Source organism: Dermacentor variabilis, chromosome 11, assembly GCF_050947875.1.
Source record: "Dermacentor variabilis isolate Ectoservices chromosome 11, ASM5094787v1, whole genome shotgun sequence".
Classification (NCBI taxonomy): domain Eukaryota; kingdom Metazoa; phylum Arthropoda; class Arachnida; order Ixodida; family Ixodidae; genus Dermacentor; species Dermacentor variabilis.
In genome coordinates this window covers 114,371,120-114,495,976 of record NC_134578.1, presented here as the reverse complement: position 1 = coordinate 114,495,976, position 124,857 = coordinate 114,371,120, and the positions used below count along the sequence as shown (strand labels likewise).

Genomic DNA, 124,857 nt, shown 5'->3' with positions numbered 1-124,857 from the left:
CACGACTGAAGCAGTGTCTCCCTCCAAGTGATGAGATTTAGACGGTCTGGGACGTCGCTTCTGCCGCCGGGGGATTATGCTACACGCGTGTGGTATTTGATTGTTTGAACGAGGCGCGCGGGTGCCATCACTCGAGAAAAGAGGAGGAAGAACGAACTGGGCTCGTGCTGTGAATGTAACCGGTCAGCGCGGCAACCGCTGTTGTAAATATAACCTGTATGCTTGTCTTACTGACTCGTCCTACGCGTAACAATATATTTACTACTAAGCGTACAGATTGGCTCAGAGTAGACCTTTACGCACCGTGTGTCCCAGCTAACGCTAGCGAAATCGTTCAACAAAAAGCGATATTTAAGAAACACGGTGCGAGATACAATTATAATACCTACGGTGTCCGGTTGGCGCAGATCTGGCAACGAAACCGTACGTTTTAATATCGTGTGTTGCACCATTCATTTTTATTCTTGCTGTTTTCATTGAATAGCTTGGATAACGTAAGATGACGCAGCCTATATAATGTTGCTGGATATTAAAGGAGCGTATAACTATCCACAGTAGGAGTCGCTAGGGGATATTCTTAAGCAAGATGGCATAGATAGGCATTTTGTAGAGTTGCTCGGGGATAAATATAGAAACAACGTATATGCCCGTTGCAGCTGCAGTATAGCTAACGTATGCAGCTGGTACAACCCAGCTGCATACGTTAGCTGAGGGTCACATGATCATTGTACGCTGTAGACAGAGTACAACTAGATAACAATAAGGGGACACACAGGCTTGCAAAGACATGTGGCAATGAAGCGACATAGGTGTACCTTAATTGCCGCGCTGTGGAATGAAGAATAGTGGTCTTTATTGAAGAAAACAGCAATTAATTGGCATAAATGATAAACGGTGAGGCTCACGCTCAGTCGTGCAATATAATAATGTGGGTGTTTAGACAAATGAACAAAATACTCAGACTACCACCAAGAAAAGCAGAGGATGAAGGGAAAGCGTTATGCGGCTGTAAAGAAACAGTGGCGACCTTGTGACAACAATGAATATGAGGTGCAGATGTGAAGGCCCCTTTGTGTAGTATTAAGGTGAAAATGGCTGAATACACAAGGCGAGAACCTTGAGCACTTTCTTGCAACAAAGGGTATCTTTGAAAAGCATCTTGTCAGCAACGTGTGTGTACAACGCATGTTATCACACAGATCATTTCTTTATTACAGTCGTATAGTAAAAATCAGTGTTACACTGATATCAGCTCGTTACGATTCAGTTACACCACTAATTAGACCCACGTATCAGTCATAGAAAATGCGTAGGCGCTCAAACTAAACGAGGCCTACGCAATTGTTCCGTGCAGTCATGACGCTGGGCATGTCGTGTGTTGTAATGTAACTATTGAATTGGGTAGTGACCGACCCAATTGTGACAGCCGTTTCCTTAATCCACCATTGCTCCGCTTACTGATTTGCTTACTGCCTATGTATATTCGGTTAGTTATAGCGGGTACGTAATGCATTCACATTACACAGTTTCCAAATGGCTATTGATACTTGCCTAGATATAGCCATAGGCACTACATTAACCCCTCCCCCGGAAGAGGAATTTAATGGAAGGAGCGTTCACAGTTGACACAGCGGCGTCTCGAAACCCCGTTGGTGGTCTGCAGTCAGGCAGCGGGAACTGCCTTTTATTTGGCACTTGCACAGGTAAACCGGGGCCAACAGTAGCCAAGGCTGCACCCTTGTCTTTTAATGTAACAATTGAACTGAATAGTCATGTACACGATTAGAACAGATAAGATTTTATACCGCCATTGCTGCGCTTACATGGTTGCCATCTTTACATGAATCTTTACATGCATTTCTTTACATGAATCGAGTACGTAGCCATATTCACGCTACATATTTGCCAATTGGTTTTGGATACTTGGCTAAATAAAGAATGTGAAATAGATAAATTACATGACAAAGAGAAGAAGTCATGCCACAGGATGCCACAATAAAACCAATGAAGCGACAACTATGACGTAACTACTCCTGTGCTGCGTTCTACAGTCGTCTTTGTCCACATTCGTGCAAATTCTTAATGAACCCGTTAAAATGCACGCCTCGCTAAATGTGGCGACGACCGGTAGTTGATTAAATGGCTGACTATGATGACAGGGACAATGAAAGAAAAATGTTGCTGGACAATGAGCATACTTAATTTTTTAATTTTTCGTTTTTTGTCTCCAGCCGCTCTGGCACCGTTGAGCGGACGACGCCCCCCGTTACGGAAACAGACACGCTGTTCCAGTCTGCGCTGGGCACAAATGAACGCGGGAACGAGCCTGTGGGTTCTCATTTCACAGGCAGAAAGAGTTCAACACTTGCCACGCGCAAACCAGTGGCCATCAACGATACGAACCTGGAAGATGCCGTTTTATAGCTAAGTGATGACGAGAGCTAAGTGCCGCGTCGCACCTTGCTTCTAGCAGCCATTGGTGCTTCATTTTGAAGGCTCCCTAGGACTAGGGAAATGGAGAAAGCCAAGAGCCTATTTGTGCGAAAAAAGCTCGTAGTAAATTTTCATTCGCTCCTTTCCTTGTCGTATTTCCGAAAAAAAAAACTTAATGTGATTTATTTACACCTCTATGTGCGTATTACTATATTGTCACATATTGCCTACCTCTTTTCTTCGGAGCGCAGTACCCTAAAAAGCAGAAGGAACTGGAGGTATGCTAAGTGTGTATTGAAATTGGCGAACAAATAAATGATGAAAATACATTAAAATTGCATGAACATTTCGGAATCCACGCGATGCAAAACCTCACTAGGTGGTGTAAAGAGCGCTGTAAAACTAACGGCTATGAGTAAAATTTTGCTTACGTTTATCCTATGGAAATTGCATTGTAACTGAATACTTATATTCATACACAAGAAAGGGGGCGACTCTACTGTCCTGCAATTCTTATGTTGTGCATTACACGGCTCAGAAGCTGTGCCAAAATGCAAATTTTAAATCAAGCGTATGCGCAATGTGACACGTGAATGCAGCGATGTCACGATGACGAAGGCGATGCGTGATGCTTGTCAACGGAAGAATAGTGATGGCAGGTGTATGAACAGAAAAGTATGGCACGTATCAAGCAACATTTAGAAATTATGTACGTCTTGCAACACAATACTCCGTGTACTGCCGAGCATATCACAAGATACGCTAATTTCAGTATAACCAAAAATTGAATTATTGTATTTTCGTTCAGTTGCATGTCTGACAGTATACAGTTGATAAAGTGATGTATCCGAAAAGTATTAAGTTTCGGAACATTCTCCAAACATTAGAAGCCATCGAATAACGAATGGAATATTGCATTAGTCAGTTTGAGGAACAAATAAAGTAAGATAATATTCAAATGTTATGCGCAACATTGCACTTTATACTCAGCGCTATCCTTTCCCTTTTGTTGCCTCTTCTGAGCAGCTTGTCGGTGCTGACTATATTGAATAAACGCAAGCCTACCACCAACTATCACACTAAGCACTAAACTGCTTCCAAATGCCCAACTATTTCTACCGCTACGCAGTGCGAGCGTCCCATGATTGCACCTTGATACTGTCGTTGTCGCGGCCTTAAGTTTGTTGGTACATGGTGCTGACGCTGTATAACGTTTCGGGAAGAGAGGTGAGCATTTCTTCTTGAAACGCGGACGAGAGTAGCATCGGTGCGCAGTGAAGGGTGGCTGAGAAAGCGAGTGCATACTTGCTCGCAAAGGCGGTGTGGTACAGAACCTATACGCAGTGATAAGACCTCAGCAGACTAGAACCGTGTCCGTTCACATGTGCGAACAAATATTTCGAGAAAGCATTTCCAACAGGAACAGTTTGGTTCGTTGCGCGATGTCGGTGATAGAAGCTACTTTAGGTGAGGGAAATCTATGCTGTTTGAATGCCACAGGCTTAAACTGAGTGACGCATTCTCCGGTGTATGTTTCTCAACTTTGTCATGTTCTTATTAATGACAATGTCATGTTCTTCTTCTTAATGCTGATGAGCCGCATACGGGGTTGGAGTGCGCTGTCACTCTGGCAATCCTTACATCGTCGTAGGAGGGCGCAACAGAATCCCTTAAGCATGCCGGCATCGCTGGACCACAGCTGACCCGGTGGATGTGAGCCAGCTCATCCATACCTGTCCGTAAGTACTGGAAGATAGGGAGTGCTGTCTTTCCTAGGCGAGGATGCAGGCAATAGACCCAGTAGCCTACAAGACATGGAGGAACTCAAGCGCCTATGCGCGAAGTCTCCTGAACCTTGTAGATTCCGCAGGTTTGCCCTTATATTTCACAATTTTAGGCTCCTAGGTGCATCCTATAGGACTAAAAGACAACAACGACCACAACAAAAAGTTAACAGGAAAACCCTGTTTATATTTCGCGACAAGCGTAGCCGCCATCTGGTGTTTGGTCTTTGCCACAGTGGAAAGGTTATTGCTGATTGCTTCGATGAGAGCGCAGTTACCTCCATTGGAGAAATTCAAAGAAAAGTTTCTGAAGTCAATGAAGTTTGCAGGCTTTGTTCCCTTATTGTGGTAATGTGATTTCTTCTCGAATTGTTGGCAGAATTCTGAAAAGAAATCGGTAGAATCAATCAATCAAATATTTAATTAATGAATCAACCATTCTTTTAACGTACCCAAGATAGACGTGGTGCTGTTAGTACTGGCGAACGTGAGAATTGGTATAACATACATGCGCAAAACAATGTACAGATATCGTTCAATGCAGGAAGCGCCCGCATGCATCGGAAGTTTGTCGAATGTTATAGATAGTTATCTCCTCTGCCTGTTGTCGCAGAACCTTCTGTAATCATATTGTATACGCGACGCGAATTGTGCAGTACTTTCTGCAAGAAACACTGGTGCCAGCGATTACTATGCAGCACTCGATGACTGATGTGTAAAAGCCGACGCGCTTGACCCGCTGATCAGATTTTCGACCACCGCCGACTGTGTTCTTCGCTATCATTCTCATTTGAGCGTATCCTGTTTCGCTGGTTCGCTCAATAACTAATTATTTTCGCCATTTGCAGTTATGCCGTTTTGATCCCGTGCGCTTAACCTTTCCTACTACGCGACATCTGGTGGAGGTGTGTCGTGTTCGTGTACCGGACGCCCCCGACTAGCCTTGATCAAATCCTGGACCGCGAAGAAAACACCAACGTCATCCCGAACCATCTAGGAAGCTACAGGCTAAAACGCCTACCCCGCACCACTACCCTGCACCCAGATGTCAAGTAGTAGTAACGGTCAAGAACACAGTAGCAAAACTGCGAATGGGGAAACTAATCCTTCATTGGGCGAACCTGTGCCCAGAAAAACAGGCTACACGCAAAAAAAACGATAGTGGCGATCACACTCGACGGTCGTCGAAAATACGATCAACGGGCCAAGCACGTCGGCTTTTATACATGAGTCACCGAATGCTCCAGAGTAATCGCTGGTGCCCGCGTGTCGTGCAGAAAGTTCTGACAACAGGCAGCGAAAGAGCCATCCATATCGTTCGAGAAATTTGCGATTTATGCGAGTGCGTCCTGTGCTGAGCGATATTTGTTAGACGGAGAAAAGCGGTCAGCCAATAAAAGTAAAGAAGTGCATGGGTCAATATATATATATATATATATATATATATATATATATATATATATATATTATGAATCTAGAACGGATAAAACAAATGGACAATGGAGCTTAAGGGAGCTTCGGAGTAATTTTTTGTGGTTCTAATTGCAGAAAATGAAGGAAAATCAGTAGACGAAGAGACAACTTGTCGCTTGAGCTAAACTTGAGCTAAACGTATAACATCCGCATTACGCGTGCGTTACACTAAGATTTGTACTACGGCACAGGTATTATTTCGTGCTCTAAACTTGGTATTTATGTTTGCAAGATCTAGCCCTCGGAGCGTTAGCCAGCCTCACTTAAAGCCATAGTGGGCGGATATGGAACATCCTTTTTTGCGCGACGGCGTCACGTACCACGTGACCTTAAGAGAAGAGACACGTCGCTAATAAACCATCGCATCCTACCTAATTAAATGACGGCTGGAAGAATAGCGACCCTCTAACTGAATAAACGAGACAAGGGGAACCCAGAGGATCGATTATGTCGTCATGTGGAATGCGAGGGTTTATAAGCCACGTGCATACTCTCCTGAGATCACGTGTAAGGTGACGAAAACGGGCAAAAAGTATGTACCACATCCACCCACCATGCCTCTTTGTGGCGCTGGCTAACACTCCTAGGGCTAGATGTAGCAAAGTGCAAAGCACGAGTAATGCGGAGGTTGTGGGTTCTCTGCGCTTGTTGTTCCAAATTGAACCAAAATTAATTTCCCCGATGCTTTCCCTGGCTTCAGTGCCTGTTGGCTCTATGCTGTCATGATTATCAAAACCCTGTTTTCGGTCCCCCTTCTACGATCGTTTACACACACACACGCACACACACACACACACACACACACACACACACACACACACATATATATATATATATATATATATATATATATATATATATATATATATATATATATATATATATATACACCAGACAAAGATGCAGGCACAGGAAAAGGTCTAGACAGCGCAGTTATTTTTCGCAGGATTGTTATATCAACTTTATCCATTATTTCTGTAAAATGAGAGGCCATATGCAAACTTGAATAATAACGTTCAGTCATCCTTCGTGCTTCTGTAGTCCAGGTTTTCTTGATGAAGCGCGAAATAAGACATGAGCTGTTTTAACGGCGGACTGGCCTGGAGCACTGATTGCGGTTTATAGAAACAAACTTCCGGTGAACTCGGTTTACTATGTCTTTTTAGACCAGCAAGTACTGTTCGTAACGAAGGTGGAATATTCCAGCGGAGGCCAGCATAGGTATGTGTACAGCTTCAGAAATACACCGATATTTCGGAACTCCGGATAGCATATGCGCAAAGGCGCCAGATATATTTTTGCTGCTCAGAATGTTTCACATGATTCAGAAGCTTTGGGACAATATAATGCCATGGACCACCCTATAGAGGAACAAATGGACTGATTTATAGCATTGTGATTTTAGAGGTGTATGTTTAGCTATATTTCGGAGGGCTAGGCTATGGTCGCCAGGGCAGCAAAACTGGTACTTGAAAATAGGTATAAACTTATTTCAGACGCATTCAATGAAGTCATAATTAGGCTCGTGCGTTCCACTCGAAAGTACACATGTATGCTCTAGTATTGAAAGGCACACAGTGGAATACAATTTCCGAGAAGCAACAGGGGAATGTAAGTCATGTGAAATACGACAATGTCAAGAGCGAGAAGAACGCGTTCTTTCGTATATTTAGCTTGTGAAGAGAAACTAAGCGCTGTTGTCAAAATATACACCAAGATTTTTCATTTATGTCCCCCTGGACAGTGGAGCATTCAATAGGGTGTGTGGACATTGCGCATGGCAAGTTTCCCTCGTATAACCTAAGTTCATAGTTTTGGAAGCATTTAACAGTAACTTATTGTTAGGAAATGTCTTCTTGGAGGCCTAGGAACTCATAAACACTGTTGAAAGTTTTAAACATATTAAGGTCATCAGCATATTGAAATAATGAAGAGTTTCGAATTGCAGACGAAATGTCATTTGTGCACAGTAGGAAGAGAAGAGGGCCAAGAACAGATGCTTGAGGAACTCCGTTAGTGACCTCATAGCTAATGGAATTCGGTCCAATAATCCCAACGCAGCACGATATATTGCATAGGTAATTTGATACCAGAGCCTGTAGGGCGAAGGTATGTCCATTTACACGAGCTTTGTAGCAAGTAGCTCAAGGCAAACAACATCAAATGCTTTAGTTAGGTCAAAGTAAAGAGCGCCTGATTAGCCACTAATGTTTACTACACTAGAAGCATACACCAGAAATGTGGTAAAAGTAATTGTTTTGTGACGCCCTGATACTAATCTATGCTCTTCATCTGTTACCGTGCTCTTAGCACTAGCAGAAAGAAGGAAATGTAATACCGATTGAAAACACATTTGAGGCAATGCAGGGGATCGATATAGGCTGGTAATTAGTAAGGGCACGTCTAGCACCCGATTTCTGAACAGGTACCCTTGCTACTTTCCAAGGGCTAGTAAACGTACTAGAATTAGGGGAACTGTTAAAGATGCTTGCCAGAACAGGGACAAGTGTGGTTTCGTACATCTCAAGCATTTCTGGAGGGATTCCATCACCGCCAAAAGAAAGGGGATGCTTTAGGTGCTTAATAGATTTCAAAACAAGTTTTTCATTGAGTGATATACGTATACCTTGTACCCGGCTTAGAATTAACGCTACTTGAGGTAGTTGCATCTTTTACACCTAACACAGAACAGAAATGTTCAGCGAAGGCACCAGCAGTATTCGAGACAACATTGCCTGTTTCATCAACAAGTCTACATCTCAAGCACTCTCTTTAGTAAAGGGAGAACGCAGGTCGCTCCAGAAATATCTTTATGTAGGTGTCATGCTGGCTTCAACACGCTAAATGTGGTCGTAGTGATCATTCTTGCAATAAAATTTGCAAAAACAACGACAGCTCCTAAATTCAAGTTTTCGCTTATGTTGGCCTGTTTGCCCGCTTTGCGCAATCAATCTTTCAGTTTCATTGCTGCTTTGAGTTCTTTGGAAAAGTAATGAGAGAACGTTCCCCTTTTCATCTATTTTGCAGGAATGGATATGCGCATGTAATCATCAATGACTCTGGGAAGCAAATTACCCTTTCATCAACGTAATATGTCCCAGTACGAACCACCAGTCAGTGTTTTTAAGGTAACGATTCAAACCAACGTAGTCTCAAAGGTAAATGTTGAAGCTGCTCTGATCGTCACCGTAACGGGTGCAGCGTTTCTGAGCCACCAGGGTCAAAGAAACTATTAAAGGAGGATGGAACTTTAGCGTAACCAGATGAAGGCGGCTACGCACGAAAGAAACATTAGCGTGATTCATGAGACAAAGGTTTCGAACATTCTCATAGCAGTTCTCATTGAAGTTTAGCTGCTGCATGCACTTAAATCAGATAAAGGCAAGTCAGCTGGAAATTTTTCGAGAAATGTACTACAAAAATTGTGGCAAGCACAATTTTGTTAATGCTAGAAATTCCTGGCAGATTAATATCCTCAGTAATTTATACTTTTTGGTTTCAATTGAGTCCAGGAGAAGACCGAATGCAGTAAGAGTTATGTCAGGTGCTATATAGAATGCACCAAGTAACATGCCTTCAACGCCTGAACAGCAGATGTCCGTACAAACAGCCTCACAATCGCACTCAAAGTCTGTGTGATGGACACGGTCTACCGTGCTATGAACACCGATAGGGACTACAACACCTTTCTCCTTCCCAGCGGAATAATGTCAACCCATATAAATTATGCTTTAGTCAGAAGGAAACTACTAAGTAGGTGCAGTGCCACGTGATAGGTTTTGACTTAGACATAGTATAGAATGAGCAGAAGAAGCATTATTTGAGAAAAATACGTCGCTCATTTTGGTGCGCAGCTCTAGAACATTTTTATTTTCGTACTACGCTGCATACGTATGCTGCGTCACTTATACGGAATTCTCTTTTAGTAAAATTATTAATGATAATACTGAATAACAAAATCGTTATATAGGAATAGCCGGCTCTAACAGTGCCCTAGTTTCCCACGTTTCTACATCTAAACAAACAAGGATAATAACGATGACGACGGTGATGATGATGGCGAAAACGGCAACTGTTGTTTTGCTCGAAAAAATAACATACTAAATACAACAAGTAGCTTGAACGGGCTTTATCAGCAAATCACCGTTTTCATTGCTTTCTTTATTTAAGCAGTGAAATAAACAAATTTGCCAACAACAAGGCTTCCTAGCACTCGCCTGCAAGGGAAAAAGCATAGCTAGACATGTGAATTTTGTAGTTTGCACGCACAGTAAGCGCACTTCATAGTGAATATAAAAGAGAGAGAGAGGGCACACTAATTCACAATGTATAAAGGAAATATCATCAAATACAGAAGGAAAACAAATCACAAAGCCGTCACAGTGCAAGCATAAAGCAGTGTCACAGTTACAGAGTTTTAAGTCCAGTCTTCACAAAAATACTACATAACAGACACATCATACGTAAATATTGCATTGTACTTGTCACCAAATTAAAAAAGATTATACGGATACCCCACACTGTAGGAAACGGTGTAAATGAAGCTTTCTGTGCTGTCTGTTTTGACTGACGGTGATCAGCGGTGGTGTTGAGGCAGAATGCTTCATTTCTTCAGCGTTTAGTGCAAAATGAGAGTGGCGAGTTGATGTTAAAGGTCATCTTGGGCGCAACACCGCTGTATGTCCACGTAGTACACAGCACACATGGCGAGACGTGTTTGCTTGAGGCGTTGTTAGATAGTGGTCCTAAACTCAGAGAAGGTTCGCATTGTCATCGCCTCACGAGGCTCGTCGCATCATGGAGGCTGCACGTGCGAAAACTACTATCGGAATAAGAAGCATGTCATTGTGGAGAACTCCGTGTTAGTTTTGACCCCCTCTCTAAGTACACGAACATTTCGGTATTTCGCCCCCGTCGAAATGCCGCTGTCGCGGTCGGGATCGAATCCGAGTCCTTAAGCAACGTCACAGCGGCAGAGCTAACGCGGCGGGCATACAATTGTTGATTTGACGTTCGGCCTCTTAAGTACTTTCACCTATAGCCTTTAATGCTTTAGTACGGCTTTGCATCTACGCGCCCTGCATCAATTGCATGCTAGACATATTTGCACGGTGTTTATATTCAGAAGTTTGCAGAAACATACCATACCGTACCTCGAAACCACTGCTGTGTCTAGCGGTAGCACTTTTCGGCCTACTTCAATCGTATTTTTAATTTACTGCCCTCCCCAATGCAGACATGGGAGAGAACAGTGTCAATTCACTCGTTTCGTCACTGTGATGGTTCTACCAAGCTTCTACCAATATTTTGACTGCTCTCGATCTCTACTTCCTCTCTCAATTTCTCTTGGCTATTTCCCGTTAGTATAACGGTAAACCCTGCGTTTTCTGCTATGCTTTTGAATAGCATCAGGGATGATTACAGCTATCAATAGCATATTGTGGCGACGTCCAAGGAACACTAGAGGGAATTTTAGTGACTCGATTCTATCGGAAAATTGGCGGAAGTAGGGACACGACAAACAATGGAGGTGTTCAGAAACAAAGTGCTGAATAGGAGTTCAGAAAGTTTGGTGATGGGAATTCTTCGTTGGTTTTTCCTTTTTCCTTTCCTTCCTTTTTTTAAACGTAGATAAGACATTAGGCAATATATTAACAAGAGCTCGGTGGTGCAAACCACAGCCCGTCCGAAAGGAGACGCTCATATAGTCCATCCATTCATCCATCCGTAAAGGTCCAAACGAACCCCTCGCGTCGCCTTTCCTCTGTGCCACGCTAATGCCATGCATATGCGCGTTCTAAACGACCCCCCGACGCGGCGTGCAAGACAGCGACACAAGCAGCAGAAAAGTCGAACGAAGAGGCAAAGAAAGGTTCGCTTTAAGGTAAAGAATCTGGAGGAAACAGTTTAAATATTTTGATACTGCAGTCTCGGATACATCTTTGGAGAATTTGAGATGGTCCACATAACATTCACTTTCTCATTGTAGTCCTGTTATTCAGCGTGCTTGTTACTGTAATGCTCGTTCAAACTCAAGCGTACACTTATTCAGATAATACGAATTATGCTACTGTGGCGGGGACATCACCAGCACAAGGCCTTAAATAGGCTGACAGTTTGAAATAGTATCGTGTTAAAAATAGAGTAGTCGGCGAGTTCGAACATACACATGATTTGCAATGCATAAAGACGGAGAGAAAATGGTAGGGAGAAAACTAGCGCTTTGCTTGAACTGAATGTTCTTACTATTAGTAAAAACACCTATTACGTCAAACTATTAGAACTGTAATGAAGAAGAAGAGCACAAGGCCGAGGCCAACCAGATCGTCTGTTCCATGCCTGCAGTGCAACCAGTGGGCCAGCCGGATCGCCAGTGCTTAGCACGAGTGTGAGCCATTCGGGCAATCAGCTGTTCCTGTTCTGGCTCACCTGCCTTCTCGATTACGAACAGACGCTACCGTCTGAACTGTTCAATACACTCCATTACAATTGATGGAAGGTGCGGGGTATTCAAGAACATCTACACCCTGGAACTCCGGTCTCGGATTCGCCTCCCGTCATGTCTGACTCACCCCAGCCGAAGTCACCACCACCATCCTTTGCCTGCTCTGGCGCTGTACCGCACGGCCATCATGCCGTTTTCAGTGGTACGGATGGGCAGGACGTCAATGACTGGATGTCTACTTACGAACGGGTGAGCTTGCATAATCGATGGCACGATACCGCCAAGTTAAATGCCATCATCTTCTACCTTGCAGGAGTGACTCACCTGTGGTTTAAAAATCAGGAAGCCGACTTTCAGTCCCGGTCCATGTTCAAGGCCAATTTCGCTGAAGTGTTCGGTCGCCCTGCCGTCCACAGGTTGAGCGCCGAGAATCGGTTACGAGAGCGAGCGGAACAACCCGGTGAAACATTCATCTCTTATATCGAGGAGCTTCTCGTTCTATGCAAACATATGGATGCTTCTATGCCCGGAAATGACAAACTGAAGCACATTTTTAAGGGCATCTCCGATAACATTTTCCAAATGTTGATCGCCAAGAGTCCGCGCACCGTAGGAGAGCTCATAAACGTGTGCCAAAAGTACGACAAGTTGAGGAGGCGGCGCATATTGACCAGGCGCCTCTCAGCGGCTGACGAGGCCCTCTGTTCCATGACAGCCTTCTCTTATCGCTGCCCCCCCCCCTGCTCGCACAAATCCAAGCTTTCGTACGGGAGGAAATTGCACGTCAGCTTTCTCTACTACCCTTCGCTGCGCTACCCCAACAGCATCCGCTACCGTAACAGCCTCCTACACAGCTCGCCCCTACGCTCCGGCGTGTTGTTGAAGACCAAGTTGCTGAGGCTCTACCAATGCAGCATCAGCAGTACCCTGTCGCCGCGCCACCTACTTACGCATCCGTTGCCGCGCAGCCTCCTCGTCAACCACTAGTTGCGCTACATCCACGGCCGCTACCACCCGTTCGTCATCCCGTTCATCAACCTGCTCCTGCGTTTGCTAATCATTGGCGCACACAGGAACACAGGCCCATATGTTATGCCTGCGGTATTCCCGGCCATGTTTCACGACTCTGCCGCCGCCGCATGCTGCACTCTGATGGGTTTGTGCAGCCGCCTCCCTACGCCGACGTGAAACCTTGCCACGACACTTAATTTCGTCGGCACTCGAACAGGCCACCAGCCGAACAACCGGTGCTCACACGTCGTCCAACTTCCCCGCGTAGCCGCTCGTTGTCCCTCATGCGTCGGTGCCCTTCACCCACGCAAGAGGAAAACTAAGCGCTGCAATTCAGGAGGCAGGAATTGCGTCGCCATCGATCTGTACATGTCCGCCATTGTCGCCTTCGAACTTTGTCGACCTTACTGTTGACGGCCTCCCTACCGTTGTGCTAATTGATACTGGAGCAGCCGCGTCTGTGCTAAACGAACGCCTCTCTCGCGCTTTACGAAAAGTTACGACGCCACTTTCTGGGTTTTCCCTTCTCACATCAAGCGCCCAGCCAGTTAAGCTTTCAGCAGCATGCACAGCTAGAGTTGTTATTCAGGGCGTTTTCTACATTGTGGAGTTTGTGGTGCTGCAGTTCTGCTCTCAGGACGTGATACTTTGGTGGGACTTTCGCGAAATAACGCCTTCATCAAATGTGCACGTGCTGAAGTCGAATTATCGCCTCTGCGTGACGAGCCCCTCGTCGGAGCCACCTCTCTTCCAGCTAAGCTAGTCCTTCGGGAAGACAGCGCCATACCACCGTACTCGTCTGCCGTTGTTCCCGTCTTCTGTGGCGCTGTCCTCTTCCCTCCTTCGGAACTTTTCATAACCCGCAAAGATGTTCCCCTCCCTTTCGCCACGCTTGATATTTCAGCCGGTTTCAGCGCCATCGTTGTCTGCAATCCGCTTCCTATAGCCCTGACTGCTCGTTGCGGCGAAACACTTGGCCATGTTCGGCCTCTTGATGACATGTTTCTAACCGACGTGCCGGATGCTTCGTATGCAGAGCTAACTGACTTCTGTGCACTTTCCGCTTCTGCTGCGCCAGCACCTGACTTATTCACACCTTTCATTGCTGATGGTCTTACTTCCGAGCAGCGCTCCCAGCTTCTTCACCTGCTTGCCCAGTTTCGCCCTTCTTTTGATGTCGCTCAGCATACTCTGGGTCGCACGTCAACCGTCAGCCACCATATCGACACTGGCTCCAACGCGCCATTGCGGCAGCGCCCGTTCCGCGTATCGACCCAGCAGAGTCAGGTGATCAGTGAGCACGTGGACGACTGCTTCAGCACGGCGTCATTCGGCCTTCCAATAGCCCGTGGGCATCGCCGGTGGTTCTCGTCACAAAAAAAAAAAGATGGATCCATTCGGTTCTGCGTCGATTATCGCCGTCTTAACATGATAACGCGAAAATATGTCTACCCTCCACTGCGCTATGACGACGCTCTGGCCAGCTTGCAAGGCGCTGAATTCTTCTTTTCGTTCGATTTACGCTCGGACTACTGGCAGGTCGCGATGTCAGCAGTTGATCGCCCTGAAACTGTATTTATTACTCCCGATGGTTTATACGAATTTAATGTGATGCTATTTGGCCTATGCAATGCGCCTGCTACGTTTGAACGAATGACGGACAATATCTTGCGCAGCCTAAAATGGAGCACGTGTTTATGCTACCTCGACGATATCGTTGTGTTCGCCCGGATTTCAGCACGCATCTTCTTCGCCTTAAGCAAGTTTGGACGTTCTTGACCAACACAGGCCTGCAACTGTACCTGAAAAACTGCCAGTTCGCCGCGCGCAAGCTCATAATTCTAGGTCACGCCGCATCACAAGACGGCATTTGCCCCGACCCATCAAAACTTCGCGCTGTGGCAGAGTTTCCTAAACCTAAGACACTCAAAGAACTCTGCGCCTTCATCGGCCTCTGTTCTTACTTCACATGCTTTGATTGCAATTTTGCTTCGTTTATATCACCTCTCACACAACTCGTAAGTGGCGCCAACGAACTATCCTCCTGGTCTCCTGCATGCGATGCCGTGTTCGTCACCTTACGCCGTCTATTGACATCTACGCCGTCTATTGACTGCGACACTACGACCACACCGCGCCAACCGAAGTGCATACCGATGCGAGTGGTATTGGCCTTGGCGCTGTCCTTGCGCAGCGCAAGCCTGGCTACTCCGAGTAGGTCGTTGCTTAGCCAGTCGTGCATTGACCAAAGCGGAGCGCAAATACAGCGTCACAGAAAAAAATGCCTGTGGCTTAGCTAAGGTTAAGCCCAGGATGCGAAGCATACTAGCCTTTATTTTAGTTGTTGAACCACTGTTTAGCCTGGTGAACTGCTGTTGCTTGGCTATATTTGGTTCGGCTAGACGAAGAAACAACTCATGCGTTACTCTGCTTCGCCTTCAAGAGTGGAACGCGACAGCGTTCCCGTCGACCCGCCAAGGGGTGTAAGACAATGGGCTACGGCGCAGCGACTACGCGCCCCGCATTGGACGCGGTGAGCGTCGAGCAACGCAGCGTTCGGCGCGGCAACGAAATGTGCGCCTGAGCAAGCGACGCACGTTTCTAAGGCAACACCGCATTCACTAGAGGCGCTTTTGTACCGCTTTGAAGCATCGTACTCGTGGCTCAGTGGTAGCGTCTCCGTCTCACACTCCGGAGACCCTGGTTCGATTCCCACCCAGCCCATCTTGCAAGAGCTGAGCCAAAGCCACCTTAGAAACAAGCGCAGCTGCTTATATACCGCCGCGAGCGACGGCGCGAGTTGGAGCCCCGTTTCTCCTCTGTCGTGACGTCACGGTGTCACGTGGTATTGAAGGCGACACCGCCGCGCCTGAGGAGCTGGGTTGAGCTCTAGTAATATGCTTCGCATAAAAGAATGCCTGGCCATCGTTAGGGCACTCGGGATGTTTTGCCCTCATTTATACGGCAGGCCTTTCCATGTGGTTACCTTTGCTGGTTAGCCCCTTTAAAAGGCTTGTCTGGACGCCTTGCCCGCTGGGCTCTGCGCATTCAAGTATACGCTCAGGTCGCGAGCACACTGACGCTGACGTTCTGTCCCTCTCTCCGCTGCCAGCCGACACGGCCTCCCTCTCCCCCATTCAGGCGGTATCCTTGGACGACATCGACACCTTCGCATCAGAAAAGCGCAAAGATCCTTGGGTGGCCTCTCTTTTCGACCTCCTTTCTGGCTCGCCTGCATCTCCCATCTCCCGCTCCCTGAGTCGCCTGGCTGCCCATTTTGCTGTTCGGGATAACCTCTTGTATCGACGCAACTACCAGCCCTATGGTCGCAAGTGGCTTCTGGTTATCCCTTGGAATTTGCGTTCCGACATGTGCGCGTCTTTCCATACTGACCCACAATGTGCGGACGCAGGCGTTTTGAAGACGTATGAGCACCTGCGGCAACGTTACTACTGGCGAAGAAAGTTTACTTTTGTCCAAAAGTTTGTCCGTTCGTACCCGCCATGCCAACGCCGCGAATCTCCGCCTCATCCGGCCCACGGTTTACAGTAGCTTCCGTGCCCTGCTCGTGCCTTCGACCGTGTTGGAATTGACCTGTACGGGCTACTACCGCTAACACCCGCTGGCAAACGATGGGGTATTGTCCCAGTTGACCATTTTACGCGCTATGCTGAAACTGCTGCTTTACCTGCAGCGACCGCCAGCGACGTTGCATCCTTTCTGCTCCATCGTTTCATTCTGCGTCATGGCCTACCTCGAGAGCTGCTCAGTGATAGAGGCCGTGTGTTCTTGTCGCAGGTGGTTGAAGCTCTGCTTCCTCAATGCTGCATAGTTGACCGGACGACCATGGCGTACCATCTTCAAACTGACGGGCTTACGGAGCGTTTCAATGGCGTCCTTCGTTATATGCTCGCCATGTACGTTTCATCGGAGCATACAAACTGGGACCTCATCCTCCCATTTGTTACGTGCGCATATGATACGGCTACACAAAGTACTACAGGATTTTCTCCATACTTTCTTCTCTACGGTGGCGATCTTTCGCATACCATCGATACGGTTTTGCCTTATACACCCGAAACGTGAGAGTGTGCTCCAGTTTCAGCCATCGCCCCATACGCCGAGGAATGCCATCAGTTAGGCCGAAAGTTCACCTCCGCTGACCAGCAACGGCAAAAAGCCAATCGTGATGGCGACACTACGAATCCGAACTTCGCTCCCGGAACACTTGTCTTGTTGTCTGTGCCTTCTACCACGCCTGGACTTTCGACAAAACTTCTCTGGCAGTATGATGGACAATACCGTCTCGTCGAACGCACCTCTCTGGTGAAATATGTCATAGAGCCGCTTACACCGACATCCGACAAGCGCCGCCGTGGACGGGATGTTGTTCATGTTCACGGCCTGAAACAATTCTGACCCGCTCGTCTCCACGTCGTAAGTCGCCAGGATGGCTCCGATTTTGCACCGGGGTAATTGTAGTGAAGAACAAGAGCACAAGGACAAGGCCAGCCGGATCGTCTGTTCCATGCCTGCAGTGCAAGCAGTGGGAAAGTCGGATCGCCAGTGTTTAGCACGAGCGCGAGCCGTTCGGGCAACCAGCTGTTTCTGCTCTGCGTCACCTCCCTTCTCTATTATGAACAGACGCTACCATCTGAACTGTTCAATACACTCCATTACAGAACTATTACTTCAAACCCTTGCCTTTGCTTCGAGTTGACAAATTCGACTTTGCCCAGCCCTTTGCTAGTTTTCTGTATAGCTCAGATGATAGAGTGGCTGCTACGAAAAGGGGTGGTCCTGGCTTCGAGTCCAGGACCAGGACGAATTTTCTTCAACTGCGAGGCTTTTCTTTTAAGGAACCTGTATGGGTTTCCATTGTAGCAATTGCTACGATTGGGTGAATGTCAAATTTTGCCCTTTAATAATTACTTCTCTCCACTTGTAAGAGCTATTACTTTAAAACCGTTGCGTTCTCAGAATTCAGCTTCCATTAAAAGGAATATGCCTTAACAACATGCCTTCACTCCACCCTGTGCAAGTGGATGTAAAACGAAACTGTTGCCGACGTTGTACAAGCACAAACAACGGTAGGCAAATACAACCACCACAAGTGACATTCGACATTAGACAAGCACCAGCACCCCGAATGAGATTAGGCGACGTTAGACAAGCGCCACCCCAACAACCGGCATACGTCACGCGCGCATGCATGTGTCCGAAAGTGAGGCGTACATCCTCATTCTTCTACGCCCTCTTACAAGCGCAAGTGCTTATTGAAGTAACCAGATTTTTCCAACTAAATTGCGTCAGAAATTCGTGAAGTACGGCTAAGACACAAACTTCAGAAAAGATAGATTCGGATTGTAATTCAAATATACGAGAAAACCAAATTGTGTTACGTGGAAACTGAAAGACCAAGTCATTTTCCAGCTGACGTTTGAGGGTTGCCTGAGTGGCAGCGGCCGCTAGGTGGCGCTGCCTTTTTGTGGGTTTGCACGAGCCAGTAACAAAGCCCGACCAACTAGAGGCTTATAGCTTCTCTGTAATAAACTCCGTGTTTATTTGGGAGCTCTTGGTGTGGTTCTCAGCTACAGTGTCGCCACCAGCAAAATTTTGGTAGCGCTGATCAAGGCTGTTCTTTCACTAATAAGCCTTTAGGGTTTGTCTAGTGGCTAGACGCCGGAACGCTCGTAGTCAGCGTCACTTTCTTCAGTGTCATCTTCACCCAATGGATGACGATGGGTTGGATATGGTCACTCGCCGACGTGCCAAGTCTGAAATTTGCCTACAGGTTCACCATGTGCTGATTTTTTTCCTGCAGCCTTCCGCCGTTACTTGCTTGATTTTCTCCCTCAAGATGGCCGTGGACAGCTTGAAGCGTTCGGTTTCCACAGGGATGTCATTTTGTACCTTTGGCCGCACGATTAATTAAATGAAATTATGAGGTTTTACGTTCCAAAACTACTTTCTGATTATGAAGCAAGCCGTAGTGGAGGACTCCGGAAATTTTGACCACCTGGGGCTCTTTAACGTGCAATATGCGAAAACACGGGAGTTTTCTCATTTCGCTTCTATTGAAATGCGGCCGCCGTGGCCGGGATTTGATCCCACTACCTCGTGCTCAGCAGCCCAACACCATAGCCACTGAGAAACCACGGCGGGTTTTGGCCACACGAACTCACTCGGTCTAAATTCGCCGTCGTAAGGCGGGAGCCGGAGTACAATGTAATAGGCCCCTTCAGCTGTTGTATACCATATAGCTGAGAAAGTGTGACTTTAAGAAGGAATACACGTCACTCAACACTTTGCGGTTTTCTGCGACAAATTGTAGTAGAGGGTCTATTATGGCTATATACGTGTAAAAACTGAGCAGTAAAAGCGCACTTCTGTTCAAAATATCACGTATAACTCGCCGGCTCCAAGTTCAGCCTTACGCTGCCGACCGCCATATTGCCATATTATGCATGCCGTCATGTGCTGCATGGAACTCAGCCATTACCTGCTATAAAATCAGCCACCGCGCAAAGTGAGGTGGGAGCACAGCTGCCGTTTCTTACCGTGCTTGCTCCTGATATCGCGTGACACGTCTTCCACACTGCTACAAGCGCGTGTAGAAGCAAACGAGTAATCTCTGGGCAGCAGAAGCAGCGATGGCGTCGTGTACGCTGCGCACTTTGAATTTTACCCTATCGCCACCAGCTCATGGGACGAAATATTACATCAAGTTGGAGGCTATGGACGAAGACAGCGTAATGAACGTGGTCAACATTGATGTCGACATTAGCGTTGCGCGAAATGCTGCTGATGCCCTTCCGCACTGCTGAGTACTACAGCTTTATTACATCACATTTCATACGCGCAGCGAGGCCTAGCTAGTTCTTTTCGGGAGACAAAGTCTGGCGCTACTTCGTACAAGTTTTGCGCGTAGATTGTTAGCTGGCAAGCATTCCGTGCATGCATGCCTCTCTCCATCTGTACTCTACAAAACTACAATTTCTTTAAATATACGCGCGTTTTGTGCTTTCTGTGCATGCGTGCAGCATATGTAAAGAAAAGCCCGCACAGATGGGTCCGCGGAGCAAGCATTTTGCGCAATGTACGCTTCGGTTGAACCTTTACTTCAACTTCCTTTATTGCACCCGGCATCGGTAAAAACACATTTAGGTTACCCCACCCGAAATTTCAGTTGGCCGGCTCCCAAATTTAAGTTTGGCCCACGTCCAAACTTAAGTTTGGCCCACCCCCATATTTCAAGTCGGCCCAATCCCAAATTTAGGTCAGCCCACGCAAAATTCCAGTTCGCGCGCCCCCAAATTTAAAGTTGGCCAACCCCGAAACTTCAAATTGACCAACCCGAAGAATTAGGTTGGCGCACCCCAAAATTACATTTGGCACTCTCCCAACCCCAAATTTCAAGCTGGCCCACCTCTAAGCTTAAGTTGAACCCCATCCAAATTTAAAATTGTCCCACCTCCAAATTTAGGTTGTCGCACCCCCAATTTTCATTGGCCTATTCCCTAAATCAGGTTGATCTTAACGCAAACTTCATGTTGGCCCATTCCCAATATAAGTTGGCTCACCTCCAAATGTCAATTTGACCAACACAAAGATTTCAAGTTCGCGCTCCCCCCAATATCAGCAGACCCACCCCTACTATAAACTTTCCACGTATTTTCTATGGAGCCCTATCTATCCCTACGGGCATTTTCTCTTATCAAAGTTTTAAATGTTCCTTATTTCTTAGAAAGCTACCAATCATCTACATTTACACTATAGTAATGATTTATTGTCTTCGCAAATTGCGCTTTCTTTAAGCAAGCGCAAGGCATTACACTTTTCTAGTGACGGAGCTGGGGTACTCGCCAAGAATGCTTACGCCTCAAAATAGCACGACGGACGTTTGGCCGGGGCTCTGCCTGCCCGATAGGTCGCTGCTCGAACAAGCTTTTTCCCCGAGCAGACGCAAATCGTCATTGTAGCTATCTGGCGTGAAATGTTGCGAGAACAAAACAAAAGCGTCAGATGGGCGCCAGTCCTTGCTGCCCACATTCATATTGCAAGTTTAACGATTTGCGGGCTCCTCGGGGAACATGGAGCGCGATCGACCATCGTTCGGAACGCGCGTTCGGTTACGCCGCGTCCGATTGGCCTAGGACGCGGAGAGGTCGTCAGCCGCTGGGCGCGGCCAAGTTTTTGACAACGTCCAAAATGACGACACACCCCTGGCAATCATCTTCAAACCGAGCACGTCGTCTGCTAGCAGCACAACGCGATGAGAGGTTTGAAGTTCGAGCGGTCTATATATGCGTTCACTACGAGACCGGATTCGCATGTCGCGTCTTGTGGATTGTAATAAATCCAAACAGTGGCTGCGCTAGAGAATCGCACGTTCGGATCATATGATGGGATTAGCGCATTCCCTCTGAGAACACGCTGACGGTACCGGCCCACTACCAGTCGGTGCGGTAATTTGTGACTCAAATTCTTTGCTTCAATGTATCGCAAAATGAAGAGAAAAAAACTTACGCCGCTCCACCTAAATTTCACATTCGGGAGTATCGTAATCATCAGACAACTATTCCTTGTTGGTACCTTTTTGCGCTATGATTCATAAAACAACGCCTTTGCCACCGGAAAGAGATCCACGTATGACAACCGGATACACATCATGGTGTTTGTTGTTTTGAATGCGATATAGTTGTGACAAGCGTTATCATATTTTTGCGGGCTGCAACACCAGGCTGAAGCAATAGCGATTATATTTCTTAAAATTCGCAAAGAACTAACAATATTTTGCCTCGCCTTACATTTCAGCTTGTTCTAGAGAGTTACTGTGATAGAGACTGCACACTACACGGTGGGCGTGCTTTGAGGTATACCGAATGCGTTAGCCGCAGGACACGCTCGGATTACTTGGCAATCATTAGGTGGCGCATAAATGAAATGATCATGCTTACTTTTTCTGCAGAAGGCATCAGCCTAAGACGTCGCCACAGTGGGAATAAGAGATTGGACGTCAATTTGTGCATTTCCACATCAGAAAGATTGGTGCCACCTGCAGGAGCGAGGAATGAACAGTTTTTAGTAGGTGACGTATAAGTTCCATCGAAAAGGAATACTTTATTTAGGAGAAACCAATTATGTATCACTAACACACATATTGCAGTGTGATCCAATGCTTTGGTGAAGCGCTCAGCCCTTTATTGACGGCACATATATATACCGCTGTAACCCTCCCCCCCTCACCCAAATGCTTATTTTCTTCCTGAATCTGCAAAATAGGTCGAGAATAAGCATAGCCCACTAACTGAAAGAAAATATTTTGCGCATGACCACCGTAATGTCAGAAATGTTTATGTCTCCCCTGGTGTCTTGGCATCAGTACAGTACAAAAATCACAAACTACTTCGTCCTGGTAGTCTATCCCTAAATTGACTGCGCCTACATATACACGTCATGCCCATCTGTCGTGTCGAGGGAGTATTCACTTCGTCATGCTACCAAATGTAGTAGCTTTTAGTGAATGCTCCTGTACTTTGAGCTACGGGCAAAAGGAAAGGTACTCAATAATGAATGTTGACAGCGAAAATCAAGAACGAGTGCTTAAGCATAGCGCAAGAGAATAAAAATCCTAGTTGCAGGTCTGCCGTAAATATGATGTGTTTTCTTGGGTGATATATTACAGCATAGAGGTATGTCACGATATTGTCAAGCGATGATCCCGGTAACGTCCGAGGGCACATGCGAAGGCGAAGTGTTCGTAGAGTGCGACGTCTCCCTCCTACTTACCCTCGGAATCAGCCTGGATCGAGGAATCATTGAAGTTAGGGATGGCCAAGCTGATGTCTTGACCACTAAATTCAGAAAATAACACCGACACCTCTACCGTGACACAAGCGCGTGTCACTATGATATCCAAATTGCAGCAAACGTGTATCTACACTCTTAAAAAAAAGGAAGCAAGAAAGGAGAAACCAGTCGTTTGCCTCCTTCAGGCCGGCGTTCCTTCCTCCATCATACGAACTTCACCTATCGCGCCCTCTTGCGGCAATCAAAAGAGGAGGAACGTTTCTCGCTTGCGTAGGTATCTTGCGTCGCCGCAGCCGGTGACCTGAACATCGGCTACAGTAACTTCCGTTCGACGGAAAGTAATGCTAAGTACCATAGACTGAGGTCTAAACCTCAGGTTATGACAAGCGACCACCAGTGTCAAACCTCTAGCTAGAACGGGAGCTGCCATACGAGAATAGTTCAACTCGAAAGCAGCGCCCGGCTGATGACGCACAGCGAGACAAGCCCGTACTCAGGCATCTCGGTCTAGATGCCGCAGATATTGACCAGTGCTTCTCGTTTTGCTGCGTGAAATTATGATTAGCAGAAGGTTAAGCTATATCAAATGCATACATTTGTGATCGTTTTGAAGCGCCATCCGCGACGTCTTGGAAGCAAAAGCAAAATACGGTTGGTGGCGCCGTGGGCCCGCGGCAGCGCGGTGTGAGCGCATCACCACCGCAAGTGACGTTTTCCCTTCCGCCAGACCAAGAAGGCGCTTGAGCGCACCATGCAACCAGATATACAGTTGTATATCCAGCGTCACTTGCGCACCGGTTCGTCTGCGTCTCCGCCTAACAGCGGAGGCTTCTCCGTGATGCATAACGTGGCGCGCCGGACACTAGCGAGACAGGAAGCACCGACCAATACCAGAAGAAATAGAAAGGTGGGGTGCAAGCATACGTGCAAACAAATGTATCCAGAAAATAAATTTGAGAAAAAGTTCCTTCAAATTGCCGACTTCTGCGTTGCAGCTTTGCACATAAGACTGTCTGCGTCTGTCAAGAAATGGAGACACTCTCGAAGATAACATGCAGATGGAGAATTGAAACTACAAAGTACGAAAAGCCTTATGAAAGGCACAAGGGTACGGGGCAAACGGATGTGCCCAGACATGAACGGGAAACCAAGCTAATGGGACACACATGGTGACGGCAGCGCTGTGCACTGTGCCGAGTGCTGGGATTCGAGAAAGTTGCAGGGCATTGTTGAGCTCGAACGTCGGTACGAAGCAAAACTACCCTATCTCTTGAAAAAAGCACGGCTAGCACGGCGCAGTCACTGTTCTGCGGCGGAGGCGCTCGGATAGAGACGGCATACTCCTAAGTCGGAGCTATTCTTCCCGGTCACTTGTGACGTTTACGCTTCAGGCGCTGTATTTACCCTATGGAGATAGTAATAGCCTTGCAGACTATATCGCAACAGTCTTCATTACCACGACTCTCCTAAACATATAACAGACAGCAGCAGTTAACCTTCTGATATTGTCAATGGTGAGCGGGGCCAGTCACACCAATCGCGGTGAGCATTGTGTGGTTCTCGTGTGCAGTAGTATCCTGAGATCAGAGCGCGTAACATTTATCATAGCCTCCTTGGATGCTATGCCAGCACTTACAGTCCAACCTCCTCAAACCACTATATCCTTACAAATCGCACGCAGCTGCTTAGCGTGTAGCAGCGAACGACGTCCTCGACGTAGCCGAATACTTTTGGTCTGTGGACAGGAAGAGAAAAAATGATTTCGAAGGCTTGCTCGAAAGCGGTGGTTTCAGCGTTCCGGTCAGATTCATCCGTGTACTATATAGCCGGCCTCTAGCGCGGCCGCCGGCAACCGCCGGAACAGCGTGCGTCGGCTCGCACGTACCTGCTTTGCATCGGCGTACGGACGGCGCGGTTAGCAGATTGTTTGCCATTTATGTATGACATTAGACGAGATAACGTAGAAGCGATATCAACAGAATGCATTTTGCAAATGTCAGCGATTCTGGAAGCGCCATGTGCTACGGTTGCGAAGTGAAAGGCTTAGATCGCCGTCGCCACCGTGTTGATAATTGAGAGTCGTTAGGCAAAAGCATTCAATATAGTGCGGCTTTAGATTTACAGGTATGTGTGGATTTGCAATGCCTATAGACCAGGTGACTATACCCAAACAATTATTCTGTCGAAATTTATTGTTGAAATACGCATAACAGGGAGTCACTCAATGGCACTACAATGCCGGTCGAAACATCATATAACTCCGCTGTGCACAGTACGTCTGTGAAAGTGTTGTGTGTTGCTCTGTCGTAACCGTGCAGTAAGAACGTGCGAAATACAGTGCTGTTTTTTTTAAATATTTTCTTCAACTTTTCGCACCATCTACCGCGCTACGCAGTAACTATGCGGTTTAAAAAATGAGAACCGGCGTATCCAGCATGGTATGGCCGATGGCAACTATGCGGTTTAAAAGTTTGAAGCCTCTACAGGTGGCGCTAAGCGTGATGTTTAGATATCACTTCGAGAGGCACATCGAGGTGTGGTGTGAGATTTTGTGGCGAATGCATATGCTTTTCAAGGCTCCGTGGCGGTGACGAAATGATAAGTTTTTTGTGCATGCTTTGAGCTTCCTTCTGTTTTTCATCTGGATATTTTTTACCCTTTAAATTATAAGTTGTTAGTTTTTCTTTTTCTTTTTTTGTCTCTCTCCTTTTTCGTATGCGCGGGTGTGCTTCAAGCCCATTTCGTTTTGCACGATAGTCAGAGCATCCTATCGCGCTACGTCCATGAACACGTGCAATCGTGTTGGACGTTAAGTCTTTATAACCTTTAAATACTAGCTTGGAAGCGGCAAGACTAAGAGCTATTAGTGGTTTTACTGTGTGTGCTTTGGTATCGGGAATATTGCTTTGGTAGGAAAGTGAGAGCGTGACCGCGTCGTTGAACACGTGCGAAAACTTGGCATACCTTAGGTCTGTGCTGGATTGATTGCTTTTAAAACATTGGTGAGAATTACTTTGCGACATTTTAAGGACTTACATCCTGTGTGTATCCGTTTTCCGTAGAAGGCGCGTGTTCTACATTATTGCAGCATTATGTTGTTACAGTATTTTGTTGCATTAGAAAAAGCCGCTCAATACATGGCAAAAAAGCCGGGAAAGCGTGCAGTGTGCGGGGTGTCCCTTACGGCAGATGAGGCAATGGATGAGAATGGAGAGGGAATCGAGTCAATCGGCACACACTGTGATGTCGATGCTAGGCTGAAATAAATGGAGCTTTTCCAGGAAGAGCTTGTCAATGAAGTTGAAGAGCTCAAAAATGAGCTGAATAGAGAGCGTGATGCTTGGAAGGTAGTGGAAGAAAGACTTCAAGCCGCAGAGGAAAAGCTGAACAGGGCCGCCATTGTGAACGAGAATGGTCGTGACAGAGGAACACAGTCTCTCGGCGTAACAGGAGAGGGAGCGTAAGCAAAGGACGTGGAATGCGGGCAGCGTGCGGAGGTGGTAGCTGGAAAAAGAGCACCTACCTTAAGGCCGCCACACACAAGAAGCAGGAGCGCCGGGGTCGGTGCCACTTGTAGAGTCTGAATCACGTGGAAAAGGAAGAAGGGCCTCGGGAGAGGTTGGACAGAGCGAAATGGTGATTATCGCAGGCGACTCAAATATGGCTAAGTGTTCAGAAGCAATTGTAGAGCGGGTGAAAAGCCATACAAGAGCGGTGGTAGGGATATTTCCAGGGCGACACTAGGTTCTGTCAGGAAGCGAGCAAAAGCAAAGCTCGTGGAACATACCTACGTGCGCAACCTTGTCATAGTAGCAGGTGGGCTAAATGAAGCCCTAGAGAGAAAAGGAACAGGACTAGCCCAGCGCTTGGCGAAGGGGGTGGACGAATTGCACGAACTATCCCCTCAGGTGCATATCGTGGTGTGCACAGTGCCGAAAGTGCCTGTACGTGACAGTCCAGACAAAGATATGTAGTAGCTGCTACCGTGGCGATATGGAAAATGAGACGAGAGAAAGGTTTCGAGGTTGTCGAGGTAAACAGAGAAATGAGAAGATGCAGTGCTTTTGAACGAGACGGGATCCACTTCAATTATAGGCTTGGACGAAAACTGCACTGGCGACTTGCGGGTCGCACTGTTGCTTTATGGGGGACCCACAGGCACTCAGGAAGTTAGAGTAGGTAGTAATGAAAAAGGTCCCCTAAGGAACCTCAGAATAGCATCGCCGTCAATAACATAAAAAGGAGGAAAGCAAGAAAGACAGCTCGCCATGCAATAGGGTACGTAAACATGCAGGGCGACAAAAGAAAGGAAAAGTGGGCAGAGATTGAGGAGTACTTAAATTGAGAACAAATAGGGGTGTATGCGATTACAGAAACGCACCTTGTAGACTCGGCAGAGCCACCAGTTATTGATAATTACGTTTGGGAAGGGTACAACAGAACTGAGTCGGAGAGAAAGGGAGGGGAGTCGGAATGCTCATTCATCAGGGAGTCAAATGGAAAAGAGCAAATTCAAAATGTCAAGAGCATCTTTGGTTGCCACGTACATTGAGTGGGAATAAAACTTGGCTGGGCGTTACGTATTTGTGGACTAGAAATAATGGCACAGCGAACAATAAAGAGCTAGTGGAATGCATAAGTGATGATATTAAGGGTTTCGGGAATGATGCCGAAAGTATCCAATTATGTGACATGACTGTGCACATACACGATTTAGATAGCTATACCGACTAAAACGGGAAGTCGATGCTTGATCTTTGTGACCAACATAACCTCGTTATCATGAATACAGGACCTAAATGGGAAGGGAAGATCACGTGGGAAGGTGGAAACCGACAATCAACATTGACTACTCTCGGATGACAGAAGGAATTCATAAGTTGAAAGAAATGGTTATCGAAGAGGGAGGGTATAGTAGCATAGGGCGTGACCACAAACACGTTATTCTGAATATGGGATATCTGGTAAGGAAAGAAATGCAAGGAGTGCGGAATGGCCATTCCCAATTGGAACGCTGAAAAAATAACAAATATATTCACTAGAGTAGAGGAAGAACTTGTCAAATAGCGAAGTAAAAAGTTGGAATATAGTCAGCTTGTATGTGTAATAACGACGGAAATACGGAAAAAGAAACAACATGTTCATTGGAAAGGAAAAAAAAAACAATCCGAAAAGCTGGTGAAATAGGGAGATAGGAGAAGCCATCGGTGAAGGAAAGAAAGCATCCCGAGGGCACAGGCAGGCAAACAAGACGAAGTGGCCGCAGAATGAAGTAGCCAGTAAATGGGAAATATACCGGGAGAAAAAGTATGTGGTTCAAATACTGGTAGAAGCAAAGATAACCGGTGAAAGTGAACATTGGTTGTCAGAAATACGTGAGAAAAAGAAGGCCGTACCTAGAATAACTTGTAACCACATAAAATGATTAGGCAAGAAGTGAACCACAACACAACAATACATACTTGACGAAGATGTGAACAAACTGGAAGGTGAAGCGGCATTAAATTACATCCAAAAATTAACAGCTGAATCTTCGCAAGGCAATGACGAGGTTGTATTTCAAGAAAAAAGCATGGAAGAGAACCGGATGGAAAAGGAGCTGGTACTGACAAATTTCAACTGGAAGAAAGTCGAAGAGAAAACTCCTAAGCGCATAGCCACAGGACCAGACGAGGTTCCCGTTAGGCTGGCTAATGAACTAGGAGCAAAACGTAAGGAATCTGAAGCATAACTGCGAGTTGGCCTAGTTGGAACAGGATTGGAACAGGAAAGAACCCGATTGCTCACCGTGTCTTAGTAGCACCGTAATTAGGTATAGGCATAGGAATAAAACCACGAGAGAAATTGTGGAAGCGAGCTGGATTGAAAAACCAAAGGAAAAATGCATCAGCTATCCTTCTGTTTCATTGCTGGATAAAGAAAATTCGCTGTTGTCATCATATCTATAGCGTATTTTCATCGTAAGTGCTTGCTACATGCGCCTTGATGTTTTTATGTTGACCGGGTGGCTTTCGTCCACGGCATTTTATCTCAAGAGTTATATGCGCTATAGGCGTGCTCTGTTTGACTAGATCACGCAGATATGTGGGTATTTAAGCAGGAAGTTCTTCGAAAATAAAACCAGTTGTTAGAAAGCGCTAATCCTTGTGTTGCTCCTCTTCTTTGTCCCTGTCTGTCTGCGCACAAGAAGTTTTTAAATAATGAGTAAGGAAGCTCTGGTGAAACCCGTGAAAAAACTTTAAAAGACAGTTGGCAACAAAGTAGAATGGAATTAATTTATAAAGGTAAGGGGGAGAAAAATAGAAATCACACGTACAGCCCGATGGCCGTTACATCGGTAGCATAAAGGCTAGTAACACAGACAATCAAATTAAAGCTGCAAGCATGGGCAGAGAACAGTGGCATTTTAGGAGACCTTCAGAACGACTTCAGAATAGGTAGGCGTTTGGATTATAGCTTGCTTGTTCTTATTCAGTGTATTGAAAGATCAAGAGTAGAAAGCATACAGTTGTATGTGGCCTTTTCAGACTATACAGGAGCGTATGACAACGTAAACCACAATATTTCGCCGGATATTCTGGAATGGAAAGGCTTAGGTGGCGATTGCCCACAGCTTTTTAGAAAGTTTTACCTAGAAAATACTGTTTGCGTTTAATGGGAAGGGATGAGGAGTGAGGAGAAAGTTGATAACAAGCGACTGATGCAGGGGTGCCCTTTATCCCCACTGCTGTTTATGATGTACATGATGAGGATGGAGAAGCAGTTGGAAGTAATATCGGGCTTAATCTTTCATACGAACAGGCGAGTACAGTAGTAGAGCAGCAGCATCCACGTTTACTTTATGCGGACGACACTGTGTTGCTAGCTAACAAGCAAAGTGATATGCAACGTCTAGCTAATATCTCTGCTCAGGAAAGCGAGAATTAAGGTTTGAAATTTAGTGTTAGAAACCCAGATGTTATGGTATTCAACGAAAGCAGTGTTCAGACAGCTACAATACAGGGCCAGGAAATACCTAGGGTATGAGAATATAAATACCTTGGTATATAGATAAACGAAGGCAATAGATATATGGAAATATAAGAAAAATATGAAGCACAGAGTGCTACAAGGGTACAATAGGTACGAGGTGCTCCGAGGTATGTGGAAAGGTGTAATGGTTCGAGGACTGACTTTTGAAAATGCGGTTGTTTGCTTGAAATTAAAGGTACAATCAGGGCTCGATTGGAACCAACGGTCAGTGGGACGCCTCGCATTCGGAGCTCACGGGAAGACTACAAATGAAGCTGTGAAGGGTGATATGCGCTGGGCTAGTTTTGAAGTGCTCACTGTAAACTGATAATGAAGAACGACTGAGGAATATTGAAGAAATTAAATGGGCTCGGAGAGTGTTGAGGTATCTGTGCAGGTGAAGCATTGATTCACAGTGGAAGAAAAGAATTAGGAATCTTACTAGCAAGTATACAGCCTGCAGGGTGGGTAACACAACAACAAAGAAGGTCAAGCGGAAAGTTAGAAAGGCTGAACTATTCTCATGAGCGGCGGAAATGGAAAAGAAGCCTGCCATGAGTAACGAGTTAAGAAGAAAAAACGGAATCCCAAAAGAAACATTTTATAGTAAGTCAAAGGAAAGCTCATTACTTTTCGAAGTGATATCAGGATGCCTTAGAACACGGACCAATAAAGCGAGATATAACAAGGAAGAAGAAGCATGTTCTTCCTAGGGTAAAGCTAGGGAAACTATGGAGCATGTTTTATGAATGTGAAGACATCTGCATAGCGCTCGATTTAGGCACCACTGGCCTCCTTGAAGCCCTTGGGTTCAGCGAGAGAATAGGAAAAGTGAACATGTCCGCAACAGAGATTAGGAAGAGGCGATTGGAAGATTTGTGGAAGTAGGGAAATGACAAAAACAGACACTTACAAAAGCAAAGTTCACAATAGGGGGACAGAAAATTTGGTTGTGGGAGTTCAAAGTGTTTGTTTTTTATGTTTTATTTTTTATCCTAGGTAGGCCATTATGCATTATAATAGAAAAAGCTTGGGGGTGCGGCCCACCACCCGTTCAAAAGGGGACGCTCATCACATCACATCCATCCATCCATCCATCCATCCATCCATCCATTCACATAAGCGAGTCTGAGTGTGAGGGATTGACATATGGATCTCCTTATATTTACAAAAGTTCAACGTCGCGATGTTCTAGCAATATATTTTTCGTTGGCATTCCCTTTCGCGCTTCAACAGTGGTTAGAGTGACTCACCGCCCGCATTATTAACGTTCTCAAACGGCCGTGAATAGTGGGTGATAGAAGTGGTAGTGGAGCGGAAGGCATCGCTACAAGATAGTGTCGTAGTTGCACCTGGTTCCTTGTATGCGCCCCCCCAAAAAAACAAGATTGTTTCTCTCTTGTTTTTGCAAATATCTGTAACGCTCATGACGCTTACATTGTTTTACACTGCGAACTAGACAATTCGTAGACCTAGTCGGATCCATCGCTTCGCTTCGCTTGCCAGGTGTCGGCCATGTTGGTTTTGAAGAGGGAGAAAGGGTTGCTCCCATACACGAGGGAGCAAAATTGCTCGATTTTTATAAAAACGTATTGGACTTCGCCGTTTCTCCCTGAATGGAGCAAGGGTCGCTCCTTTTTTTCTTAGTACGTGGTCGCAACGGCCAGAACAAAGCTGCTAACTTGGTTTCCTAAAATCAGTACGAAACAGCGGACTTACCAGCACTACGTAAAGAAGCACGGTGGCTGTAATTTTTACGCACTTGTACAGGTGTATTACTTCGCGAAATATAGCGAATGATAATACAATGATAATTATATAACGAACGAAATATAATGAATAACAAAAAATCGCATATATACCCAAACAAATACTTATGGCAAGTCCTCCGACGTAAGTGACAACTGTGCTGAACAGACTACTCCAATAAGATGAAACACGGAAAAGTGGAAACATGCCGATGGATCTGTGAAAAGAAAGCAAAAATGTCAGGTTCACAGTGCATGATAAATAAAGTTTCCTGAAGCCGCGCGAAGAAGTAAACGGGGTATCGACTTTCAACGCTACTGACTCATGCAGCTGGGCAGTGACAGAAATTGTTGTACCGCATTTACGAACATCTTTAATCGCATAAAGATTTAACGGGATTTGTGTATTTAATTACTCGATCTAATGATCCAGAAAGCGTGTGAATCAGAGTAAAACATTGGAGTAAAAACGCATAATGCTACTGGCTGCGACATTTACGTTTCTTAAACAACGGTAGCGACACATTGCCTGGATGACACTACGTAAAGTTCAGTGCACAAGGTGGCCTTTGTCTTGAGAGACCCACTCCAAGCACTGTTTTACTTGCAATGTTTGAGCTTACGCCCACACACACACACAAACACACGAACACACATACGTAGACATACACACACAGACAGACACACACACAGACTAGGACGCTTTATTTACCTAGTTTTGTTACAAAATAAGCCCAAACGAGAAACACAAAGCTGCACAACAGCCTCTTGACGGCGTTTCTAAGACTTGACTTTGTAGTTATAATAGCGCACTCGGTTCATATAATGCAAATTTACTTAACAATTCACAGTTTTTAGCAGATTCCCAGGTATATATTTATTCATAACCGCAAGGACATAGAAACTCTTTTTCTTGCTTCTCTCTTTCTACTCATAAAAACATTTCGCTCATGTATACGAGCAAGTTCTTACCGACTATTCAATATTGAGACATGTTTGTTTATTCTGATACGCGTTTTTTTAGCCATAATGGTCTTATAACATATTGTTACATTCAGAGAAAAGAGGACGTGGTGATTTCTTTCGTTTTACTTAATTAAGAGCTCCAATGCTTAGCTACACCTTCCTGCTGTAACATTAAGGCGAGAGCCTCAAGTGGCTCGTGGGTTGAAAAATCCGTTGTCAACCGTCACCGATACCTGACCGTCCGGCGTAATGGCACCAAAATTGATTGTGCCACACACGACCATTCATGGGAGCGCAACACTCGACCTTTCCTCGAGTCAAAATTCAATAGCACTAAAATTGATGGTGCCACCATTGATGGCCGAACCCACTACCAGTGGGAGCAGTTGAAACCATAACTTTTGGTGTTAATGAAGGCGAACTTAATTTAGGCATTGTTAATCGAAAGAGCGTTAATAAAGGCACTCGAACCCTAAACATTTGGTGGCAGTCGAAACCACGACCGTTACTTTGAGTCGAACCCACGACTTATGGTGTTAATTAGGGCGAAGTACTTTGAGGCAAAGGTAATTAAGATGAAATTGATGAAGCCACCCGAACCACGACCTTTGTTGGGAGTCGAACTCCTCATCTTTGGGAAGAGGTACCGGCGACCTTTAAATTTTGCTGCATTTTCCGGTTCCTGAAGCCTATAATGCCTTCGCATTAAAACAAGTAGAGAGAACAATAAATAGGAAGTAATAACGCATTCTCATAAGAATGTCACCTAATCTAATGAATGTCTCGTGAGCGCGCAGCCTTTCGCGTTCATTCTCTTGAGCGTATGCTAAGGTAACTGTCGACTCTTCTGCAACCAAATAAATTTCGCAGGCCTATCATTCTTGACTCTCTAATATCTTATGCCAAGTATCAGACTGCTGTGGATTTAATAATTACATGAAACGCCTCGAATATTTCTCAAAAACGACAATGTAAGAATTATTTCTCCTTAACCTTTGCAGTCAGAGCAAACACCGATACAGGTCGAAAATTAGTCTTCTCCTCTTGATTTTCAAGTTTCAATAACTTCCTTTCTGAAGCATGTTGTACATTTTAAGGAAGTACACCAGTCCATGACGACATGGTCGTTATGTAAGTTTTTCTCGCCCGAGCGCCAGTGATAAGCGAAAGAGCACCATAGCTAGTTATTGAAAACTTCTAACAATGTTAAATATTGGTGTGATGATTACTCGGCAAGATATTTAAACAAAAGCAATATGCTTATAAATCCTTCGTGAAGGAAATATGCAAAAGCTATAATATATGTACGCTAATGATTAATCAGCTCTGATGATAAGACTGTTGACGTGTGGCGCCAACGTATCACGACTGCTCGAGCAGCGCCAAGAGGTCACCTACGTTGGAGGCTACCACATTCCGCAAGGAGGCTGGAGCGGTCGGCGGGCTGTTCTGAGGTCTATACTATTACTGATATATTACGCCTGTATACAAAACGTCTTTGGAGAAAGGAAGTGCGGCTATCTGTCTTTTAAAGTGACTCGCAACCAATAAAGAAAGAAGAAGGCTGCAGGCAACGAGAGATTATAAATGTGAATAACCACTGCGCGTGAAAGTCCAAAAGCGTGCCTAATAAGTAAAATCTAAACCAGTTCCTTTACACTGCGTGCTTTGCCGCTCTTTGGGTCATTAAAAGCAGAGAATATTAATTCGGTTCTCTACGCGGGATAGAAAAAAAGCTGTTAGAGTGTTGGGTGCACTCTCAAAGGAAGCCGCTGTTTCGCAATGAGTACCTGGCTTTACAGATAAAAGAGTTGGTTCAGTTTATCAATTATTTCTGAATCTCTTATTGCCCTAGCTATCGCTAGCAGTTCGAAATTGTCGGGTGTGATGTCATCGATGCTCCTTATGTCGTTCTTGTTCTCGCAGTCGAGAAAGCGAAGCGTCACGCCAGCGCTTGTCAATTTAGGTCAACCAATCAGTCACAACAAAAATATCACAATGAAAATATTAATTTGAAATTCCACTCTGTGAACGTTTTGTCTAACTTACCGGGGTCACTATTTCCGATGTATAGGCACATGTGCGCACGTGTGAATGCCGATGCCTATACACGCACAGACACGTACACACGTACATAATTGAACTTAATTGAATTCTAGTGTTTTAACTGCCAAAACACGACTTGATTACGAGGCACACCATACTGGGGGGATTCCGGATTAACTCTGACCAGCAGGGGGTCTTTGTAGATGGGACGCGGGCGTTTTTTTCATCTCGCCCCCATTGAAATACCGCCACGGCGGCGGGGATTTGAGCCCGCGACCACGTGCTTAGCAGCGCAACACCATAACCGCTAAGCCGCCGCACAGGTGCTATGCGCGCGCGCGCGCGCGTGCAGCCCGCGCCCATGCACACGCACACACACGCATGCACGCACGCAGACATGCGTACATACACAGAGGAAGCCGAACTCGTAATGTGCGTGCAGAGAACTTGCAAATAAATGCTGTTTGGCTGCTAGCGAGGATGGATTCGCTGTCACATACCTTACTGAATATGTTGGCAAAGTAATATTCAGGCTTCCCGATGTGGTCGTCACATTGTTTACGCAGAAGTCCAAGCTTACTGGCATCCGCTCTTCCCGAACACGAGAATTTATCCGAAGAGACATGTGCACCAATTGGTAGACGACCATGAGCAGAGTAGTCGCACCAGCACCCTACGGCAGAGATGAAATATACCTTTAGGCAGTGAAGCTCTTCATGTCACCGTGGGGCTACTGACTAGCGTAGTGCTTGTGGCAGCTAGAGCACGGCAGCAGGATGATGCGCGCTAATCGGAGGCCGAGTTTATCTTTGAGATGATTTTGTTCTTGACCAAATGGGCAGCGACTAAATCCGTAGCAAGTGGTGCTCCAAAATAATTGAACATGCAGACAAAGCAGCATGCGGGAGTGTCCTGTTTGCATTTCGCCTTTAAACCGCCACGGTCCTCTAGCGGTCGTAGCGCTGCGCTCATAATTATGATCTCGCGGATTCAATTCCCCGATGCGGAAGCCGCTCTTCATCAGAGGAAATGCAAATACAATTGAGTTCTTCTGTTTAGATAGATAGTAAAGAGCATGAAGTCAAAATTATTTCGGAATACACTGCAGTGCTCTTCATATTGGGATTACCAGTTTGACAGGCAAAGCACGGGAATGTATTTAATTCTTCTGATTAAGTCCAATTGGATGGCATCCCCTTGCGAGGATCACACGTGCACCTTCGAGTGCGCCCTGTGTGGAGAGCCTCACCCTACAGTGGACATGCTGTGCAAGCAGCGATTCCAAGTTCCATATGTGGTTCCTAGAAGGAGACGTGAACGTCAGCGTGCCAAACCACCTGCGCCGACTGGCGCCAAGCAGGTGCGGAGCCGCAGCAGATCCCCGTCGATAGCGCCACGCTGTCGACGGGAGCTGTCCAGGAGCGGGCCTACCGTTCGACTACAAGCACCACCGGCAGGGGAGACTCGCTGGGCCAACTGTGTCAAGGACTGTGTCTAGGGAACGTCACCCATGCTAATGACGGAAATATGACCACTGCCAGAGCACGGCGCGGCTAGGATCGCGCAATTCGAGCGCGAAAACACTTTGCTAAGCAACGCCTTTGAGCGCCTTAAAACAGAGGTAGACAAACTAAAATTAGCGGCCACATCGCCGCATTCGCAGTCAGCTCCCCCATGGACACGTAGACACGCCGTAGACACGCCCATTGAGATCCCGTCGGAGACGCCTGTCGCCCGGCGACCCGCTAAGATGTGAGCACTGTAAAAGTCCTTACAAGATAAGCGACTGAATTTATCTCAGTTTAAGAAATTCAAGACTGACATGAGAGGGTTTCAGACCGAGTCGAAGAGTACGCTCAAGTCCCTTAGCAAGGTGTTCTCCTCTCTCAGCGCGAGGGTCGGAGCGCTGCAAATGGCGGTCGGCATTGGGTCGTCGGGTTCAGCTATTAGAGATACGCCGTAGGGGAAAATCCATTAAAATGAGCAATCATGCAGGGCCGACCTAGTAAAATCGTGATATTGCAGTGGAACTGTTGTGTATTCCAGCGTAGTGAAGCGGTCTTTGATCAATTCATTTGATGTAATCCTAACAAGCCGCATTATGCTAATCCTAGAAACGCTGACGGGCTCTATAACCCTATCGGACTAATGGTCTCGCTTTCTTTTTAGGCAAATAAAAGGGACCTCTGCACACTTGTCTCGAAGAAATTCACCACCGTAGTTCTCGATCTTTCTTTGAACCATCCTAAAACTGAGTACTTGTTAATTGAAGTCATACCAAGCGGGCAACATAGGAACAGCTTCTTCATCCTTCACTTCTACAGTACTCCTAGGGACATCAGACAACGCTTCACGTCGCTCATATCCAAGGCAGGCGGGACCCCACTAATATTTGCCAAGGACTTTAATGCCTCGCGTCAAGAGAGGGGATATCACCACACCAACGGAGAAGTTAGCGATATCTATGGCAGCTGACTTCGGACGACAGCCTCATTGTAATCACTAATCCACCTTCCCTACTAGAAAGGGCAATTGACAAATGGCACACCACTCCGGACCTCACCTTTCTGGCCAACTTGGAGTCGGTAACTTACCTCAGCCTTAACTAAAGTCCCGGCAGTGATCACTACATTCTCTCACCTCGATGGAACTAGAGAGCAGTCCCCCAAGGGAATTCAAATTCACGGATTTGGACCCTTTCCGCAAAATCAGGAAGCGGCTTGCTGAGCACCGCCAGTCGCCGAAATTTTTCTCCCACTGGGTAGCACAACTCAAAGAGGATGTGGCTGCAGCCACCCAGTCCCTAGGTACTGATCTTAAGGTCGACAGGATGGACAGCCGTCTAGCGCACTTGCTCGAGGCTAAAAACGTCCTTCTATTCAGGTGGAAAGAACCAAAGCTCAATCGTGGGCTCCGCAAATAAGATTCAGCTGAGCTCAATCACGAGATTGAGGAACGCTGTCGCACGCTTTCTAGGCAACAGTGGGACTAGGTTTGTAGCTCGGCTGATGGCCATATGCGCACGGCGGACAAGTGGAGTTTGCTCAAGCGCCTTCTCACCGTAACGAAGGTTACGAATCCGGGTTGAAAACAAGCGCTTACGTGGTGTTTTGTTGAGAGGCACGGACCTCTCTGCTTATAAGAAAAACAAAACGCGTCACATGGGCCAAGCAAACAATAAATTTGAGGCAAAACGCGTTAGCAGAAGCTTTATTGCTCTTTTGAAAGGTTATAGTCGACTTCCTGTCAAGCGCGTTGAAGTTCTGTATTTCAATAATGCCTTTTAATTCTATACCTTCTGGTGGAGTGCCAAATATCACGTCCCCAGTATATTGATGCGTTGCGCTGCAGAATGTTAAACAGTAGGGCTCGAAGTTTATTATCGAAGTAAGCGAGGTTTCTCATTGTTGGACTTAGAGTCCCTACAAATTTTCGAATTATTGCATTCGCCAGCTCCTTGCGGCAGCAATGGCCATGACCTCCTCGCCATTCATCGCTCTTATCGCCTTTTGGTCGAAATAGGCGTATGTGTTCGGTCATTCTCCACAGTTTCGGGCCGCTCCATCTGACTGAGGAGTACTTTCGCTCTCGCAAGTTTTGGGGACATATATTAAACTTGAAGCGCGCAATCAATTTCCTATCTACACGCGCCTCTCTGTTATCGTGATTTCAGGCGCTTTGAATATTCATTATGTTTCTGTAATCGAGAGTTCCACCGAAGCCTGTCTGGTCGGGTCAGCATAAAAAAGTTTTACTTGGTTACGTCTAGGTGTACGTCTTTCCTTGTCCCAATATGTTTCTGCATTTGAAGACAAGCGTTTTTCTTATACCACGCGCAAGCGTAGAGCACAGGGGTAACGCATACTGCTGAGGTGCGTCCGTTCTGCCGCGATCAAGGCTATGTCCGCACACACGCTGTAGGCGGCTAACTGCGCCGCTTAGCGGACAGCAACCATCTTAAGTTTCCTTCAAATTCTGACGCGGCCGTCAAAAAAAGACACCTTTGCAATGAGAGCATCGCAGCCAAAGACATTTCAGGCTACTTTAGAAACGGGAAGGCGGCCACTGTGGAAAAATAGGTGAGTGCTTCCACGACGTAAGGAGATCATTTTCTTTCTTGTACATAGTGACGCCTCTCTAGCTTTGAGCTCAGCCTTATAGGGGGCACCAGTTTCCAGCGTGAATGCGTGGAAGTCTAGGGCGTGGTCGCTGCAAGCGTGCATAAAAATGTGGAAAATTCCGAAAATACGGATATATATTGTCTCCAAAGAAACGCACTAATAAGTTCTATTCATCTTGAAGGCGAAATTGTTACTTTCCCGCAGCAACACACTTTTTAAGTCGTGCAAAACATTTCCAATGAAAAGTTGTAATTTTAGAACCATGTTGCTGCAAAAATTACTTCAACGCGTTGAGTAGCATTGTACTTTCCTTGTTGCCGGGAATTCAGTAATATTTCGTTCAGGTATTCAAAGAATTCACAGGTATTCCCGTCTAGAATTGTCCACCTCGTCCATCAAAGACATTCCATGATGCGCTTTTTTCGCATAGAAAAAAAGCAAATGCACCACGACTGTACAAACCCATTTCCGAACGCAACAGATGTTACTGTCTGCATGATGCACCATATGGCTCGTGTAACGCGGTGAAATTGTTTCTGATCAGAACAATGCGTAAACGGCTAAACAATCTACTGATCTGCGGAGCCTCATTCCGTCACTAGAAAATCCAAGGTTCTCGTACATTCAAACAGAAATGTGCGCATAATCTCGGCCGCAAGCTAAATCTCCCTCAGAGCCTGCTGGATAACACACGATCGATGCATTGATTAAACAATTTTAACCTGGCACACTACACACGCGTGTCTAGGTGGGCAGAAGAGAAAAGTTTGCGGAAAAGCACGGAACGACACTAGCTGCCACACTGCAAATGAAGATCTGAGGTGGTGTTTTTTACGTGCATTCTAGCTACATATTCACTTCTATTTTATCTAATGGCGGAGGAAATGGTAATACAGAATCGCCAAGCGGTTGTATTGCCTAAGAAAAATTATTATCATGCTTTTCGAGGACGTTTGCCATGAAAAACGTGACCTCAGGGCCCCACGTGGCTAGCAGGTAATAGAAAATTATGGCTGAACAATTTGGCGCTCTTTTTTACGGGGAAACGACGCACGAAGGCATTTCTACCCAGCTCGCTTTGCAGACGGACGGGGCTGGTGAGACATTTGTCTGTCAATTCGTGAGCATTCTTAGGGTACTTGACGCAATTTCAGGAAGAGAACAATCCATCTGTCGATCTATGTCTATATCTCACCGTGTTCTCACTTAGCCGGGGAGTCATACACAATGGGTAGCCCGTGGTTGAATGGGTAAACCATTGGGCTTCTGTGCTGAGGGAACGGGGTTCGAAACCACCCATCAAACGAACTTGACTCTCTGTGTATATGGCAATGTGTGCACATTTGACCCTATTCAACGAACCACTTTCACTCTGAGAAGGATCCATCTAGATTCGGGACTGGATGGGTAACGCTGTTGGAAGGAACCTCTTGACTCCGACTTGTAGCACGCTGAATCTGCCCCTCGGCCGGCGATGTACTTCAATAAAAGACATTGTTGCCAACTTGGCGCATCGATCATTTGCCAGTACGTATGTGCAGCTCTTCAATGAACTTCTCTGACGCCAGCTTGGATAAGTACGCATTTCACTGTGGGAATATGCCGCTCTACAATTCGGAAAACAAATTCGCCAAAGCTAATGCCTAGATGACGGTCGATGGTTGTGAGTGAGCATTGGATCAATATAGCGACACAACTGATTAGCGCGGTGGAAACCAGTTATATATGAGGCGTGTACTGCAGCGGGACTCCTCTTTCGCGCTTTCCTAATACCACTCGGTACCATATAGCGCTGCCGCGCCGAAGCCTGTGCACGGCTTCCTAAATCAGTGGCGAGCCGGTGCCGGCGAATACGGAGAAAAGCGTGATGCGACCAGCGGACTTCTTTCCCGCGCTTCTTTTTTCTGGACAAATTGGGCCATCTAGTGGCCTGGGAGACGGAAAGAGGGGCACATAGGTGCCTGCTAACGCTGACAATTATTCCCTCACTTGACCGAACGCTCATTGGCACGTACGCAGTGGTCAAATCAGGCGCGAGGTTCACTGAAAATTGTGGCACGCAATCAAAGCATCTGTGGCGCAGCCTTCGAATTCTCCGGGTTACTGATCCTTGAGAAGTGGATTCTATTCCGCTCAGCATCGCAGAACTTAAGGGAGCTTTTAATGCGTGAGCAATATTGGCACGTAGTCAGTGGCACATACCTAGTTACCCAAGTTGGCGACAGAAACGTTCATTGAAGCGCGGCACACACCTAGGGCTCTATAGCGTAAAACTATTCCAACATGCTTCTATTCCAATCTCCTGACGTCAAGTTTGCGTAACCGCCGATGCAAGCACCGGGGATGCCTGAACAGATCAATCAAAAGCACTCCTCGTTCATAGGAGAAAACTTTCATTTGCTTTAAAAACAAATAACATTGCCTACAGTGAGCGACATGCCTTATCTAATTGGCTGACAGGCGGCGAGGAGCACGCTGAAGTGGAGGATTCGATAGGGCCGAGGCACTGCACTGAAAGTCGATAACCGGATGAAGAAGGTGGTGCCGGCGTCTGCTATTGGTCCGCTTTCCCGTACTTAGCTTGCGGTGGCTGGTCGAAAATCGCGGCGGTATGCAACGGACGCTTAAGAACGACGCTAACACGGATCCTCAGCAAAAAGGAGTTGGAAGAAGGTCGTAAACGAGCCGAAAGTGCTCGAAAACGTTACACGACCACGCAAAATGTTTTATTGTACGCAAATAAACCCGTGCTCTCCGGCAGGTGCGAGTACCCAGCGCTTGAGCGATCGGCGGCAGCCATCTTTTATTCCTTTCAGAACGGGGCAACATGCGGCTATTCAGAAGAAAATTCACTTTTGTTCGGCATATTAATGCATCTTTAATGCGTGCACATCCCTTTCACGCGCTGAGTTCTAGCGGTTTTGTGACGTCGCGTGCAGGCAGCTGAAGTGGGTGCAGCACGAAAGCTTTTGACCAACAGCCGAGGGCTAATGGCGAAAAGCGTCGAATCAAAAATAACAATTGTTCTTTTTTTTCGGTCAAAGCACACATAATCAGTGTGTACACGTCATATCAGATGGGGAGCTGTCGCGGTTTTCGTGACAAGTGGGGGTGGTCCAAAAAAAGTTTTATACCAATCGCTGAGGGCTGATTGCAGAATTTCAATAGAAAAGTTTGGAATAGTTTTACGCTTTAGCGCCCCTACTGACACATAACCAGTTAAACAAGTTAGCATCAAAGAGTGCAATAAAGACCAGCACAGTCGGAGTGGCACATACCGAGTGCTCCAAGTCGGCGCCAGAGTTCCTTCAGCCAGCAGTACCTATCGAATATCGCATGTGTCACCGCGTGTGGCCTATGTCGATGTCGAAGAGGTCAGTTCAAGAGCGGCACGTATGTACATATTGCCACATAGCCAGTGATCCAAGTTGGTCCGATGGTTGGTTTCGAACCGCCTTACCCGTCACGGTGGCTTAGTGGCTATGGTGTCGTGCTGCTAAAGCAGGAGGTCGTGAGGTCAAATCCCGGCCGTGGTGGCCGCATTTTCATGGTGCGAAATGCAAAAATGCCCGCCTCCCCTGAATTTTAGGCACGTTAAGGATACCCTGGTGGTCAAAATTAAACCGGAGTCTCCCGTTACGGGGTGCCTAATTATCAAATTAAGGTTCTCGCACGTAAAAAAGGAGAATTCAATTCAATTTAAGCCCTGTTAGCACAGCAGCCGGAGGCGCTATCGACTTGTACTTTTACTACCCAATGACTCAGGTAGGATAAGGAAAAGGGTTAGGTGCTATAGGCATCGAAACTGGACCCTATATCCCACGAAACGGGTTGTGGGCTAGCCCAACGGACAAGCGTCCGTCCAGGATTAAACGGTGAAAGAACAGATATTTTTTTATTCTTCCCAGCGTGTTTATTCAGCGCTTAATAAAACAAGAGAGTGGTAAGTTTATATTAGGCGTTACCTTGCGTGCACCACTGCTACTTTTCTGCGTAGTTCTCAGAACACAGAGGTGGACGTGTTTGCTTGGGGCTTTGTTGTGTGTCATTGTTCATAATCTGAGAGAGTTGAGCATATCATTGCCTCACAAGGCAAATCGCATCGTGGCAAAAGTGGGGAACTTTATTTGAATTATGGGGCTGTACGCAATTCAACTATTTGTTATATAATTGCTTGTATAAGTTGTATACATACAATTGGCGGTCTTCACGTTTCCCAGCGTAGCGAAGGCGCCCCTGTTCCGCGCGACGCTTCATTCGTATGTGGGTGTCCTCGACGCTGAGTGCAGGCTTTCCATACATTTTGCTGGCCCATGTTTACGTGCTCCTTCTGCATACATGATTAGCACGCTGTTCAGACGCCAGCTGCAACCGCTCTTTTCAGGATATGTACGATTGTAGTGTTTACGTTATCACAGTCCAGCATGCGACCTGCACAGTACAGCACCTGCATTTTTGTCACGTAGGAAAGCAAGCACAGCGCGTGCCATACGCGCAAACTACGCATACCGACCTGTGGCGGCGCTAGCCGGGATGCGCCGAGGCGACCGCCATCTGGTGGTGTTGCTAGAAACCCAACTGCATGCGCGGCAATTTCATCACAGGAGCATTGCGGAAAGTCGGGAAACGAGGCAATGAAAGCTTCGCTTTAAAATGGAGGACTAACGCTGGGCACAGCGGAAAGGCGTCCAGATAATCCATTTTCGAGGGTATTGTCCTGGCGCCAGTCAAAGTACAGGCAGAAGTGTCATGTGGCGCTGATGTGAGCGCTGCGTTCGATGTAAACGGTGGCTTGACGCGATCGAGTGCCACAACCTCATCATGCTCATTAAGACGGATGGTCAGCGTTGTTAGATACGGACGCTTTTCCTGGCATCACTCAAGTTCCCCGACCACGTCCAATCGCCATCGAATTCCAATTATGGTGCACCGGGGCGCGTCTACCACGTTACCGGACCCGTCAGACAGGTTGGCGACCCCCACCTCATGCGCCGCACGTCGAGCTATCGTCCGCCCCCCCCCCCCCCCCCCCGTCCGCCTGCTTGACTCTCCTCGAAAGTGCATTGGGAGGCTGGCTCGGTTCCAGGTAGTTGATCTTGGTCCGGAGCAAAGCTGTTTTGCGGCTCTGAAAGGTCGTTCGAGAACAACCCGTCTCCTCCAGCTGAGCGCTTCCAGGCGGGGAGGCGACGCCGAGAGCAAGTCAACCTCTCGGACAATGGAGCCAATTGAAGCTACAGGACAATGGAGTCCTGTAGGTTAAGCGGTGCGGAAGATAGTGAGGCGAAAAATTCACCCGGTAGTCCCAGGGTCGCGCCGTAAACCATCTCAGCTGCCGTGCACCAGAAGGCCTCCATATATGCAGAGCGGATGCCAGGAGGACGAGCGGGAGTTCGTCGACCCAGGGGGCACTGGTATCGCGGACTATGAGGACAGCTTTGAGCTGACGATGCAGCCGCTGCACCAGATCATTGGTGGACAGGTGGATGCGACGGACACCAAGCAGGTTTCCGAGCTCGCGGAATAAGTAGCATACGAATTAACGTTTGGACTTATACGGTTTGGAATTAACACTTGGACAGCCAAAACAGGAAATCAAGCCGCTGATAAATGTTGACGTCCCTGTAGCTGCAGCGATGCCTAGTAGCGAGAACGCTTCTGGCCAGCGAGTGAACCGGTCCACAGAAGTGAGGATGCGTTGGGCCCTACAGAATTGAGGAGGAGGACTAATGATGTCGATGTGCGCGTGGTCCAAGCTCGTGTCCGCTAGGCGGCCAGAATTGCTGTTCTTGTAGCTGAACCACGTAGACACTTTCCGAGGCGCAGTTCCTGTCCTGTCCGTCGCTGGGGGTACGATAGCTGTTCGGGGGGGGACAGCGTCGCCTACCGTGCTGCTGGCTGACGATTCCATGGGGGTTCCATGGGTGACGATACCTGGGGGTTGCACGTTCGAATCACGTTCGAGTCATCAGGCTATAAGGCTCGAAGCGAGGCCCTATACAGCCAATTCGAGTTGTCCTAGGCTGTGTAGACAGGCAGACGGCCCTCCGGAACAGAAAGAAAGAAAAGAAAGAACTGATCTTTTTTTTTTGCGCGAGTGCGTGCCTAGACGAGCCCGCGAGCTTGACGCAGGAGCATGGCCAAATGAGGCTGCTCCCGAGGAAGACAAAAGGACGCGCTATAGATACAAACACTGACAGATAGGTCTTACATAGCAAAGTGCGTGAAGTACCCTAAGGATGCTCACGCAATAAATTATTCCGTAAAGTTGTCCGATGCTCAGCGGGATGGAAGCCAAGTTGCAGGGATTCGTCAAGCACAGCAACCCTATGCTTTACCAGGTTGCCCGACAAGTACACTGGGTATGTTTCCCTCTTAAGTGAACGCCCATCATGTTAACTCCTTTCGAGGTGTTCTATGAATGCGCTTGGTATGTGCCGCTTTTCAATTAACCACTCGTCAACTGGGTCACGGAGTATGTGGCACTGAACGTGCGGTAAGTGAGAAACAATTCACAGCGGTCGCAGGCACCGCCGCGCCACACTTATCGCCTAGGAGGGCACGCGCGGACGATTTGGCAGAGCCACAAGAGGGCCCAATGTGTTCAGAAAGTAACGCGAGAGAGGAGCCCGGATGCCGCATGAAGCCTATCTTAGCGTTATCACGCAATTGCGCGCTATGGATTTCGTAGGTCCCGTGCAATGTTCACGGCGCGGCGCAAGATGGCGCCGAGTGGGCTTGCAACATCGCGAAAGGTATATTGCTACAGTAAACGCCTAACGCATAACTCGTTTCAACCGTGGCAATGCGTTGTGCCCCTATATTGATTGAATGCTGAGACATTGCTATCGGTTGTCACTGTGAGGTATTGATGATTGGTATCGATGATTCATATAGATGATTGATGGTTGATATTATGCTACAGTAATTATTGCGACAAATCTTATATGGACACTCCAGGCGCATTTCGGCAGTCAACGTCGCCGTGATGTTTTGTATAAAGTCCAAGGGCGATAATATCGTCGCCGCGTGACGTGTAGTGTATGGGCGCTGTGAGTAGAGTGCAAGTGCACCCTGGGATACTCGCTTCGTGCGCGTTACGTTGTGGCGGTTTAGTTTGCGTCGAAACGAGCCGTATGACGAAGGTCCATTCGCTCGCTGCTGGTGACAAGCTATCGCACTCTAGCGTTTTGACACCGAGTGTGCGCGGTCATCGAGCGAGATGTGTTCATTTGCTTGTGCGCGCGTCAAACGGTGCTAATTGCTGCTTGCATTTAGTCTTGGCCACTGCAGGAGACTTGACCCTCTACCGCCTCGCACAGCTGGCTGATCGAGTCCACGGGAAGACTTCTTGTCGCCGCCCTTTCTTCAACACCAGAGTCCTCTGTCATAACCTCCCTAGAGTCTCGGATTGAGCAGCTCGCCGTCTCCATCGACGCACTTCAGACGTTATCTTATCATCAGTGCTTCTCCTCCTCATGTCCCAGCCGCCGCCCTTCTTCAACGCTATCCGTGTCCTCTTTGTATTTTTTTTTCACCAATGCTGCAATTATCTTAGATAACTCGAATGCTTCACCTTCTTTGAATTTCAACGCTTCTGTAAGGCGTACACTCCCTACAGGTCTCGCTGGGTGAATATCACAGAATTCCATTCAGATGTGCCGAGTCGTTTGCCGGCTGTTTTTGCAGCCCACACATGCCCCATCCTGTGGTGCGTATTTGCTCCGGTATGTTTTTTGTCCTCAGACAGTCAGCTCCTCCCTCAAATAGCAACGTACTCCAATTTGCTTTATGAACGCTAAATCTGTCAAACTGACCCTCAACTGATGTAGAACCTCTTGGTGAGGAACTTGCCCGTTAGTGCGTGCACTTCATTTTTTTTTCGATCTTGAGCAAATGCGCGTGTACCGAAGATCCCCGAAGATAACTGCGCAACCTGACAGAAGTAAGGTTATATATTGTAGGGTGAAAACACTCAATTAGCTAGCACCAACTACGTTAGTTTGTCTACCAGAAATGTGTTAAGGGTTATTGTTGACTTGCTAGCTTTCACAGAAACATGACTAACAGAACTGGTAATTTTCATAGGTCATAGATGAAAATATAGAAAATAAATAGTGCTTCATTTCGCATGTCAAACAAATATATGTGTTGGTCTGCGGCAATGCTACGTCGATATAGAAAATTCCCTGCGATATTGTAAGCAAACCACATCCTCCGAAAATGACCGGATTTGATTGATTCATAGGGACTTAATTTCATGCTTTTCAGATAATAGTGTATTTTGTCTGTCAGAAATTTTCATTCTGCCGATAAGAACCAAACAGACATAAATATTTAGGGTAAGAAACCTTGCACCCTTTGAAGCTCCACGCAAAACATCGTGTTAACCCAAATCACGTTACAGAGGCAACGTACCTTGCTGTTTGCGAAGGGCGCGGTTAGTCCGAGTAGGACAAGGCCTACGAAGGGGCCAGTGATTGCTGAGTTCACCGCCATGAACATCTGCAACAGAACGAGAAGGCAGGCCGCTCACTTACTGTTTTCATAATGTCAAAGCCACCAAAAAGAAGGTTAACTGCTGATAGACAAAGTAAATAAAGGAAGTTACAAGGCGATTGAACTTCTAGTTGACATCAATGTAAGGAAATGATCTCCTGGGAGACATCGGGATGGGAATGGGGAGTATGAACCATAAAACTTATTCGAGGCCCACAGAATTTAAAACGACAGCGTTTGAGCACTCGACAAAGACGCTGCGTATTAACGACAGCCTCTCAAAAGGTCAGCTATCAGTAAGGAAGAGTGGAAGAATGCTCTACGTACAGTATCTCAAGCACCCATAACACGGGTACCACGCGATAGTACGGCACGGTGGCACCAACGGTACCGACACCACTGGAAGCGCCGGTACCAGATCTATTGTCGGGATCTGCACACGTTTTGAGATTGCATAGCCTCCGGGACATCTCTGTCTCTATCTGTCTCTATCATGCGATAGAGAAAAGTTGGGCGCACTCGCCAAGGGACACATTGCCTTTAAAATGTGTCTTCTGTAGATAAAGTCCTTATCCTGAAATTAAATATTATCCAGACTATAGAGTGCTCCTAGAACGAAGCGCCAACTTTGCCTTTGTTGCAGCCACAGGCGTTTCCGACTAATGAAAAAGTCTGGTCATTGGGACTGGAAAAACGAAACAAAAACATGCTTCATAAAGGCATTGGCCATTATGATGGCACGCACGTTACTTTTGTATGGAAAAAGATGCGTTCCCTTCAATAAATATGAGTGCAATATGCATAGTTCAGTAAGCTACAGTTCCCCATATAATCTCGGGTAGAAAAACATAGGAAGCCATGACATTGCATTAACTTTGCTCTCAGTATAAAGACACAAGTTCAAGCACTGTATTACACAGAACTTCTGGAGCGGTTCTTGCTTAAACACGTCTGGCGAAATTGCCAGAATGACAATGACGATTGCTCACTGATTTCTTGGCCAGCCGGTCATTGCATTGAATTGAATTCTGCGCTTTCACGTGCCGAAACCACAATTTCATTATGGGGCACGCCCCTACACCCCCCCCCCCCCATAGTGGTGGACTTCAAGTAAGTTTTCACCACAAGGTAATTTTTTAACATGCCACCAATGCCCAGGACACGGACGTTCTTTCATTTCGCCCCCATCGAAATGCGGCCACCGCGGCCGCGATTTCATCCTACACCCTTTGCTTAAGAGCGCAACAGGATAGCCGCGAAACCACCACGGCGGGTCGTGTTGGCCATTGATGCAGTAAAAGCAAAATGGATGGCAGCATTTGGCGACACAACGTAAACATTCATCTTAATACCTATACGCTGCTGCATCTATTTCGCGATAATTGAAAGCATACTCCATTTAGTTTTGACACAAATACGTTAAGATGAAATCTGGAGATGACGGCATAGTCTTAAGACGAGGTCGAAGCTATGAAGATAAGTGCCGTGTTAGCTACAGCATGACAGATGTAGCGCAGCTGCTTGAATATATAAACGTTGGCTACGTTTTCGCCTACAGATAATTATCGGAAATTTTTGCATAAATGTATTTCAAATATGTTGTAAAACTTGTAATGCATGATTTCAGTAAACTGCGTGCACCTTATTTCGATATCTCACACGATATAAATATTAAGTTTACGCAAACATACTATGAAAACTTCCCTCTTACCGGAACATTGTTTCAGGGGAGTACTGTCACGCCGTTTAAGCGTCTAGTAACGTGACCCTATTATGGCTTTAGTGTTCTTAGGGGTACGTCGTGCAATTTTCCGCGCTAGCTATGTATGTATGTATGTATGTATGTATGTATGTATGTATGTATGTATGTATGTATGTATGTATGTATGTATGTATGTATGTATGTATGTATGTATGTATGCATGTAGCCATTTTTCAGTCTACCTGAATCACTAGGTAGTCAAAGTCGAATGGGTAGTGCATCAGGCTATAGTGCTGAGGAGAGAAGCCACGAACCAAGCAGCGGATAAACTTCGGTCGCTGAGTATGTGTCGCTCTTCAATGAACCGTTGAACCGGGTAGGTACCGTTACTCCAGCTCTTTGACGTCGAGTTGGAGCACTGAGTCTGTGCCACTCAGCGTCTGCAGTGACAATCTGCATTCCATGGCACCATCGTGCCATGCAATGCAGACGGTCATGCTTCGCGGTGGCGCCGCTAGATGGCACCGAGTGTTCTTTGGAGTCACACGCAGTCACACGCGTCACATTTAAGTAGTTTGCACGGTGATAATACGTTTTGTCTCTACGTGGACTCGGTACTAACCGCATTACTGGTGACAGTCATTGTGAGATGGGTTGTGCGGAATTTTATTGAGATAACAGTGTATATGAAGACTCCAAGCTAATATCCGCCGTCGTCGCATTGATGTTCCATGCAAAGTTCATGTGCGATAAGTTTGGTATCGCGCGCCGTATTATGCATGCGCTAAGGAAAGCATACAAGTGTGAGCCGAGAAGGATGATGGCTTGGTGCGGCGGCTTCTTCTCGTGCGTTCCCACTTTTCGCGGCACGCAAGGGCAGGAGTGGGGAGATGTGCGCGCGCTACGACAGGAGGCAGGGTAGCGGGTGTGTCTACGCTTCTACTGAGTCTCGTCCGAGCTGCGATGCGAGGAGGTCGCTCTGCTCCTCGCTGCGCCGACCTCGCCCCGTCAGCTAACACGTGTTTCGCCTCGTCCATGTTTGCGCCGGCCGACAACCACGCGTGACGCGCCTTTCGCTTCTCTTGGCCTTCCCGTGCGCAAGAGGCTTTCGCAACAAAAGATGGTTTTCGCTCCGCCCGGAGAGCGCTGGTCGTGCGTCCGCCGCAGTCGCCTGGTGACACTCAGCCCCGCGTCCCTCGAAGAACTCCGGGCAAGGAAGGACCTGGAACTTTGCACCACTCGTATGCTGGAGGAGTGGCTCAGTGAACGGGCCACCACCATCGATTTCCATGTGGTTCCCCTCCCCTGCCTACGACCGCTCCTGGAGACATCGCGGCAACGGCAACCCCCGAGGTAGCCTCGGAGCCTCTCGAGGACGGCCCCTCAGTACAGGAGCCCCATACTTCGGACCCGCTCCCTCCCTCCGACGACGAAGACATGGATATGTCCCGCTCCCGCAAACGCACCCGCGAGACGGAGAGCGAGGACGAGGAGACCAGAACTTTCCACGTCACAGAGTGGTCTCTGTTTAGGAAGCACTGCAGTGATGTGGCGGATGACCATGACTTCCTGGACGCCATTGCGGAGTGCGCCCAGGCTGCTACCATACAGTGTTCTGCCCCACAGGACACCCCTACCCCGGATCTCCGCCTACTCAATTTTCTTGCTTCCAAACGCCGCACGGAGCGCATTGCAATTCGGACAGGGAAGACAGACCACTGGACCAAATACAGGTGAGTGGCCGCCTGCTGTAGCAGCCAGGCCCGGCTCAGGAGGCACCAGAGCTAGGTGAGCCTGCGCTCCAGCATCGAGGACCGTTCAAGGGCCCCCCTAGCCTGGCGACTACTAAAGTCACTCACCGGCAAGAGGTCGAGTGCTTCAATGAGATCTGGCAGTCAGGGCAGGTGCCAAAGGCATGGCGCGCATCCATTGCGGCACCCATCCTGAAGGCCAGAAAGCCGGCTGGTGAACTGTCATCCTATCGACCGGTCTCCCTCACCTCTGCTGCCTGCAAGGTGATGGAGGCCATGGCCTTGGTACGGCTGGACTGGGTGGCCCGTGCTTGCGGCTGCCTAGCTGACCAACAGACAGGTTTCCGGCGGCGGCGGTGCACTACGTACTCCATCGCTGACGCGGTGTCCACCCTGGAGGAAGCCAAGGCCGGCGGGTACCTCGTGATGCTCCTGCTGATCGGCTTGCACCGTGCCAATGATAGCCTTCCTCACGCAGTCGTCCAGCAGGGCCTGGGCCTCCTGGGCATCTATGGCAAGCTGCGGAAATTTCTCTCGTCGTTCCTGAACAACCGCACCCTCAGGGTAAATGCGAGTCGATCCAAGAGCGCCCCCCTTCCGGTTGCTGCAGGCGTGCCACAGGGGTCAGTGGTGAGCCCCTTCCTCTTCAACCTGGCCTTGGCATGGCTGCCTGCTGCTCTGCCGATGCACCCTCACTTCCCCGTCCAGTCCTCAATCTACGTGGACGACGTCGTCCTATGAGTGCGAGAACAACCGCAGCACATCCACAAGGCACGTGCGGCCCCACAGAGAGCCCTGGACACTGCGGCTGCCTGCTTGTTCACCATAGGCCTTACCATCTAGGCCAGGAAGACCGAGGCCTTGCTGCTGCATCCCAGAGCAGTAGCCCACCGCTCAGCTGCCCGGCTGCGCCTGGAGGGCGTCCAAATCCCATTGAGCATGGCAGTCACCTACCTAGGGCTGCGTATTGACCATTAGCTGACCTGGCTGCCGGGTACCAAGGCCGTGTACGCCCAGACACTTCGGGTGCGCCAGGCAATGTCGCAGCTCCTTGCCCGTGGACAGGGCTGTACCGCCATGTGGGCTCTGCAGCTCTTTGAAGCTGCTGCCACTTAATGGCTGGTGTATGCCCTTCCTCTTGTGGCGATGCCTCCACCCCTCCTGCGTAAAGTGGAGCTGTAGCACCGGTACGCAGTTCAGCTCTGACCTCACAAGTGGCCGCCACTCTTGCTGAGGCAGGTGCCTGGCCCCTGTCACTACTATTCCTGCAACAGGGGCTACGACTAATTCATCGCCTGCACCATGTAGCAGCTGGTTAAGCCCTCCTGACCCGCCTACGCTCCCGGCCAGCATCACACATGGGACGGCTGTGTGGCCTCTGTAAGGAAGTCATACGGGACACTCCTGCAAATGCCGTACAGCCTCTCCCGCCACAGAGAACACCAGTCCCTCTCTCGACGGAGCTGCCAGATATCTCAAAGAACCGCTCCCCAACATGTGCCCTACAGCAGATGGCAGCCTCTCTCCTCCAAGAGAGACTTCGGGACCACCTACACGTCTTCGTCGATGGACCCTTGATGCCGGAGACGGGCTCATCTACAGCAGCCTGCGTTGCACCGGCCCTACAACAGAGCAAGCTGTGCCGTGTCCCAGGACTTGCAAGCTCTACCACAGCAGAGCTAGCAGGTCTCCACCTTGCTGTAGACCTACTGGAAGAGGAGCTACCAGAAACTCCAGCAGCCATCTTCTGCGACTCCAAGTCGGCGCTGTTCTGTCTGCAGAATCCTGACAGGGCTAGCATTGGGGTAACGCTGCTCTCTCCAAGACTGACGCCCCTTCAGGGCGCAGGGTGCTAACTATTCCTGCACTGGCTACCGGCGCACGTGGGGTTCCCTGGCAAAGAAGAGGCAGACACGCTCGCAAAGAGTGCCCACCACTCAAGCGTCCCCCTCAGCCCTGCTCTAACGGCCGCAGACTTCTCGAGACACAGGCTGCGCCGGCACACCATCGCCTGGCACCCGGACAAATGGGTATCCCTGGGCCGGCCTCCATGGCCACTTCCACAGCACGGCCTCCCAGGAACGGATACCTCACTGCTGCTCCGACTGCTATGTAGCTGCTACTGGACGGCAGCCCGCCGGCAGCAGCTTCAGAAAGTCGCCTCCCCAGCCTGTGCCTCCTGCGGTGATCCAGAGACTCTGGAGCACCGCCTGCTGGCCTTTCCTGCTCACCTTCAGCATCGTGGCCGACTTCTGCAGGAGTTCCACAGCCTGGGGCTCCGATGTCAACGACGGGAGCCCCAGGCTGTGGAGCCTGGGGCTCCCAATCCTCTTACCCGGTCGTAATCAGCTACCAGCCTTCCTAAGCGTCGTCGAGTACCTCGACTGGTCGGGGCTCTCGGGTAGGCTATAAGAAATTTCTATAGCCTAAATTTTTATAGCCGTGGTGGGATAGCCGTTAGGCTATCCCAGCCGGGCCCTCCCGGCCTGTCTGCTCTGTTGCTGCCACGGCTACCCTCTACCTTTCTCCCTCCTACCTTCTATCTCGTTTACTCCCATCACCCGCTCTCTGCAGGCGCTGAGCAGTGCTACGGCAAGGATTGCAGAAGATAGTGCCAGCCTTTCCACCTTTCCCCCCACAAGAACCACTTCTCTACGTTTCTACTACGGTCATGGCTAGCATGGTGCAGCTTAGCACGGCTGCGCGCTTCCTCTTTTGCAGCTAATCTGCGGTGAGGTCGAAGGCTACCCGACAGGAGATAGCTGATGGCTTCGTGTGCGCTTTGCTCTAGGGCGCTTTGATCACGCTAAAGTGAGAGGCAACACGCAGGAGAAATCGCTCGCTTTTGCTGCCGCTCTTCATCACGCACGTGTTCTGTCAGCGAGTGTACGCATTCATTGAGTGATATGTGTTTCTGTTTGCATGCACGTGTGAGACACGAGCTTTGCTAATTTATTTAGTAAAGGGTTGTCTGTAGCAGTTTATACAGCTGGTGAAACAGCTAACCTTACGGCGCATAGTTGTCTAATTGCTATCGGAAACAATGCTTCGCCTTTCGGACTTAACTGCGTCTTCATATTATAACCATAGGGAGAAGTGTTCAAGGCTGCTATTTTATATGAACCACCTGGAAGGGATGCTTGTTGATACAACTTGATATATTAGCACCACATTGCATTCCTGAGTACAATAATTGAAAAGTTCAGTACGTATTTCGTTTTGTCGTATTCATATTGATACGCTAAAGGCTCAGTTCTCTTGTACAATATATGAGCGGGTTATTTGACGATCTCTATTCAAGAAACTACAGAGCAGGTCTCTCTGCTATTTATCCTTTGTGATGCGGTTAGCACACTACGGGAATTTAGCGCACTTTTCCGTGGGTGCGTATCTTACCTTTTGGGCACTGAGTATGTGCAACTGGGCATGTGCCTTGGCGTATGTGCAAGAATAGGCCACTTGGGTTGCTGTATATATGAAACTGGTTCTGTGCCACTGGGGATTTGCCCAAACTGATAACTAGGAAGTACTTGGTCATTGCCTATGTGCAACTGGGCATGTCACACTAGGTATGTGAAGATTCTTGGCCAATCCTCCGGAATGGGTATATTCCCGTATAGCCAAGAATAACAAGGGGCGCGAAGTGAAGGAGTCAGCAACACAAAGTTTAAGAAGTCAGCTACAGAGAAGTGAGAAAGTTGGCATTAAGTGTAGCCGAGTGTACCACAAATGTACGACAAGTAAGGTGAATAGAGCAAGACCAGAGCAAGCTTTGCACGTAGAGCGTTGAGCTACACAGAGGTGCAAGATGTCGGTAACAACTCGGCAACAAGTGAAGAAATGTGCAATAGGCGGGTGACCACATTACTTCAATCATAAACGCACGAACTCCGACATTCCTCATGAGCTGGACCCTGCCACAATTTTTACACGCGAAGTAAACTGCGCTAATTAAGACACTCTATGCCCTTGCACAGCTGGGTAACCAAATACCAGCCCAGTCAATATAGACTGGAACCAAAGAATTCTTGAATGCGACCGGAGCTGTAAAGGAAAATAAATTGAAAATAAGAGAAACCAATATAAAGGAGAAAATCTCTATAGAATGGCGTTATGTATAACGAGAACGGCGGTTCCTCATTTCTTTTTCTTCAGAAAAGGACTTTAGCTGGCGCGCAAAGAGTGCAGCTATTCATCAGAATCTTATTACCGTACATGTTCCCGAGAAATTACTCAAACTTGACAACAGTCCTAAGTGGCTCTCAACTTGAGTATCGGTGCACGCAATAAACGTCGACATTCAAAACCAAAAAGCTGTCATGTTTAATTGAATATCTATATATTGAGGTAGTTTAATAGGCAACTTACCGCTATGACAGAGCCCAAATATGGGACCACCAAGCTGCATCCTGTCATGACACCGCCAACTGCAAAAGCTGTTTACACACCGCTATAAGAAGTACGTCAGTAAGAAACAAAAACATCTCATATGCGCTCCTATTTGGATAACCGCAGTTCAGTGTCGCGTAATGCGGTGAACCATACTCGCCGTAGTGCAATAAAGTAAGCGAGAAGTTGCGCAAGTACGAAGTGTAAAGAAGGCGTGCTTATTTAATATAATGCGGCGGCGTTTCTAGGGCACCAAAGGGTACCGGATTTTGCTATAACGTAAAGATTTTCCAATCAGTTACTGCATTTTTTTTTCGCTAGCCCTCGGCGATTCGGGATAAGTTCCCTTTTCCGTCACGAGAGGTCATGCAAACCGTGGAAATTTCGTCTGAAAATTACGTGTAAATTCAGATTACTGAAGAAAAGTAAAATCATTCGTTCCAATTCTACTGTTTTGTTGCCATGAGCGCTGCGTGGCTAAAATGGCATTTCGATCGGGGCGAAATGCGAGAACACCCGTGTACATAGAGTTAGGTGCGCGCTAAAGAACTCCAGGTGGCCCAAATTTCCGGAGTCCTCCCCTACGACGTGCATCGTAATACGGTTATTTAAGATGCACGTCGTAATATGGTTATTTATAATTCACCCATTAATTTTTTGACTAAAATGATTTTAGGCCACGACAATTACACCTCTCTAGCAGGCGACGTCATTTAAGAGCGAAAACTCTCTACGTGACATGATATATATATATATATATATATATATATATATATATATATATATATATATATATATATATATATATATATATATATATACATACATACCCACTAAAGATGCAATAATACATCGAAGAAAAAACAGATTTTGTGAATAGCCGGAGAGCGCCCCATTCTTAAAACAATTGAAGGTGGCTGTCCATTGATCCTTATAGCCCTCGCTGCTCAGTATTGCTGGTGCGAATTGATTTCTTTGCGTAATATAAACCTTTGATGGGGTAGTCTAACGTTGTTCAGCCTATTTGGTATGTACGTGATACCGTTCTGCCAATTTTTTTTCAGTCGGAAATATGTTTTTGCGGCATTTATAACGCCCTGTTGCACGACGCCCCTATCGTTGGCAAGCCACCACGCAAGGGACAAGGAGGAAGTGGACCACTGGCAGCCGCCGACTTTGCCCTCCTCAACCGGTTAGCTACATTCACTGCGCTAGCTCGGCCCACCGAAACAATCTCTCCTTCTAGGCGTTCCTCGCCGCTCCTCAGCCAGTTTAATAAGGGAAACTTCTCAGGGTAGCCGATGCTTTTCGCTTTAATACCCAACAGAAGCCACCTCCTATAAACGAGGAGAGCCTGTCGTTGGGCTCTTGAAACAGCCTTGCAGGTTGTTATTTAAATTTGGTGCGAAGAAGTTGGAATAAAATCGGCATGAGGTAATTTTACGTTGTAGCGTGCGGGGACACCAAAGCTGTAACTCAGAGTCGACGCTTGGACTGGACGCTGGGAAACGCTGCTGTCCGTTGTCCCGGGCAGCCATTTTTTTATGCGAACACATTTTGGCACGCTCTATACTCGGCGGCTCCATCCCAGGACCCCAAAGGCTTCAGTTATGACCATGCGACTGCCCCTTGGATGGCCGGATACACTGCGCCGTCTGCTTCATTATAGTATGAGGTGCTCCCTTCATGCGTCGACGTGCCGGTATTTTTTACATTTTCAATCTAAGTAGTACAACAGCAATACATATTTATATTTCCGTGAAGCTCATTAAATCATATCTGTTATTATCCAATGCATATAAGAACTTTGCCAGCACATTATTTTTTGATGAATATGGTATTCTTAATCAAGTGAATTCCATGAAAAATAAAGCTACGTACTTTAAAGAAAAACCTTCACTTCCTGGCTGGTTGATGCGAAGCATGGTAAATGGTCTTATATTTTCAGAAAACCGTGTACATATACATCGCTAGAAAATTTTACAACTTTCATGTAACTTCCACACTCACGGAAATGTTCAGAAGCAAGTAAACGAAATTAATTATTTCGTTGGCACAAAGCCTGCCGCATATAATGGTCTAAGCATATAAGTCATGTTCGTTGAAGTGCCAGAAAAACACTGGGGTTCGTCGAACACAAATTAATCAGTTCCGCCAGCTCATACGACTAAAGGCCTGCCAATCTATGTTTACACTCTGACTTGAACATTCCAGCGTTCTAGGAGTCGTACGTAGAAGCCACTATAAATGAAGTTGAAAAAAAAATGCCGTATCTTGCTGCTCGCTCTATACTTATTTGTTTTTAACCGTCGCGATTCTGCAACATCTACACTGGCCTTAGCAAAACGGGAATTTCACGAAGCGAAGAAAGGTTGGCAGGTAAACATTTCTGCAAACCCCTTGCTTGCTGAAATATGCATTCACCCAGAAGACCTTATAGTTGGAGACACAACTAGACCTTACCGTCATAAAGACAGTCTGAGCTAAGCTTGTCTTTGCGCAGACAAACGTGTAGAAGCACGCTTTTTCCCTAAAACAATAGCTGATTGGAATTCCTTGCCACGCAATTTATCTTTCTCAGTACTGCCATCAACGTTATTTTACGTCTATCCATGTGATGTTATTCCGTTAGTTGTGTGCCCATATCTGAAATTGTTAACCCAACTGAAGATATAGTGTTAAGCACTCCTCCGTTGAATGTATCGTTTCAATATATCATTTTTACGCACTATGTGTGTCTTACTGCAATTATTTGTCTGCCCTTTGTCCTTGGGCTCCCGTGGTTTTGAGTCGTCAGTAAATAAATAAATTCGTAAATAAATAAATAATTCAAAGATAGATAAATAAATTTTCTAATTAGTAGAGCAAAAATGTGAACTTTTTTACCTAGCGCCTTGACGATGACATCCACATTATGGCCGCCAACTGCGCAGAAGGGAGTCAGGACATCGAAGTACCACACGGCGGCTTGAGAATTCACCAGTGACGACACTGTGCTGCGGGCCGAATGAAGAACGGGACGGGAAAGGTAGTTGGAGAACTTTGGCAGAAATGAGAAATGTAATCACAATAATCGGGAGCATGAATACGTCATATAACCTTTGATATGTGGGCGTGTTGTTTCATCATGTAAGGGCGAGTGGTTTAGCTCAAAAATGGCAAGGAAACAACGAGGCACACATGGTGCTACTCTGAGAAACAAACATCATTTCTATGACCAAGATAACTGAAAAGAACCCTCCGCAGGTGTATGCCACCCTGAGATAGTGATGTGCACATCATAGACAACGAAGCTGTAGAAACGAATTTCTATACTAATGGTGTGCGTACCGGTTTTTAAAGCGGTTACTGATGTCCCGGTAATACAGCGGTTCAGGCGCCCAACAACACAGCCTGTGTTGCTGGCTATTCATTGTCACCGCAGTTACGTACTCCTAGATTACTTCTAACGTGAAACTGGTCAAACACGACGCGAGCTGCTCCTGATGCACTTCCAAGTTCCTTGCCCACTTGAGTAGTCCCAAATTCATGGAATGTTGCTAAGATTCTCCTATTATACAAATCTTGTGATAAGCACACTTTAAGAAATTATAGACCAATGTTATTAACGTCCCAACGTAGCACGTTACTGGAGCAGATTGTCTATATACTGCAAGGGGGTTTATTGCAGCTCGTACGAGGGATCGCAAGTTGCTCTTGATCGCGAGTCCTAGCCGTTCGCATCAGCAGGCCGAGCTCGGGTCTCGCGCCGCAGCGGTGGCGGTTCGCACAGCGCCACATGCATGTTACCCACTACAATTGCCCCCACGGTGAAGAGGAGCCATCCTGGCGACCTAAGGTGATGACACGATAAGGGGGTCGTGGTACGGCTTCAGGCGACTGACGTGAACCGTCTCGCGGCCACGGCGGCGTTTGTCCGAAGATGGCGTCACCGGTTCGACCACATAATTCACCGACGATGTACACGCGACGATCCGGTACGGACCCTGATATTTCGGAGCAAGCTTTGGGCTAAGGCCAGGGGATTGGAAGGGCAGCTGAAGCCAGACGTGAGAGTCCACGGCGAAGGACTGTGTGGGCTGCCCGTTGTCGCGTCGATCTTTGTGGATACCGTGGGTATCCGACGTAAACGAGCGAGCCAGTTGGCGGCACTCTTCAGCATGGCGAGCAACTTCGGAAAGAGGGGTGAATTCAGAGGCATCCGGATGATATGGTAGCACGGTGTCGAGGGTAGTGGATGGTTCACGTCCATAAAGAAGGAAAAATGGGGAGAAGCCTGTGGTAGCCTGAACGGCGGTGTTATACGCGTACGTCACAAAAGGGAGGACATCGTCCCAATTGGAATGATCAGACGCAACATACATGGTGAGCATGTCACCCAGAGTGCGGTTGAACCGTTCCGTGAGACCGTTAGTCTGTGGGTGATACGCCGTAGAGTTGTGGTGAATAGTGTGGCAAGCGGCGAGTAGTTCATTAATAACTTCGGATAAGAAGACACGGCCTCGGTCGCTGAGCAGTTCTCGCGGTGCGCCATGCCGTAAGATGAAATGCCGTAACATGAATGCGGCGACGTCGCGAGCAGCAGCCGAAGCAAGTGCAGCAGTTTTGGCATATCTTGTGAGGTGGTCTACTGCAACAATTATCCAACGATTTCCTTTAGAAGTGGATGGAAGAGGCCCATAGAGGTCAATGCCAATCCGATCAAAATGACGTGCAGGACACGGCAAAGGTAGCAGAGGGCCAGTCGTATGAGGAGATGTCTTGCGTCGCTGACAGGCTACACATGACCGAATGTATTTGCGGACATAAGAATACATGCCGCGCCAGTAGTAGCGCTGACGGAGCCGCTCGTAGGTTTTCAGGACGCCAGCATGAGCTTGTTGGGGGTCGGCGTGGAAATACGTGCATATGTCGGAGCGCAAATGGCGAGGGATGACTAGCAGCCATTTGCGACCATCCGGCTGATAGTTTCGGCGGTACAAGATGGCGTCCCGTAGCACGAAATGGGTGGCTTGGCGACGAAGGGCTCGAGGGCATGTAGCCGTCGAAGAACTGTGAAGAATGTCAATGAGAGACACAATCCACGGATCTTTCCTCTGTTCAGACGGCATGTCAGTAACAGCAAGTGTAGCAACCGGGCACTCTACGGGGGAGGGTGGCGTTTCGTCGGATCTCATGGGCGATCGGGAGAGTGCATCGGCATCAGAATGTTGGCGCCCGGAGCGATAGATGACGCGAATGTCAAATTCTTGGAGCCGAAGAGCCCAACGTCCAAGACGGCCTGACGGGTCCTTCAGTGACGCAAGCCAGCAGAGCGCGTGGTGGTCTGTCACAACATCGAACGGATGGCCATACAAGTAAGGGCGAAATTTGTGTAACGCCCAAACTATAGCCAAACATTCTTTTTCTGTGACAGAATAATTGGTTTCTGCCTTCGTGAGGGCCCGACTCGCATATGCAACCACATATTCCGGAAAGCCAGGCTTGCGTTGCGCAAGGACGGCTCCAAGACCAACGCCACTGGCGTCCGTATGAACTTCGGTCGGTGCAGTCGGGTCATAGTGGCGTAGAACAGGTGGTGAGGTAAGCAGACGACGCAAAGTGGTGAAGGCTTGGTCACATGCCGGAGTCCAATCGCGAAGGTCACCTGGGCCAGCCAGGAGCTTCGTCAGAGGAGCGATGATGCAGGCAAAATTGCGTACAAAGCGTCGAAAATACGAGCAAAGGCCGATAAAACTTCGGAGCTCTTTCAGTGTAGTCGGCCGCGGAAATTCTGCGACAACACGAAGTTTGTCAGGGTCGGGAAGGACGCCGTCTTTGGAAACGACATGGCCAAGTATGGTCAGCTGGCGGGCGCCGAAGCGGCACTTTTTCAAGTTAAGTTGAAGGCCGGCGGTGGCAAGACAAGTAAGGACGTCGCGTAGACGAGAGAGGTGAGAGGTGAAATCAGGGGAGAAAACTACCACGTCGTCTAAATAGCACAGGCACGTCTTCCATTTGAGGCCTCGCAGAATATTGTCCATCATTCTTTCGAATGTCGCTGGCGCATTGCAGAGGCCGAATGACATTACCGTAAACTCATACAGGCCATCAGGCGTAATGAAAGCTGTTTTCGAGCGGTCGGATTCATCCACTGGCACTTGCCAATAGCCCGATCGCAAGTCCAAAGAAGAAAAGAATTCAGCACCATGTAGTCAATCCAGGGCGTCATCTATGCGCGGTAGAGGATAGACATCCTTTCGTGTAATCTTGTTGAGGCGACGATAGTCCACACAGAAACAAATCGAGCCATCCTTTTTCTTAACGAGTACTACGGGCGATGACCAAGGGCTGCAGGATGGCTTGATAACACCACGGTCAAGCATGTCTTCAACTTGCTCGGTGATGACACGACGCTCGGTGGATGACACGCGGTGCGGACGCTGGCGTAATGGTGCGTGGTGTCCCGTATCAATGTGGTGAGAGACGGTACTTGTGCGGCCTAACGATGCTTGGTTCCAGTCGAAAGACGCGTGAAACTCATTTAAAAGAGTAATTAGCCGCTCACGTTGTGTCGGCTCGAGGTCATCGGCAATGGAGCGACAAAAAACATCCGGTGGGACTCGGTTAGATGGCACATGGGGCGTCAGTGCTGTTACGTTGGCAGTATCGACGTCGTCGGCCATGGGGAAGTGCACAATAGCGTCAGCGTCCACAGACTCGATGGTGCCAATAGTCTCGCCACAGTGCAAAGCCAAAGTGCACGAATTTGGGTTAGAAATCAGTATTTCGGCAGCACCATGGTGAACCGTGAGGAGGGCGAAAGGCAACAATATGGGCTGGCGGCGAATGAAGACGGCAGCGGGTGTAAACATGACCGTCGCTTCGGCAAGCGATGCGCAATAAAGAGGGACAAATACAGCACTGTGAGGAGGAAGGTCAGTATCTGAAGCTATACAGATCCTGCTAAGATCGTGAACTTGAAAGTCGCGAGATGGCAAATCGCACAGAACGGAGAACTGAACCTCAGCACGTGCACAGTCGATGACGGCATGATGGCGCGACAGAAAATCCCAACCGAGAATGACATCGTGGGAGCAACAAGTTAACACAAAGAAATCAATGGAATACAAAATGTCTCGAATCAGCACTCTGGCAGTGCACATAGCGACTGGCTGTACTTGTTGCGCACTGGCTGTTCTAAGCAATGGAACCGAAGGCTTCATGGTCACTTTCCGCAATGCACGACAAAGCTTCTCACTAATCACGGACACAGCAGCACCTGTATCGACGAGCGCAAGGGATTTGATGCCATCAACGCACACTTCAATGACGTTAGCGGGGGAAAAACGAGGACTTTGATGTTCCGACGATGACGCAGTTCGTGCCTCAGGAACTGCGGAAATCAGTTTTCCGCCTCAGTAGTACTGGCACTGGGTCTACGACGCATGGGTGAGAGTGAGCGCCGACGAGGGGAAGGCGAGCGACGAGTGGCGTAGAGCTGTCACTGCGGTGCCGGTATGTCATCAGCAGCGTAGACTTCCGGTGGTGGTCGTGAAGGCATACGGAAACGTCGGAAGTCGGAGCTGGGTCGTCGCGGGGTGCCCACGAAGGCCGGCAAGCGCCGGCGGCAGAAGCGCACTACATGACCCGGGGTACCGCAGGCATAGCATATTGGGCGGTTGTCAGCAGTGCGCCAAGGATTTGGACCCTGCTGCTGTGCACTGAAAAAGGGATCCGCCGGCTGGCGAGGCGAAGGCGGAGGAGAGAACACCGGCGGGCGAGGCGCCCGTGCAGCGGCTTCAGCATACGTCAGAGGCGCGGCCACGGGAGCCGGCTGACACGGAGGTGGAAGAGCTTCGGTCACTTGCTCTTGAATTATCTGTCGGAGCGCTGGAGCCAAACATTGAGAAGGCTTCTCCGTGGTCGGCAAAATCTAGAGCTGTCGTGCGACCTCCTCGCGCACAAATTCTTTTATTTGCGTCAGCAAAGTTGTGTGGTGGTCGCCAATAATTAATGCTGCTAACGAATCTTCCGTAGGCGGTGGGCGCCGAGCTAAGACGCGTTGTTTCCGTAGCTCGTCAAAACTTCGGCACAAATTGATAACTTCGGCCACGGTACGCGGATCCTTCGCTAACAACATCTGAAAGGCGTCCTCATCAATGCCTTTCATAATGTGTTTGATCTTGTCCTGTTCTGACATTGACGGATTCACGCGCTTACACAGGTCAATGACATCTTCGATGTAACTTGTGAAAGTTTCACCGTGATGTTGCACACGCCCCCGTAAGCGTTGCTCTGCGCGAAGCTTGCGCACAGCGGGGCGCCCGAACACTTCAGCGAAACTTGTTTTGAATGTGCTCCATGTTCCGAAATCGTGTTCGTGGTTTCGGAACCAGATGTTCGCGACGCCGGTTAAGTAAAACAACACGTTGTGCAACTTGGTGACGTCGTCCCACTTGTTATGCTGGCTCACCCGTTCGTAAGATGACAACCAATCCTCCACGTCATGATCATCGGTGCCGCTAAAGATGGCAGGATCACGCTGGCGCAACACACCGGAAACGATGACCGCCGGAGGCTGTGGTGCATCATCCTGGGTGGTTTCGTCAGGCATGGTCGTAGCAGTCGGTAGCGTCCGGCTTCGGAGTTCCAGTTTCCGAGGTCTACCCCGCAGCTCCACCAAATGCAAGGGGTTTTATTGCAGCTCGTACGAGGGATCGCAAGTAGCTCTTGATCGCGAGTCCTAGCCGTTCGCATCAGCAGCCCGAGCTCGGGTCTCGCGCCGCAGCGGTGGCAGTTCGCACAGCGCCACATGCATGTTACCCACTACAATACGTATAGCTGGGTTATTTTAGTCTAACAGCATCCTGTCTACCCCTCAACATGGTTTTAGAAAAGGCCTCAGCACAGTCTCATAGCTCGCAGAATTCGCCGAGGACATAGGCCAGTCTTTATCGGTGAAAAAATTGACGCTTATCGATTTTTCAAAAGCTTTTCACAGTAGTTCACACCCAACTCTTCCATCTACTTCCAAAGTACCTTCATCATCATCATCATCATCATCATCATCATCAGCCTGGTTACGCCCACTGCAGGGCAAAGGCCTCTCCCATACTTCTCCAACAACCCCGGTCATGTACTAATTGTGGCCATGCCGTCCCTGCAAACTTCTTAATCTCATCCGCCCACCTGACTTTCTGCCGCCCCCTGCTACGCTTCCCTTCCCTTGGGATCCAGTCCGTAACCCTTAATGAGCATCGGTTATCTTCCCTCCTCATTACATGTCCTGCCCATGCCCATTTCTTTTTCTTGATTTCAACTAAGATGTCATTAACTCGCGTTTGTTCCCTCACCCAATCTGCTCTTTTCTTATCCCTTAACGTTACACCTATCATTCTTCTTTCCATAGCTCGTTGTGTCGTCCTCAATTTGAGTAGAACCCTTTTCGTAAGCCTCCAGGTTTCTGCCCCGTAGGTGAGTACTGGTAAGACACAGCTATTCTCTCAAGACCTTTCTCTTGAGGGATAACGGCAACCTGCTGTTCATGATTTGGGAATGCCTGCCAAACGCACTCCAGCCCATTCTTATTCTTCTGATTATTTCCGTCTCATGATCCGGATCCGCCGTCACTATCTGCCCTAAGTAGATGTATTCCCTTACGACTTCCAGTGCCCCGCTGCCTATTGTAAATTGCTGTTCTCTCCCGAGACTGTTAAGCATTACTTTAGTTTTCTGCATATTAATTTTTAGACCCACTCTTCTGCTTTGCCTCTCCAGGTCAGTGAGCATGCATTGCAATTGGTCCCCTGAGTTACTAAGCAAGGCAATATCATCAGCGAATCGCAAGTTACTAAGGTATTCTCCATTAACTTTTATCCCCAATTCTTCCCAATCCAGGTCTCTGAATACCTCCTGTAAACACGCTGTGAATAGCATTGGAGATATCGTATCTCCCTGCCTGACGCCTTTCTTTATTGGAATTTTGTTGCTTGCTTTATGGAGGACTACCGTGGCTGTGGAGCCGCTATAGATATCTTCCAGTATTTTTACATATGGCTCATCTACACCCTGATTCCGTAATGCCTACATGACTGCTGAGGTTTCGACTGAATCAAACGCTTTCTCGTAATCAATGAAAGCTATATACAACGGTTGCTTATATTCTGCACATTTCTCTATCACTTGATTGATAGTGTGAATATGGTCTATTGTTGAGTAGCCTTTACGGAATCCTGCCTGGTCCTTTGGTTGACAGAAGTCTAAGGTGTTCCTGATTCTATTTGCAATTACCTTAGTAAATACTTTGTAGGCAACGGACAGTAAGCTGATCGGTCTATAATTTTTCAAGTCTTTGGCGTCCCCTTTCTTATGGATTAGGATTATGTTAGCGTTCTTCCAAGATTCCGGTACGCTCGAGGTCATGAGGCATTGCGTATACAGGGTGGCCAGTTTCTCTAGAACAATCTGTCCACCATCCTTCAACAAATATGCTGTTACCTGATCCTCCCCAGCTGCCTTCCCCCTTTGCATACCTCCTAAGGCTTTCTTTACTTCTTCCGGCGTTACCTTCGGGATTTCGAAGTCCTCTAGACTATTTTCTCTTCCATTATCGTCGTGGGTGCCACTGGTACTGTATAAATCTCTATAGAACTCCAAAGTACCTTAAGCAACTCTAATATCGTAAACTGGCTATGTAGCTTTCTCTCTGATGGGCCACAATGTGTACTTTTTTAACTCCAGTAAATCCACGACAGTAGGTGTATCCTCAGGTGTACCACAAGGCTCCGTGCCGCGCCCTCTCCTGTTCTTACTTTATATAAGTGATCTCCCTTCTAATATTTCCTCAGAAATCCGCTGGTATGCCGATGATTGTGTTATTTACTGTGTCACCATATGCCCATCTGATCACGTAACTCTTTACACTTGTTTCGAAAGGTTTTGCAGCTGCCTCAAACAACGGAAGATCCCCATCAACTTCAGCAAAACTGTCCTGTTATCAGATCAAGGCGTCGTTCTATACCTCATTTTACATACTCCTTTAACAACCAAACCTTAAATAGACTGAACCAATATAAATATATGGAAGGTCCTTTTTCACACGATATGTCTTGGTCTTCGCACATTGAACTAACATAACAAAAGCCCTTGGAAGCCTCGGCTGTTTGCAGCGGACGCTCCGATCCACACCGAAACACACTAGACGATTAACCTATATAGCTGTAATATGTCCAATATTGGAGTACGCCTCTATCACTCGAAATCGCCATCATAAAAATGAAGTCAAATTGCTAGTATGAGTGCAGAAAATAGCTGTTAGGTTTATCTGTCGTTGTTATGATAGCTATTTTACTCTCTTCGAACCTTTCTAACCTGAACTTATTCACACTCGAGAAACATCGCCACCTTGATTGTTTGAAGCTTTTGCATAAATATGTAAATTCACGAAGTTGTTCTTTTCAGGATTATATTTCATTTTCAGCTCCCTCAAGTGCTCGTCGATATCATGCTCTAAATATTCTGTATAGTCCTCATTGAGACTTGTATATTTACAGTTTTTCTCTCGTACGATTCAGTGCTGCAATAGTTTGCCCGGAAATGTACGCAAATGCACTTTAGATCAATTTCTTACTGCTATTTATTACTTTTATAGTATCTGTGAAATTCATTCTTCTTTTCCTACTCCGGCTATAGTCAAAAGTTTGGCTGCAATAAGTACAAGTAAAATAAAAATCAATTAAAACACGTGATGACTTCCTGCTGTTTAGTCTATGGACGATGTTAGGCATACACACACATACGAAGCGCCGTCCTGCGCCGCGCGCAACAATGGTCCTCAGGATTCTACGGTCGAAATGGAGAAGACAGGATCGATGCCATACGGAGCACTTGTTCCTACAAGTGAACCAAGTGAACAGGACTGCTTCGTGACTTTGGGCTCCATCCATATGGCAACTTTACCGCTGGGTCATTGCACAGATGACAGAGGATCTCTGGCATACTTTAGTGCGTATACTTTGAGCACTTCAACCCGTCAAGAAAAAGGTGAGCCCCTGCAGCCCTATTCACACCGAAGGTGACGCGGATATGTGGGCGGACATACTTCGTACCTTTCAGATCGGACCAAAGTGTACTATTGAACCTAGAAAAAATGCACCGGAACTGCTGGCCATACTCCGAGAAGTAACGAGACTCGCACAGGAGGAAGAGAAGAACAGCTGTATTTCCCTGCCGACCACTAAATCAAGAGTGGGTGGGGATGGGTTCCTCAGGACTCAATAGAGTTATTTCTTCCTCCTCCCAGAACTTGACGTTCTCGAACGCTTATTGAGGTCTAATGACAAAAGCGCAGGATTTTTTATCGGATAACTGCCTTTGTGTTCTCCTGGCCGATAAAAAGGGGGTGGTTTTTCCGTACTTCAACATTAGGTGTTCCGTAGGAAAGCTGCCGAAGCTACGAACAGCAGTTTTGGTGGGATGAAACAAGTGAGCATGGAAAAACCAAGGAATGCAGTGGCATCGAAACTGTGCAAACGGCTAGGAATGCAATCACTTGTCAAGAAAATTCACAAGAAAAAAAATTGTTTACGTATGCTTTTTTTTTTTCTGCGAGGAGACATAAAGCTGGCTGCCCCATTCGTGCGATTATTTGACACAAGGAAACATGGCCCAAATGTTTAGCTCTTCTTGTACAATGTAAGTTGGCTATGCTAGAAATCGAAGACCCATTCCTAGTTAAGAATTCCACACAGGTTGTGGAATATTTGCGGCAGAATAAGAAAGCAAGTATGTTGGCGTTTTCGGTCGCTATAAAAGACATTTTTTAGTCTTTATCGCAAGATACACTACCATTGTTTGTTGGACAGGCCACTGACGGGTTAGGTGCTGTTTCCTTTCGAAAAAGTGGTGGTGTGCCCATTATTGTTTTTTTTTAATTGCCTGGGGTGTACTGATTCCTATCTTTGCCAACTGGGACAAACGTATTTACCTGCAAAAACGCTGAATTGGTATTAGGTCATTTATTGTCCCTGTCCTTAGCGACTCATGTTTAGCCTATACATGACATAAAGATCAACAAATTTGCAAAAGGAAAAAGTGTTATCCAAGTTTTATATTTCTAGACAACTGTTTAATAGTCAGTCACAAGGCCACAGCGGAGTTTCATTAAACAGCTGAAAAAGTGCTTGACATATTCATACGAAATTTAAGACCTTTAATTTTCATGCATGAGCATTCTGAGAATATTTTCATTAGGCTTTTTGAGCTACGACTGAAGTTTTTTATTCATTACGTATGTTGCCGTTATGAACCGAGAGGAAAAAGAGCGTTATTGCCCGCTGTATCTGCCCACTCCAAGCTCGTGAAGCGTAGCATTGTTATTTACGGGTTTACTAACGCTCTAACAAAATATAATACAAAAAAGACATATGAAACAATATATAACAAACCCTCTCACTTAAAAACAGACGGCTGTATGACGCGGGATACCCGTAATTTCTTGTGGTCTCTTTTAGCCAAACGCGTGTTCCAAAAAACTGAAAACAGCCCGGCAATCTGAGAAAAAAGATGTGACAGTTCGGGTTGCGCGCAATAAATATCCATTATTCCGTATATACACCAGGCTTCCCAGAAACTGAAGAAGTCTGGAAAACGCGTAGGCATTGACGTTTTGTTTTCGGCTCCGTCCAAACTTTCAAGCCTTTGCAGGAAAACAAACCCGTGCAATAGCAAAGAGAAAAATTCATTCACGATTCAATATTCAGGATGTTTTGTCTGGCGACGAGGGTGTCGTTAATTGCATCTTGCGGACGCGAATACATTAAACATACTTGTAGATGCATAAGCACTAGGCTAAAAGAGCACAAAAAGAATATAAGTAAAGGTAATCAGAGCCAGCTTATCTTATGTTGTCGCAAATGTGATGACAAGTCTACGCGTCATCGTAATTATCCATGCGTGCCTGTATTTAAAGAAAAAGCAGAATTGTTTATCCACACAAGGATCAGTGCGTTAGAGAGATTATCGAGGCGGTCCAGATTGCTCGTCCAGGAGAGGGGTGTGTAAGCATGCGATCACTTACATTGATCAAGGAAGAGCTAAAGTTTTTAGATGATTGGTGATTGGGAGATTGGTGATATCACCTTGTGCCACTCATGCTGATCGTTCTTTTTCTTTTCCTTTCTCCATTTTTTTTTTCATTTCCTGCTGGCGCTTCGTATCTGTAGATAATCCTAACATGGTCAGTAGAATAAATAGTTGGAAATCACCGCTCTTTTCACTCCGTCTCATTTGTCATCCGTTCCTCACTTTTCTCGCGCTGTTACATAAGTTGAAACGAAGTCCTTCGAAGGACGAACCCCAAATGCACTTGCTCTCACGACCGCTGAGTTAGACTTCGCATTGACATGAGCAGAGGTTCCTGATTATTGTCAAACTTCGCCTTGTTGTATTTCTGCTTGGACCCCGTCATCAATACGCGATATCTGGTGCATGTGCGGATGTCACACTGTTTGTCGAGTAAATGTTTGTATTCCTACACGCGAGCACAAATATATCAAAGAATAAAAAGAGCTTCAATACCTGATGACGGCCATAAAAGAGCAACTATTTCACAGGCTTTTCCGCAACCCCGGAAGACGGTCACAGAATTTGCTACCGCAGCATCAACCGTAGAAACGTCTCTGTTGCTATGAGCGATGGAATATGTAGGTGTTCAGGACAACATACGATGAGAACAACCCAGTTATCCCCATTGGTATCCAAGAAACATCTGAGAAGTTGTCCGTGAAAATCTACGGATTCTGCTCCCAGCTAAACTAGCTCAGCTGCAAAGCCTCAGGGCCGTAATTCGTAAAAAGCTGCAGGGTAGACTAGGGAACAGGTGCCCCTACAAGCCACTCCGACACCTTAACCGCCATGATAAGCACCACGAGTGATGACGTACGCTGATAGTGTTTGTAGCCAGGCATGCCAAACAGCTCAAAGCAGTGAGTCATAAACAACTGCGCGCCCAGCTCTATCGGACGCCAGCACACCCGCGGACGCCTACCTGCTCTAAAGTATACCGAACTTCCACGCCGAACAACATGGACATGTGAACGACTTCGAATCAATGCCTGCCGAGCTGTCCCTGCCGCCAAGTAGGCCCCTTTTCCTAGTTTGCCCCTACCACAAGCGGGAACTTCAGGCTTCTCTGTCTACTCCCCGTGTCCCGCACCAGGTCAGTGGCAGAGAGCAATCGAAGCCTACTTCCAGGAGACGGCAGGTTTCATGCCACGCCGCTATCGATAAGCCTTGTACAATATATGCTGGTAGAATTGATTGTACGCCAGCTACACGAGGGAATGGTCGCCACGCCCTCTTAGGGGAAGCTAGGTCCCGCGGCGTCTACAGGTGGCGCCGCTTTTGAGCGAGACAAGAAAAAGGCTCTCCAGACGACGATGCAACCCGACGCCACGACACCACACGACGTGACGAGCATGACGGCACCAGAAGGCCCGACGATGACGTATCATCACGTTTCGCCGACGACGATGCTACGGAACGACGCAAGAATTCGCTGCAAAAGAGGCTTCCATCCCAAGAAGCCGCGACCGGGCCAAGCTGCGGACCACGTAGTCTAGGGCCGGCCACCAGCGAGGCACGACAAATGTCGATCTGCAGGTGTTCATCGACGGAGGGCAAGTAACAGCACTCTTCGATACCGGGCTTACTACTCGGTCATGAATGGGCGGTTTGTTACCTAGCTGCTTAAAATCAGAACCATGTGGAGTGGTCTGCAAATCCGTACTGCGGAAGTTCACCTGATAACGCCGATTAGAAGATGCGTTGTGAGGGTGACAGTTCGTGGTCACATGTTTCTTGTAAACTTCGTCCTCCTGCAAGAGCAGGCTCCCAACGTCCTCTTTGGCATGGGCATTCTGAGCGAAAACAGTGTTGTTATCGAACTTCACTCCTACTGCGTAAACCTATCGATAGGCCAATGAGCGCCAATTGATCAAATCTGCACCACGCCCCTCTGATCATTCCCGAAAGCCAAGTCGGTGTCTCATTCTTATATAAGTGTCATATTTTCCGTCGGTGTCATTGAAAACCTCATCATAGATACGTTCGTCGAAACAGACACACTGCTGCTTTTGGACATTCACATATGGGTCGCAACTGCTGTCGTCCTCCTTCATCAAGATCGAGCAAGTTTGCTGATGACGAACATCAGGCATCTTAATAAGTCTATGTCCCGGCCTCGGCGGCCGCATTTCGATAGGGGCCAATTGCGAAAACACCCGTGTACTTAGATTTAGGAGCACGTTAAAGAACCCCAGGTGGTCGAAATTTCTGGAGCCCTCCACTACGGCGTGCCTCATAATCAGAAAGTGGTTTTGGCACGTAAAACCGCATAATTTAATTTAATAAGTCTAGGACGGTCGAATTTTCGGAATTCACCGAAATAGACAGTGCTTTCGCATTTTCAGAGTCGAGCCACGATACATCAATGACGATAAATGAAAGCCCAAAGTTCGGCGTTCGGGCGCAGGTTCGGTTCCCACCTGCGGCAAGTTGTTTTTTCATCCACTTTAATTCCCATTAATTTATCGTTTCCTTATTTCATTTATTCAGCACAAGTAGTTTCCCCTATGTTGTCCTTGGTGTCAGTGTTTGTTGGCTTCTCATGATATGACTAATAAAATCGGGCCCCTCGGTTAACCCCCCTTTTTCTTCTCGTTCATTACATAACGAGGGTCTCGAATCCGGCTACATTGATGCCTTCAGGTAGCATATGTGGGTTTATTGACCAGTTGCCTTCACCCAAAATGATCAGGTTCTCGTGACACCTGCGGCAAGAAGGACGTTCCACGTCAGCCGCCAAGGTCTGTGAGTGGTGGCGCTGGCTAACACTCGCAGGGTTCTACTAAGACACATAAATACAAAAGAAAGCGGATGGGGAAACAGCGCCGCTGCAGCTCAATTGGTAGAGCATCGCACGCGAAATTCGAAGGTTGTGGGTTCGGTTCCCACCTACGGCAAGTTGATTTTTCATCCACTTCAATTACCATTAATTTATCGTTTCCTTATTTCATTTATTAGGCACAAGTAATTTCCCGTATGTTGTTCTTGGTTTCAGTGTTTGTTGGCTTCTCATGATATGAGTACTCGTAAAGAAGAACGTTTCACTAGTCCGCGCCAAATACCTTCTTCTTATTCCTTCAGCGCTGCGTCCAGTACTACTGCACGCTATACATGACGATCCGACCGTTGGGCACTTCGGTTTTTCGCGGGCGCCATCGAGGATACAAGAAAGGTATTACTGGCCGGGCCTGACCGCCGACGTCGCCCGTTACGTGAAGACACGCCTAGACGGTCAGCGACGCAAGACACCACCGACAAGGTCAGCCGCATTACTACAGCCGATAAAACATCATTACCGACCTTTTCAGTAGATCAGGATGGATTTGTTGGGACCGTTTCTGTCGTCAACATCAGGAAATATGTGGATCGTCGTGGCGAGAGACTACCTCACTCGCTTCGCTGAAACTATGCTTCTGTAGAAAGGTAGCGCAGGCGAAGTGGGGAAATGTTTCGTTGAGAAGGTCCTGCTGCGGCACGGTGCCCCAGAAGTCCTCATCACCGACAGAGGAGCGGCGTTTACAGCAGAGCTCACCCAAGCCATTCTGCAATACAAGCAGACAAGTCACAGGAGGACAACTGCCTACCACCCGCAGACTAACGCTCTCACGCAGTACCGGAACAAGAGCCTCGCCGATTTGCTAGCCGTGTACGTCGACATCGAGCGCAAGACGTGAAACACGGTCCTGCCATACGTAGCATTTGCCTACAGCACGACGGTGCTGGAAACAACACAGATCAAGCCATTCAAGCTGGTTTACGGCAGGAAGCCGACGACTACTATCGACGCCATGCTGCCACACCTCTGCGACGAAGAGAATCTTGACGTCGCCACCTATCTCCAGCGCGCCGAAGCAGCCCGACAGCTTCCCCGCCTGCAGATCAAGGACCAGAAGACTACCGACAGCCGACACTACAAGCTTCGACGACGCTACGCCGAGTACCAGTCCGGCAACCATATTTCGGTTCCCCATACTCCGATGAGGACTTCTCGAGAAGGATTTACGTCGCTATTTCGTATCCTACAAGATTATCCGACGCAATGCTACACTCGGCTATGAAGCCGTGCCAGACAGCATTTCGCTGTCATAGTGGCGCCGCTCACGAGCTGAAGTAGTCCATGTTGTGCGACTTAAACCGTTCTACCAGCGCTAATGAACTTTGTGACTTTGCATGGCTGACCTTTGGACTTTCTTTAGGACGGTGTTGCTTTGGACTTTGTTTCTTTGCTCATTTGTTCCTTTTGTTTAGTAGGCGTCCTTTTGTGTTTAGCTCTCCTGTTGTGTTTGTGTCATCGGGATGATGCCTTTTGATAGGGGAGCATTGGCACGTGTACTTGTTTATCTTTTCCGGGTGGCCGCTTTTCACCATCAAACAAATGTTATTGTTCAGCGTGGGACGCGCCCGCATATATAGGAAATTTCTCGAACGTTATCGATCGTTTTATCCGATGTCTGTTGTCACCGAACCTTGCGTAATCTGATTGCATGTATGCGCTACGCGAATGGTGTATAACTTTCTGGAAGACACGCGGGCATCAGCGATTACTCTCGAACGTTCGACGTCTCATGTATAAAAGCTGACACGCTTGACCCGCTGATGAGATTTCGACGATTGCGGAATGTGTTCGCCGCTATCGTTGTGCTTTAAGTGTAGCCGTTTTTGTGGGCACAGGTTCGCCCAACAAAACTTAGTTTCGTCATTCACAGTAATGCTACTGTGTTCTTTGCCGTCACCACTACATGACAATACAAGTTATTCTGTACCTCTCCCTGCACCGCATCCATTACTCACTGCACCGACAGGTTGCTGTAAAGCATACATTTTATTAAATTCTACTAAGCACGACTTTCTTCACAAAACATGAGTAGAGATGCGTCCTAGTTAAAGTACTCTTGGAATTTCTAATGGATTTTGGGACTAAAAGCTTATCAAATCGCAGTGTTTAGTGCAAAATGCAGAATTACTGAAGCCAGAAATTTACCACCCGTTAATAGCTTTCTTTTTACTCTTCTTCGCTGTCACTGCTGCCTTATTTCATCCTGGTTTATTCGCGCCACAACCCCGGAACAACTAACAAGCCGTCCTGTAACTCAATGTATTTGCTGCGGCAAAACAAGTTACGTTTATTTTGTTTATCAAACATGAAGTTACGAGAAAAATATGATGGCCATATAGTACCACAAATTTAGTAGACACGCGCTCGCAGTAGTAGATACTATTTTTTTCAGTTTCCCGCTAACGACTGCCTTCCTTCACTGAGCCGCACTCAGACTCACAGGCAGGTGTTGTGTATGATCACGCTCGTTAGAAACTATGTTGACCAATACGTACGTTGTTTAAACACATACGTAAGACATGTTACGTAAGAATGATAGTAGGAGGTCGTTTCATCACCAGCATCACCGTAAACCTGTCACGAACGAGATTACGTACCTTCTGTAAGCTAGTAAAAATGTTCAAATAATGGACGTTTTAGGGTCCAAGTGAGGCATAAATAAGTCTAGCGCCCTTGACATGCTTATGAATGCTTACGCAGGAAATGAGCAATGCAATAACACCGAACGAAATTGCGTTACTGAGCCAAGGACGCGACAACTTGTTGCTTCCAAGCTGTTCGCAATGAATAATGAACAAATGGTGAAGAATGGCTGTACTCTCGATTTATTACAATGACTGAAGGTACGTAATGCTGTGTCCTATGGAAAAGTATTTCTAACCAGGCCGTCAAGTACACCCATTATGTGACAGTGCTGCACCTTGTAGACAAGGCGTAATAAGGTAAGAAGCATGGATATCCGACACTTCCACGTCATGTAAAGTTTTGGCCAGTTTGCGACCTCTGACGTAGTCATTGTCGGGGAAAAACGCTGAAACAGCAACTTGCTGCGCCGCAACGGTTTCTTCGGCAAGCTGAGGCTAACAGTGGAAGTGTCACTACGTGATCAAGAAAGCGCCGCCTACGAGATGACTATTAAAAGGGGAGCCTTACCAACTCCCACAATATACTGATGCACCGCAAGTTGGAAATCAAATGAATTATTTGTAACCTTAGACCTCTTGAATAGCGCTAGAAGACAGCTGCCGGAGAGAGAGCTCGCCAACAGTGACTACCTTCACGTGTCTCACAACTAACAAAGTACCAATTCATCCACCACATACTCTCTCAAACTGGAATATTCTGTACTCATTCGGCACCAGAGGTTTAACTTCCTCACCTGGCACCCTCTAGTACACATTATGTTGCTCCCCTACTTTTCATGCCGGCAGATTGAACTGCATTTAGAAATGCATCAGGAACAGCTAACCACACTTGCAAGCACATCAGGCAGGAACACACATGAAGTGTATAAGCTCCCTGTATGTGCATGAAATCGTTATAGTTCAGGGAACCTCTAAGTTTGACATTTCGCCAGTACACATACCCTCAAAATTTCATTATTCATTTCTTTTTTTCTTTGACCCGGATAGGAACACAAGTAAAAGAGTACTATACCTTATGGAAGCACTCACGACTCCTGCAAGGAAGACTCCAACAAGCCCAGGAAATGTACTGATGTCTTCAAGAAGGTAAAATGGGAGCAACTGCACGTGCGTAAAAATAAGAACATGAAATAAACTTTTAGGCCCTTCGTGTAAAACCGCCACTGAATTTACTTGCAAGTTAGGGTCTCCGTTGAAAACTATACGTGCTGACAATTGCCCTTCTGGCAAGACGCTCGACCACAAAGGTTAGTTAGGTCTCAAAGTTTGCTGCCGAGCGGTATTGTAAGCCGGCGCTGACCAGCAGGCGCTAGGGATGTCGAGAGCACAAAGAAAATGTGCTTGGGCCGTCTGGCAGGGATAGGACGATCTGGCACCATAGTTTTAGCAATTACCGACGCGGGCAACGTTTCAATTAGCCAATGTGTCCAAAGAAGCCCCGTTTCATGGCCACGTACGTTACGAGGAGTGCCTTTGCTCATACGTTCTAGAACCTCTATACATAGTAAATAAGAAGTTTAACGGGCGAGCCTGAATATAAGCGGTGAATTAGCTCATCCAAAATCGCACCAACTGCTGCTGATAACTGTTTCCTCCCCTTCTTTGGTTGTGTCACCGCCCTGCTGAAACGCAAAGTGTCAGCCCAAATTCTAGATTGTCGCCCCTTTAAGCACGAACTCAGCGAACGACGGATGAGACAGGACCGATGCTTCACGCTAGATGATGTGCATCTGTAAAACTGCTAAAGGTTTTAAAAATGTGCATCGCTACCGATCACAGTGGCGCCACTGTTGAGTTTTCAGCCACCCGCCATCAGCTTTCAGCGTTGCGGCAGTCGAGTGATTCGACTGGCTTCCTACTTTGCGTAAGCAATAGATTTTTCAACTTGAGGGTCAAAAAATGTTGCTCGTAATGATTGAAATGTTGATAAATTCGTTTCTATATATTGTAACAGAAATGAAATTTGGAGGACGCCTAAGCTCCGCCTTTAAAAGTGGAACGCGATAACATCAAAAGATCCCTGACTGCTTCTCACGCTTCACGGCAACTGCAGCGTATGTAACCGTAGTGTTTCCCTGGAAACGCTCGCGACGTACGCTATGCGCGAAGGCGGGCGTTATTATAGAGCTGCGATGGATGGGGAGCCTTGGATGGGCGCATACTATGAGCATCCCCGTTGGAACGGGGTGGTTGCCGCATTCGAGACCTTCATTACATAATGAACGAGAAGAAATGGGGTTAACCGAAGGGCCCGATTTTTCTAATGCATATGCTAACAAACCAACAAAGACACCAAGGACACTAAAGTCAACAGTGATGCCTTCAGGTAGCTCGTGCGGGTTTACTGACCAGTTGCCTTCACCCAAAAAAGATCACGTACTCACCATGCCTGCGGAAGAAAGGATGTGTGACATCTGCCGCCAAGGTGTGTGAGTGGTGCTGCTGGCTAACCCTCCCAGTGTTCGTTCTTGTAGTAACATACCCTAGAAAGTCGGTGGGAAGACGGCGCCGCGGTAGCTCAATTTGTAGAGCGTTGCACGCGTAATAGAGAAGGACGTGGGATCGTTCCTCACCTGCGGCAAGTTGTTTTTTTATCCACTTTGAAGTCCACTAATTTATCATTTTTTTATTTCAATTACTCAGTACAAGTAAGTTCATATGTGTTGTCCTTTGTGTCTTTGTTCCTTAGCTTCTTATGATACGATTAAGAAAAATCGGGACCCTCGGTTAACCCCCTTTCTTCTCGTTTATTTAGGGAGTATGGTGACTTTGTAATCGTCCGTATCTCTCCTGATATGAAACACTTCATTTAAATTCTGGCGCAAATATTTTACTGTGACTGTACTCCAAGGCGTGTATAAAGCTTGCCCATACCATTTCACGCACCCTTCGAGGAAATTTCCTGGGCAAGACATGTTTTTGACATTGCAGATATCAGTTATCATGGAGTGAAAAATTTTTCTGTTTTTGCACAGCGCATTTTTGTGAAACACCCAAGCCGCTAGGTTTGAAGTTTAGCTCTTGCATGTGTATTCAATGCGTACTTTCTTCAAATATTGCTTATTTGGCCTTGTTTTGCATTTACTGCCTATTGGTGCCTATTGCAGCTCTTGCCTTCCTAGTGTGTAAAAAAATTCTATAAATAAGGAAAAAGAAATGGCTTTCGGAAGGTAAACATGGTCACATGCGTTTGCCTGCTTTTCAAAAATACTGGCTATGTTCATATCCTAATAACATTTACGACATCCATACTTCTAGTGAAGAGTACCACACTGAATATTGGTGACTAAGTAGTCATGCGTCGCGCTTGGACGGTGACAGGAAATAATATCCGTACTCCTTCTAATAAGCCAAATAAAAAGATTAAGCTTTCGAAATTTCCTGTGATAATTCTCAATATTCGTTTAAACGTAGGTTCCAATTACTGCATTTTAAACTTCCTAAGAGAACGGTTGTTAATCCGCATCAGAAAATATTGAAGATATTTTCCGCAGATTTATGTGTTGGCTGTGCAATGTTTACACAGCGCTCTTTGCAATGCCTGGCCACGCACAGTAGATAGGAGGCTAAAAATAATCAGAGGACACATATTTATAGTGAACGAAAGGAAAGGGGGTTAAGCGAGGGGCCCGATTTTTATTAACCATATTATAAGAAGCCAACAAACAAAGACACAAAGGACAACATATGTGAAAGTACTTGTACTTATTAATTGAATTAAAGATATGATAAAAAATGGAAATGAAAGTGGATGAAGAAACAACAAGGCGCAGGGGGGCAGCGATCCCACGTCTTCGCATTCCACGGCTTCGAGCATCGCAGGCGTAATACGAAAACGTGGGATTGTTCCCCACCTGCGGCTAGTTGTTTGTTCATCCACTTTCACTGCCATTTAATTATCATATTTTTAATTCGACTAGTAAGTACAAGTAATTTCCCCTATGTTGTCCTTGGTGCATTTGTTTGTTGGCTTCCTCTGATATGATATTGATAGTGAAGCATTGTTTGCACTTTCCTACACGTAGGCAGGTAGGTTCCTGTCTCTCCTTCTTTGAATAAAAGGAAGTAAATATGTTACGGATGGCAAAAGTGAACCTCTGACGTCGAGCACAGTAGCCCGGTGCTCTAACCACTAGGCCACGATATCTTTATTTAATTTATCTGGAATTTGAGCTTTGGCAAGACAACACCGATAACGAGTTATCCTATCTTCGCTGTCTCCAACGGGATTCGCGTTTCTTTAAGAAAGCCATTAATTAGTGTGTACTGCCAAACAAAAAATTTATTTATCGGCTGTGTCCTTCATTGTAAATTTAATGCACTCGTGGGTGGCGTGTAATTCTAAATACGATCCTGAGCTGCCGCATCTTTATTGAATGGGTCCTTTCAATTTTTAGTGAAGTCGAAATTCGAAATTAACTTCTGTAATCTATATCTGAATCAAATTGCATTGTACGGCCAAAGTTTTCTTTGGAACTTCTCAGAGATTCTTAATGTGATACTTCTGGTCATCTACACACCGCAAAGCAATAGGCTTGACCTTAGGCAATATAACGCGCCAGCCGTGGTTGCATCACCTGGTCAAGTCTGTTGATGGATCCGGAAAGGATCGGATCACAGCCTCGGTACCTGCATATGAGGGCTGCACCAACACCGGTCAGGAGGGCATAGAAGACACACGTCATTATTGTACCCACGATGACGGTCCTGTAATGCGCGGAGAGGCACATTGAATAACTACGTACCATTCCGTGTAAGTAGTGCAATTGAGCTTTGTGTTTGCAGGCCGATTCTTACTCTTATTTTTCGTGCGATACAGATTATATGTGCGCCTTTCTTTTGTATTCGTATGTTTCCTGTAGAAATAGACTTGTAAGATACCAAGTGATATGTAATAATACGAGAAAATGTACAACTTCCGGTTGTCGTGACGGCAAGCTTTTAAATAGGTTTCTTGACTAATGATTTTCATTTACTACTAACCATTAGTGACACAACAAATATTGTAGAAAACCATTGTAGTTTCTTGATATATACAAAAACTACTTAGGCTCTGTTTCAAGTCACCCGATAGTAGACATATACTGGAAAGCATGTTTTATCGCGCCTCAAGGTTATAAATTTGCTAGTTTGAGAAAATGGTAGCGCGTAAGCAAAAGAAACATCATTGATAATAGCAGGCTTCAGCGCCCAAAGTAACCATATGCAGAAACCCTAGGATGAGACGATGAGATCCGTGTTCCCTGAACGCACTCGCCTGCTCACGCTGACGCGGTCTAAGCGCATCAAATCAGCCGACCCGGCACATCACACGCAAACTTAGTCAATCAGCAACCCGATATCAACGTTTTACTCACCATTTTGCTTCCTTTTGAGTTCTGGATGCGAAGTACCTCTGTGCGGTACCCTGGTCCAAACAGATTCGGTTCATGAATGTCGGTGCCGTTGCAATCAGTACAGCCCAAACTGTTTCGTCCGTGGTAAAGTCAACACCAAAACTGAAACGCACAGGTAAATTGTTCTGTTTTAGGAAACCCACCTCGAGACACAAAAAAGCTGATATTGAAGAAACAAACAGGTATACTTGTTGCTCCCGAAGCCGTCCTTAAAAAAGTTGGAATGAAAGTAATCGTAGTAAAGCTAGATGAAGGTCAATTCCGTTTACCACTCAGAAAAACATATGGAGAGGTATCAGGAAAGCAATATGAATAGATCTAACTTGCGAGGAATGACCAATGGACATGAGTTGTGTTGTAGTTTGCCGCAATCCCCTTCGCCATGTAAGCGTAATGAGGAATTTTTACGCATAAAGTGGAAACTATAGACTTGCACGCTGGGTAGTTTAAGCGGTAAACAAGTAAATATTTAAGACGCATAGGCGAATACCCATTAAAATGATGATTGACTAACCTATTGCAATGCTCGGAATTTTAGGGTTGAGAGTTGTTAGCACACACAGACATATCTCCGGTTATTAACCTAAATGTGTTTGAAATGTTGTTCTGGTCTATACGAAATCATTTTCATTGACAACCTTGCACAGCTGTTATAGCGCCCGCAGATGAGGACGTAAGAAGGCGCATCACGAGCACACATCGGGCCCGCGTCCTTCTTATGTCCGGGAACGGTATGCGCTACAATAATGTTTCACGATGGCATGCCGCTGTGTGGCACCTTTCATGTGTCATCGTCATGTGCGGCCTAGTTCAAAATTAAAGCGGCTTTGTGTCCCCGAGCATGCAAAGCATCATCGTCGTTCGCATATTTTTAATTTCACTGCAGGACGAAGGCCACTCCCAGCGAATTCCAATCACCTTTTCTTGTGAAGCTGATTCCAACTTGCGCCTGGCCAAATTCCTGATTGCATCACCCCACCTAATTTTCTGTCGTTCTCGACTGCGTTTCCCTTCCCTCGGCCCCCGTTGTGTACCTCTAGCGGTCCATCCATTATCTGTTCTACGCATTACATGGCCTGCCTAGCTTCCATTTTATTCTCTTAAAGTCAACTAAAATATGGAATATCCCTGCTTGTTTTCTTGATCCATACCACACTCTTGTTGTCTGTTCGCGTTACGCCTAACAGCCTTTGTCCCATCGCTTTTTGCCAGGTCCTTAACTTGTTCTCGAAGTTCTAAGTTAACCTGCAACTTTCTCTCTCATATATAGCACCGGTAAAATGAAATGATTGTGCCCTTTTTCTTTCAACGACACTGGTACGCCCCCAGGCAGGATTACGTAATGGCGGCCGTTGTTCCCTCCAATCCACTTTTGTTTTTCTGAAATGTTCTTCTCGAAATCGGGTCCACTGTGAGTAATTGGTCTAGATAAACGTGGTTTTGAGCAGTTTCAGAGACTCACTCACGATCACGAATTCTTGTTCCCTTGCCAAGCTGTTGAACATTACCTTTGTCTTCTGCATAATAATCTTCAAGCCTTCTCATACAGTCTTCCTGGTAAAGTCATCAATTACTTGCTGCAATTTTTCCTTAGTGTTGCTGAACAGAATGATGTCATGTGGAAACTGAAGGTTGTTGATATATTCGCCGTTCAATCTCCCTCCTAAGCCTTGTACATAATTCTTCGTAATTGATCAAAGAACCGCTAAGTTAACCTCACTCTAGAGGGTTCACGTGTTAAGCTAGGCGAGGTTCTATTTCCGCTGGCTTCCTGTCCACATACAAAGATTCTTAGCACTTTCTGCAGCATATCAGGCCCGACCGACGCCTTAGATTCTCCGCAGCCGCTTGGGAATGAGGGCCGCAGGTAATTGCAAGAGTCGTGAGGGAAATATTGGTCGAATACTGCACCAATACTCAACTGCGGGGCGGAAACCTGGAGGCTTACGAAAAGGGTTCTACTTAAGTTGAGGACGACGCAAGGAGCTATGGAAAGAAAAATGATGGGTGTAACGTTAAGGGATACGAAAAGAGCAGGTTGGGTGAGGGAACAAACTCGAGTTATTGACATCTTAGCTGAAATCAAGAAAAAGAAATGGGGGGGGGGGGTCATGGGCCGGACATGTAATGAGGAGACAAGATAACCGATGGTGTTCAAGGTTTACAGACTGGATTCCAAGAGAAGGGAAGCGTAGCAGGAGGCAGCAGAAAATTAGTTGGGCGGATGAGATTAAGAAGTTTGCTGGGACAACATGGCCACAATTAGCACATGACCGGAGTAGTAGGAGTAGTATGGGAGAAGCCTTTGCACTAGAGTGGGCGTAAATAGGCTAATGATGATGATGATGACTGCACCAGGCAGGCCAATTCCTGTTCTGGTGGGGGAGTGTATTTCTTGAAGCTTATTCGGCCTTCCTAATTTGGTTGCACCTGGCCTAGTATACCTCCCTCACTCTCGGCATTTTGTTGCCCCTGTCGGCATCGTAATCGAAGCGTATAATTATATGTAAAGTACTTGGATGGCTTTATGGTGCTTAGGAAAAGAGTACGATGTCATCTTTTAGTGGCCTCCAATCATAGACTGGGTTTGCTGAACAGTCGAAGAACTGGTAAAAGCTGGTCAAGCCACCGGACTGCTTAAGACTGGGAGTCTGGAGGAGCTACTATGTCTGGCCATAAAAGAAAGCACGAAGTACTAGGTAATAAACATCAGCACCTGGATTCCCAAAACATCCCTACGCTATACTCACTAGTTTTTCATAAACTTGTCAATTAGTTGTTTTTTGTATTGTTTTGTATTGCTTTGCCCCTCCTGCAAGGGTACAGAAGGGTCTGCAGTATTCTGTGAATAAAAATATAAAAATTCAATGCACTCTAATCCATGATAACCCCTATGAGCCACCATAACTCAGTGTAATCCACTTGAATCTTTCTTAATCTACTCCAATTCACTTAAGCGACCCTAATGCACCCTAATGTAATCATTTATTATTGTGACTACCTTTGCTATTCATTAATTGTCTCTTCTACATTGTTTCACATGCTTTGGTTCGTTTCTGGCCTTCCTTGTGTCACGTGATATTTTCTGAACCTCACAACGCGACCTTGAAACAAATTTAAAGCTTTAGTCTAATGTAGTCAAGTTAATAATTTGTCAGTGGTGACAGTAACCGGGAGCCAATACATGCATCCCCATGTGTCAAAATGCTGAAAGCTTCAAATGTCTCATGGGCACACTGTTGGCGGTACCAGTCATGTCAGCCAGCTACTTTGAGTTATTAATGCTACTTTCGTCAACCGGCTGCTTTCGCTAAGGCTGCATTCCCGCCTTTTCAAACAAATAGAATTAGGAAATACCGAACAAGCACTTCCGCAGGGCATCAAAGTTTGCTGTATCTTGACAAGTGGTGGCTCACGCGTTAGCTGCCAGTCGCTTTTCCATTGGGCCGGCGCACTTCCGACGTGTCATCACCAGCGCTTCTCCGTTTGGTTCAAGGAGGATAATTAGTGCTCGTAGAAATGCCTTTCACTGGCGTAAAACAAGAGTAGTCAACATACACAGCGCCTAGTGTGAATTACTTCGTGCGGTATCTTCAAGCTATTCCCTTCCTGTAGGAAAGGGGATGGACCCGGGTGAGGTAACCGCCCACTGGGACTTTCTACGCACAAAGGTGGACCAGATAGCTGGCATCCACAAGGATATTTGCTCTTGGAAAGGCCAATCTATAGAAGAAGCAGACGTCACTAGCAGATCCAGCTTGTCCTGTGGGTTCTTACAGTTATTTGCCAGATATACGTAAAATATTTGTGACCTATTTGCTTTCTATATGCTACTTATAAAGGTTATATTAACCCTTTGTGGAATAACGGTACACATAGGTCTCGTATTGTGATCTGGCAAAAATGCTTTAGGATTCGAACCCATTCACACAATGTGCGACAGGCTGGCACTACCATTTGTGGTGCTTCTCTGAATATGTTTTTTTGGTGATGTTTGGAAATGCTTCCATAGATGTCGCCCCAGGTTTAGCAAAATGAAAATTGTGTTTGTTACATCGTCGCACTTGGAATATTCGCTCCTCTATCACTGGATCCGCAAGAATTCGGCATGAATGGCAAGATTTTCCTTTTCTGCTCGTTCAGAGAAATGCTTTGTGTATGTGTTGATGTCAAGATTTTGAAAATTGGAGCAATAGGGCGTGCGTTTGTTAGCTCGAAGCCACTGTACATCAAAATATCATGCCTATATTGGTAAGCCTAGGTGACGTGAGCTGCATATGTTGACACAGTCTGAGTACTTTCCGTTTTATCCCTTTGCAGTGGAGTCGATCACGCGCGCGGAGGAATTCGAACTATTCTTCAGCTTTTCAGATCAATCACAAACAAGTCACAACAACTGCCAAATCAAAATCCTCGCTCTTCGTGGCACATGGATTGAAGATCTGGAAGGCAGTCAGACCTTTTGCGTAGCACACTGTAGTAAATCTTTAACCTTCCCGACAAGTTCCTACTAGGAAGGGATCGTCACAACCACAAAAGCAGTAAGCTTGCCATTTCGTAAAAAATGGGTGCTTTATGACTGTAAATATAGAAATGAACTGTGGTATGTAAGGTGAATTCACGAGGAAACAACTTTCCAAGGCATCGGATGGAGTAGATCAAAGCAGAATAAAGAATAGCGGAAGTTGCTGGAGCTTTGCGCCTGATACACAAAGTCTTATTTATTATCGAACCGCTCGTACACGCCTTCATTCTGCAGGGAACGTATTAGGCTAATGATGGTATATTGGTGTGCTAGAGAGCCTAAGGCCAACATCTCAAATGGTGCATGCTTTCCCAATATTCTACCGAGTCATTTATGTGTGGCACGCATGTTAAATGTGTGGAAAACCTGCAGACTGACAGAGGTTTTCTATGCGCAAATGTAATTGCATGTGGCGTAGTTTGTCAAAAACAAATAGAGAGTTTTTCTGACAAGAGCGTTCGTGGCGACTATTTTGCATCGCCCTCCAAATGTGTCTTCGTAATTGTCAATGTCCGTCATAGTTATCTGCATTATTTTTGTCTGACCTGAGTATTCCACTACAATCTTTGCGGCATCTTGACGTTGATGCTTTCTTCCCATTGAAGGTGTATTTTTAAGAGCCCATTACACTCCATTGTGCAATATAAAATGGGTCTGAACAGAATGCTTGGCCCATTGTGGCACTTAACGAGGTATGATAAATGCTGAAAAAATTGTCTTGAACAAAAAAGAAGTTCTAAATACGGGTGTGGAAAGAAGGCAAGTACTTTAAGAAAGGTTGCGTTTAAAGTCATTTTGAGTGTCGGTATGAACAGGGCAGTTCTAGAATCGCAATTAATAGAATATTAGACGGCATTTTCACATTATTCTGTAAAGACAAGTGCGCCATGCTTGTTAACCCTGTTTGCTAACGCGCTTACTTGAACAAATACTTGTGGTTCAATATTTCACTCAGAGGACGAATCCGTGCGTCACCGTTCGTCGCATCCCACGAGACCTTGGCTATTATGACGATGGGTGCAAGAATCGTCAGCAAAGCCTGCAGACAGTCAGCCCACACGACACCACGCAGTCCGCCCTAATAAACGGAGATAAAGATTGCACACATAAGCTCGCACAGATTTCTCAAATGCTTTTTATGTTTCTCAATATCGCAGACAGCCGGCCAAGTTGATACATGTAAAAATGGCGCCACAGCGTGGAAAATATTACAAATGAGCCAGTGACAATGTAGAATTTAGCACTTGCAACTTCAGTTTTCTGTTAACACCGTGCGTCTCACTATAGCTCTGCATGAAACATGAGCGGGTATATCACTTTGACCCTGAGAGGCGGTCGCATAAATATTGCTGCCTTGATAAACGGTCACACGTTTACCAGTAGTAGAACAACACGCCTTCAAACGGACAGACAGACAAAGGAACTTATTCTGGCCTAGGCCAACGCTTCCCGAGAAGCTTTGCCCTATGCCAGAGCTGCGGGCCACTCCCAGGTGGCGAAAGGTAGGGCGAGCCTGACTGTCCCATCGTGGGCTCTCGGGATTGCGGAAGTTGCCGTGAAAATTCTGAGCTCTGGAGGGCAGAAATCCATTCTTCTTTCATGATGCGATTGGGTCCCTGTAACGAGGGGCATCGGCAGAGCATGCGCTCGAGACTGGTAACAGACCCACAGTGAGGTAAGTAGAGCTGAAAGCGTCTGTAGTGATCGTGATGAAAAGGGCCAGGATGGGATAGGACTTAGCCCGAAGCATGCGTAACGGATTGAACGAAAGTTCATGACGGACACAAGATGCGTTTCGCTTTGTTAGGGTGACCGCGGCGAGGAAAGATAATCGGCGGTGACTAAAAAAAAATCATCACGAAGCGAGGAGTGGTGGAAAATGTTATGAAATAGTCATAAGCGAGAGTGTTTGCGACGAAGGCTCAAGGATTGTAAATCGACACGTTTCTTTAATGTTGTAACGCTGGTGAGTGTTGAATATATGAAAACGATTATTAATAATTGATAATTAATATTACGACGTTCTGTACAAATTCGAAGCACGCTAACATCACCGCCGCGTGCCGCGTGTTGCATGTGCAAGTGAAACTTGCTAGGGTCACGCGAGGATCGCGACCATGGAGGAAGGAAACTGAGGAGAGGCCCTACCCCCTCCGCGCGCTAGGAGAAAAGTGTGGAGGAAATGACGTAGTAGGTTCTCCTTTGTTTTGCTGTTTTTTTTATTTCTTTGCTGTAGTGGCCCCGCCTTTCGGGCCACAATGGCGGCTTTGTTATTCTTCTGTGCGCGCACACGTGTTGCGCCGTAGGTTTCGTACCCTGGCAAAGGTGCCCTGCGGGCAGGTTTGCGTTGGTCTCCGTGATTTGTTGCGCTGCGTTATCTGGACCGTGCTCTACCGGCTGTTGTTGTGGCCAGGTGGGACAGGAGGAACTAAAGTTCGTGGAATGAACGCGCATGCAACGCTGTACGCAATGTACCGCGCCATGGCAGTGGCTCGGGACGAAGGAATATCCGCGGGAAATGTTGCCCTCTTTCGCGGAATCATGCTAACGTGCTAACGATTGCTTAGTATTGCTGCGGAGCGCGCGGGTCTGGGCAGCACGGTTGCGCGCAGCGCGGCGTGGTTTCGCGAGAAATGTAAACAAGAGAGGAGAGCTGGCCCGATAGGCGGAGCAACGCCATGAGCAACGCCAACTTCCGGCTTCACTTTAGCTTCACAAAGAGTGACGCCAGGGCCTCTCCTTAGTTTCCTGATGAATTAACTGATGAATTCCTTTGCATATCATGTACGGAGCGTCCGTCAGCCGTTTCCCCCATAAAAGTAGGTGTAGGAATTAAAGCAGCGCGTACGTATATGTGAGCGACCGAGCAGCGCCGTGGGCTAGACCAGCACGAAGCTACAGTAAGGTTGCTGGTGGCGCAACCTCTCGGGCTTGACATGAAAGGCATCAGGGAACGAGGGGCAGTGAGCCCACTGCCCTCTTCCAGTACACTTTAGACAAGCTGGCTGCCGTAGCGTGCGTCTTAGGAGACGCGGTTATCATAAACGGTAATTCTACGCAGTTCCCTTCGGTGGTCCAGCGCGTGAAATTTGGGTGGAACAAGTCCTTGTTTTCCGAGCAGGACGGCGCATCATGTGATCACAAGTCACAGTTTGCTGCTGGCAGTATCTCTTCCAAGGCGTACATGGACGAAAAATGCTGAGCTATATCCCACATCCGGATTCTTGCGGTTGAAGAGCCTACTATATATATATTTTTTCTTTTTTCTCTGAAAACAGCGTCGTCCTTTTACCAGCACGAGTGTTCTCTAGGAGAGAAGTAGCCGTCGAAGAATAATTTATGGGGTTTTGCATGCCAAATTCACGATCTGATTCTGAGGATCGCCGCAGTGAGGGACTGCGGCGTAATTTGGACCACCTGGTGTTGTATAACATGCACCTAAATCTATCATAAGAAGCCAACAAACACTGACACCAAGGACAGCATAGGGGGAATGACTTGTGCTTAATAAATTAAATAAAGAAAAGAATAATGGAAATTAAAGTGGACGAAAAAAACAACTTGCCGCTGGTGGGAACCGAACCCACAACATCCGCATTTCGCGTACGATGCTCTACCAATTGAGGTACCGCGGCGCCCTTTTCCCATCCACTTTCTTGGGTATTTATTTATGCGTCCTAGTAGAACCCTGGGAGTGTTAGTCAGCGCCACCACTTGCAGTCCTTGGCGGTGGACGTGGAACCTCCTTTTTTGCCACAGGCGTCACGAGAACGTGATCTTTTTGGGTGAAGGCAACTGGTCAATAAACCCACATATGCAACCTGAAGGCATTAATGTTGCCGGATTCGAGACCCTCGTTTGTTGGCTTCTTATGATTAATAAAAATCGGGCCCCTCGGTTAACCCCCTTTCTTCTCGTTTATGCACCTAAATCTGGGCACACGTAGGTTTTCTTATTTCGACCCCATCGAAAAGCAGCCGCATGGTCGGGATTCGATCCCGCGACCTCGTGCCTAGCAGCCCAACATTATAACCACTTAGCAACCACGCGGGTGAAGCAACCGTCCTTGCTTAAATTGGAACGAAGAACAGCCGTCGTCGCCAGCCGCGAGTTTCACTTAGGTGCAATTTAGGTTGTCGCACTCTCTACACAATGTAATGAAAACAAGGAAATATTTCTCATTTACGGTGTCTGAGACCGATCTGCGCGAGCGGCTTGCCGGGTGCGCTGCCAAACCTTAGAGGCCATGAAAAACCAATATAACCATACATTTTAGACTTGAGTCACAGGAAAAAAATTCACCGATGACTACGATGCTACCTAATGCGAAATTTCAGCGGGGCAGTGCACGTGTTTTCATTTCGCCATATATTGGCTGGAGGAGACAGTCTGTCTCGCGTGGCACATTGCAAACAGAGGGAAGTGTGGCACAGCCGTCTCGCCAATCCGGAGATCGCGAGAGGCAGCGCGTGGGCGCGACTCGCAGCAGCCGCGACAGACAGACTTCTGCTTATGCAGCCCTCTATATCCATAAATTGCATCGAAGGACGCGCTTGCCGCATTCCTTCGGTGGAAAGACGACGGCGCGCTACTCTGGCGCCACGTTGTAGCGGTCGTCTTCGCTGAGCCCGCTTAAAGGTACGTCCTCAGTTGCGGAAATAAGCGCGCAAGGTGGCGCGCTTAAAAAAGCGCGCCTAAAGCCCCTTCATAATTCGAAAGTATCGACACTCTCCTCCCCGCGGCCCCTTCCTCCTCGATTCTCCTCGCCTTTTATCCTTGGCTCCCGCGGACGGGCCGCAGCATTCTATGGAGGCGCATAATTTTCGGCTAGTTGCACTGCCCAGTGGTGTTGAAAATTTCGAGAAATTCTGACAATCGCATCGCTAATGCTCAAGGGAACGTTTATGAGGAGGTTGGTTTTTTTACTAAAGCAGTATGAACGGGGCAAACTGATGTAAAAGGAGCATTGTGGGGAGTTCAATACCGCAGGCAATTTTCCTGCAACATGATGAGCTGCTTTACTTTGTGCGTCTGAACTAGTGTTGCTTGTGGCACATCCCTCTGCGTGTGGCTTATTAAGCCAAAGCCTTAGATCTGTGCTGCAATGTGGCGTTGTGAAGTATTCAACATATGACGTGACCCATGGAATGCCGGAAGCAAACCAAAGCATGTCCAGACGTGTATAAGAGATGATTACTGATTAGGAAAGTAAATTATTGATTGATCAGTGATTGTATTATATAGATTAAGGTGTATTAAGGAGGAATAAGGTGTGTTATGAACAATGAAGGTCGGTGAGGGTGAATTAAGGAGGATTATGATGGATAAAGCAGGATGAAGGTGGATTACGGTGCAATAGCATAAAATACGTTGCGGTGCTCAACATTGTTGCCTGCAGAATATTTCTTGCATTACTACTTCTTGACCACAATCAGGATTGATTCCTCAACCTTCGTAATCAAAGCGCATTGATGCGATGGTTTCGGTTCGTATTAAATCAATAGAAAAGTTTATCTACACAACAAAACCGCAGAAAAGTGTTTTTGAATATTCGCTATTAAAGCGAAGATTCCCGGCCTCCCCTTAGATATCGATATAAACTGAAAGTGTGCGCGATCATGTGAACACACCCCCTGCAGATTTCCTGTATCCATGAGAAAACCAAATAATAATTATTTCCCACGCATGCGTGCGTGGAAGTGCAGTTCAAAGCAAATTCCAAAAAAATCCAAGGTGTCCTTAGGCATCGCCTAAGGGACGTGACTGCGAAAGTCTTGTAAAGCCTACTGCAATTCACTTTAATCCACCTCCATTACCCTTCGTCCACCCTATTCCACATTAATCCTCCATAATCCACCTTTATCGGTCTTATTTCTCCATCAACCCTAACGAACCTGAATCCTTTCATCCGCCTTAATACGCCTTAATAATTGCTCATGCACCTTAATCCTGCTTTATACACCCTAATCCACCTTAATACACCTTAATCCTTGTTCATGCATCTTAAGCCATCTTAATACACCCAATACACCTTATTCCACTTTAATACACCATAATCAACCTTAATACTCCCTAATCCGCTTTGATTCAATCACTAATGAATGATTAATTAACTTGCCTATTCATTAATCTCTTATACGCGGCTGGACATGCTTTGGGTTGTTTCTGGCCTTCCTGGGTCGCATGTTATTTTCTGTTCACAACGCGACCTTGAAACAGAGATCTAGAGGCTTTCGCCTTAAAACTTAAAAAAAGAACGCAATGTGTACTAGCTAGCGCTCATAACCTGCAATACCAGGGCTGTGGGTAGTGAGCGAGCGTAGCTTAGCTAAAATCCTTTACGGACGATGATCGAGAACGCAGAGAATGGTAGCATGATACTAAGCTACACTTCAGACACACATTGAATAAACTAACGCTGATCGAGTCCTTGTGCTTTTCTTCATGCGCTAGCGTACTTTCAAAAAAATTCGACTGAGCTTGCCTGTCAAGTTGGAAAGGTACAATATTCATGTACGAATGCACAACGTTCATGACATGCGCATGGGTTATGACAATGCTATGACCATTTGCTTTTTGTTGTGACAGGAGCGTGCCCTAAGATACAGCGAGCGCGGCTTCTACGAAATCATTGGAAGAATTATGATAGTCCTTGAAAATGGTAAGCCGCGTCCTCCCTCTCAGGGCACCTCCTCAAAAGTGTGATTAGACTATTGTTCGCTGAGAACTCCGTTAAAGTGTCATAGGAACACTGATCAACAAGATTGTGCAAAGAACATACAAACATTTGCAAGGTGATCACATTCTCGCAAGAAGTTTAAGAGATGAACCTCTAGACTTCCTTAGACTTGCGAGATCGTTATAGAGGCACAACAGGCCCATTGGCGTTGTAGTTTCCTTAAATTACCATTGCGGTGTATGCCGTTGCTGTTAATCCAACGACGATGGAGCACCATGTGGCTGAAGCGTTGAACACTAGAAGAAAGAGCGATGTTGCATTGTTGGTACCTTCAATGTCGAATGTAAAATTGAGTCTTCACATGGAAAGTTCATTAATGCTGCTAATATGCGGTGTCATTCGGTTTTTTTTCTCTATATTGCCTAGTAGTAGTGATGGCGTGAACACAGCAGCAAAACTGCCAACCAGTTAGGTAACTGTTTATTAAGCCAGCTGTGCCCACAAAAGCGAGTTACACTCAAAGCACGATAGTGGCAAACACAGTCGGCGATCGTCGGAATCTGATCAGCAGGTCAAAGGCGTCGGGTTTTATGCATGAGTCATCCAAGGTTCCAGAGTAATTTCTGGTGCCAGCGTGTCTTCTAGAAAGTACTACACAATTGGCGTTGTGCATACAATCAGATAACACAAGGGGCGGTAGCAAGCGCAGACAACGCATAGAACCATTTAAAACATCCAAGAAACTTCCCATACAAGCAGGTGCCTGTTCCGGTAAGCGATAACGTTTGACATGTGTTTCGCTGGTGAAAAGCGGTCAACTGACAAACAAGTACACGAGTCCATATCAATCTTTGTGGTATACACACCGCGCACACCGACGGACGCCCTGCTGGTAATGACCTTGTTATGTGCACTCGGTAAAGGATGCAGTCATCCGCCGTAGCTTTCTCCTTCGTTACTCGTGATCCGGTTTTATTCACAACCTAGTAAACAAAAAAAGAACGCCCGTCGCATGTGCTTAATGAGCAAAGCTTCAAAACTTGTTAAAGAACAATTACTGCGTGGTGGCGTTCTCAAACACCTGCAGAAACTTACCGGCTACACGGTTCTAAACATTTCCCATGGGGTATCACGAGAAGTAGCAACGGCAGCAATGCATTGCTGCAGTTCGGAGGAAAATCCTTTGTTCTGCCGCTTTATTTTCTAATCTGTGCGTTCGTTACCCTCGATCAAGCTGATACTCGTGAGCGACGAATTTGATCACAGCCTACCCATGCTTTTCTTTTTTCTGTTCGGTTTGTCCGAATAGGAAACTGTGGGCTAAAGCAATTTCGCTTAGGTCTTGAATGCCGCTTCTATCGTTTGCCGCTTCGTTGCCTTGCGGCTATAGCTAAGGCACATTACGATCTCGTCGGATAGAGGATTAAAGCTCTGGCTTACAATGCTAACTTTGTTGGTTTTAAGGGGCCTCGCACTTTGGCCAAAGTAGCAGACCTCGCACAGTTAATGTTCTTGGATTCATTTTATGCGTGGCTTCGCTCATGATAAACTGTTGCTAGTTGCTTCTTGCATAACTGTTGTTAAGAGGTTTTCATTTTGTCTCACTTGTAAGGGACGTGAACCGCATTATGTTTTGTTCAAATCTTGGATATTGTGGAAATGCGGGAAGAAAATGGTAGCTGAGGCCAATGATGGCTGTTAGCTGCTGCATCTTGACACGTGTGCTTGTTTATCCTTCTCCGGTGACTACTGTTCATCGGTTAACAAATGGTAAACGTTATCGCACAGTGCAATACGCGCCTGCATGATTTGGAACCGACACAAATGCTATCGTGCATTCTATCTGTTGTGTATGTCCTCGCCGAACCTCCTATTATCAGATTGCAGGTGCGACAGGAATTGTATAGTAGTTTCTGGAAACCATGCGGACGCCGGTGATCATACTAGGACTTTCAACGAGTGATGTATAAGAGCCAAAGCGCTTAACCCCCGATAACGTATTAACGACCGCAGACAGCGTTCGCCGCTATCGCTGGGTTTTGAGCGTAACTTGCTTTTGTGGGCACAACTTCGCCCAAGGAGAAGTTCGTTTCGTCATTCACTTTTGCTGCTCTATCATTCACCGTCACTACTACGTGACAATATGCTATTGCTGTTCGATTTCCGAAGAAAGACTCCCGTCATTTTTGCGGAGTCTTTCTACCTAATGCTATCTGAGCAGACTTACCCCACGCAGAGTGCTTTGTTTGTTTCATGACTGCGTGCTATTTTGAGGGTGCCTTAATACACCTTCAAATCTTCTTATATATTGCGGCGTAGGAGTACAATGCTTACGACGCAAAGGACGTCTAAATTTCCCGGCACTGCTCAGCTTCTAAATCTATCATGTTGCTTCACTCTTCCCCAACATTAAAAAAAATTCTGAACCGTTGGTAAGATCAACTTTGCACGCTTGCAAGCAGGTCACTAAAGGAATTTCAAATTTCGAGAACTTCGCAGTTCCACATACGCCTCGGTATTGCATCGGCTGTGCAGCGATCACTAGCGCTTTTCTTCAGGCGTGCGCATCGTGAGATTGAGTAGTGCACGCGTTTCCGTCAACGAATTCGCAATTACCTTTCTTCAGGCAATTTGAATGCACCTATTCGGTGTCTTCACGTGTCAACAAAACATAGCGGCTATTACGACCAGCCCAGCTTCGTATAAATGCGCTTCGTTGCGCCTGTCCGCGGGACACATCCTCTCGCGTATGCGGACTGGGTTGTGCCAAACTATAGTAACATCAGAAGCTTGACGTGGGCGAGCTGGTTTAACATATTTGAAGAAAAAAAAACACTGCTACAAAGACGCAGACTAAAGGAAGAAAGAGTACGACGGATAGGCGCGGTTCTAGTGCCTGTACGTCGTATGTGTTCTTCTTTTTGTCCGCATTTTTGCAGCGGTCACCCTGTTCTGCTTTCCGTTTTATTACCCCTGCCATCTTTTTTGCTCGTTCTGAGCTGCGCTACAAGCCTAAAAAAAGCTTTGTAGCGCTGTTTTTATGGCGAAGCTCTATGCCTCTATCGTCCAAGGAAATTTTTGTGTCGTTATTGGCGTCGTAAGCACGTGGGCCGATTCCGGAGATAGTGCAATGCCGGGCCTATCCGCGGCGCAGGTGCAGTTCGCCATTGAGGGGCCCACATGGGCACTTTCGATGGTCATCCTTCTTCACAGAGTGGAAGGGTACTGAGATTTTTTTTCTGCTTGTGTGGTAACATCACGTGTAATCTTGATCTTTTAACAGCGGAGCTGTTTAAGCTTGCGTTCCAGTCGTGCCCGACGGACGCTCAAACCTCGGCGCAGCAATGCAAAGGGTAGTGAAGAGCAGGAAAAGCTAGGCGAGACAGACAGGCAATAGCTAGAAGCGCACGTCGCGGCGCAGGTGTTTTGAGTCAGGAGCGCACAGTGGGGATTGGCTGCGCTTAGCGATGACCTATGTTCCTTCGTGAACGTGCACTGCGCCGGCGGGATCAGTGTCCGTTCCACCGATAACGTGGAAAGACATAGGAAGGTGCTCTCTCCCGAAGATGAGAAGGGATGGCGAAGGAGGAGGAGGTGACCAATGAGAGGTAGCGCAAGGCGAGAGCAGAAGAGGCGATGGCAGGGCGTTTCTGTGCGGCGCGCCGTTCGGAAATATGGAATCCGCTCGTCCCGACCGCAAGGGCAGCTTGCACGAGAATGCGGTCAAGGAAACGGTGGCGACGGCGACGGCCGTCTCCCCCGCCGCCGCTGTTTACGCAACATGGCGGCGCCTGCTGCTGGCTCAGCGACACAGCTGGTTGCAGACGGCGCAACGTACCGGTGCAACCACCTTATGCGTTCACGTCCGTCACCCCGTATGTCCTCCAAATTTAGTTCGCAATGGGTGATCTTCGACTTGCCGTCCCGGACTGGCTCATGACTGTCCGAGTAGCCACGCACACCAAAGCTCATTGGTAATTTCTACTGTTGACTTAACCGTGATTACAGCGTGGATAACAGTGCACTACTGGGTCGACTCACGGGGGAGGTGAAGCAGGCGTTAAGCAGTCCCCATACGTGGGCCCATCCCGAAGATGGTGCAATACGGGGCCGACCAGCGCCGGAGGTGTAGTTCACCATTACGCGGCCCAAATACACAGCTTCGCTGGTCATCCTTCTTCACAGAGTGGAAGAGCACTGATTTTTTTTAATGTGAACACATCAGCGCATGGATGGATGGATCGATGGATGGATGGATGGATGGATGAATGTTGTGAGCGTCCCCTTTGATGCAGGGCGGTAGGTTGCGCCACCAAGCTCTTGCTATTACACTGCCTAATATTCTACCTAGGCTAAAAAAAGAGAATAAAAAAGGACATGATGAACTCCCACAACCGTATTTTCTGACCCTCTATTGTGAACTTTGCTTTTGTACATCTCCATTTCTGGTCGTTTCCCTGCTTTTCTTCCACCAATCTTCCAATCGCCTCTTACTAATCTCTATTGCGGACATGTTTACTTTTCCGCTGTTCTCGCTGAACCCAAGGGCTTCAAGGCCAGTGGTGCCTAAATCGACCGCTGGACAGATGTCTTCACATTCTAATAAAACATGCTCCGTCTTTCCCTAGCTTTACCGCAGCTAGCACATGCTTCTTCCTCCTTCTTATATATATCTATGTATGTGCATATTATAAAGCCTCCTGATATCGCTTCGAAAATTAATTAGGTTCCCTTTGAGTTATCATAAACTGTATGTTTCCTGATTTCGTTTTTCCACTTAAGCAGTTACTTATGGCAGGTTTCACTTCCATTGCCAGCACCCATGAGATTATTTCGGCTTCTCTGACTTTCTGCTTGACGTTCTTTGTTGCTGTGTTGCTCCCCCTACAGGCTGCATACTTGCTGGTAAGTTTCCTAGTCCTTTTCCTTCACTGTGAAGCAAAGTTTTTCCTGTACACGTGACTCAACACGCTGCCAGCCCGTTCATTTTCTTCTATATTCCTTAGTCGTTCTTCATAATCGATTTTACTGTGAGCGTCCCTCACTTCAAAACTAGTCCATCCCTTATCACCCTGCACATCTTCATTTGGAGTCTTCCCGTCAGCGCCGAGTTCGAGGCGTCCCACTGACCTTTCGTTCCCATCGAGTCCTGCTTGTACCATTGGGTTTTGTACTACGAGCACAGCCTAGTGGCAGTGCAGGATAGCTTTAAGCACGTGTGGTGCGAGAAGCGCCCATTCAGGCGCGTCACGTCATCAGAGCGCTCACATATTGTCTGCTATGTTTCCTGCGTTTCCTTCAGAGGCGGTCGTAGTTTTGCTAATGCTCCACATTAGGCAGCTGCAAGACCAAACTGTGTGCTCCTGTGGTGCTTGGGCTGAACACCATAGAGTATCGCTTTTACTGTCACTTCCGTCGGCAGCTATATCGACACTGTAATGAAACAACAAAGAACTAGAAGTAGGCTACACGAAAGAAGCTACAGACTATTTTCTTTACTTAATTGATGCTTGACCAAATATTTTAGGCACAATTACAAACCTGGTAGCTGCTGGCTGTGATTAACGACTGCTTGAATCGGAATTCTAAGAGAACAATCCTCCGGCCCTAACCATTGCATGCCAGTCTCCACGGCTCTAAATTCGAGAAAACAGGAACAAAGTTCCTCCCTTGTTTCAGATTGCACCACTTGCAAACAGATGCTCGCAGTTAGCCTGCAGTGGTAGATTGAATTGAAGTTTTTTCCACGGCTCCGCTTTCATGCCGCCCGATATTCAGTCTGCAGAAGCTTCGTTTGTCGGCTTTGAGAGCTCGGCGTAACCTGCGACGAGCGCGTTGAGGTGACGTCATCCGCGCAAGTAACAATTCCTTTACGCTGCACGTATCGAGCATACACAGCACTGTTCGGTGCCACTTTTAGATTGCAATGTTAGTACTGAATCACGATGCCTTCCGCCTTCAAGCTCAAAAATATCGAGATAGAGCATTTCAAACTCTTAGAGAGGCCCACGCCTCTCGGATAGCTGTCACTGCTGAAGTGCAATAAAACTTTGCTTAGGCTAGTTGGTGCATAGTACGTATTTTTAAGGTTAAACAATCCAGCGTAAACACACAAAGAGACGAGAAAAGCACTGGGCCTGACTAATAACTGATTCGATCTTATTACGACAACTTTATATATATATATATATATATATATATATATATATACCCTTAGGCACGCATGCACACGCAACACAAGACAGAAATACGCATACCACGCCGAAGCCAGTTACCGATGACGTTCTCAGAAGAAATTATACTCGATTGCGTACAGGGACCAGGAGGTGTTGCTAATACAGTCGTCAACTTTTTTTTAACTGTGGAAAGCCTCTAAGGCTAGCCGTGCGTGTTCATTTATGCTTCTGCCGATAATCGACGCCACAAGAAATCGCAGTCTACGGTTGCGGCAAGAATTTAGGTGGCCAACAAATGTGCATCCTTGTCTGCGTTATTATTTACTTTTTGCTCCTTAAGTCGCTCACTGATACATCACCTTGTCTGTTCGATGTAAGTCTTTCCACAGGAGAGAGGGAATGCCTAAGCCACACAAAGCAAGTGAGCATGCCAAATAAGGCACGGGATCACCACACCGTAACTGAAGCGTGAGAAGAAAAGCGTAGAGCCACGCAAGATTTGCTTTGCGGCGACGATGGCTGCGAGATGGTGCCAGAGTAGCGCGCAGGGTCTGCATGTAAAAAAAAAGTGCTGCATGAGCGGAGGTCTGTCTGCGGCGGCTGCTGTGAAACGCGCCCACGCGCCGCCTCTCGCAGTCTCCCGATTAGCGAGGCGTTCGTGCCGCACTTCGCTCCGCTTGCAATGTACAGCCACGAGACAGCTTGTACGTGCCAGCCAACGCGAAATGTAAACGCGTCAAAAGATGTGCTCAAATGTCACATTATGGAGTATCGTAATTGTTGGTGAATTTTTTATCAGTGCTTTGGGCGATGCAGAGAGAGAGACGAGTTTATGTATATATCAGATACATGTTGAACCAATCAGCTCACTTGTGTGTTGTGATTCTTCGAGAGGTCATCTGGGAGGAGCGAACGAGGTGCTAAAACCCAGCTTTGGACTCATCACGAGTGCTTTGACCGTGACACTGGTTGCCTAAGTTTTCGGCTCTGCCGGATTTAATGCGTTGCATTCAATGCAAATAACCGCCTGCTCATAATGCGTACATAAATTCTTTTTTTTTCTACCATGTTTCAGCTCCTGCGACATACCATCTGTGATGACCGCAGGCAAAGCAGGCCGGCGGCGGGAAGTGAAGACAGCACTTTCTGTTTTAAGTAAGCCGGCCATGTTGGCTGGAGAATCAATAGTAAAGGTAAGGCCGTAGATGCGCCCATTCACACAAGTCACAACACTGTCATTGGCTTAAAATATTTTGAAAGCTTACCTGTCGACACAGCCACAGAGGAAGCGAAGATCGCTATGGCTCCTACCATTTGCTGCAAAATAAGTATTTCACAATGAAACGTTTTCTCTACGGACAAGTCTAGCTTGAATTAAATGATGGACAATATTAAAGTCTACACCACAATAACAGTGCAACCGCAATATTCAAGTGCTAATCGAATTCCCGTAATAGACAGGGGTGCGACGAATATATTAGACGATTAGGTAAAGGGAACAGACTCACAAGCCTAACGGGAAACGTGAGGTAGCCCATTCTGAGAAGAGCATGAAAAGTGCGGCATGAAAATGGATCAATACATGGGAAATGTGTGCTGTGCTTTTCTTGCTTGTTTTCCGTTTTTTTTTCGTGCTGTTCGAAGAATGGACTAACACCAGCTCTCCGTACTTTCAATACTACTGTCAAAAGTCCGCTACAATCTGTACATCACCGGAGCACTCGGTATGATAAACGACGCACTATAATGGATAGTGTTATACTTTTGAGTTGCGAAGATCGAGAACGCTTGCCACATTTTGCCAACATAATACATTACTTTATTTAGCACATAGTTCGCAATATAATGCCTTAAAACACTGTCGAACACGTCGTTAACGTGTGAACTTACGGCATACCTTGAAGAGTACAGGCTGGGTATCTGAGTATGAATATAACGGTATGCAAATCTGCAAGAGATTATTTTCTCTTCTGTGCATTCCTATCGCGAACGAACACACGGTGGGCCATGTTAAACCGTACGCTGCATGGATGCACCGTGCTGTTTTGTACAATTTGCCACTAAGATGAAAGATCGAAGTTACTTTGCGGCTTAGATTATGCGAACGGTTTTATCAAAACGAGCCAGTAGTCACTGGCGGAATTCACAGAGCTACAGTGCGTGGTACAGCGACCTTCTCTAAAAATATTGAAAAATACGGGACATTAGATAATGATGATGATGATTTGTTGGCATCCACTTTGAAATGGGGCGGCAAGAAATAGTCCCCTAGCCTGCTTAAGTTAATGAGCTAGGTTGCGCATGTGTTTCATTCTGACATTTTTGTATACATCTCCTGATCCTTTTTTTTTTCTCTTCCTCCAAACTTCTACATCAACCTTGTACCGCTACGTAGGTATTTGATGGATTTGGTCGTATCAATATTTTCCCTGCCTTTTTCTACCAATGCTCTAACCGTCTATTGTATCAACCAGTGAGCTCGAGTGCTCACTGGTTGATGATACTGTCCACTTTAAACCTAAGAGCTTCTGGAAGGTGCACGTTACCTTCGGGTCTCATTGATGAATGTCTTCTCATTCCATTAGGCTGTTCTGAGTGGTCTCCAGAGTTTCGCTGAAGCACACACATGTTTCATTCTGTTGCGAATATTTTCTCCGGTATGTTGCTGTCCTTAGACAACCGGCTAGAACCTTGAAAAGCAAGGCACTGCCGTTTGTGTTATCATACAGATTTTCTCTTTTAATTTCTTTCTTCCCATTCTTGTAAATCTCCGTGGTCTGTTTTGTTTAAATTCTTTGGAACCAATTCAGTGTCTACGTTTCCCTCACCTTCCTTTAATGACTCCTGATTGTCTATTTACACTTTCATTCACCGTGTACTGGGTTGCCTACTTTCTTGTCCTCCTCCTCTATTTTCTGTCCACGCTTTTCATGTACAGATACTTGTGCACTTTAGTCGCCTACTTATTCTCAACCATGTTCTTCAGTCCTTCTTCAAAACTAACGTTGCTCTGAGCGTATCTGACTTCAAAACAGGCCCAACCCATGTCACCCTGCAATCGGGGTAGGGTGACATGCTTACGGTAAAATCACCCTGCATTGCGGTTTTACCGTACGCTTCTAAAGTCAGCCGACCTAGCGATATTTGCTTACCTCCCAACCACGACAAAATATAATATTTTAAGCACACAATAACATTTTCACGCGTTCGCGCTGGCGCATTAATCCTTTTCCGCACGCACCGCCTCATATTTATTGTGACCCCAAGGTGCTCTGTGTTTCGTTATTGCTGCATTCCGCTTCCACTGTATATCTATGCTATCAAGCTGGGGGCTTGGACTAAGTCTTTCATTCGTTTATGTATACGCCGAGGTATCTATACTGATTGTCTATAGGTATGACTTTCTGTTGAATGGACACCACGTGATTACCGTTATAATAAAAAAATAAAAAAGAGAAGCTGTGCATAATGCCTGGCGCCCTGTCTCAGTGGGCGTCTGCTCGTCGCTGCGTAACTGAGTGGCCATAAAAATAGAAAAAAAACGAATGTCACCGAAAAACGCAGGCATTATATAGAATTTATTAGATATCAAAAACACATTTAGAAGCCTGCTAGGAAATTTCTAGCATTGTAGTAATTAATCTTTAGGTTTCAGAGCAGCTTACTAAATTAATGGGACCCCATTGGTACAAACTGACTGCTTGAAAATTCATTACCACAGTGCTCAAAATAATTAAATGTGTTCCGAAATGGTTCGCTGGAAAACATGAATTATACCCCTGTTAGTAACCTTGCTTATTTGGCGAGGCTAAATTATTTATTTAATATTTCCCATATTAACCCAGAGTTCAGGAGACGCCCGCTGACAGTTGGCGCTAGGCGTAGCGTGTATTATGACCCGCAATTCCTGCCATTAGAAGTTTTGGCGTGAGGTACCTTTAACGCATCGTTGTTTGCTGCCTCCTGGTCTTATGTAAGAACCGAAGGGCTTCACGCAAGGTCGGCAGGAAGAATGAATAGCGTATAGTGGGGAAACATACACCGTCTGCAATTTGCATGTATTCCGCATTTGTCCCCTTTAGAGAATCTGGCTACAAACACTTTTTATTTAATTCAGGGTAGAGCGTATATTCCGCATATGAATACTTACGGATAAAATGATGTAGGTGAGGGCTGTTATCACAGAAATGGTCGTATTGTAGCGCATTCGAACATACTGAAAAATAGAGAATGCGTAAAATTGCAACTCGTCTGCCAGGGTTAGCCCTGGCACTATATCTATATACACTATACACTATATCTATATACACTATATCAACTTAGAAAGGTGGGCAACTTGTAAGCGCTCCTAATCATAACAGAGCAAAAAAACAAAAGCAAAAAACAACGGACAGGGTGATAGAAACACAGCACGAGCGCTGTTACCTGCGTTTCTCTGAACCCTCGTACTGTTGTTTTTGAACCCGCTCTTTGTTTTTTTCTCGCGCCGTTACCATTCTGAATATAAACTTTATTAAAGCAGCAGTGTATTTTCAGCTTCCCGTATTAATGAGCTTTATGTACTGACATATCACGAACTTTAAATGCGAAGCAGTTTTTTTTTTTTTTGCTTAGTCGTAGCCAACGTCCAGTTGCGGCCAAATCGCCGAGATTGTGGCGCTTAAAGATTTGACTATAACGCGAATTAAGTTACCACACCTACTTAAGTGCCCACAAGAAGAACGGCCGAAGGTGCCCCACCTCCAGACAACCAGTATACAACACACCTCCAACCAACTGATGTAGCAATTTATTTATTTATTTATTTATTTATTTTACAATGGCGCAGGCCCTGGTCGGGCCCATGCAGGAGTGGTTACACCATGGAATACAGTACAATGTCAGTCCGACGAAGCGGTGCGGAGAAAGCACCTTCGCAGGAAGGCATACCGAGTTACGAGGAGCAGATTCGACCGGTGGGCTGTCTATTGATTCGTCGCAACAGCCCTTGAGTGCCTCCTTGAGTCCTGTCTTCCCCTTTCTGTGTCCGTGTTCACTTTGCGTGGCTATCCAAGAACATGCCTCCAGGCTTGCCAGTGAATGCGGTATCTTTCCCTGCTTGTAGACCCCGCACTTGTGGCGTCGCTCCTTCTACTCCTGACGGACCGTTTCCCGTTCCCGTTACTAGTATTAAGCCCAAAGTGCCATCCCATGCGTAAAACATCTTTTTAAAGAACCAATCAATTTTTCGCGAAAATTTGAGACAGGCCCGATTGAATGGTACCGGACACTGTAGCGCGGACGAACACCTGAAATCGAAACACCCAAACACTCGCTGCGATTTCGGTTTCGCGTCTTAAGATATAGCCAGTCAACTCCGCTCGTTTCATTATTTATTGTCAAAAAAAGCTATTCTGTAGTCTTGTGGAGGGTGTCGAAAACGGTATAACACAACGTTCCCGGAGAACTCTCTGCCTTTAGTTTATGCACCAGTGTTTGTCACCCCTCTCATAAGCCTTTTGCAGCGGCCTGGAAACATCAGAGACACCTGCAATATATACGCCATGGTGTTGCCGTGTGAGTGTCCGCGTAGCCTAGTTATAGAAACGCACGCAATTTACCGCCTGATGAAAGGATTTATAGTAAAATAAGTTTATTGGCAAAAGGTTTCCATCTATACATCACGCGTTGTTTCACCAGTGCGGCAAAGAGCGTCAAGACAAATCTGTAAAATAGCCAATACAGTAAATTTGTGCAGGACCATTCGTGTGAGCGAAGTGTATTGGTGAAGGGGCGTGCCCGCATGTCGTGCTTTCAATGGTCGTTTTACAATATGCAGTCCCGGAGTGCTCTCAAACTGTCCACGGATTCTGGCCTAATTATCTCTGACAGGAAGGGAGGTCATAGTCACGTGACCCTGTGGCTGGCGACTGTTGGAGGTGGTCCAATATTTCAGTGCAGAACATTCTGACCGGAAGTCCGTCTCCTGGCTCCTAACAACAACAGCTAGCCTAACAACATAAAGTTTCCGACAGTAATTACTGGATGGAACTCTGGCGTTGCAGTCGTTCGGCAACGATGTGTAGTAAATGAACTTCCCTGTTCTTCGTGCTGGTAGATTGAAACGTTCTGATGGCTTTGTTCGTTACGTTTAGATCACTTCCTTGCCCTAAATTTCAGGGCAGCCTATGCTTTTCTAAACGGTAAATACTCTTCGATTGCGCACAACAGCTACTAATTCCAGCGGTTCAACCTGTCAAGGTGGCCAAATCGTGACGCTTCAAGCGTTTGCACGCGCTGGCTTGCCCGCGCGAAATTCATACGGGTGTTCTGTGACGGTTGGTGTACTCTTTCAACGTCAGTGCTTTGTGCTAGAGGTCCTACATTGAAATCCAGCCAGCGAATAAATTTATAATGTAATTGTGTATTTTACAGTGCTTTGTTTAAAATGACCTGTTCGCAGTCGCAAGTTTCTTGAAGCTAGAAGGGCGAAGTTTAGGCAAATCCGCGTACTACCCATCATTTCTGCTGTGGCTGAACCACCCCACTTGCTGGTTCGGTAACACTAGCGACCGCGTCTCCTCCAGAAATTATTGTATGAAACTGTGTGCCTAAGTACTCAGCGAATTCATTAGCGTGGCTACCTGAGAGGTACTACTATCTCGAAGGCCGCATTGCTGATGCAGGCACACAGCTTGCATAGTGCAATATCGCAGCCTGAGGTAATATTACGTGTTCCCAAAACGCAGTTATAGTATAGTCTACATCGCGCTATCTCTCTTCATACCACCTTGCCGATGTAAGCTAGTTCATTGCCTGAGAAATTAAGACAAAGATTCTGTACGAATGCAAATAAAATCACGAACAAAAATTGTACAGGGTAACCGACGACGCGAAATGCGCACGCGAATAGTACGCGCATATCTTATGAAAAGAACTTTTTAGATTAAGAAATCATGGTTACTTCGTGCATGCATGGGCCCCGACGCTCATGAGACTAATTCCCAAAGAGCCGATCGTGTCACTACATGCGATGTGGATCTCAGACAGACATCTCTTTTATGGAAACTGTAACCATCTACTATTCATGCACGTCGCAAAGCAAAGGCTGAAACGCTGTAAAGGAATTAAGGGATCGATATATGTATTATAGAATTGCTGAAGTTCCTATTGTATTCCACCGCAGCTGCCGCCGAGAAACAGCCGTTCGCATTATGATATGCTTCCTCGCACCCCAGTGTCACTCATTTGAAAGCTGAAATGCACCTGGGCATTGCATACATCAATGGGCATTACAGAGTTCTTGAAACCTGCAAAGAATACCAAGAACGTGCCCTTGATTTGCGTGATTTTCTCTTTGCCTACTCGATGAACAAAGCTTTAACAACGAAACGGCTTATGGAAAGCTCGCGTGATGGTAGACAAACCGCCGATGTAACGAAAGCGAGAGTTGAGTAACGTGTGGAACGCGAAAAGTTCGCAAAAGCAAACCAACGTTTTAGAGATGATTCATCTGCACACCTCTGCTCGAGATATGGCCAAACTGCTGGTCGCGCCATCTGGTGACGTTGTGATCGCGTTGTTCGTCACTTTTTGTTTTGCTTCTAATAGGAGGTCCTTCACTACCGGTAGATTTGTGGCTTGAGTTTTCTGATGCTCTCCCAGTTTCTAAGTTTGGGTCTCCACCTGAAGTTGTGTCATATTTGATCTATGCATTGTGAATACAATTATGATAACCAACATGACGCTTGGCTTCTGCTTTCCTTTCTAGTTTAATTGCGGTTGCGCTGCATCATCTTACGCTATTCTCCTTCGCTTCGTTGATGTTTCATCTGTGACGATTGTGTCTGGTGAAGAGCCCTTGAAGAAACGTTTCTAAGCCTCCTGACAGCAGGAAGTTCCCTACGCCATGCTGTTTGGGACCGGCTGTACCCGCGGCCTGAGGCACGATGCCGTTAGTCAGCATTTTTCTGCAACATCACTAGACGCAGGAGAGTTCCTACGCTGGAGCGGATACTACACCGGAAGGACAAGTGGATTGATACAGCTTCATTGTAGGACAAATGCCCCATAAACAAAAAAAAATAAGCGCGGACACTACTTCGAGGATGACATTTGCAAATACTACAAGCACGTTGTGTGTAAAAAATAACATTGATTCCTCGCAGGCAATGTGTGCTTGTTCCCGAAGCACACTGTAAACTTTTCGCGGACTGCATGCACACATGGCGAAGTCATAAAAATGTGAAGTGAAAGCGACGTTCACCAAAGCAACGAGCTCAAGTGTAGGCAAACACATCGTGCGAAATTTGTAGTGCCAGCGCTTCAGCTTCAAACTTGCGATTCACTTGGGTAAAAAGCCTCAGAAATACGTGCGGCTAACTTTGTGCTCTAGTAGTTCACAAACTTAACGTTGCCTTCTCGGCTTTGGCACCTCAAACTTATTGAGGATCACCCTGCAAAGAAGCGATCTGAAGTATTTTATGTGACACAACTCGAAGGGACGGCCATGTGCGAATAATTAAACCTGTTGTACACGAAGAGCATAACACTTGCTTCATAAACAACAGCAAAGTCCAGAAGAGATGTTTTCGAGCCGCGTTTAGCGCCGCAAGCGTGCAACAATTCCTTGGACAAGCAGACTGCTTGAACGTATGTGCGGGCGTGAAAGCAGCCCAGTATGACCGAGCCACGTCACATAATATAAACCGCAAGCCGTGCAATGCACTTACAAAGCAATTGGTCTGTTCCTTTTTTTTTTCGTCTGCGGCGGCAGTTTGATTGAGCAAGCCTCCAAACGCGACCCGCAAGCGATAACACAAGCGTAGTGAATCCTGGCATTTGACATGTCAAAAGATCAATTTCATTAAGAGGCACGTCGTAGTGGTGGACTCCGGATGATCTATGAGCAACAAGGCGCGTTTAACGTGCCCCCATTTCACGAGACATGGGCGCCCTTGTAGGTCGCCCCCGTGTAAATGCAGCCGCCACGGCAGTGATTTCATCCCGTGATTTCATGCTTAGCCGCGCAACACCGTAGCCGCTAAGACACCGCGGCGGATGATATTGCAAGCTACCTTGTATGAGGAAGATTGAAGAAGAAGAAGCAGTTGCTGATTCTGTCATTATTCATTTTTCATTACACACTAGCCGGGCTCTCCTTCTGGAGCTCCTAAGTTGGTATTCTTTGATGAAAATCTCATCAGCAGGTGCCTTCGGCGTACGAGGCTATCCTTATCTTGTAGCTCAGATGGTATCCAGGCCGTCCTTATCAATGACCGCAACAGTGTCTTTCTACCTCTGCGGAGATAAAACGATTATAACTGTTTGAAATATTACACTTAACTGTCTGCTTTGAAAACCGCTCACACTTTTATTGTTTGAATCCAGATCCAATATGGATGTCGCAAGCTATCGGCCAATTTCTTCACTTTAGAATTTTTTGTTATTTTGGGTGTATTTTTCTCAGTATAAAAAATGTTGTTCCAAAAGAGCACTGATTTTCTACGGGTCCCTGAACGCCCACGAACATTGTCAGAAGTATGATGCAGGTTCCCAGTCCCGTCACGCAAAGGAGGTAAGTTGATGCTGTTTACTGCAACCTCAGCAATTCCTTTGACGTAGTCAGTTATCCGCTAGCGCACTATGGTGTTGAAGCTGATCTTCTAGCTCTACTGTAGAGCTAGCTCCTCTAGAGTTCCTGCTTTCTAAGCATCTATGATCAAGCTCCTTTTGTCTTCATGGTACCTAGTGGCGTGCCCCAAGGCTCCTTTTTAGGTCAGCTTCTCCTAATTCTCATCAACAACGTTTCCTCAACAATGCAGAAGTCTCCATTTCTTCTTTACTCTGACGGCATTAAAACATTCGATGAGATACAAGGTATCGAGGACTGTCACGCCCTGGAGTGCAACTTGTCCTCTTTTACTGAATAATGCCAATTAAGCGCGTTTATTCGAATTGAATCTGGAGCCAGTATTTTATTATATTCGCGCAAAAGCTACACTATCGTCTTCCCGTGTTATCAAGATTATGCAGTGTAGAAGAAAGTAGTTGATGTAAGCGACCTCGCTGTGTTTTTCGATAGTACGTCAAACGTTTCTGCTCAATCTAAGCTCTTGGGATCACTATATCCGCGCGTGCTCGGTTCCATATTTAGACTTACAAGAGATTTGTGTACCCCACTGCCCTTCCCCATATTTTTCATATGCCTCAGTGGTGGGGAATTGCACAAGAAATTGAAACAATATTTATTTTGGAGGAAAAAGTTCATGAGTGTCCATATATCAATAAACATCGTTTTCCGATTTCACGCACTAACAACTTTTCGAGTCTGAATAATCATCCTACACTTCCATCCGTTAGCTGTGGACGTCGTACTGACGTCATTTTAACTTTTATAGATGAACATTTATTAAAATTTTACATATTCGGATCTATTAGCTTCACTTTCATTGCGGGCTCCTCAGGAGACTACCAGGGAACATAGTCCATTCCACGTTCATGTCTCTTTCAGGAGACACTCGCTTCTCAGCAGAATGCAAAAGCTTGACAACTGTAATCTTGTCCATCATGAGGTATTTCAAAACGTGTTGTCTTTTCCCCCCTCAGCACTTCCTTCTGAGCTTTCTTTCTATACCTTCACTCATTTCATGACTTCTCATACTTTCCCTCTCCTTCCGTACACGTTTTCCGTCTCCGAATTGTGGGTTATTGCTGTACTGCTGCTCAAAATATAGCTGTTCATTCAGTGTCCTTTTTTTCATTGCGTTTTCACCGTAGCGTACTGCTTTCAATGCACCTGCTCAACCGGCATATGCCGTTACATTCAAGCCACCGCATGAAGGCACTAATCGCCAGGTGCCTATTGCGGTGGTTTTTGACTAAGTTTATTCCGTTGCTGTTATACATGCTTTGTACTTCTTGTAAAAGCCGCGCAACAAATTCACTAAAAGGCATGATACCAACGCTGTAATGTATGTGGCTGTCAGGCAGTAGTGACGACACACTGCTTGAGGTAATCTAGCCCTCGTGAATATAGGTGAGTACAACAATATCTGGCAGCTCAGCAAGCTGCCGAAAAGCAAAAAAAAAAAAGATTGCGCTAGAAGCTTTGTATTTTTCTGGCTTCGAACGCGAGTACCCTAGCATTGTAATCGCACACTCTACCGGAACATTGAGAACTACTTCTGCAGTCGTAGTATTACCTACTGGACAGCAAACAATCGAGGTATGTGCAGGATGAGTTTTGTTGATTTCGCTGCTTCTGACGCCCAATTCTCTTGCGCATTATATTTTAACCTCTTGGCTAGAGCGCATTGAAAGCCTACAAGCAGTTCTAGACGTCTCTATTGCTAGAAAAGCGATCCCGCAGGCGCGCTGGTTCTCACTGAGATCGAAGTGACCACGGAGGCCCTCCCACTTGTTTGCGCTGCACCCTGCCTACAGAATTTACGAGTTTATTTAAACGAAGCAACAGCAAAGTAATTGCCGAGTTGGAATAACAGCGCAAGAGGAGACGAGAGAAGAGAGCGCTTACTTCCAGCAGTTGATTTTCTTTTGAGAAAGCAATGCAAGTTTTGGTAGCCACACATTTGATTACTTTGAAAAACATTTTCCTTCTCTTATGAATGAGAAGAAGGGTCAAGTAGGCGCCCGATTTTTGTTAGCCACAAGCTATATGAAGCGAAGGAAAGCTTAGGGGGAAGTAATGTTTTTTCTTTTAATTGAGATATAGATACGATAAAATATAAGAAAATAAAAGTGGTCGAAAAAAGCATTTGCCTTAGGTAGGAGCCGAAGTCAAACGCTCTGTTTGTTTCTATTACAATACTTTATACTGTGTATTTTTGACTTGAAACGTTTCGAATTCGCCGAAAATATATCGTGCATATAGCCGTCTCCATGGCCGCATGCGTACGGGAGACTCCGGAACCACGATATTAGAATCATTGAGAAATACTATGCCGTGCCACCTGCCGCGATCAGCAAAACCGGCATATCGCGGGTAATTCAAACATGTCTAGAGGCTCAGCGCAATGCGTTGGCGGGCTAGTTCTGCACTACTCGTTTTGATGTTGCATAACACAGCGGTCTCATTAAAGCACAGTCTTGTGCAGAAGCGTCGACACGGAACTGCTTGTGAGTGCCAAATATATTTCCACTGGAATAGCCACTGGTACCTCTGCGGGAATGAAAGCCGAATGCAGCTGAGAAAGTGGCCAGTAGAGTCAACTGTTCGTTCAGGAGTTGCGCATCGCTCCTTCCTGTAAGTTAACATTTCTGTCATTTACTGCATCTCAGTTTTGACTTCCACGTGTACTGTTGCAATTGCGCAATATACAAACAGCCGCACGGACGCGCTTCCACCGATCACCCAAGCGGAACGTAAGCAAATTTAATTGTATAATTAGTCCCGTAGCGAGAAGTACTCGTTTCATAGTACGCGATCGAGAGGCAGCGAATGGAAAGCGCTTTTTCTTGCAGTGAAAACACACGTGAACGCTGTCGAAGTAGGTACGGCAGTTGTTGCAGCACTAACGAGGACGCCGATCTGCGCCGGCGCAATTCACTGAAGTGCGCTTCGCCGAAGACACAGAGCAGGAGTGTTGACTTGTAAGAGCCACGTAGTTAACTTTTCCACCTACTTATGGCCGACATACAATAATGCAAAGCGTGCTAAAACCACTGAGGTATATCGGAAATACTCCATTAAAAAAAAGAACTATCGGATCCTTCTAACGTACCTATAAAGAAGTTGAAGACAGACATCGGATGCTATTTTAGCAGGAGTTATCATGTTTAATGACCGAATAATTTTGCGGTGGTTAGATATATACAGCAACTTGAAATGCATAAACTCAATACTAGACTTTTATAAAGGTTTTTCTCCAGCTTTCTCGGGTACAAATGTGCTGTAATATTTATCATATAAATGTACATAATTCCTATGTCATTTCCTTTCTTTCTAATCTATGTCATTTCCTTTCTTTCTACCAAATGTTTTCTGCCTAGGCCGATAATTATTCCACACTGACGTGATTCGAGTAAATTTCCTATGTCGTTATTGAATGTGTTCCAAGTAAAAAGAAAAAAAACCCCATAACATTCACCACCCTTAGTTGGTCCAAAAAAAGCAGACCTGTTCATATGTGACGGCCTGTTGTTCCAACCGATTGATCGTAGACCATGGAGCGCATAATTCTTTCCAATGACACAGACGCTACATGCAAGCTCACAAAACTATGCAAGGGTATTCAATTACGTTCTAAAGTGCTAAATAACTACATCGTGCGAAAGCAAAGCCCTCTAGGCCAGTAGTGAAGAAGTAGAAATAGTTTCACCTAACCTGAAAGACGGATGTAACGTTCAGCTGATACAAGACGGGGATCACGACGCTGGTAGCGAATGGGACCAAAATAAGATTGGGCACAGTAAGCCAGCCTAAGTGGAGGCCGTATGCGTAAATGTGCGCTGGCAAGCCAATGACGCCCACCGCCGAGGCCGCAGTGGCAAGATACGATGCAGCCAGCGGAAACTTGGCCAATGCCTTGCTCCCGAGGAAGACTTCATCCGTGCTTCTACCACGCGTGGTGGTCTTGCGGAAGGAGAAGTAGCACCCCACAGCTAGGCTGGCCCCCGTTAGAGAAAAGAACGCTCCGTAGTCCAGAATGTGAAAAGCCATCTTGTTTAGTACGAGAGAGAAATAATTGCGACTGTAACAGGTGCTCCTGGACGTGGCGTCGGCAGCTGTCTGGCCCGGTGACTGCTATCTCTGTTTACAAAAGCCATCATCGTCCAAAGCGTGACAGGAAGCAGTGCTTGCAATTCTGCAGGTGATCCTTATCCGAAGCCGAGCAAGAGGACGGATAATAAAGACATCAGATATGATTCCCTATATATTGTATATTTCATTGCTAATAACAGTTTCTTATATTTGAAGGCTGATAAAGTAAATGCATATTGTTATATTTATCTAGATGTTGCTTCCTTCATTGCTCAGGAATGCAATTAAAATTTGGCGACATGCCTAAATGCTTTTCTGAAAACACCCATGGTTTTAGGCACATGTGGAGTGATCAGGGCGCAGTACGCTTGCGAATCGTAATCTCCATATGAAAACGGCCCCTCGCCTCTCTTATCTGCCTATTAAATGGCACAGCTTCCGCCAGGCTTTCTTAGAAGCAGTTTAAACACGAAGAACAGTTTTTTATAATATTGTAAAATACCATAAAAGGCCAATAGGAATGGATATATATATATATATATATATATATATATATAATTGGAAAGTAAAGCTCTCTTCTTCTGCATTAGCTCGAATATTACATTTTGTAATAAACCAGAGCATATGTATTTTGCGTTCGAAGAACAGAAAGACGTATTCAATTTCTTATCTGTATCTTCTCTGAAATTCGCTATTTATCCGTGGCTTTTCTCCTTTTCTACTATATGATAGCTTTTTAGAAAATGCGTTCCCATAACAAGCAAGTAATGAGCCGCCCTGGGGACTTAGTGGCCCTGACCTCGCTTGTCATAGAGCGCACTGTCTCGTGCCAAAGGTGAATCGGATTTCTCCCCGTAGAGAGTGAGAGAGATACCACTGCACCTTCTCGAACTTTTTGCTCACTGACTGCATGAACTTTTGGCGGAGACTTTGCGAAGTTGTGCACTCTAAGTTTCACCCAATAAACAGTTTATGCGTTATTCAATCTCTGCTTGACTGATTTGTAGCCGTCACAAACACGTGGCAATTAATGTCAAGCAACAGCCATATTGGACAACAAATAAGAGGAAGCTTTAGCATGGCACTCCTGCCTAAATACATGGGAATGCAGAAATCGTATTCTCGATAACCCCTGCAGACAATGTGATTAGGTTTGTGCATTTAAAAGAATAAGTTGAAATGTATTGACGGCTAGAAGCGATATTTTGATTAAGGCTGTAAATTTTGTAATAAAGCTAACCGAAAATTTAAAAAAAATTGAAAGACTAGTATCATGTTTACAACTTTGCAACTCAACAATGAAAATTGACATCACAATAAAAAACTGCATATAGTAATCACAATTAAATAAGTACATATAATAATACAACTAATGCAGATAAAGTTCGTGCAAAATACACCGCTTGAATTATACCCAGGTTACAGGAGTAGGATTTTGCAAATCACCGTAAACACTGCAACCATTTCAACTAAATGTCATTGAATGTATCATATTTTTAAGCCTTTCTATGTTCTAATGGATGCAATTTACACAGCTGGGATAATTTCTTTTCCCTTTTTTGGCCCAAGAATAAGAATTTGCAGACTTCCCCGTTGGATCTTTTTAAGCCTAAAATTTTCGGGAAGAGTTGTAAAAGAAATCAGGCTGTAATAAAAATTTTGCTCACTGCATTCATTACAAATTAAAGTTATCTCACCAATGCAAGAAAATATTTTTCATATCCTCGTGAGGTCGTCACGAAAAATTCTTCTGCGTATTTCATATATTTGAATCGGCCGCATGATAGTTGTCCCTGAGCTGAAGCTTCGCCTTCATGCTCCAGTAAGAAGAGTCAGCTTTTCTTTTTCGATAGAATGAGGCCTCTTGCATTTAATTTGCCTGCTTTTTCTGCTTCTTTTGTAAAGTTGTCTTCATTTCTTTGTCATTCAGTATTTACAATATTCGGATTGCCATTTTCTGCACTTAACTCGGGATAACTATCATCTTTTTCAGACTTCCATTTTAGCCTTATTCTTGGAGCTAACACGTAAGTCTTTAGAAAACGATATTTTTATTCTGCGAATTTCTTGCTTTAATTTTTGTCACGATCTGGTCTGCATAATGGCGATTGGCAAAGACTCGTAAAGATTTCGAGCATTTTTTCAGCAGTCCTTTTTAAGCCGTTCTAAAAGCTTAAGAATTCTTTTTTCTATATCACGTGCTAAACATTTCTCTACAACGTGCGACGTTCTTCGTTTCGGTATAAATTTACTCTTTCAGTGGCTTCATTTATCTTCCTACTTCATTAAGGCTCACGAAAGTAGGTCAGTCATTGCTGTTATCCGAACTTCTGGAAGTCCACAGTTTATGCAAGCAAGCTTTGATTACAACAAGAGTTCCCTTTTAACACGCCGTGGTAACCGTCCGCCTATGGCTTTGAACGGTTAAAGCTAGGTCAGGGTTAACCTGCAGGCTGCTGCCTTTCGATTCGGTGCTATTCAAGGACCCCCAGGTGCATTGATTTACTTTGATCGTAAAGAGACCCAGGTGGTCGATGTTATTCCAGACACCTGCACTACCGCGTGCCTCATAATGGGTTCGCGATACTGGCAGGTCAAGGCCCAGAATTTACTTTTTACTTTTCCTTTTGGAAACGCACTTGTATCATGTGCAAAATTTTACTCTTATGTACTACCCTTAGCATGAAGGCTGGTTGGGCAAGTTGGTGATTCGATATCGTGACTGTACGCTGCAAAAGCAAAACATTGACAAGTCAAGCGACGTGGACAAGCGCCGCGTCGGTGGTTCATTATTGTCAGTGTACAGCGCGAACGTTAAACGAGAACCAGACCAGTGACAAAGACAAGCGCTATTTGATAAGGACAGCACTTGTCGCTTATCGCGTCTATGCTTAACGTTCGCTTTGTACTGCCATGATAGTGTACTACCCCTCGTAGTAGTGTGCTCGGCTTTAAGTGAATAATGTGAAAAAAAAAGTTCACACGCCTGCATCGTCGCTAAATGCCCCACTCTGACCTCGCTCTGAGACGTTTTCATTTTAAATTTCTTGTCCGGATTTGCACTGCTAATGATTGCTGCAGCCTTCTTATAGCAATCATTGTATAATATCAAATCAAATCGAACATTATTTCATATCCCAACAAAGAAGGAAAGATGGGATGGCGTGAAAAAGCAGTATTACTGCAGTTTGACTAAGCGCGGCCCCCTAAGGCACAATTCGACAGTGTGCAGTACTCACATCGGTACATGACAGCATAAGTCTACGCACTCTACAGAACATGTGAAAAAAAGAAATGTTCCATACAGGAACATGGATGTACTGTTAAATAGTATGCTCCGAAAAAGAAGAGAACACGAAGTTAGCGTGGACACGAGCGCGCGACTGCATTTTTTTTAGTTGCATTTGCAAGCGCCGAATAAACAAGACTTCCTCTACTTCGACTCCGCTTCCAGTTTTTCAAGGATATGGTGCCGTCACCAGGATTTCAGATCTACAGTTGAAGACCCCTGACGATGAAGCGAGCTACCTGAAGAGGACGACCGACCGACGCGATCAACGCGACGACACTGCGGCAGAATCGAAAAACCATCCACGTCATCACGAGGCCTCCGATTCCCAACGTGACGATATGGAAGTACTACGACGGAAGCTTGCTACTGTTCAAGCGGCGGTCACCAGGATCATCAACGATATGACAGCTCCTATGCAGACGGAACCAACACCATCTGGTGAGCTGATCGACCATCTTCAACTATCGAAGTTGACGGAAACTACGCTTACGAATCTTGATAACCAAGTAGGAAAGCATGTTACCGATGATAACCTTGAGGATGAGCTTCAAAGCGTCGCACAGTACCAAGAATCTACCATCCTCACGAAATACCGCGAATAAGGCATTTTATGTGCTCTGAAATAAACGACTACCCACGCATCTCTCGATTAGTTTGATCGAACACGCGCACAGGTTAAGCTACCTAAGCTCGATGCGCCGAAGCTTCATGGTGATACCACTAAATGGCCAGAATTTCGGGATCAATTTGAGTCTACCGTTTACCAGAACCGATATATCACAGACCTAGACAAACTTAAATATCTTCGGGCGCTACTTGATGGGTAAAGCGGAAGGTGTCATCAGCGGCCTGTTGATAACTAACGAAAGCTGTAGCAGAGCTGCAGAACTTCTCAAAGAAAGATTCAGTCAGAAGTCGCTGATCGTTAACGAACACATGCGTCGTCGTCTAAACCTACGTAAAGTTCGTTCTTGTAAAGATTTCGAAGGGCTGCAAAGACTGCATGAAGAAGCGCACTTTCGCGCAAAATCCCTGCATAACATTGGCGTCGAAGAAGAAGACCATGGAGCGCTTCTGAAAACTGCTATAATACAAAATCTTCCGCAAGAAATGGTACTCCGTTATACTCAGCGCATCCTGTCTTCGACAAATACAGGCGTTACTAGTGACAGGCTTATTGAAAGATATGTTCGTATAGATTTCTTGAGCCTTGAAGTAAGAAACCGGAAACAGGCTATAATGATGACTTCTCACAAGACACAGCAAGCTTCAACGGCAAAACGACAGTATAATAGGCATTTCCAAGGTTCTGCATCTATGTTAGCCGTAAGACAGACTCCAGAGAGTTCTATACTATGCGGAGACAAAGATCACTCGGTGGATGTGTGCCCAACGGAACGAACGTTAAACGAGAAAAAAAGAGAAACTACGCAAATTAGGATGCTGTTTCCGCTGCGCTAGACAATTTCACGAAGCTAAGGAATGCCGAAGCTAGAAGAGACTAAGCTGTGCGAAATGCAAGGGGCGACATTTCACCACGGTGTGTGACCTCAAATAGAAAGAGGAGAATGCACAAATGCAGACAACTCTTTCCAGCTCGTTAGTAGACTCGCTAAAGTACACAGTTCTTCTGCCGACCACTGAAGTTTGGGTTCTGGGCAGTGGAAGCTAATGCTTTGTAAGAATGTTGATTGGTGGTGGCAGTCAACGTAGCAGCTTCATCACGAAAAGATTGTCTAGGAAGCTGAAAGCCATTTCGTTAGCCGAAGAGCAGCTCACAATCTCGGGATTTCGAAACGTTTCCGCACCGCGGAAATATTATCAGAGAGTACGAGTCACGCTGCTTAGCCAGTGCAACTCAAACTCACTTGAAGTAAAGGCTATAGAAGTTCCCGAAATATGGAATGACTTGTCAGCATTGAGAGAGACGAAATAATGTACTTGCAAAGTTGAAAAGCAAGAACTTACATTTGGCTGACGACAACGCAGTTCAGGCTCGCCTAAGCCTGGAATAAGCGTCTTTATAGGTGCAGAATACTACTGGCAACTCGTCAGCGGAATAATTCATCGACTGAGCGACTCCTTGACCGCCATCAAAACTATTGTAGGATTGACACTTCATGGAGATACACGAAGTCCACCTAAGTTCTACAAGCCGGACACCATAAGGAACTTCAACGTATGCCTAACGGAAGCCAATGTTTCCCAGCAACTGAGGTCTTTCTGGGAAGGAGAACATCTGGGACAGACTAACCAAGATAGACTTTCGAAAGATGACGAATACGGCCCGAATGACTTCGTGGAATGAACTATTAGAAACAATGGTCGTTATCAAGTTGAACTGCCGTGGCGCAGCAATTGTTCCGAGCTTAAAAATAACCGGGATGTCGCGTTAAAGAGTGTGGAGTCGTTGCACGGAACGCTACATGGAGAACCTGAGTTTCAGAAGGAATATTACGCTGCCATTAGAAACTACTATAAGAAATACTTCGCTGAGAAAGTCACAGCCGACAGTACGAATGAACATATCACGTACTACAAGCCACACTGAGCAGTAGCGCGATGCGACAGAACTACGACTAAAGTACGGTTGGCATTTGACGCCTCTTCTCGTGCTTTGGACTCACCTTCACTCAATGACATCTTGTGGACAAGGACGAATTTGAACGCCAACGTCCTCGACTTACTGCCGCAGTTTCGCAGCTTCAAGATGAGAATTTCCGCCGACATCGAAAAAGCCTTTCTTCAAGTGTCCCTAGCTGATCACGATTGAGACGCGTTTCGTTACTTCCGGTTTGAAGAAGGGTCTTCCAATATTGAAGAACTGCGCATGACAAGGGTTCGTTTTGACGCCTGCAGCAGTCCATTTCTCCTTGCTGCAACTCTGCGACACCACTTCGAACTGGTAGAAGAGAAATACCCTTCTACTACCAAACTATTGAAAGATAATTTCTACGTAGATGACTTGGTCATCGGGGCACAGAACAAAGAAGATGCGCAGCAAGTCGTTAGCGATTGCTTCAAGATCTTGAAAGAGGCAGGAATATATCTAACAAAGTGTACGACAAATGAAGGACACTTACGAAACTTAAAAATAGTAGAGACTTAAAGGTACAGTTCGATGTAGAAAACGAAAAGAAGATTCTTGGTCTCGTTTGGGATACCGACAAATGCATCTTAAAGACATCACTGACGAAGTTGCTTGAATCATTGAGCGAGCAAAATGTTACGAAGAGACAGATCTTAAGCTTTGTCTCACTCATGTATGATCCTTTCAGATTCTTAGCGCCGATCGTGCTGGTAGTCAAATTATTTCTAAAAAGGCTGTGGTTAGAGACATACGCCTGGAATATACCACATCCCGAGTCCCTTCTTATAGAGTGGATAGTGTAGACTAAATGCCTCAGAACTGTTAATACGCTGAAAGATACATTTTGGTCAATCCCTCCTGGACAAGAATGTGCCGGTTACCATCGACGCCTTTAGTGACGCTAGCCCAGTTGCGTACGGTGCCGTGCTTTACCTTCACATACGAGACTTCAAGGGAGCCACAGCAGTTCAGCTACTGTTAGCCAAATCGAGTCGCACCACTACAAAATATAACTGTGCCACGATTAGAACTGATGGGAGCCCTCGTTGCAGCTATACTAACTGCAACAGTGAAACATGCCCTAAATCTAGAGGCCTTTGAAACAGTTATGTGCACACATTCTATGTTCGTGATTCATTGGCTACGCCATTCAGCGAAACGGTGGGAACAGTTCGTAGCAAACTGAGTTACAGAGATACTCTCCCAAACTGATTTGAACATGTGGATACATTGTCCAGGTGATCAAAATCCTGCCAATTTACTGTCTAGTGCATCCACTGTGGAACAGCTCTTACAAAGTTCTATTTGGTAGAAAGGACCGAACTTTCTCTACACTGAGACGACATTCGACGAGCCCTGCTACACCGAGGATGCAGTCGAAATAGAAGAAACTACCTGTACAGCAGTAGCAATTCAAGATACAGTCGGCATAGAAGAGGAAACTACGTGTTTGAAAGCTGCTGCTCGACCAGTGCTCACAATTTTAAACACCAACGACTACAGCTCTTATAACCGATTGATTCGTGTAACTGCTTGGATACAACGGTTTGCTAGAAATTGCAGGTACACAGACGCCAGAAAGAAGGGACCTTCAGACGCAACCGAAGTACAAGATGCTGGAATTTATTGGATACGTCGAACACAAGATAAAGCATTTGGACCGGATGTAAGCAGAATGGACATTACACTACAGCGGTTTAGACCATATCACGACGAATTAGGGCTTCTTCGCTTGGAAGGGCGTCTCCAGTTCAGCAACCTCTGGGAAAGTTCCAAGCACCTCATTCTGCTTCCTGCTTCAGACACATTCACAAAGTTGGCCTTGAAGGAACACCAACGATTTTTACGCGCTGGACTCAGTTTTCTTTTGACTGAACTGAGAGAAAACTTTGGGCAGAGAGGGCCAAGCAGGTTGTAACGAAAGTCCTTCACGAATGCACAGTCTTCCGGCGATATTCCTACAAGCAATACTCGGGGTCCTTCGCGCCTCTGACAGCTGAATGTGTTCAGCCCTCTCACGTTTCGCAGTCAGTGGTATCGATTTTGCCGGACTGCGTCTACACAATGACAACGGAGGACCAACGAAGAAGTGTTATATACTCATCTTCACATGTAAAGTCGTCATAGCGGTTAATCTGGAGCTTGTCACCAGTCTTACTTAGGACAAATTCCTGCTAGCACCTAAACGGTTTGTGGCATGACGAGGAATTTGTGAAATTGTATATTCCGACAACGCAAAGACATTTAGAAAGGCTTAAAGGGAGATCCAGCGACTTTATGAAATAATGAAATCACAGGAAGTAAAGTCGTATTTCTGAAGTCACAGGATTCTTTGGAAATTTATCACCGAACAAGCTCCCTGGTGGGGAGGATTTTCGGAACGACTCATTAGATCTGTGAAGCCTACATTGAAGAAAACACTGTAAAATAATTTCTTCAACTATGAAGAACTTTCGACAACGCTCTATCAAGTTGAAGCGACGATAAATTCATGACCGATAACATCTGTGTGTGCAGAAGCCTCTAAACCAATACCGCTTGCGCTAAGTCGTTTCCTCATAGGCCAAAGGTTGACTATGCTTCCTCCAGACTTGTCGAGCAGAGCATCAAAAGAGACACCGTCGTCACGCGAATTACTTGAACGAAGATGGAAACAGAGAGAACATGGGTCCAACAATCTCTGGAACCGGTGGCGACGAGAGTGCCTCCAATAATTTCGTTCAGCTCACATTAATGAAACTAGACACTCAGAATCAGTGAAGCTTGGAGACATAGTACTTACAAAAGAGTTAATCTCGCCAAGACAATTGTGGAAGATGGCACAAGTGGCAGAATTATTTCCGGGCAGCGACGGCAAAGTTCGCTTATGCAAAGTTCGCGCTTCTAGTGGAAACATGTTGCGGACAGCGGTACAGATGCTGTACCACCTAGAATCTGCCGGACAACCTCCGTCTTGAAAAAGAAACAAACACACGCAAATTGTTCGGTCGGGAGCTGTTAAATATTATGCTCCGAAAAAGAAGAGAGGAAGACGAAGTTAGAAGCGAGCCTGGACACGAGCGTGCGACTGCATTATTTTAGTTGTTTTTGCAAGCGTCCAATAAACAAGACCTTCTCTACTTCGACTCCGCTTCCTGGTTTTCAACATATACAGGCAGTAACTTGTGCTTTCTTTTTTTTTTTTGCTGTAGCAGAAGGAAATGGAAAACGGTGTCAGAGAGGTACATACAAAACAATTTCAGGAAATAGGCTGTAGCAATGCAGCTAAACGGAAAGTGAAAACAAACATGAATCCATCAGACGAATCAACCTTGATACCGGGTTTAATCCACTTGTAGTTAGGATGTTTAGAAGATCAGCAATGTGGTAGGATACGGATTACTGTACATAATTAGTACGACAAAAGTGTGTTAACCAAATGGCTGCAGGTCTCGTGTTATAGGGAATTAAGCAACGATTCCGGTTAAACAAATTTACTTAATCAACATTTCCCCTTCTTAATGTAGTTTTGTATATGGATGCTAGAGAAAATGAATAAATTAACTCAAGCGGTATTATTTTGCATTCATAAAAATATTTAGACGTGTGTTCTTTGGAGGAAAGATTAGCCACAGCACTAATTGCTCGTTTTGGACATAATTTTAGCTGACTGATGTTTTGTTTTGAGGTTTTTGCCTACAGAAGGTGACAATAATTTAGTGTAGAAAGAAACAATGAGTTATACAGAGTTCGTTTTCATAATGGTAAGCAAGACATGTCGGTGCCTATGCAACAGTCGGCTTATACTGTTTAGCTTTGCGCGAAGACATTTGACAAGTTTGTTCCCAAGTAGATTTTCCGAAAATATAAATACTGATGTTTTAACCTCATATAAATTTTTAATTTCTTCATTTTCACAATACAACCTGTTTTCAAGATTTAGGGCCGTATGCTTTGGGCGAAACACGATAGCTTGCGTTTTTTTAGCTTTAATTCTTAAATAGTTTCCTTCACCCCAGTTTGCGATATCCTGGAGCACAATGTCTGCACAATTGACGAGAGTGTCCGGATTTGTGCGCCTGAAGAGACTGGCGGTATCGTCTGCATATCCATTCCATTTGATATTTTCAGCGGTCAAAAATATTGCTACATAAACAATGAAAAGAAGTGGTCCGAGAATGCTCCCTTGTGGCATTCCATGTGGGATATCTTTTCTTTTTCAGTTTGAATGATTATGGCTAAAATACTGAGACCGATACTGCAGATGCAAAGACAAAAACTCGTTTGCGTGACCACATACTCCGTGTTGTTAAATCTTGCCAAAGAGTGTCATACGATGAACAGAACCAGTGCATTTGGGAGATCTAAATATATACCTAAGACCAGTTCTTTCGCATCAGGCGCCTTAGTTATAAATTCTTTTTGTGATTGTAAACTCAATTCCGTCGATTGGCCTTTAAGGAAACAATACTGTGATGTCGAGATGACCGAGTGTTTGCCAAAGAAACCAAACGATTGCTTGTATATGACTTTTTCTATACCCTTCAAGAAGGCAGGTAAAATAAAAATCTGCCTAAAATTACTTGGGTGTTTCGATGTCCAACTTCGTGAATTCCTACCGCTTTTGCACTCTGAATTTTCTTCGGATTGCAGCTCTTTTCTAAAGATAAGTTGTAAATTGCAACTAAATTGCGCGCAATTATGTCTGTAACAAATTTATTTGGCCTAACTTGCACATCGTTTGCATCATGTGACTTGGAAGTCTTTAGGCTATTAAAACACATTTTTACCTTCACTCTCTTTTTTGAAAAAAAAAACAATACTGCCAGAAAAATTTGCTGTTTTGTTTCAGCCTGTAGGCTCTCCTATAGCTATGACGTGATCATTTGAAATATTTGTAAGATCCGCCGCGCGGACTACGTGCGGCAGATCTTTCAAATCTCTTAAATGATCATTTCATATCTGTTGGAGAGCCTACAGATTTCCAACAGAACACGCGCGGCAGCTCTCTTGGAAAAAAATAAAGATCGATACTTCATTCATCAGCAGACACAACGGTAGGCGGTAGCTTGTGCCTTGATTGGATACGCTACCTGTACACGGCTAACGAGGACGGAAGCAGGTGCATTGTGGAATCGTGAGCGGCGCCGCAGCTGCATTTTCGCGAAAATAACACGCGCTGGCTGATTGACAGAGAACGGGCACTCGGCGTGACTGACCGCTGGCGAGGGCCGGCAATTACTGGGATACGGAAGATGGCTGTCGCGGCCAGCCATCTGGGCTCAGAACGTCAAACCCTTCTATAGACTGTTTCTGTTTGCACGTAGCTCGCAGGAGCCCCGTGCTGGTTAACAAGTATACATGCTAGCAAGCCCACTAGGCTTCTGTTCCTATGAAAAGCTGACAGAAAATTTGTCTATGTAAGCGACTCTTTGTGGTTTATTTCATTTTGAATTATTATCTCCCAAACGTTTCTGCATAGATCATTTGACTGTGAGCAGTTTCCTCAGAATGACCACGTCCCGCAGTTTTAAACGCCATTAACACCACCTTTACTTGCTGAAAGTGAGAGCAGTGACGCATTTGCCATGGAAGTAAAAAGGAATTCAATAAATCTCTCTGTATCTGTCGCCATAAACGCTTATGTTAAATACTGACTGCTACGTCGATCTAATAAGCGATTTATCTCTAAGATATTGGCCCGATGGTATCCCGTATCAGCACGGATACTGATCCCGTATCAGTATTGATATATAAATAATATGGTACAATCGCCGCGGTGGCTTAGCGAATTTATGGTTTCGCTGCTAAGCACCAAGTCGCGCGATCGAATCCTGGCCACGGCGGCTGCTTTTTGATGGGCGCAAAATGTAAAAGTGCCCCTGTCCCGTCCATTCTGTGCACGGTAAAGGTCTCGAATAAGTCTAAATTATTCCCGGATCCCCCACTAAGTTATGCCTGAAAATAAAATCATGATTTTGGCACGTAAGACAGCAGAATCTTAATATTGGGGCATGAAATCCATTGTATTTCCGGCTGGCACGTGCGGCGTGGTCTTCAACCCAAGCAAGCACAACGATGATAGCCTAAGGAAAGTCGATTTACTCGTTTAGCGGCAAAAAATGTATAACTCGGGGTCGTCCGTGGCGCCCTCCAGCAATGTGCAAAATAAATACAACGCCCGCCCACCCCCTAAACAATGAGTCATGAATAGTGGCCCAGTTGAGCTAGAAATGACATCACAATTGCATTTGATAACCTGCGAACCACGCGGGTTGCCAGTCTCATCTTTGTGGGCGCAGAGCCACTGGTGGCTCGTTCCTTGTTGGTGATGTCTGAAGTGTCCTCCTTTGTGTTCATGATGGTCCTGTTGTCATCTGTGGTGGCCTTAAGAAGCTTCGTGTATCACGGAACTGAAAGCTTGCCATGGCGGGGAGAAGAAACCTCGTACCGCCGCCACAGGGTTCGGCGCCGAAGCGTTCACGTTTTCACGTGTGGCCATCTTCCAGTTCGTAGGTGTCATTCTCCGCTGCCTCACAATTGTCAAAGCTGTGAATATGGTACAGCACCTTTGTGAATGCGCCCTACCACCCTGGCCCGTACTCGTTGGCCCGGTCGAATTACCACGTATTTGGCAATAACGCTGCTTCTCCGTGTACGGCTCCCTTGCCTGTTTATGTTCGGTCTCTCTGCGGCGCAGCACTTGCAAATCAATGCTGGGCCTTTGGAAAAACTGAGCACCCGTAGCTCCTTCCAAATCCAGCTTCGTTCTTCGGTGATGAACATGCTGCAGCAGAGCCAGTTTTTCTACCTGTTGTCGCGTGTGGGGAACACCGGTATACCTCAGTTTACCCGAGATGGCATCTCTTAAGGAGCGCCTTTCCTAGAAACAAACTTGAACGTAGTCTTTTAGCTCCAGGTTCAATTTTTCGATCTGCCGATTAGTTTGGGGATGGTAGACGGCCGAGAAGGCATGTTATATGCCTCTTTCTTGTAGGAATCGTTCAAACTCAGCTGATCTAAATTGAGGCTCATAGTTGCTAACAGGTTTTTCCGGGTAGCTTAGCTTGCTGAATATATTGCACAGATATGATACAATGTTAGAAGACATGATGTTAGCAGTAAAACACACTTCTAGCCATTCACGCAAGTAGCCAATTGGCGTGATGGCAAAACGTCCATCTCCGGGTGCATGAGCAAATGGTCCGACTATATCAGTGCTGGTTTTCTTCCACCCCAATGAAAGACATTTTATCGGCCTTATGGGGTGCGCTACTGGTCGCGTCGATTTATCCACGCACTGACAGACAGCACAAGACGGTATCAGCGGCTCTACCTGTCTATCCCTGCTACCAGTACTCTTCACGAGATCGTTTCGGACTTCTTCCAGGAGGCGTTCAGTTAACGGTATTAGAACAACAATCCGGTCGCTACCTCGAAGCACACTTCCGTGACGGACTGTTCATGCCGAATACGATGAATAATGACCGCACCAGCAGGGAGATCCCTACTTGGCGGTCATGATGACTGGGTCAACCGGATGACATCCTGCAGCAGCGAATCCTTCGAAGTGTCAGCAACGAATTCTTCGTGAGTTACGTACGACCGAAAGATGCACAATACGTCATCGGACCCTTCTGGCCCCAGGTTTGATGCGTGTGTTACGTGAGGTGTTCTTGATAGTCCAGCAGCTACAGCCATTTCATTGCCCTTATATTCTATTGTGTACGTATCATCACGCA

The 124,857-nt window shown here is 46.3% G+C and overlaps 1 protein-coding gene and 1 long non-coding RNA gene across 2 annotated transcripts; both read right to left on the bottom strand.

The window, feature by feature from the left end:
* Window positions 1–4,436: 4,436 nt before the first annotated feature.
* Window positions 4,437–85,763, bottom strand: LOC142563143 (sodium-coupled monocarboxylate transporter 1-like). Its single transcript, XM_075673688.1, has 11 exons — window positions 85,618–85,763; window positions 80,134–80,274; window positions 79,354–79,483; window positions 75,789–75,877; window positions 58,076–58,185; window positions 55,169–55,236; window positions 47,267–47,353; window positions 35,231–35,403; window positions 31,833–31,936; window positions 22,107–22,204; window positions 4,437–4,600 (listed from the first exon to the last, which is right to left on the bottom strand). The coding sequence occupies exons 2-11, from the start codon at window positions 80,205–80,207 to the stop codon at window positions 4,511–4,513; spliced, it is 1,023 nt and encodes a 340-aa protein (XP_075529803.1). The 5' UTR covers window positions 80,208–80,274; window positions 85,618–85,763; the 3' UTR covers window positions 4,437–4,510.
* A 13,065-nt stretch (window positions 85,764–98,828) lies between these two features.
* Window positions 98,829–111,191, bottom strand: LOC142563652 (uncharacterized). The gene is made up of 3 exons (XR_012824368.1): window positions 110,877–111,191; window positions 101,703–101,768; window positions 98,829–98,869 (listed from the first exon to the last, which is right to left on the bottom strand). It is a non-coding gene; the product is annotated as an uncharacterized LOC142563652 (long non-coding RNA).
* Between the last annotated feature and the right edge of the window lie 13,666 nt (window positions 111,192–124,857).

Coding starts and splice junctions, on each gene's coding strand:
- LOC142563143 (XM_075673688.1), bottom strand. CDS start 80,207: ATGAACCGAATCTGTTTGGACCAGGGTACCGCACAGAGGTACTTCGCA. Junction 58,186..75,788: donor GTCGTGAGTGCTTCCATAAG/GTATAGTACTCT, acceptor TTCGGCCCGCAG/CACAGTGTCGTCACTGGTGA. Junction 47,354..55,168: donor ATTTGGGCTCTGTCATAGCG/GTAAGTTGCCTA, acceptor GTTCTGTTGCAG/ATGTTCATGGCGGTGAACTC.